Source organism: Cavia porcellus, unplaced genomic scaffold, assembly GCF_034190915.1.
Source record: "Cavia porcellus strain 051 isolate PalLab524CR breed Dunkin Hartley unplaced genomic scaffold, mCavPor4.1 scaffold_25, whole genome shotgun sequence".
In the NCBI taxonomy this organism is placed as follows: Eukaryota; Metazoa; Chordata; class Mammalia; order Rodentia; family Caviidae; genus Cavia; species Cavia porcellus.
This window is the reverse complement of record NW_026947508.1, coordinates 12,083,721-12,201,022: the sequence shown is the minus strand read 5'-3', so window position 1 is coordinate 12,201,022 and position 117,302 is coordinate 12,083,721. Positions and strand designations below refer to the sequence as shown.

Below are 117,302 nucleotides of genomic sequence, written 5' to 3'. Positions count from 1 at the left end.
CGTGCCCTTATCCCAGTTGTTCCTGACTCTGGGGCCTTTGGAGCTCTGGATCAGAGACCCAGTAGCTGTAGCTATTAGGAGCAAAGTCACAGGAGCTGAGATGGACTCACAGAACCGGAAAACGATGCAGTGGGCACAGCAGTGTCCACGGCTCTGGATAACTCCGTGTTCTTATGATACAGAGCCGTTACGGTAGGTATTTGTCATTTGACCCCTGGTACAAAGATCCGTACAGCATAGCCATGGCTAACAGAGTCCTCGGGCCCTGACCTGGAGCTACTTGGTCAGCTGCTGAGCCTTCTGAGCTCCCTGGGATACATCCCAGGGCTTCCCCCCCGCTCCTCTCCCCAGCGGAGGCTTCTGGATTGATACATTGTTTTAACCACTATATTGCAGCTCTTGGAGCAGAGACTAATTTCATCATCAAGAGCCTAAGTGTGGGACATCAGACCCACGTTTATTCTTTAGAATATTTCTATTGATGAATTATTCATTTTAATTTCATTAGCTTTACTACACTAAACAATCAGTATTTAAAAGGGTTTTTTTTTTTTTTTTTTTTTTTTTTTTGTCTTTTTATCGGTACCGGGGATCGAACTCACGACTGCCTGCTTGCAAGGCAGGCGCTTATGCCGCTGAGCTAAATCCCCAGGCCCCTCAGTATTTAAAAGGAAAGAATATCACAAAACTAAAGTATTAAGATTTAATATTTATTGTTTATAAAAAAGCATCAAAATTTTCAACATCAACTGGTTTGTGGTGTTCAGAGTTCAAAAAGGAACATGAGAAATAAATTGCATATGGACCGCAGTATAAATAGTCATCGCACGCCACAAAAAATTAATGACACCATCAGTTATCACCCTAAGACAGCCGCACCCTCGACAGCAACACTGCATGCACACCCGTTGCTCACGCTGCAGTACGGGTGTGTTGCTTTCCTGGCCTTTTTGTAGGACATTCTTGACCTCTCAGTAGTCTTACTGTTTTGCCAGGAGGTTCTTATTATATTAACAGTGTGCAGTTGACAGGAACATAAAATATCAATAAAATAAATTGCTAAGTTCTTAATACGTATTGTGTGTTTAGAAGACACCACATTTTCACATCATCTGTGTACTTGATTGCAAAACCTAAAATGTAACATCAGAAATAAGTTCCTACAGTGGAAACACCAATAGAACTCTACTATAAAAATAAGCAAAAAGTTAAAAAAAAAATAAGCTTTGCTTCAACTGTCACACTCGAAGCAGCTTCACACATGACAGCTGCATGTTCCATGCCGCGTCTCACGCTGACGCTTGTGTACTTCATTTTCCTTTCCTATGTGGCAGTTTGTCACCTCTCTTCTCTTCCCCTTTTGGTAATTTAGCAAAACTCTGTCTCAAAATTTTTTTTAATATTCAAAGGACTGGGGCTGTAGCTCAATGGTAGAGTATTTCCTTTGTATGCCTGAGGCCCTGGGTTTAATAATCGCCCTCCTGAGTGTAGTACACTAAAATTTATTCTTCTTCTACAACTGCATTTTAGTATCTATTGTGCAACTTTTGTCTGTCCCTCTCTTTTATACCATGGCAAGGCCAATCCCTCTCTCTCTCTCTGTCTCTCTCTCTGTCTCTGTCTCTCTCTGTCTGTCTCTCTGTCTCTGTCTCTCTCTCTGTCTCTCTCTCTCTGTCCCTCGCTTATCTTTTTTAACACAGTCTTGCTATGCAGTTCAGGCTGGCCTTAAGCTCACTTCAGAACCCAGGCTGGTCTTGAACTTCCAAACAGTCCTCCTGCCTCTGCCTCCTGAGTGCTGAGATTACAGTCACGCGCCACCCGATCAGGCCAAGCAAGGCCAATCTTTAACAGATTTCCCGATGCACCTATGTCTGTAGCCCCTCTGAGGATGCCAGTGTGTGGACCTAGTTCACCTCGCGGTGTATTCAGATCCTCACTGCTGCCTCTCCCCACACTCACTAGGGATTGCTGAAGGTCACTCTTTCCTAGTCTTGTCCTTTGAGTCTTAGCCTGTAATCCCATCTAATTTTCTTTAGCCCACCAAAAGCAAATTACTACCATTTCAACATATAAGCTAAACTTTAAATTGATAAAATCCCCCCTCCGGTAAATCTTTGGAAACTGATGGGTATGTTATATTTCTTTTCAAAGTAGCTACATTTTAAGTGCTTAGTAGCCATAAACAGCAGTTACGGAGCACAGATCCTTAAATGCCCAGAGTCCAGCTAATCTGACTGCAGTGGTTAATAAAATTTATTATAATACTGAAAATAATGATATAAAATAGATATCAACCCTCACTGGCCCTGATGAGCAGACCTTTGTCCTTTAGGAAGTTCACTTGCTTAAACCATGTTATGCCAGGACCAACCTCTCTCCCAGCAAGGCGAATGCTTTTGGCCAGGTCCTCTCCACCCTGTCAAGATGGGAACCCCTATTACCCTGTGAAAAGGGGAAACAGCCCATCTCCTGTGCCCTCTCTCCCTTCGCTGGCCCCAGAGGCACAATTTGATTCTGTATTTTGATGTCAAAAGTTGTCTTACAGTCCCAAGTAAGAGGAGCTGAGATCCCAGGTCTCAGCTTTTTCATTCTAGATGAGTCTGAGCCATCCCCTAGCACAGCCAACAGCTTATGAAAGTGGAGTCCTTCTGCCCTCAACAAACAGTGCTGAGGACAGTTTGACGTGGTACAGAGCAGGCGATAATTAATATTAATAAGTAGGCACAAAAATAAATTGAGAGTCTGTCCTAAGCCTGCATGATGTGTGACGAGTCTCCCAGCTGGCTTACGGACAGATTAATCTTTCTTTCTCGTTGTTATGAATACATTCCGATGGTTGGATATGGACATTACTTTCATTAAATGCGAATGGGCAGCATGGTGCCTTAGTGTAATGCCAAGTATGGGATCAGAATGTTCCTTCTTACCTTTGCACATTAAAATGCCCACCTCCTCCATCTATGCCATGGGAAAAGCATTTCCCTTCCCTGTCTGTCAACTCACATTACCTTCATGATCTGTCTGTGACAGCGACAGCTGAAAATCAGGCTGCAGCAGACACTCACAGCGCTGTGAGCTCGGTCAGGGTGGGGCTCTGTTAACACAGCAGAGGAGTCCACCTTCGGAAAATGTGGGCACTTTGCTCCCTTCCTGCCATGCCCCAAAGGAGGGAGACCATTCGTATTTTATTGATTTTCTGTTTGCAGCCTTCCATTTCAGAAATGGGTGAGGATTACTTCTGTATTCCGACAGAAAACCGCAAACCTCGGTAGATCAGACAAAGGAGAGAACCCGTAACAACCCCACATCACCCCAATTTGGTAACAGACCAGCTCCCTTATCCGTGAAGCATGTGAGTCTCTTAGGATGAGTTTCATGGCCAAAGCAATGCTGTTTTTACCATTTAGTGGCCTGTAACACTGTCACGGGGCTGCTTCTGCCCTGTGTCATAAAAGACGCGTCAGACAGCACCGTCATACAGAACAGATTCATCTTTAAGCCAACGGCCAGAGCCAAGCCTCGCAACAGTCCATGAAGTCCTGGTGCCTCAAAGCAAGCAAATATGGCAGCAGAGGAGCTGACCTGTGCAAGTTCCTTGTGGCTCAGTAGTCGCAGTTAGAAGACAGTCAGGTTACTAGTTAGCCATGATCTGTTCCTGTGTGTTTTTCCAAAAATGCATTTTTCCTTAATTTTTGAACCCTGACTGCATCAGCACCCCATCACTTCCTGCAGCACCCCACCCCCCATCACTCTGTGCACCTAATAAAAGCCAACGACACTGTGCCTCGTGTCCTAGCCTGGCATTGGGCTTTGACCACCCTGGTACCCCTTGAAACTAAAATATACACCTCTTATCTGTATTTTTTTTTTCTGTTGCTTTTCCCCTGCGCAGATCAGTGATCTAGGACAGGGCCCCAGTAGAACAGGATGAATTCAGCCTCCCCAGTAGAGCATATGCAGGATCCTCACCCAAGAGGCTTCGGTCTAAGGGGCTGACAGCAAAGCTGTTGGTAACTAAATATACTGAGTGATACCAAGCAGCAGCATATGAGATTTCTCCTCCAGCTGACAAATGGAAAAAGAACATGACCAAGGCACAAGGCTGAGCTCCGCTACTGCATCTTCACCTGGCCGGTGGGGGAAATCTTTTTACCTGGGCTCTCCCTACCCTCTTCTGTGCTAAAGGGGCTTCCTTCCAGCCCTGATCTTTTTGTTGTTGTTGTGTGTGTGTGTGTGAGAGAGACAGAGACAGAGACAGAGACAGAGACAGAGACAGGGCACTAGGTCTCACTATGTTAGTCAGACTGGCCTCCAACTCCAAGACTCAAGGAATATTCCTACCTCAGTCTTCTAGAAACTGAAACTTCAGGCATGTACCATGTGTCAGCTCAGCTCTGTTTTTGAGAAAGCCAGTGTCTGCTCTGAATAGCCTCTGAGCAAGGTTTAGGCCAAGCCTGTTCCCGCCCCGGGGTTCACCCTCTACAGGTGAAGGCTCTCTTTGTTACAGGCCTGGTTACTCCTATGACAGCGATTTGTTAATTATGTTGACCTGGTTGGTGTAAGAACCCAGGAGAATAGAAAAGCAGATTTCTGGCTGTGTCTGGTCATGGAGGAATGAGCTCGGATGCTATAGACGAGCTCTTTCCTCTCTGGCGGTGGTCCCCTGCTCTGCTTCCCATCAACTGTGAACTCAGCATCTTTGCTCTGCCGTGCTCTTCTCCCATTATGTTTTTGCCTTTAGCCAGCTGACCATGGGCTGAATCTCCCAAACCATGAGCCGAGTTAAACCTCTCTTCCTTCAATTGTAGGCATCAGGTACTGTGTCCCAGCAATAGGAAATTCTTAGCAGAATGGAGCTCTTGCTGTAACTGTTCAGGCATCTTTGTAACTGGTTTGCAGGAAGAGTTTGGAAAAGTTTGGAAATGCTAGAAAAGCTCTAGAAAATTGTAAGCAGAGCCTGATGGGTGATTACGGTCAATTTCAAAAGACAAGAATGCCTATGGGAAGGCAATAAAATCCAAGCTCATGAGATTTAAATTGGAAACAAGAACTCCGTTGTTAGTTTGATTAGATGGCATGCGTGTTATTCTCTGGGGGAAAATTGTCCGCCTTGTGTCCGTGTCCTAAAACTGTTGCAAGAGAGATAGTTTAAGGGTTATAGACTAATTGATCTGCCAGAAGAAACTTCAAGACAACCCAACATTCAGGCTGTGGCAAGGGTACTTCTGACTGCTTTTGGCCAAATTTAGAGCAAAAATTAGGGGTAAAAACAGAGGAGAAAATTTTTAAAACTGAAATTTTGATCCACAAGAAATATATAAAGCTGAGAAAAAAGGAAGTATGACTGCTGAAAAGATCAGTGTCATGAAAAAGAAACCAAGAATTTTACAAGAACAAGAAAAAAATGCCTTGAGGGCACTCAGAAATCAGTAAGACCTCAACTATCAAAGGCTCAAAGATGAAAAAGTATATACCTTTCATTTGAGAAGAGAGTCCCTGGGCTCCGTACTCAAGGGAGGCTGCCTAGAGAATTGGTTCCCCAGGACCCATTTCACCATGCTCAGCCATCCAGACAGTAGCTATCAGAGACAACTAAATCCATGGTCCAAAGGGGCCCAGCTCCTGCTCTCTCTGACACCAGGCTCTGACATTGTCCACATGATGTTTTTACTCATCATGCAAGAGTTGTGGGGTCAAGGAGGTTCCCACCAAGATTTAAAAGAAAAAAGGTCTGGAAGGCTAAGCTGTGTGACCCTGAAAGTTAGGTGCATGATTCTGTAAGAAGGAAGCTGAGGAGGCAGTGGATATTCCAGGAATGGGAGATGCCAGGAATCTGGGATGTCTTCTAAAGAAGGATTCAGGTCATGAATGGAACAAGCTCAAGAAAGACCCCGTGTGGGCTGTGACTAGTAAGATCATAGAGGTGAGGCTGCTTGAACCCTTTGGATCCTGGGCTCACCACAGTGGGACCAAGATCTGGAAAGGGAGCCACAGCATTTAATGTTAATCATGCTGGGTTTCTATCTTACTTTGGTTCTATTCTTTTCTATCTGCCTATTCCTCCTTTATGGAATGGGAATGTTTACCAGGTGCCATTGTGCCTTGAGATCATGTAACTTATTTTTAAGTTTTACAAAGGTTCGTAGATAAGAGTTTGCTTTGCATGACAGAAGAAAAATGGATCTGGACTTTTGAACAATTCTGAAACAGTTGAGACTTTTGGGAGAGAATTATTGCTTTTTTTTTTTTTTTTTTTTTTTTTGGTTATCCACAAGATAATTGCACCATGCTAGGTGGAATTATGACCCTGTGCTTATTTAGGGGTTAAATATGGCTTAATGAAGTGTGCATTGTCAATTTGACAAGGGGTGGATTGTGACCCCTAAGCATAACTGTCAACTTCTTTTTCAGTTTGTTTTCTGGTTTAATTTGATTTGGCTTGGCTCAAGACAACATCTCACTATGTAACCCAGGTTGGCCTTGAAGTCACTATGTAGTCCTTGCTGGTCTTGAACTCACAGTGATCCTCCTGCCTCAGCCTCCCAAATATTGGAATTACAGACTTGGACTGCCATATCCATCTGTGGCAACTTGATTGGTTTAAGAAATGCAGGAGATGATTAAAGCAACTTCTGGTTATATCTGGATGACTAAAAGAGGCATGGCCCTGAGGGCATATATGGACTCTGGTTCCTTCCTGTCTGGCACAGTTCCCCTGTTCTTCCTCCTCATAACCATGAAGTAAGCTGCTTTGCTCCATCCACCCTTCCACCGAGATGCTTCCATCTTAGAGTCAGCCAACCATGGACTGAACCTTCTGAAACCATCAGCTAAACTAATCCTCTCCTCCTTAGGATGGAGGTCAGGTATTGTACCCAAGCAACAGGAAAATTGACTAATATACCCTCAAGAAAGTCCCACAACAGGGACTGGAGATTTAGCTCAGCAGGCATAAGTGCCTGCTTTGCAAGAGCGTAGTTGTGAGTTTGAACCCCAGTACCCATCAAAAGAAAAAAAAAAAGCTAGTTTGGGCAGGGGATTTAGCTCAGAGGTATAAGCACCTGCCTGGCAAACACAAGGTTGTGAGTTTGATCCCTAATACCAAAAGAAAAAAGTCCCACAAAACCTTTAGCCAGCAGTCAAGCCCCCTCCCACAAGCTAGATAGCTACCAAAACATGGAAGAAACACATTCGCTTTACTAAGGGATATTTCGTTTTCCTCCTGATGGCAATTCTTAACACATGGTTAGTGTCCAGTAAATATTTTCCCTTATTATTCTGCAGTACCAGCACTTGAACCCAGAACCTCTGCACTGAGCTATATCCCCAGACTTTTTAAAAAATTTTTTATTTTGACACAGGGTCTCATTAAGTCACTAGTTGTCCAGGCTGGACTTGAACTTGCAATCCTCCTGCCTCAGCCTCCAAAAGTCCTGCAATTACAGAGGCACTCCACCAGAACCAGCTCGGCAAATATGTTTTGAATGAAACATTCATTCACTTAGGCATTTGAGGCAGAAAAATAATTTCTTTTCTTTTTTTTTTTTTCATTTATTTTCTTTCACTGCTTGGTCTTGTAGCTTTGAATGTTTTACCTCTGGGCTACACCCTCCATCCCAACCATTTCTTAAACAATAATTATATACCTGTCAAGTTGAACTAGATGGAGTGCTACTTGGAATGTCAAAGTGGTCAAATAGGGAGTTTTGTAGAGTTCTACTTAATATTTGACATTCAGCATCTCACCCACTTGTTGAAACAAAGCTGTAAAATGCCTCCCCACCTGGTAGGCAAGGAAACTGAGGCTCCAGAAGCAGAGACATGCTCAAGGTTGCTCAGCACAGGATAACAGAAACCAGATTCACTCACAGAGATCCGGCTCCAGTGCCTGCCCCTGAGCTCCAGCTCTGGGTCATCTGGGAAACAGCTTCCTGACTCATTTCAATGAATTAGTGTTTTTTTAATTCTCAATGTTTCCTTTGCCCCTGCCCATTTTCTGCCATGCCAGGTGTTGCACTCTGACCTCACTAATACAAGGATCCTGCTACCAGCAAGCAGCGTATCTGGAGATTGTTGGACTCCTACAAATCCCTCAAAGGCAGAGGTCTCTGGTCTTTCACTCCCTTCAGTGACTAAAGATGAGATTCATTAGTTTGTTTGTTCATCTTTCCCACTAATATTTGCTAAGTATCTACTATATATAAAACTGGATTGATCCTATAATTTTTCAACAAAACCACCCTTTTATTTCTGCTAGAGATTGAGCCCAAGACTTTTGCACTGAGTTATATTCCCAGTCCTTTTTATTTTTTATGTTTTAAACAGTCACTAAATTTCCTAGGCAGGAGGGGCTGGGGATTTAGCTCAGTGGCATAAGTACCTGCCTTGCAAGCAGGCGGTCATGAGTTCGATCCCCGGTACCGATAAAAAGAAAAAAAATTTCCTAGGCAGGGTTTGAATTTATGATCCCCCTGCCTCAGTTTCCCAGTGTGCTGAATTATAGGTGTGCTCCGCCATGCCTGACTTAAACCAAGACATTTTTGGGAGTGAATGTGAAGTAATAATTGCACCAGGACAACAGGTGGAACCAGAACCACGCTGGGCAATCAGGGTGTCTACGCTCCCTGGAAACCCCGTGCTTGAGATATGATCTCATCCTTCAAAGAGCTGACAGCTGAATCAGGGAGCCAGAACAGAGAAGCAGCCTCATAATGGAGGCACCTGATACATTTTTCTAAATGAAGGAATGAATGAGCTATAAAAAAAAAATTATAGAATCACACACACATGTACCAAACACATATGCACGCCCAGTTCTTTCCTACTGGGAGAGTTGTGTGGGTGGTCTCAGTTTTCCTTGGCCCAGAGTAAGTGATTGTTGAATGAATGTAGAAATGACTGATTGTCAAAGAAACGAGGAAGGGCTGCCAGGCTGGATAGAGACACACAGAAATTTAAGTGTGTGACATGTTTGACGCCCACAGAGAGTGGCTAAGAACTCACTGACACTCAAAGAACAATACCCCCAAGCACATGGCGTCTTTTGGTCTGCTGAGAAATTTGACCTAAAGGAAATTCAAAGGCTTTCAAAGCAGCCTGAGAGCCGAGGCCTCGGTAACCTGGGTTTGCTCCCACCCCCACCTCCCAAGTCCAGGGGCCTTCCTGCCAAGTGCCCGCAGCTACCTCGAATCCAGACTTGCCACAAAAGCAACAGTGACTGCGGTGCCCTCCTTGAATTGTTTTTAGCTTTTTTAATTTTTAAAGAGAATAGAACAAACAACATACAACAGAATAGAGCCAATGAAAACAAAATAGTGAACACAAGACAGGACTTCAAAACAAGATAATAGAAAACCAACAATGACCACCATAATATACCTTATCTTTGAAATAACTGTCCACACCATCAACATAATAAAATCAAACAAAACAGAATAAAACTAAACAAAACAAGCCAGGCATGGTGGCTCATGCCTGTAATCCCAGCTCTCAAGAGGCTGAGGCAGGAGGATTGTTGCAAGCTCAAAACCAGCCTGAGCTACAAAGTGAGCTCAAGGCCAGCCTGAACTGCAGAGTGAGACCTTGTATCAAAAAGACAAAAAAAAAATAGAAAATTAAAATGATACAGGGCTACCACCTTCTCTTTTTCCTCCCCTATCACTTCCATAATATGTACTGTGCATTTTGAATCCTACTAACTCCTTCAGTTTTTGTAACTAGGGAGACAATGCAATGTTCAAATCTAAACCATTTCACTCATGAACATGATCTCAAGTCGCATATACTTACCTACAAGAGCCTCATGATTATCCTTCTTTATAGCTGAGTAGCTTTCCATCATATAAAAAATGCCACACTTTTCTTATCCATTCTGCGGTTGATGGGTAAAGTTATCCCTGCTTTTTTCTGGTTCCCTGTCACATGGAGTATTTTCTGGTTCCCTGCCACGTGGAGTATTGTTTTCTCTCCTTTGACTTTCAGTCCATGAATTTCCTTTTGAGTTAAATGTTTCTTGTATGACACGTATTGATGGATCTCGTTTCTTGATTCACTCTGTGTTTCTTGTTATTGGTGAATTGAGACCATCCACATTAATGATTAAAACCAACGTGCACTGGCCCGTCTCTGCCTTGCTATTTTCCTGCTGTTGGCTCCCTGCTTTCCCCTCCATTCAGCTGCCTGCCCCCCTCAGCAATCCCCCTCTGCCACTCTTCCTGGAACCACGGTCATTTTTAGCTCTCTGTGTAGAAGTCCTTAAGTATTCTTTGTAGGATTGGTTTGGTGGTCATGAATTCCTTAAGTTGTTCTTTGTCATGGAAGTATCTTGTTTCTCCGTTAATTTTACAAGACACTTTTGTAGGGTACATTAGTCTGGGTTGGAGGTTGTTTTCTTTCAGGACTTGACATACTTCACTCCAAACTCTTTTTGGCTTGATGGTTTATGTTGAGAAGTTTGTTGTGATTTTGATGGGTTTTCTTTTATAGGTGATGTTTCTTTTCTCTAACAGCCTTTAATATTCTGCTTTTGTGCTGAACTTCCAGAATCTTGATTATTATATGTCTGGGTGTAGGTGTATTTTGGTTATGGCTAATTCGCCTCGCTTATCTGTATATCAGGTCATTTTCCCATGCTCGGGAAGTTTCTATTACTTCTGTAAATAGTCTTATTATGTCATTTGTGTTGACCCCTGCTTTTTTGCTGATGCCTCTGAGTCTTAAACTGTTTCTCTTTGCATCATCTTGCAGCCATTGAATTGTTATTTCCTGGCTCCTTGTTATTTTTAAAAGATCTTTCTCTTTACAATTGCTAGCTGCGATCCTGTTTTCAAGGTCTAAGAGTTTATCTTATCAGTTTCTTTCAAGGCATGTTGCCAGCTTTCAATGGAATTGTGTTTTGTTTTTGTTATTTGTTTGTTGTACCAGGGATCAAACTCACAACCTCGCGCTTGCCAGGCAGGCACTTATGCCACCAGGCTAAATCCCTGGCCCTCAGTGGAGTTTTTAATTTCCTGGATAGCACACAGAATCTGCTTCATGCATCCCACTTCTTCCCTGTAGTGCTCATTCAAAGTTTCCCTCATTTTCTATGCTCCTCTTTTTTTTTTTTTTAATCTTAACATTTTTCTGGTTTCCTCCAGATGAGCCAGTTGTGGGGTCCCAGGCACTTCCTGCATTGGCCACCCATCTACAGTGTAAGGGAATGGGTCAGGCACCTGAGTTTCTCCTAACCTAGGTTCCTGGGGAGACAGTGGGGTGCAGGGCAGGCTTCTCCAGACACATGCAGCTTCTCCAAGGCGTGGTTGGCTGGTTCTCCCAGCCCACACTGGCTATAGGTTCCCAGTGGCAGCCATCAGCTCACATGGGCAGAGTCAGCTGCTTCTGTGTGTGTACAGGGGTGGAGCTGGGCTCCCCTTTGTGGGTTTTAAATAGCTAAATTCATTGTGGCAAGAAACATTGAGGTCCGTCAACATGCTTGGGAAGACCTGGCGCATACCACTGTCCTCTATTTCTGTCCCACAAGAGTCATTTACAAACCATTGTCAGGTCTGTCGGGCCAATGGACTTCGTCCTAGGCCAGTGCCCGTCCTCTACACCCATTAAGTTCCTTCAAAACTCATTTGCTATCCCCTAAAAATTTCCCAGTTCTTCTCTTCCCTATGGAAAATGGGTCGATACACTTCTAAATCATGCCAGGCCTGTGGGTGATTACACCATGTGATTGCCTCTGTGCACCCAATAAACACAGCTGTCTCCCTCCAATTCATCTGTCATGGTCAAGGTATTCCAGGGCACCTCAGGCAGTGAAGGAGAAACTTCCTTTTACTCCTACAGTACAGATGGTGGCCACACTGAGCACGGGGAGTCTCGAAGATTGGAGCAGCTGCCATCACATGAGCCATGCTGTATTTTAGAAAGCAGGCCATCACATACATGTATTTCTTTATTGCTAGGAAGCGGATAGGGAAAATATCTTTTAATAAACTGCCTGAGGAAGGATCCCACCACGGTACATCTCTACACTCAAATACACGCTGTGCATCAGATGAAACAGACCTGTGTGCACCAACAGGGGAAGCAGTCTGGGACCAGGCTGCAGAAGACTATGATTGCCAGCACGGGGGAGAGAACACAAGCAAAACCGTGGCTTTCTGCAGACACACACATATGTACCTACAGGCAAAGGGAAGATCTGGAAGCCAGCCTGAAACTGACTACAATTGACCTCCAGGAAAGAAACACAACTGAGAAGATATAGATTCTACCCATATTGCTCCAGTGTCTTACAGAGTGAGAATGTAAGCTCACCAGTATTTTTAAACATTTCTTAAAGCTGTCCGAGTGCTCACTGCAGCAGCACATATACTAAAGCTGCCTGAAATCCTTGGCACCTTATTTATGCTGACACCGTCCTACTCCGATTGGCATAATCCCCTCGATGATGTCCAGTTCTCTTTGCTTCCCCCAGCTGGGCTTCTCGACACCAATTCAAGATTGAAAACTCCTTCCAGACTCAAATTCATTTAAGCCTCCCGCCTCTGAGGTGACTCTGATTTCTTTTCCTCATTTTACATGATAATACACAGAGAGGCTTAGTAACTTGCTCAAGATCACAGAGTAAATGGGTGCTCTAACAGAGTTTGGACTCCAAAGGCTCACAGACTTAACCAGTCCACCTTTTGGCTTCCTAAAAGAAAGGCTTTAACATTCTGCATCTCTCTGGCTTGCTTTGGCCCCAGCCACTACAAACACTACTAATTTTTTGCATTTCATTTGCATGGTTCTGTCAAGAAAGAGGTGATCAGAATTCAGATTCAATCAGCCTATAATTCTACCAATCGGAAAGGCTGAAGCAGGAGGATGGCAAATTTGAGCCCAAACTGGGCTACTCAGAGACTTAGCAAGATCCTGCCTCAAAACAAAAACTACAAAGGGCTGAAGATGTAGCACATGCAAAGGCCCTGGATTCAGTCCCCAGTAACACATGCATACACATACACAAGAAAGAAAGAAAACTGTTTCAGCTTCAGCTGGAAAGGGAGTTTCACTGCGGGCAATTTGTTGTGTTTACAGTGTACACATCCAGAAGTCCAAGTGAACTGCTAATTAGGGAGCATGCTGAGGCTGACGCAGGCAGATGGGAGTTCAATAGAGGTTAGCAGGGTGGGTGAGCTCTAAAGGGGTGTGTGTGTGTGTGTGTGTGTGTGACAGTGGGATAGGGCCCAGCAGGTGAGCAGGTGACAGTTTCCCAGAAGGCCCTGGGCTACTTGCTAAATCCCGGCAGCTGGGCTGACCTCAGCTATGTACAACGCAGCCCCAGCTGCAGCGGGAGTGGCGGGTGACTTTTCGCTCGGGGAGTTCCATGGAGATTGCTCATGAAATCGGAGAAGTCTGCAGCCTATAACTGCCTCTGCCCCACTCAAAGAGAATATTTTGAGAGCTCTAATTATATGTTGGGCCTTGCATGGGATGAGGGAAGAGAGTTTAGATAAGCCCTTTCTAAAGGCCGGTTGGCAAGGGATGCTGGGGAGCCTTGGGCCGTGCTGTGGGGAGAGGGTGCCCCCTATAGGTTGACCAGAGTGGCTGCAGCCATGTTGTCCCTTTGAGTCTGGGTGGATGTGTCTCAGCCCCAGCCTGATGACACAGTAACTCCTCCAACGGTGGCTGCCATCACCAGTCCCAGCCCAGCCCATCATCACCACTGTTGGCATCCTGAACAGTGTGAAGATGCCACCCAGTGACCTAGCAGGAGGGAGATCGCATCTCTGAAAATGAGGGTGGGCAGGATAGGGGTTGCATCAGACAGAGATCTATGCCACCCAAGTGGCTACTGGACATTTGATTTGCCAGCTAAGTCTATTAGAAGGGACTGTGACAGCCCTTTTCTCTAGAAGCCCCAAGTGCCTAATTACAACTTCCTGCAAAAAGACAGCCCAGCCAGATCCCAGATGTTAGAAAATCTGACAGCATCAAAAGGCTCCTTGCAGTGATCACAGAAGGGCCCCCTTCTGCAGTGAATGAAAGAGAAAGGCTCTGTTGCCTGTCATGCTTCAGGCCCCAGCCTCTCTGCAGGGGTCCCCCGTTTTCTCCCTCACCGTAGATTGGGGTCCAGACCAGATGAAGGCCTCAGTGGTAGAGGCCAGTTGATCATCCTGTCCCCTTCTTCTTTCATTCCTGTCCACCAAGACTCTCTCATTCCTTCTTCTCTGGTCCCTGAAAGGACCAGAGGACCTCTTTGATGTACCCTAAAAGTCCTTTGCTGCTAACCACTACAGGAAATGAACAGGGGCTCCAAGGGCAGTGTTGCAAAAATAACAGACAAACAGTCTCTGCCACGTGTCAGGCTGGAGAGGAACAAGGGGGCCTGCACCCAGTTCCCCTCGCTGACTCAGCCCTCTTGCTTTTTCTTTTCTTGCTTTAGACAATACTGCCTTTTAAAATGGTGCTACTTTATGCACCATGGATTTTGCATTTTTTTTTTTACATACTGCATTAAAATGTTATCGGTCTTAATTGCCAAGTATCTTGGTCTGCAATTCTGTGTCCAAGACAAGCATCTCCTTTCCCTCCCCCAAGCCTGGGCCCCAAGTGAGCAGCCTCCACTTCTCTGAGCCTCTCCCCTCCTCCCAGCCCAGCCGCCCCAGCCCCTCCTGTAACAGCTACAAGGAAAAGGCTCGGCTCATCTGCCACTTCTGTTTGTTCCTTCATTCACCCAACCAACGCAGAGTGTATGAATTCACTCACTCGTTAAATATTTATTTTCTACCTGCTGTGTTGGCACCAGCCCCTGATGACACAGTAACAGGAGCTCATGCCTGTAATTTGGGACTGAGGAAGCCTGAGGCAAGAGGATCACAAGTTCAAGTCCTGCCTGGGCAACTTAGTGAGGTTCTGTCTCAAAATAAAATAAATAAATAGGGCAGAGGGCGGAATTCAGTGATAGAGCACCCCTGGGTTCAAACAGAACAACACAAGACAAGAGATCTTGACCTCTAGTATGGGAAGCTATAACAATAAAAATAGTCATAGAGAATTCAAAACAGATTGAAGATAGCAATAAACTTGACAAAGAAAATAAAATAGCGTGGCTGTATCCTTAAAATACTTCCAATCCAAGAAGATGGATATACAAATGGGTAATGGCTAATCCACGTAAAATGACATGCATGGCGCAGGTAGTGGATATTTTGCTGGGGTTGGTCAAAGGGGTGATCTCCTGAGGGAGGAGAAGTTTGGAGCTGAAGCGTCAAAGATGACAAATCAGCCATGTGAACGAGGAAAAGACACTCCAAATCTAAGGCTGTGGAGGTGAGGAACAAGGAGGGAGGCAGAGAAGCTGCATTACAGGGACAGGGGAGACTGCAGGGACCTGAAGGTCCCTGGAGGCCTCGGGGAGAGCTGGCGGTTGATGGGATGTGAAGAGAGAAAATAATCAAAGAGGACACTGAGTTTCCAACCTGGAGACGGGGTGGATGGTGGTATCTCAGCGCAGAAGTGTGAGCGCAGGTGGGATGTATAGTTTGGGGCAGGTTGGACTTTAAAAACCCTGGGGACACCCGAGAGAGATGCCCAAGGGGCAGCTGGATACAGGAGAGGGTCATCGAGAGACATGGAAGAGGCCAGTGGCTCACAAGTCAAAGGCAAATAAAATAAGAGGTAGAAGACCCCAGCATCCCACCACAGGGATCAATTCCAATGAATTGGCTTTCTTTCAGAGGCAAATAAATCTCCCAGGCAACAAAATCATGTGATATTTCCTCCATTAATATAAGCCTCCTGAACCTTCTTGGCCAGCAGAAAATCATCCAGGTTGCCCTAAATTACAAGACACTAAAATACAGTTGATTGCACAAAAGGCAGTAGATACATCATACAGGAATGCTTTTGGTTTTAATTTTTTAATTCTGGACTTGATTTCCAGCCCGGGGGGGGGGGGTCCTAAAGCAACATTCCCACTAAGGTAGCTCATCTTCTTATCAGAAGCCCACAATCTGGAGGGGTTTGTTTGGACAAAAAAAAAAAAAGGCCAAAAAAATGTCTAAAATGGGAATGGTTATTTCAATCCAAAAGAGTTGTTATGAGATGAGATTAAAAATTACTTTGGTAAACACATTCTTTTTTTTTTGTTTTTTTTTTTTTTGTACCAAGAATTGAACTTATGGCCTCACACTTACCAGACAGGTGCTGTGCCATGAGCCATATCCCTGGCCTTATAAATACATTTTTAAGTAAAGAGGTATAAACATCGAGCAGAAATTCTGGTGTAAAGCAGTATGTCATTCTCCGGACAAATGGCAATGAATTAGAAAGAAGAGGGTCTGACGACAAGGCTGCCTTGGAAAAAGAAGTCAGAGCAGGCCATGAAAACCTCTAAGCCCTTCAGCAGCTGTGCCTTTCTGAAATCCCAAAGTTTAGGGCGGAGGTACAGCCGCCCAGGAATTTATTATTCCCCCGTAACTCTGATCTGCTCAAATCCCTATGAAGCCCAGGAATGATGTGACTGCAGGCCTGTTGGCACCAAGAGCCTCTCCATAAATCAAAGTCTCACTTCTGTTAGCCTCTGATTGCTTTTTCCAAGGTGACCTGGGCAAAGTAAAGGGGTAGCTTATCTAGCGTGGCATCTGCCTTTGAGATAAAAGGACCCTGAAAATGCCAAGAGGACTAATTCTCTAGAATCATATCCATGCACTCTTCCTTCATCTCAAGGGGAATTAGAAGAGTGACAGTCTTCCCATGCCATCAGCCAGCTCCAGTGACTCAAGAGTCCCTCGAGGCAGACAGCAAGAGCCTGTTCCATTCTGGCTGGGTCACAGCAAGGCCAACGGCAGTTCCAGACAAGGACTCCAGAAACTTAGTCCTAACCCACCAGCTCATCTGGCCATCTTCCTCTCAGCAGTGGGTCTAAGTGGGCTGTGAGCATGGAAACCAAAGGCTATAAAAAAGGTGCCCTCTCTTCGTCAAAACACGCAGGCAGAGAGGAAGAAACATCAATCCTGGGAAACATGGGGGCCTGCAAATTCATCACCTGGGGTGCCTGAAGAAATCAAGGGACTCAGAGCACGGAGGTCACACCAGCCCAAGGCAACACAGTGCCCAGAGGCAGGCAGGACTGTTGTGGAGATTAACTGAGATGATGGATCATACCGTTTGAAGCAAGATAGAAATGCTTGCTTGGCAGTCAGTACTGCCAAGAACTCGCCCCTGCTTTACAGCCCCGTCTGTTGCCCATCTCCACTTTTGCAGAGGGAATTCAGTGCGAGGCTTTCACACACACTGTGGCATCCCACAGGCTTGGTGCTTCATACATATTTCTGAATACATGAATGAATGAATGACACTTTTGCCTGTCATTTCTGTAATCATTTTATTCACCAGCTATCCCAATTTGCCCACAACTGAGGCTAAAATCTGAACAGAAATGAGTCAGACATGTGACAAACCTGGCGAAGTCCAGGGGAGAAGGCGGTTCAAACTCACTATGGAAATTCAAATTGATGGCTCCGCCCCGCTCCGCCTTTAGCTCCACCCCTTCAGGCCGTCCCGCCCAGTGACACGCCCTCGGTCCCTGAAGGTCACCTTAAGAATTCAGAAGGTTAGAGCTGGGCGTGGTGGCGCATGCCTGTAATCCCAATACTCGGGAGGCTAAAGCAGGAAGATCACTGCGAGTTCGAGATCAGCCTGGGCTACAAAGTGAGCTCAAGGCCAGCCCAAACTGCACGGCGAGACCCTGTCTCAAAAAGCACAAAAAAAACCAGGAGGCCAAACAGGCAAGCGCCATATCGGCACGCATTGCGCACGCTCGGTTTGACTAGCTCCGCCTTCTCTCCGCCCGCCCGCCCAACCGGAAGCCACCTCCCACTCTATGGTCCTATGTGAATAGCGGGTCCTCCGGCGGGGCATCTGGCTCGGCGCCGCGGTGTTCGCCGGGAAGTGGGCCTAGAGCGACCTCAGAGTTAAGGGCTGGGCCTGACGTCAGTAGCCAAGATGGCGGCGGTGGCCGGGGTCTCCTTGAGGCGGCGGTTCCCGGCCACAGTCCTGGGCGGAGCCTGCCTGCAGGTTGGTCGCGGAGCGGGTATTAGGGGACCGGAAAGCTAGGGACGCCGCCTGGTTGGGGCCGGGGAGGGAGGGAGCTAGGGCAAGGTCTCAGGACGAGGTAGGACATCTTCCCACCTGTGCAGTGCTTTGATTTTGCCTTGGAGCATCCCTGTCAGTTATCCCGCGCCTCATCGCAGCCTGTTAGGTTGCAGTCGATCTTTTAGAGATAAGGAAAAAAGAAAAGAGATTCATAGAGGGGAATTGCCCAAGGTCTCATGGCAAGAGAGGGATAGTTGTAATCAGAATTCAAGCCCAGATATTTGGACCTCAAACCCCTTTTTTGACAGCCGACTGTAGCTGAGCGTGCGGATGTCGGGGATGGGAACTGGGCAGCGGGCTCGCGCCACCCGGGTACAGAGTTGAGGACCAGACCGAGGCTGGAAGGGAAGGAAAGGTGAATTGTGGAGGGGAAGACACCCGCCCCTAAGGAGAGCCAAAGACGTGGGAACAAACCCAGCTCAGAAAAGGTCCCAGCTCTCCGGGGACTTTCGGGGAGCACCGGGTCTCTCAAAGCAGAGTCACCCACAGTTACGCGGGTATTTATCCTCCTCCAAGGGCATTTAATAATAACTGACCTCAGAGTTGGCATGCGATGACATCGGTTCAGGGCTTGGCGCAGTTCTTATTTACACTACCACCAGTGGTAGGTTTCCCCACATCCTGTATCTTCAGGAAACAGCGCACTTCTAGGCTGCGTTCACAGTGGGAATGTTTAGGAGAAGGGACAGCACCCACTGTTTGCATAAGGGATTAAGTATGTACAAATCCATCAGTCTGTTCCCTGGACCCGGGTTCCAGGCGACACATTTAAGGTGAGTAACAAGAACATTACCTTCTTTGGAGATTTGAAAACTGAGGCTCCAAAGAGAGTATTTTGTATTTTGAAACACAGTCTAGCGATATTTATTTCCCAGGCTGGAAATCCTCTTACCTCAGCTTCCTCAATAGTTGAGATTATAGGCATGTACCACTGTACCAACTGTAGTGCACTTTTTTAATATAATGCCTAGGGCTGGGGATTTAGCTCAACAGCATAAGCACCTGCCTTGCAAGCGGGCAGTTGTGAGTTTGATCCCCAGTACCAATTTAAAAACACACACACACACACAAACAAAAAACATAATCCTGAAAAACTCCTTAGCACAGATCTTGAAATATGATCGAATAAGAGAAATACCAGTTCCTCTGGCCCTGTGGCATTTGCATAAGGATGGCTCTTTAGTACCTGCAATGGCTGCTGCTAACTGTATTGTGCATATTTTCTGTGCTGTAATCTTTATTTTTGTACTGAGAATTGAACTCAGGGCCTCGTGCTTGCCGGCAAATGCTGTGTCACCGAGCTGTAGCCCCAACCCTTTAATCCTAACCCTCCAACCTGTTTCTGAAGGACTCTGCATCTCTTCCTGAAAAGAATGTTTAGGGAAAGAGCAAGGCCTACTAAACCCAATGCCCTCTGGGAGTTCAATTAATGATTGCTAATGGCCTTGTTTGCCAATTTTTTTTATAGGCTCTTTGGAGGAAGCAGTTAAGCTGAGAGTTGTAAGGTGTGAAGTCTGAAGTTCAGGTCCCTCTGCCAAGAAGGAACTTCACAGGAAAAGGCTGCCTTATAGGCCAGTGTTGTTTCAGGCAAGGCCTTTGCATGACCTGAGGTTAAGAGAAATTGAAGGACCACCCCTTACCCCCCCCACACACACATTGCAAGACTGCATTTCAAAAGAATCCAATAGTGAATCAGGTGTCATGGTGTAATGCCAGCACTCGAGAGACTGAGGCAGGAGGATTGCAAATTCAAGCCCAGCCTGGGCAATTGAGTGACTTAGCAAGTAAAAAAAAATGTTTAAAGTCTAGGGATGTAGCTCAGTGCTGAGGTCTTGGGTCTAACCTAGTATTCAAAACAAAACAAAAAAATCCGTGACTCAATATGTCCCTGTGGGTAATACTCACGTTTGGGCTTTGAATCTCTTCTGTGCATATCATCTGTATCACTGGACGACAGTTCTGTCTGTAACTATTTAATATATTAAATGTCATTAGTGCTACCTTATTTCTTCATTGAGACTGTGAACTCCTGTAGGACAAGAATCACCTGTTTAAACTTGTGTGGCTCTTTGCTCTTAGGACTTGTAGGGCTTGGGATACCTGTCAGCCAGGCGGAACAGTACAGACTGAAAATGTTGCCTGCCAGTATTGGAAAACAGAAACTCTCCTGAGCTGTGCGAGGAGGCTACCCCTGCTGTGTTACACACGATTATCCTCCGACAGACCTCCTTGCTGTCTCCTCTCCCTTTCCCCTCCTTCCTCTCCTGCCTTCACATTGTCGTCTGCCTCACCTAGCACAGAGCCTGCTTCCTAAGGAAGCTTCCCTAGAGGAGTACAGCCAGGGTTGGGTATGACCCAGAATTCATCCTGCTCAGTCTGCGTCAGTCCAGCTCTTGATTTTGTTGCTTAAATTATTAGCTACGAAGTTTTCCTAGAAATCTACTTCTGCCATGAATACTCATTAGTCTTATTCATGAAGTAGAAGTGCTTTTGAATGGTTCTTCTCCACTCTGGAGTTATAGTACGGATTGCTGGGCAGGTAACAAGGGAAACCTCACAATTGGCCACCTCTCTGTCTCTGCCCACATGTTCTCCTTTTCCTCCCGTTGTGGGAAAACTAGCAGGATCCCTTCAGCCAGCTCTTCACAAATGTCTAGGCGGCACACTCCTGTAATCCCAGCCCTGGGGAAACTGAAGCAGGAGGGTTACAGTGAGTTTAAGGTCAGCCTGCACTACAAAGGGAGACCCTGTCTCAAAAGAAAAAGGGGCTGGGGATTTAGCTCACCGGCATAAGTGCCTGCCTTGCAAGCAGGCAGTTGTGAGTTCTATCCCTGTACTGATAAAAACGAAAAAGACCAAAAAAAAAAAAAAAAAAAAAAAACCACCAAAGCCATCCAAATGCCATGCTTTCTTGCTTATTAAGATGTATCCATCCAGTAACCTTCTCCCTTATGCAATAGTCCTTGTCTAACAGTTAACCTCAGTATACAAGTATGCTATCATTTCTTACATCTTTAAAAGAAACATATATCCTGCCCGGCTTGTTTCTCTGTTCATCTCTATAGGAGATAGGCTAGGAGACAGGCAAAGTTCTCAAATGAGATATTTACATTCACCATTACCTTGTTCGTTGGTTAGTTTGATTTGGTTTTTTGAGACAGAGCTCGCTACATAATTCAAGTTAACCTCAAACTCCCTGTATAGCTCAGGCTGGCCTCAGACTTGCAGTGATCCTCCTACCTCAGCCTCCCAAGTGCTAGGATTACATGTCTGCCTTCAGTTTTTTCCTAGAACCTGCCACCGTCACCACATCATGAAATTGCTTGTGTTCAGGTCACTAGCGACCTTGCCACATTAGATCCAGTGGTCACCTCTGTTTCATGATTGTTTTCTCTAAAGCATTTGGCTCTATCATTCACTCCCTCCTCAAAAAATGCTTTCATCTGGAACATCCCTGTCTCAGTTTTTGTCGTCACTTGATGGTTCTTCCATTATCCCAGCCTCTGAACACAAAACTCAGTCCTCAGACCTCTTCTTCCTTTGGGCTTTTTAGATACTGTCTTCCTGTGTTTAGTGGTCACTCCCAAGTTCATTTCTCCAGCCCAGGCCTGACTTAAGATTCCTGGATCCAGAGCCAGGCGTGGTGTGCACTCCTGTACTCCCAGCACTTGGGAGGCTGAGGCAAGAGGATCTTTGAGTTCAGGACCAGTCTAGGCTATGAAATGAGCTCAAGAGAGCCTGAGCCTGAGCATAGCAAGACTCTGTCTCAAAAAAAGAAAGCAAACAAAATTTTTTTAAATGCCTGGCCATGGTGGCACATGCCTGTAGTCTGAGCACTTGAGAGACTGAGGCAGAAGGATCACTGAGTTCAAGGCCAGCCTGAGCTGCATAGTGAGACCCTGTCTCAAAAACCATAAACAGTTCACACATACGTGAATGCATGCTCTGGGTTAAATCTACAGTATGGGAAAGGATCTTTCTTGGTTATTTGTATTTTGAGAGAGGGTCTGCTGAATGGTCCAAACCAGCCTTGAATTCATTATGTAGTTGATACTGGCCTTAACCAGCAATTCTCCTGCCTCAACCTTTGAGCACTGGGATTACAGGCATACACCACCACACCTGGCCTCTAGTTGCTTTGACTTCAATATCTTTTCTCCTTATTCTGATATCTCCCCCCAACACACATACCTTGTTATATAAAAAATATTATATATATATATATATATATGTATGTATATATATATATATATTATACATGTGTAATATTTTTTATAGAATATATTTTTAACTTGAAGTAAATGTAACTTAATTGATTTTTTTGTGGAGGAGTAACACTTTGGGATTCATCACCTTAAGACATTCAGTTGTGGCGATCCTTCATTGCTTTTGTTTTATACTATTCATTCATGTGACAGGGCTTTTCTTTTTTTTTTAATGTACCAGGGATCAAACTCACAACCTCACACTTACCAGGCAAGTGCTTGAGCCACTGAGCTAAATTCTCACCCCCATATGACAAGACTTTTAAAAATTATTAATGTAAACCCCCTTTGAAAAAATGCCTAGCAGGTGTCTTTATAGAATGGACATGAAACAGATACTTAAGTATTAGAAATTGAAGTGAAGATCCATTGTAGGTGACCATTATAGACAGAAAGACTGGGCCTTTGAGGGAGTCAGTACAAAAGATAAAAACACTACAACTGTGGCCAGCAGTGCATCTGTCAGGGGCCAGGCCTCAAGGTAAAGACAAAATGACTAGACTTCCATGTCTCCCCAAGGGATGAGCAGTAAGTGGTATCCATTAAAGTCTAGATAAACATCCATCACTGAGGTAGGGGACCAAGACCTCCTGACCCATCCCATCCAAAAAGGATTCTTGTTCTTTCCATGTACACCTGCTATGTAACCTGCTCCCCTGTTAGAAGCAACTATACTTACCACCTTATTGGTTAATCATAGTTTTGACCCACAATCTACTCATGGTTTTGTACCCACCCATGATTTTGCTCAGTAAAACTTCCTTTGAGAAGTAGGCTCATTGGGGCTGGGGATTTAGCTGAGCAGCATAAGCGCCTGCCTTGCTAACAGGCAGTCATGAGTTTGATCCCCGGTACCAATAAAAAGGAAAAAGACCAAAAAGAAGTAGGCTCATTGGCTCACTTTTGGGTCCTCTCCCGTCTCTGAGGAGCTATTTCTCTCAATAAAATTTTCCTACATTTTACCTACATTGTTCCTTAAAATTGGTTCTTTGATTTTGGAATAGTTTCCCCTGCTTTTTTCCAGGTTCCTGTCACATGGGGCATTGTTTTCTATCCTTTGATTTTCAGTCTGTGAATTTCTTCTTCAATTAAACGTTTCTTGTATGGCAGCATATTGTTGAATATTGCTTCCTGATCCATTCTGCCAGTCTGGGGTTTCTTTCATTGGTGAATTGAGACCATAAACATTAATGGTTATAACTGTCATGTACTGACATATCCTTGTCATGTTATTTTCCTGTTATTAGTTCCCTTCCCTCTGTCCCTCTGTTGTTTGTCTTGCGTAGTAGATTCATTCTTTCTGTTGGGGTTCATGGGGTCATGGTCCTTGTTACCTCTTTCTAGAACATCCTTGAGAACATTCTGAAGTGCTGGTTTGGTGTTCATGAGTTTCTTTGCGTGTTTTTTGAGTGGACATATCTTTTTCTTCAATTTTGAAAGATAGTTTTATAGGGTACATCAGTCTGGATTGGAGGTTGTTTTTGTTTAGGCCTTGAGATACTTCACTCCAAGCTCTCCTTGACTTGAGGGTTTGTACTGAGAAGTCAACTGTGATTTTGATGAACTTCCCTTTATAGGTGATTTCTTTTCTCTAACAGCTTTTAGTATCCTGTTCTTGTGCTGAATTTCTGGAGTCTTCACTATTATATACCTTACTGTATGTAGTTTTGGTTTTTAATCATGGCTGTTTGGAGTTCTATATGCATTGTTCAGCTGTATATCAAATTCTTTTTCTCTGCCACGGAAGTTTTCTGCCGTGATGTCTATGAAAAGCTTTTTCTTATATCATTTGTGCTATCTCCTGCTTTTTTCATTGACTCCAGGCAATCTTGTGTTACTCTTCTTTGTATCATCTAGCAGCTGCTGGATTGATTTCTTGTAGTCCTGTGCTATTTTTAAGAAACCTTTCCGTGCCTGTAATCCCAGCATGCAGGAGGCTGAGGCAGAAGGATCATTGTGAGTTTGAGGCCAGCTTGAGCTACAAAGTGAGTTCAAGGCCAGCCTGAACTACAAAGTAAAAGATGTCTCAAAAAAAAAAAAAAAAGAAAACGTTTCTTTTCATGATCACTAACTACAAGCTTATCTTCTATGTCTGAGATTCTGTCCTGACATTAATTTATTCTGTTGCAGATACTTTCAGAGAAATTTTTAGTTTCCTACATACCTGTTTCAATCTATATAATGGACTCCATTTCTTCTCTATGTTGGACATTCATGGTTTCCATCATTTTCCCAAGCTCCTCTATTTTTTTTTTTAAATCTGTATCTGCTCTAGAGTCACTAAACATGTTGTTCATTATGGTTACAATTTCTGTAGTTATCTGAGAAATTATTTCTGATTTGAGTTTTTTCTAGAGTGTCGTTCATCTGTTTTGTTGTTACCACTTCAGAGAGGCCAGATGGGTGGCTTTCAGATTGTCCCACCTCATTACTCTCTGGGTTTACCTTTGGTGAACTGGATGTCTGGACTTGCATCTTGTTTTAAGTGTCTTTTCTCTTTTTTTAAAAATTTAATTCCAGGGTTGATGCTGGTAAATTGCCTATGATGAATAGCTTTACTGCTAGTGTTTAGAACCCTTAGGAAATGACTGTTTCTCAGAGGTGTCTTCCAGATGTAGGTGGTTTTTGGGTTTTGAGTTCGTTGCAAGATCCTACCTTTTCAGTTTGTTGGGGAAGAGAAGTTGCTGCCTGCTTGGCCCAGCCCCTGGTTCTTTGGCACTGGCCTACAGTATTTTCTGTGACCTTTAGGAGTCTCAGTCTTTGTATACCAGGAAGAAGAGCTAGTTAGAATGATCTTGTCACGTTGGCTAACGTGGTACATTCAGCAATAACAATAGCATCAAAGCACAGCATAGAAAATGACAAACCACGGTAACCATTGATTTTCTACTTTTAACTGTACAAACTAGATTTATGGTTATGTAACAAAATCTAAAACCAGAAAATTATATGTTGTAAATAAGCCCTCAATATGATAGTTTCTACCTTACGGAAGAAAATTTAAAAGGAGTTAAGAGAAAAAATAGAGACATTAAAAAAAAAAAAGATTAGAAGCCAGGCTGGAGGACAAAGGAGGATCACATAAACTTTGGGAAACTGGTACAGAAGACAGGAGGGAAAAAGAGAAGGAAGACGTGAACAGAACAGTCACAAGACTGGAAACCAGGTTCACACTCATAGAAACAAGATCAAACAATGAAAAGAAAAGGAACAAAAAATAACAAAAGAGAGAGGGAGGGGGAAAGCTTGTCTACTTCTTGGTCTGTCTCTGCCGTCGCTGGTAGATAACATGTAGAGACGGAGCCCAGATCATGTTGATTCACCCCAGCAGGCCGGCAGTGGCCTGTGCCTTTATTTCCCCTGAAGTTCAGGTGGGTTTCCGGCTGTGAGGCTGGAGCCAGACCCATGCGGCCTGCAGCAGTCAGCACCTACTGTGGGGGCTGTGCTCAGCTGGGAGCTAGATGGAGCCAGCGGTTGTCCAGAGTTCCGAGCTCAATTGGCCCTTCTCCACACTGGCTCCCAGCTAATCGCCCTCTCCTGCAGGGCAGCCAAGTCCAGCCCACTCCCCAGCCAGTGCAGTCCACGGTGTGCACCCTCTGTTGCACTGCTGTGTCTCCATGGAGGCCTCCAGGGTTGCCAGTAGTCACGAGCGAACCATTCCTCCCACGCAGTGAGCCCAGCTCAGGAGTCTGCTGCCTCCTTCATTGAAGTTTCTCTCTGATCTCTCTGTGGGCTTCAGCTGTCACCTCAGATCCTTCCTGGGTCTGGGGGACCCACTTCCCTCACGTTGCTATTTTCCAGTGTCTGGACAGCACATCTCAGAGAGGCTTTTCCTCTGCAGCTTACCGCTCCATCTTCCTGGAAGTCCCACTCCTTGATTTTAGAGAACACAGAACTTAACATATCTAGCATTTAGCAGATGGAGTTACATTATTTCCCCTGTATCAGTTTCACTAGCCCTGAGTGTGTGAGACCAAGCAAGGGACAGTGATGCCTGGTACCCACAGGCAGTGCTGCTGAATCAGAAACTGAGGTCATCACTGCAGACCTTGCCACCCTACATGCTATTTAAATCCAGGTCAGATGGTGAAAAACTTGCAGGAGGCATATTTTTTAAGAGGCATCTTATCCCTGTTATAGCCTACCTCGGGCAAGTGGCCACTGACTGTGGAACCCAGTTTGGCAGCTTCTTAACTAAAGATGTGACTGCCACACAACCCAATACTTAAATTCCTGGGTTTTTATCCCAAAGAAATTAAAAACACTTTACCCTGAAACATATCCAGATGTGTTCAGACTGGCTTTATTTGCAGTCACCAAAAACTGAAAATATCTCTGATGTCCATCAGCGATCAGTGGTAAAACAGACTGGTATGTTACACCACAGAATGTTACTCAGCCATAAAAGGAGGCAGCGTGATGATGTGTGGCTTAATCTGGATGACTCTGCGGGGAATTCAGCCAAATGGAAAAAGCCGTGCCGGAGGGTCACAACTGGATGCCTGCATTTCTGTTATATTCCTGACATGACGAGCGGATTAGTGGTTGCTAAGGGCTAAGGAATAAGGCTGTGAGGGTGGAGAGAAGTGGATGTGGCCTGCGGGGGCACCTTTGGGGACTCTCGTGGTGGTGCAGATGTTCCGAATCCTGTGAGCAACCGTATTCTGGCCCTGATGCTGTGCCCCAGAGCACATGGGAGCTCACTGTTCGAAATGTATGAGAATCTACAGCCGCCTCAGCATGAAAAGGTTAATTTCTTTAAAAAGCAGAAGATTGCAGATATATGCAGTGATCCGTGTGAATCTCAAAAGCATTGTGTTGAGTGAAAGAAGCTGGACCAAAAGCAGATCTGTGTGACAGACCGCAGGCTGGGTGGGATTGCAGAGGCACAGAGACCTCGGGTGGAAGTTAATAGTGTATTCTGCTGGGTCAGAACTCCTCAAATTACATGATTAAGGTTGGTGAATTGTATTATATTGAGTTATACCTTACTAAGCGTAACAAAACCAAACCATGCAGAGGTGTCAGGCAGAGTGTCCCGGAACTAAATTTCCAGTTCTTTTCTCTTTTCACTTCTCTTACATCCCACAAGGTGGCGCTGGCCAAGCGTTTGTATGTTATACGGTGGGGTTCCCAGCGCAGAAGGCTTCCTGGTAGTGACTCCTTTCCTTTTGTTAATGACCACAGTAAGCTTGATCAGCTAAAACGTGACTTTCCCTTATATTTTCTTCTCCCCTACTAATAGCTACAGTTCACATTTTTAACTTCAGTTAACTTAGGGTACTAAAGTAGCAGTGATCATTGTACTTTTTGTAATTAGTTAACCTCTGGAATTTTTACTTTCTTTCACAGTTTATATACAATTTACTCTATAGGGATTGAACTTACATCTCGAGTTTGCCAGCAGGCACTACACCACTGAGCTAAACCCCGGCCCAAAACAAATTTTTTTTTTTTGGTACAGGGGATCGAACTCATGACCTTGTGCTTGCCAGGGCAGGCGCTTATGCCGCTGAGCTAAATCCCTCTGTCCTACTGTTTATTTTTGTAAATAGACATTGTTTTTTGTTTTTGTGGTGCTGAGGATGAAACCCAAGGCCTCTCGTGTGCTGGGCACGTGCTCTGTCGAGCAGCCACCTCCCGGGTGCGTGCCCAGCACCTCGTGTGATCACCAAAACAGCTTCTAACTGGCTTCTCTACATCTAGTCTGACAGTTCTCCACTCCCCCACAAAACTGTCACTGCCCCGACCAGAAAGTTCTTCTGGCTTCTCACAGCTTTTCCAATAAAATGAAATTGCAAACTGGTGAGTGTTTCACTTCCTCACACCTGCGGTCCCCACCACCGCAGGTGGTCCCCATTGGTCCCCACCACCCGCCTCCTGCTGGCCACTGCTTAGGACCTCGCACGTGCACTGCACTCGCCATCCCACTCCTCACCCGCGAATTCTGAACCTCTGTGCGCTGTGCCGCTGGTGTGGTCACTGGCTGAGCTTTTCCGACTTCTTCAAACCAATTTGTGTCTCCTCGTTCACCCAGAGCTCCCCGTACTTTCCCCTTGGGCAGGATCACCATTGTGTGTGGCACTAGGAATTGAACCCAGGGTCTTCACACTGAGCTATGTCCTCTGAGGCTTTTGTTTTTCCCTCCCTAAATTACTCAACTGGGCATAAACTTACAGTCTTTCTGCCTCAGTCTCCCGGAGTGCTGGGATTACAGGTGGGTGCCACCAACCTAGCCAGCTTCCACACCAGGACCATCCTTTACACTTTATTATGACTGTTGAATTCACTCTTACTTGCTACAAAGTTCTGTAAAACAAATTTTCTTTTTCTCTGTCTCTCTCTCTTTCTCTCTCTCTTTTCTTTTTGAGACAGGGTCTCAGTCTGTACTCCAAACTGGCCTTGAATTTACTGTATAGCCCAGGCTGGCCTCAAACTCAAGGTGATCCTCGTCCTGCCTCAGTCTCCTGAGTGCTGCGATTGCAAATGCGCGCCACCTCTGTTTGTTTGTTTATTTGTTTGTTTTTGTGGGTTTTGTTTGTCTGTGATTGAGACAAGGTCTTACGGCATCCATGCTAGCCTTGACTCATTGCTAGCTCAGGCTGGCGTCAAACTTGACCTTCCTGCCTCATCTCCTGCTGGGATTTCAAGTGTGTGCTGTCACAGGTACTCAGTGCTGTCACAGGTACTCAGTGCTGTCACAGCCTCTGCTGCCGTGTCTAGCGTATCATAGATGCCTAAAGTCTGTGGACATTGGCTGGCCGCCTTTCCCAAAAAGACAGTATGTCACTAAGTGTGGGTTATATCCGATAGTGTGTTTACTATGCCAGTTAATTGAAAGTATCATCTTACATTTTTTTTCCTTTTTGTAAACTTTCAAAACATTTCAGGCTTGCCGAGGGGCCCAGACAGCTGCAGACAGAGCGCCTCGAATCAAGAAATTTGCCATCTACCGATGGGACCCAGACAAGGCTGGAGATAAGCCTCATATGCAGACTTATGAAGTTGATCTGAATAAGTGAGTAAATCCGTGTAAGCCAAATGTGAATAAATGTGTTGTGTGCTCTACCACAGAGCTGCAGTCCCAGCTCAGACCAGAGCTGTTGGTTTTATTTAGTGACAGGCTTTCTGTATCCTTGGGAGGTTTGAAAATCTGAGATCATCTAGTGGCTCTGGAATCTGTTCACTTCCTTATGAAAGATAAATAGAAAGATAAAAGAAATATAACCTTTGCAAAATTCTTCGTCTCCCAAATTAAAATGTGTGTGTGGGTGTGTGTGTTCTACCCACACACACATTAAGCCCAGGGTCTTCACACTGAGCTGCGTCATCCCTGTGGCCTTTTAAATTTGGAGACAGTCTCGCTAAATGTTAAGGAGCAAGCTAAGATTTCACTTTAAGAAAGAAGAAAAGGAGCCAGGTGTGGTACACAGGTCTATGATCTCAGCATTTGGGAGGCTGAGGCAGGAGGAACACAGTGATTTTGAGAACAGCTTTGTTTACATAGTGAGTTCAAAATCAGTCTGCAATACATACCAAGACCCTGTCTAAAATAAAACCAAACAGAAAAGGTAGAAAAGACCAGAGGGTGTAGCTCAGTGGTAGGGCTTGTGCTTAGCATAAGGAAGGTCCTGGATTCCATGCCTACCACCACACAAGGAAGATCCGAAGTAAGAGCAAAAGTCATTAGTAGAGCACCCCTCGGTTTGCTCTCCAGTGCTGCGAGAAGGAGAAAGAAAGAGAAAGTCAGTCAGTCAGTCAGTCTGTGGGCAAAGACACGAAGAGAAAAGGAAATGGACAGAAGCTGAGGGCAGCCGCATCCTCCTGCAGTCCCACGTGAGGCCGGGATCGCTCGAGCCCAGTGATCTGAGGCCAGCCGGAGTGACTTAAGACACCTCCTCCCAAGAAAAGAACGGTGAGGACAGCAGGTTCAGCTCAGTGGAGAGTGCCTGCCTGGCAGGCCAGGCCCTGTACCCATCCCCAGCACCGCAGAGGAAGCCAAGGCTGATGAGGCTGTTGCCTGGAAACACCGGTCAGATTGGTACCTCCTGGGCAGAGCGATCAGCAAGACGGCTGAGGGCTTACAGCTGAGTGGTAGAGGGCTCCCCCCCACCCTGCATCAGGCCCTGGCTTCAAACCCCAGCACCACAGATAATTAGGAAATAAGATCCTGCCTCCGAGGGCTGGGCGTGGCGGCACTCTGGGAGGTTGAGGCAGGAGGATTATAGATTCTAATCCCAGTCTAGGAAACTCAGCAAGACCCTGTCTCAAAAAATAAAGGCTTGGAGCGGAGCTGAGTGTGCAGGCCCTTGGTTCACTTTCCAGTACCAAAAAGAAAGGTTATCAGTATAGATGCTGTAGATATTAAGAGATGATTATTAGCGCTATAATGACATGCCTGTGGTTCCTGCTCTTAGGAGCTGAGGCAGGAGGATCATGAGTTTTTCAAGGCCATCCTGGACTATGTGGCAAGACTGTTTCAAAAAAACAAAACTAACTGGGCGTAGTGGTGCGCTCCTGTAATCCCAGCATTTGGGAGGCTGAGGCAGGAGAATTGTTTAGCAAGTTCAAGACCAGCCTGGGCCACAAAGTGAGCCCAAGGCCAGCCTGAACTGGGTAGCAAGTCCCTGTCTCAAAAAGACAAAAAAAGTAAAAAATTTCTGAATTACTTTATGATGAAAAATTCAACAATTTTGACAAAATGAACTAATTCCATGGAAAAAATACAATTTATACCTGAGGCTGGACATGGGGCGCGTGTCTGTAATCCCCACACTGGTTGAGGCAGGAGAATCACTGAGTTTGAGGCCAGCCAGAGCTGCATAGCAAAAAGAAACAGAAAGAAAAGATGCCTCGTATGCACCAGGATGCCCAGTCAAGCTAGGTCAGCATGCTGAGGGAGAGTTTGTTTGTTTGTTTGTTTCTTTCTTTCTTTCTTTTCTTTCGAGGCAGGGTCTTATTACGTAGTTCAGGCTGGCCTTAACTTAAGCTCACTATGTAGCCCAGGCTGGCCTGGAACTCGCAGCAGTCCTGCCTCAGCCTCCTGGGTGTCAGGATTACAGATGAGCACCACCATGGCCAGCTCCCATCTATTTTCTGACCACATTTTTTGTACACATACGGTTATCTCTTACCTGTTACTATCTCTTACCTGTGACTAAGCGTTTAAAGCTCTTTGTTTTCTAGATCCTAAAAATAAAGCTATAATCTGAAGTGTTACTTGCAAAACTTTGGGACGAGGTGTAGGAGGAAATAACAGGAAAACGGTGTTTCCTCATCTCCTCGCTTCCACCTCTTCAGCTTTGCATTTCCTGGAAATGTGTGTACAGTGTCCTCATAACAACAGGACTGGGCGGTACTTAAAATTTGTAAACTATGAAAGACCACGCTTGTGAGCTGAGAAGGCCCCATGAGCAGTGTGTGCGGCAACGCCTGGGGGTCATGGTGAGCAGGGGGAACTTCGTGAGCACAGCTGCCTTTCCCTTCTGGCAGATGTGGCCCCATGGTGCTGGACGCTTTAATCAAGATCAAGAATGAGATGGACTCCACCCTGACCTTCCGGAGATCGTGCAGAGAAGGTGAGCTGCGTCCCGGAAGCCCGCACTTAGCTTCTGGCTCTCCGGAGAGGCTGGGCCAGCCCAAAGGGACGGATGCAGACTGCAGACAGGGGGCCCTGGAGGGAGCAGCTCTGCTGGGTGACCTGGCTGCGCGGTGCCCTTCCTTTCCTTAGGTAAATGCGTCTGAAATTTGAACCATGGCACAAGTTCCAGATCCTGAGTTTGCTTCCCTTCGGGGACTTTGTGTCAGCACCGGCACTGCCCTGACTGCCCTTTGCACCTTGGAGACAGCAGGGAGTTGCTGGCCGATGCCTGTGCACGCCGTGCTCATCTCTCAGGCCTTGCTGTCACTACTAACATCAGTATTGGTGATAGTGCAGCGGAATACAGAGGCTTCTCAATGGGAATTAAGTTAAAATTGAGTGGGTTTAAAGAAGGCTCTTCAAGCGTTTCTTTATGTGACCAAAATCACACAGAGCCCTGAAGACTGCCTGGCCCGGAGCCTCAGCTGGGGTTCCTCGATGCTGACAGGGTTCCCCTGCATGTGCAGATAAAGACACTGGCAGGGCAGGGATTCAGCGAGACCCCAAGGCTCCCCCCAGTGCTCAGGGGCTGGAAATCCTTGGCAGAGGACAATACTAGAAGGCAGCTCGGTACCCCAGGGCCCCTGAGCTATTTTCTTCTCCCAGTGGAAGCGCCGGTGGAGATGTCTCCAGAAGCAGGTCCAGGCGGAGGGAACCTTGTTTAAGGTCCTCGGTTAGCGCCTCAGCTTGCTTTGCCTTGCTTTAGCTTTAACTCACGCTTCTCCTCCTTGCAGAGTCCGTGTTCAGCCCGCTCCTGCGGGGTCCAGAGCCAGCGGGCCACTGGCCTTGTAGACCTAGCACAGGAAGAGCTGTCTCTATGGTCGTTGTCCCAGCCTAGCCTTCAGGTGCCCGAGACAGCGTACCTGTTGGAATGACACCCAGCCCTGACAGGAAGAACCGAGATGCCCGGGGTCAGGGCAGTGGCCCTGCGTGGTACAGCCTGCTGGCCACCTCGGCACTTCTTAATTCCTCCCTCGTGTCCCATCCCCAGAACCACCTAGCAAACCCGTCATGGTGTGATGTGACAGGTGGTCTCACTCGGTGACAGGCAGTGACGGCACGGAAATGAGGTGCAAGCAGATCTTAGGTGCTAGATGGGCCTTGTTTTTCTCTTTTTCTTTTCTTTCTTTCTGTCTTTTTTTTTTTTTTTTTTTGGTAGGGGATACGTGGGAGCCTACTGTCAGTATTTTTATCAGGATACACCGATTTCCTAAAGTGCTGGCTGTCACTCCAGCATTTCATACCTATGTCACGTTTTGATCGCGTCCATCTCCCCTTTCCGGACAGCCCTCCCTCCCTTCTCCCTATCTGTTAGAATCTGAGTTCCAATAACAGTGCCTCTAACAAAGCAAGGCCACTTCCCCTCTGAAAACATATGACTCTAGCTTGGAGCTAGCAGTGGTGTGGGAAGTCCCGGGGCCAGCAGTGCCCCAGCTGCTTCTCCCTGCACAGCCACCCTCAGCGTGTGCGGCCTGTCACCCCGCGGCCGCCTCACGATCACAGAGTGCTCTGTAGAGCTCCCGCCATTCATCAGCGTTCTAGGCCAGGAATAGGAGAGGGAGAAACAGCAGAAAGTGTATTACATGTCAGTGCTGCTCCTGGTGACAGAGCAGCCCCTGGCCAGGAGAGAGGCTTTGGGGTGGACGCTGGGCACCGCTGACCGTGCCTGGCCGGGTCTCTCCCGCAGGCATCTGTGGTTCGTGTGCAATGAACATCAATGGAGGCAACACTCTGGCCTGCACCCGCAGGATTGACACCAACCTCGACAAAGTCTCCAAGATCTACCCGCTGCCGCACATGTACGTCATCAAGGACCTTGTGCCCGTGAGTGTCCGCGTCTCCCTGCAGCCGCGCAGGCCCGGGCCCTGGGTGTCGCGCAGTCGGTTCTTCGGCGCAACAGCTGCTTTCCTGCCGAGTGGAAAAATACTTCGATGGGGCCGTCTTGCCCTCCCCTGGCCAGAGGGAGTGTCCCCAGATACTCCAGGGGTGACGGACAGTGTCGGGAAAACCTCCAGGTCCCAGGCCGTGTGGCCGCGTGGGTTTCATTAAGGAGGGTGACTGGCAGAAGCTCCCCCGGCAGCCCGCTGGGGAAGTTTGTTTGGGAATAACAAAGCACAGAATTTTAGAGGTGGAACAGTCCCAGAAATGAAGAATTTGCCCCTAATTGCCATGAAGTCAGGTGGAAAAACCTCCGGGGGAGAACACTTGCTTGATTTTCCCTCCGCTGACTTGGCGTTTCAGGGCCAGCAGGGCAGAGAGGGCCGCGGGACCGCGAAGTCCTCAGGCGGGTGGGGGAGGGACCTGCTAACCATGCTCACCTGGTGACCATTTCTCTTGCACTTCTGGCCGCTGTTCACGCCCAGGAGGGGCCTGCCTTGCACGTGTCGCAGGGCAGGGAAGGAGGCAGAGTGCGTGGGAAGCTGAGAGCCATGGGAGACCCTGACCCTTTCCTTCCTCCTCCTCCTCTTTTTCACCAGGATTTGAACAACTTCTATGCCCAGTACAAATCCATTGAGCCCTATCTGAAGAAGAAGGATGAGTCCCAGGGAGGCAAGCAGCAGTACCTGCAGTCCATAGAAGACCGCGAGAAACTGGTCATTATTCCGCCCATTGTCGTGTCGTGGCTTGAGGGACTCGTGACCGGTGTTTGCCGGGAGTGCGTGTGCTGGGGAGCACCAGGGTGTGTCTGGGACAGGAGCTCCAAGAGCGTCTGGCCCCAGGGCTGGACACCCTCCCTCTCAGGGCTGCTGGGCAGTCAGTCCAGGGCGGCCAGAGTGGAGGGGCAGCCCGTGGCTGCATTGTTGCTTGTCTTTTTCAGAAGAAAGCAGATCTAGGTACCTGGTCTTCAGAGCTGTTCTCTCACAGTAGGGGAAATAGAGCATAGAGGAGGCCATGTGTGCACCTGGGGGCTGATGCCAAGGGCAGAGTGGACACTTCGGGGGAGCGGGAAGAGGGCTGGACGGAGACAGAGCCCAGCGCATGGCTGCAGGGGCCGAGGCTGGTCCTGCTTTGCAGTCCCCAAGGGGGACCATGTGCATGCCTTTGCCATGAGTGACAGACTCAAGGGCAAGAGCCTCACTCTTTTCTGGGTCCACAGGCTCTGGCACGTGGTATTCACCAGTAAATACTAGTTATGTGGACGCATAAGTGAACTCTAGCTCTCAGGTCTTTGGGAATATTTAATCTCTTCCCCATAAAAAGTTGAGAGGCCAGGCATGATGGTGAACACCTATAATCAACTCTCAAGAGGCTGAGGCAAAAAGACGGTTATGAGTTCAAGGCCAGCCTGAACTATACAGTGAGACCCTGTCTCAAAAACAAAGTCACAGCACACCCTGAAAAGTGTCTGGTCTCTCATCACAGAGAAGGTGAGGGCCAATAGTGAGATTTCTGAGAGCTCCTCATCATGGGGACCCAGCTCTCAGAGAACCTGGTGGACCCCATCCAGGTGGGACAGCCCAGCCCAGCCCAGCCCAGCCAATCCTCATGCTGGGAAGCCAGGCTGCTCAGCTCCTGTTGTCTGAGCTGTTCCTGAGGTTTCATCACCAAGAAATGAAGGCCCCTGGGTGTTTTCTAGGTAACAGAAATTCACTCCTTTAAATACACAGATTAAGATGCAAAACTTAGTTTAAAAAATGCAAAGACTAGGGGCTGGGGATTTAGCTCAGCGGCCTAAGCGCCTGTCTTGCAAGCAGGCAGTCGTGAGTTCGATCCCTGGTACCGATAAAAACGAAAAAGACAAAAAAAAAAATGCAAAGACTATTTTTTTCCATGGAACTATTTCTAAATGATATAATTCTACCACCCAAAACTAATGAGCCTGGGAGCAGGGATATAGCTCAGTGGCACAGCACCTGCCTGGCAAGCACAGAGTCCTAAATTCACTTCCCAGTACCAAAAAAAACAATAAGCAGCTATTAATTTTTCTAGTTACCTTTGTTTTTCTTTTATCTGTTTCATCGTATTTTTATCTATGTGGAATCAAAATGCAAATATGCTTTTGTATGCTACCTTTTTTTTTTTTTTTAAACAGAGAGGTTCTCTAAGTTCAGGATGCCCTGAAACTTGGAATGCTCCTGTCTCAGCCTTCTGAGAACTGAAATGACAGGGGCGGCCCATCATGCCCAGCATTCTTCCTCAGCGTTGATTTGCACTATGCTTTCTATTACTTCAGGCCTGCGTCATGCACTCAATCCACCCACGACTGATGAACCATGAATTTGTTCCCAGATTTTTTTTTTTTTTTTTTTTTTTTTTTTTTTGAGACAAGGTCTCGTGCAGTTCAGGCTGGCCTTGAGCTCACTTTGTAGCCCAGGCTGCTCTCGAACTCACCACGATCCTCCTGCCTCAGCCTCCTGAGTGCTGGGATTACAGGCATGAGCCACCACGCCCGGCTGTTCCCAATTTTTTATTACAAATAAGGATTGATGAATCCCTTACTTTTAAAATTCTAACCCAGAAATTCTAATTCACTTCCTCACAGGTTTTTCTGTAAGTCGCTAAGGCCCCTGTCCCTGCGACCCTGTGCTTTGGAAACCAGCAGGGCCGCTTTGCGCTCCTCCCACCCATCTTGTCTGTTACCAGCTGCCACCTCCAATGTCAGTGGCTCCTCTGCAGCCTGCTTTTCATCTGTCATTTCCAAGTGAGAACGCAAGCGTGCTGGCACAGGCAGACTCGTGTCCGTGTGAGGGGCTGAGGGCCAAGTCTGGCCAACTTCGGTTCTTTACCTACAAGCAGAGCTGTCTGGCACTCAGGTGACTGTGCAGCCCACGTGCAGCCAGGCACACAGTAAGGGTGATTGTTCCTTCGGGCGACATTGAGCTTCCTGTTCAAACCCCACAGTGGGAGCTGGCATCGGCCCCAGGGGGCCTTTTGGCTTACGTCCTCTGCATGTGTGGGGGGAAGCTTCATGCCTCTGTTGGCTTGTTTTTAGGTGAGTGAGGAGTTCTTGTTTGTTGAAGGGCAGGTACACTGTACTTGGACCTAAGACCCCTGGGCTCTAGTCCAGCAGGTATTTATGTTTAATTACATGGTCTTTATGACTCCACTCAGGTTCTGCAGACAGCCTCTTGGATCGGCCCAGAACACTCACATGCATTCCCCCATTTCCCCCTGATCCGCAGAGGCCCTGACCGACCTCTCTCCCACAGGACGGGCTGTACGAGTGCATCCTCTGTGCCTGCTGCAGCACCAGCTGCCCCAGCTACTGGTGGAACGCAGACAAGTACCTGGGGCCTGCGGTCCTCATGCAGGTGAGATCGCCGTGCCCGCCCTCACTGCCTCAGGACTTGAAAGTGCTGGCCAGCCAGGAGGACAGTGCTTGTTGGGAGGGAGATGCCGTCCTTCACTGGCTACATTGGGTTCACGCGGCTTTTAGGCTCCATGGCAACATGAGCCTGCGTTGCAATGTGGCAGGGGTCCTCCCCAAAGGGGGGGCATGCACTCTCCAAACAGTGCCTTGCAGACAGGAGCCACGTTCCTGGGCAGCCAGCTGCACCCGCCAAGTGCCCGTACCGGTGACTGGTTGCATCTCCTCACAGGCGAGCACACAGCATCGAGGCCCCGGGGGCACCGCCCAGCTGTGAGGCAGGAATCTCGGGCTGGGGGCAGCTCCGAGAACGTGGCACTGGTTGTCATTGCCTGTCTCTGAATCCACATCCCCCGCTACATTTGTCCCCAGAAAGCGTGTGCTTTTTAGATTTGTGGTCAGTGATTTTCAGACTCTTAAGCAACTCAAAAGATAACTCCAGATTTCTCATTTTCCCATAAAAAGAGAAGTTGCCTGGCCACAAAAGCAGTACTGCTTCCCGGCCACAAGCAGATTGGACAGGCGGACACACTTATCCTGTCTCCCACTGGGGCTCTCCAGGGGTGCTCCTGAGAGTCCGGGCTCGGGGTCCTGGAGTGGCTACACAAATTGAGAGAGGCAGCGAGTGGGGCACCTGTTAGGCCGGTCCACTTAGTCACTGGTTTACTCAGCAGCAGTGCTGGGCAGAGTGCGTGCACAGTGCCTGCCTTTACTAATTACAAGCGGGGTCAGAAGCTCCTGAGCAACATGAAACCATTAGGAGCTGACACCCACCCAGGGCCTAACTAAGCACCGAGGTACCGAGGGAATCGAGGATCAGAGTCTCATGGGATCAGTAATGGAGCCGAGCCGTAAAGAGTTGGGAGCCTCTTGAATGCTGGGACTAGGGTGCAGAGACGAGGAAAGTGGCAGAAGGGCTCCCTCCTGTCACCGTGGCTGCCAGCTCACGGGCCCTGGCTTGCAGGCGTACCGCTGGATGATTGACTCCAGGGACGACTTCACGGAGGAGCGCCTGGCCAAGCTGCAGGACCCGTTCTCGCTGTACCGCTGCCACACCATCATGAACTGCACACAGACCTGCCCCAAGGTAGGCGGGCCAGGCCCCCCGCCTTGGAGATGGAGAGGGCCCAAAGTGCGCCTGCCATCCCGGAGTGGGGGGGGGGGTGCTTGGGGCTAATGTGTCAGGGTCACAGCCCTCGCAGGGGCGGGCTTGACTCAGGACATGGGGGTTTGTGGAGTCCAGAATGCCATGGGTCCCTGTAAGCAGGACCCGGTGATCAGCCAGACTCCCTAGGGACCAGAAGGTGCAAGCCATCAGAGACTACCCGCTGCGGGCAGTAGTGTCTTTCACATCACCAGCTCAGGGTCAGCTGCAAACTGCTCCCTCCACAGCCAGCTGTCCCTTCCCACTCCTGGAGCTTTCCTTGGTCTCAGAGTCCCCATCAGCAGCCTGGGCCTGTTTCTCTGGCCCTCCGCTGCAGCCCTTCTGTCCCGTCACCATCCCAGGTCAGAGGCAGTGGCAGCAGTGCGGCCAGCCCTGGTCCGTGTGGAGCCCTGGGTCCGCCCTGTGAGCAGACACTGCTGGGCAGGGCGTGGCAGGCACAGGCGGGAGGCGAGAGCAGAAGGAAAGGCGGCCGTCCTCCAGTCACAGAGGCAGGCTGGCCTGGGAACTGCCGTGTTCCCAGCAGCCACAGCTCCACCAAGTCTGGGACCAGCGTCCGGGCCTGGACAGCCCGCTGTGGTCACCTTCCAGCCAGGCGCCGCCCTGCGAACTTGGGCAGAAGTGCCCAGCAGGAGCACTGGAGGCTGCACACAGACGGGGCTGTGGCCTTCCTGCCTTTCTGTGTCACACTCACCTGTACTGTCCACCTCCTGCCTTCCGGAGCTGCTTCCATCTTAGTGTCAGAGTCCTGGTGAAGCTGCTCCCTCCCTCCTTCCTTCCCTCCCTCCCTCCTTCCCTCCTTCCTTCCCTCCTTCCCTCTTCACTGTTTTTTCCTTGCTTTCCACACTCAGATGTCAGGGCTAGAACTGTCCCTCCCCGGCTTACCTGAGTCCTGAGCCCTCTTTGCCACACACTTGCCAGCCTCCCTCTGACTCCTGCCAAGCTGGCGTCCTCTGGGTGTGGCAACACACCTGAGCCCCGAGCACTGGCGCTGTCTGGGCTGTTCCTGCCGGCACAGGCAGCTGAAGGAGGTGGCCTCCTCCTGAGTGTCTGGCCAGCCCGGGCCTCGGCTGGGGCTGCCTGGCCCAGGGTCTCCCGGGCCGGCCCTTTGCCCCAGGACGGGTGTGCCCGCCTCACTGCAGGGACGTGCAGCAGCCCGGCCCCTCTCCTGCACCACCAGTGACGATGGTTCCTTGCTCGTTTCTCAGGGTCTGAATCCAGGGAAAGCCATTGCTGAAATCAAGAAGATGATGGCGACCTACAAGGAGAAGAGAGCTGCAGCTTAATGTGGCAGCGACCACACCGGTGACTGGCTCAGAGACGAATGTCATTTATGCCCAGTTGGGATCCCTTGCAAGGTCTTGATTTTCCATGAACATTGTGTGTACAATAAACATTTCAAGAAATCAGAGTTATCCTGCTTTACTAACGGAAAGCCAGCCTGTCCCTCTTCCCCAGGCTGCGCCCTGATCCTTGGCAAGCAGGCTGTGCCCAGGTCTGGGCACTGGGTGAGCGCAAGCTCCTCCCCCTGGAGCTTCACACTCTGCACATGTGTGAACCGGGACTCAAGCCAGCAGCGGGAGGGTGAGAGCACATAGGCCGCTGTCCATGCCGCTGTCCCCAGTCAGGACAGGGCGTGCCCCTGAATCCCCGTCCATCCCAGATGACGTCAGCTTGGTCCCCTCGGCAGGAATCCGAAGCGCCAGCATGAGCAGGACACTCAGGAAGGAGCAGCTGGACACCACGTAGAAAGTAAGCTGGGAGCCCTTCCAGACCCCCAAGTCCCATTCCCTGTCAGCCTTCTGTCCTTCTGATGTTAGTACAAATACATGGCAGATACCATGCAAACTCCCTTCAGAAATAAGAGTACGGCCGGGCATGGGTTAACCCCAGCACCTGGGGGGCTGAGGCAGGAAGATCGCCACAAGTTTGAGGCCAGCCTGGGCTACAGAGTTCAAGATCAGCCTGAACTACCTAACCCTGTTTCCAAGAAAAAGAAAATGTTTTCAAAGAAAAGAGAATACCGTATATCATCTGTTAGCTTTCTATTTTTCCTCACCACATAAGGGACTCATATGCTAATAAAGACCTGGGGTGGGTGTGTGTGGTAAAATTACATTTCCACCTTAGTCTTTGTAACTACTGCTTAACTTGTCCAGCATTTTGCCCCCGCCCCCTGTGCTGAGAAGTGAATTCAGAGCCTTCATACTGGGTTATATCCCCAGAACTTTTGAAAACTATCCTTTTTCAAGTGAGAGAGAGACAGACAGACAGACAGCCAGACAGGGAGGGTCTCACTGTGCAGTTTAGGTTGTCCTTGGACTCGACTGTGTAGCCCAGGCTGGCCTTGAGCCTGCTGAGTGCTTGGGTTACAAGTGTGCTCCAGCACACCAGGCTTCACAGATTTTCTGAGGCAGAGTCTCCCTGGATCGCCCGAGCTGGGTTTGAGCTTGGCTGTCCTCCTGCCTCAGCCTCCCAGAGCTACAAGGACTCTTGAGTGTGTACCACCAAGCCTGCCTGGAAGTGCTCTAGCTTAACCATTCTCCTGTGTTCAAACCAAAAATAAAGGAGACCCCTGCTTTTGCCAACTCTGCACTGCAGGGTTTCATCGTCTGGAAGTTCCCTCTGCTTTAATGCTCAAAGTTACTTTCCTGTTGTTTCCTGGTCCTTGCCTTACATGAAACGAAACTGAAACAGCTAACCCTTTCTGCTTTCTACAGAGTCCGCCCCTCTGCTTGGCTCACAGGAACACTGACTTAATTTATAGAAGTCTTGCCTTATTCTAGAATTTTTTTTAAAAAAGTCAATTAAAAGCCAGGCACAGCAGTGCATGCCTGTGATCCCAGCACTCTGGGAGTTGGGAAGGAGAATTACAAATCCAAACCCAACCTGAGCAATGTATTCACTTAGTGAAACCGTGTCTCAAAACACAAAGGATTGGGGGTGTAGCTCAGTATGAAGGCCCTGCGTTCAATCCCCAGAACCAAAATTTTAATAAATATGTAGAAGCCAATAAAATCATTAAAGCCAGGCATGGTGGCTAATACCTGTAATTGTCCAGCACTTGGGAGGTTGAGGCAGGATTGCCAGCAGTTCAAAACCAGCCTAGGGTACATAGTGAAACAGAAAGGATCATTGAAAGAGCTCACCTTTGTCAGCCTTGCGTGGTGACGCAAACCTGTAATCCCAGCACTCTGGGAGGCTGAGGCAGGAGAATCATTGCAAATTCGAGACCAGCCTATAAAGTGAGGGCTACAGAGTGAGCCCAAGACCAGCCTGAACCGCATACTGAGACCCTGTCTCAAAAAGACAGGAAAATGAAGGAAAAAACTCACCTTTGTCATTGGCGAGAATAGAGAGACAAGGAGGAGTCTGTTAGGCAGGAAAGACAGGGTCCCAAATTGGAATCTGCCGAGTCACAACTCTCTAGGACCTGGCAGAAATATCTGTCAGTGTCCCCAGGCACCTGGGGCCTCCAGAACATGATGGGCAGGGCACATGGCCTGCATAGACACTGCCTGCATCTGACCCTGAACTGTATATAGGCTCCTGCAGTATAGAGATTGCATTCTTGAGCGCCCTTCTGAGCCCCTAAAGGCTCTTAGACAAAGCTGGGCGTGGTGGCTCACCCCTGTAATCCCAGCACTCTTGGGAGGCTGAGGCAGGAGGATCCTTGCGAGTTCAAGACCAGCCTGGGCTACAAAGTGAGCTGAAGGCCAGCCTGAACTGCATGGTGAAACCCTGTCTCAAAAAAGACAAAAAAAAAAAGACCCCTTAGACAAAGAGCCCTCAAGGGTGGCCTGCTCAGAGCCCCGCCTTGGCCAGTGAGAGCTTTACTTCCTTGCATATCTTTTACTTTGGTTGACACCATGCTGGTGTTCTGATAACAATTTGACACCTACTAATGTACACTCAGATGTCACATGACAATTCCATCCTTTTCTTGTAGTGATGGGAATTGAACCCAAGGCTTTAATTCTGAGCTGCATCCCAGCCCTTTGTTTGGTACCAGAGATTGAACTCAGGACTACGTACTTGCCAGGCAAGTGCTTATGCCACTGAGCTAAATCTTTTGGCCTGTTTCTATTTTTTTTATTTTGAGACAGGGGTACTGGGATATAGCTCAGTGGCACGATGCCTGCCTGGCAAGCACAAGGTTGAGAGTTCAATTCCTAGTACACACACATAGTCCCAGAACTATTTCGAGACAGGGCCTCATTACATTGCCAAGGCTGGACTCAAACTTTCAATCCTCCTGCCTCAGCCTCCCAGCATGCTGGGATTACAGGGGCACCACCACACACTGTTCACTGTTCTGTTCTTGAGAATAACCTCAGGTCCAGGAATTTAGCTCAGCAGCACAGCACCTGCCTGGCAAGTACAAGGACATGAGTTCCATTCCCCGTACCAAAAAGAAATCACCAAGCACGGTGGTGCACAGCTGTAATCCCATCAGTCAGCAGGCTGAGGCAGAAACACTACCATAAATTTGAAGCCAGCATGGGCTACACAGTGTGCTTGGTGCGGGTCTATAACCTTGGCACTCTGGGAAGCTGAGGCAGGAGGCTTGGAAGTGGAAGCACAGCCTGGGCAAGTTAGCAACTTGGAGACCATGTCTCAAAGTAAAAATACCCAGATAATTCCTTGCATTATGACTTGCCTGTTCAACAGCTCTTTGCACTTAACAGCTAAGCCATGCTGTTCAGATTTACCACATGCCACACAGAAATACGAGACAGGACCCCGCTGCAGCGTGGCTGTGGAGTGGCTGCCTGCCGACTGCAGCACTGTAACTGCTGCTGACGGGGCAGTACAGGACTGACTTACCTCCTGTTACACATTACATGTGAGGGTTATGCAAGAAAGCAAAGTCATCAAGTTGCAGTTTCCTTTGAACATTTCTTCGTTCTGGATTTTGCAATGTACATACTACATGCAATTCCTCGTTTAGCCATCGGTTCACTTAAGGACTTCATCACAGGAGCAGAACTCCATCCTTAAATGAGGCATGTCTCCGTAAAAAAAAAACAAAAACAACCTTGTAAGGAGTCTGGGGATGTAGCCCAGTGCAGAGGCCCTGGATTCAGTCCCCATCCCAAAAAAGGAGGAAGCAGCTGTTCAGGCATTAGTCTCCAGCATTGTAGGCACTGAGGTCCTGATGTCACAGAGCAACGAGATTTATTTCCTGTCATCTAGGAGTCAGTGTCATGAATTAAAAAGAAACTCTGAAGCCAGGTGAGGTGCCACATACCTACAACCCCAGCTGGGAGGCTGAGGTAGGAGGATCATGAATTTGACACCAAACTCATAGCAAGACCCTGTCTCAAAAAACAAAAGGAACGCTGGGATACCAGCCAGCTGGTTGGTGCCATTCAGTGGCAGACACGTGCTTAGCGCACACAAGGTCCCGGGTTCGATCCCCAGTACCATTCAAGTTAAAAGAAAGAGATTCTTGATTCACAGTGAGACCCGCAGCAGGCAGACAGGAGAGAGTGTAGAGTTAGGAAGTGAGGGGTGAAAATACCCCAGGCAGCCCCGTGGAAAGGCGCCGGGTCCCTCAGCTCAGAGGGAGCCGAGGCCACATTCCCCGGATTCCCAGCTAATGTGAATTTGCTGCTCATCTCCAGATCTGTGGGAGACAGATTTTCCCATACATAGCTTCCTGGCTGTTAGACGCAGAGGAAGCAGCCCTTCAGGTCAGCCGCAGCAGGTGCCTGGTGGGCCACCCCCCCCCCCACCCCATCTGAATTCGAGCTAAACTGTAACTTTGTCCACTGGTAGTTTTGAAAGGGAAAAACTGTGCAAGAGAAATGGTTCTGTATAAAACTTTGTCGTTGGAAGCTGCTCAGCTTTGTAACTGCTGCATGGCTCTGTAATTACTTTCTTGACCCCTGTGACCACGAGAGCGGGACGGAACGTACAGAATGCCTGCTTGCACTACTGTGAGTGCTTCATAACTGATGACCATTAATCCACCCTTGTAGCCCACGAGCTCACTCTGCTGGCTAATGGGAACTGCTGGGCTGTTCCCTCTCACCTTTGTAGCTCCTTTGTACCTGTGCAGCACGTAAACGGCCCTGGGGCACCAGAGATCAGGCCTGATATTCTGGGAGTGATCCTGTCAAGATCACTGCCTCCAAATCCTGGGTGTCTCTGCAGTGTTTCTGCTTGCAGTTGAAGTTTTAATTTGCTTCTGTTTAATCTTTCATCAAATTGAAAGCAAATGTTCTATTTCAGCACCATGAAAACTTTGGTTTGGTTTTTGTTTTTTGAGACAAGGTCTTTTTCTTTTTTCTGTTTTTTTTTTTTTTTTTTTTTTTTTTTTAAGCAAGGTTTTCCTGTATAGTTTGACTGGCCTTGAACTCACTGGCTAGTCCAGGCTGACCTCAGCAATCCTCTTGCCTCAGCCTCCCAGATGCTGGGATTGCAGGCCTGTGCCCCCATGCCTGGCCTCATGTGGAGTTTGTTAGTATACGTTTGTGACACATAATAATTACATTCATCTTGGGGAATTGATACATATACACATCACATCCAGATCATTTTTATTTCCCCCTTTTCTAATAAAAGGCACACCCAAGCAGAGAACAGAGGGTTTTGTCCTTTATCCATCCTCCTTGTATGTGCACAGTACGAGTCTACAAAGCTATCACAGATGGCTTTGGGAAGGCAGACAGGGCCGGGCCCCGGAGAGGTGACTGCAGGAGACAACGGTGGCTGGAGGCAGATTTACTGAAGGTCAGGCTTCAAGAAAAAAAGAACTCCTTGTATACCTCCCCAGGGATGACTGATAGTCTAAGTAGGCATCAGTTACCTTGGGGCGGAGGATCGGCCTTCTTAACCAGCCCCTTCCAGGAAAGTCCTCTTCTGTCCCCTGTGCCCTTGCTATGTGACTCCTCGCGACTGCTTCCCAGTTAGACTCCCATTTAATCAATGATACTCAAGCAACTAGACTTGCTGTAACCTTGTTGGTTCACAGTAATTTGTCCCATCTCATCCTCACCTTGTGATTTCCCATTGGATCAATATTACCTCCGTGACTGTAACTGAAATCTTATTGGTTGATCGGAATTCTGTCCCACTTTAAACCGCCCTCACCCCCAGCTTTGCTCAATAAACACCCTTGAGAAGTGAGATCGGTGGGCAACCCACTTTTGGGCCCCTCCTGTCCCTCACAGACAGAAGTTTGCTCTCAGTAAAGTCTTCTTTCTCTTTTGTAACCCCCATTGTTCTTAGAATTCGTTCCTCAATTTTAGAGAACACAAACTCGGCATTCTGGACATCTAGCAGGTTGGGAGTCAGATTTCCCCTGTATCAGTGTCACTAGGTCTTCAGCCAAATTGCTGACCCTAGATCAAGGATTTAGCTTAGTGGTACAGCGTCTGCCTAGCAAGCACGAGGTCCTGAGTTCAATGCCCTGCACCAAAAAAAAAAAAAAAAATGTGCCTCTCTCTTACTACCTGTAAATGGGAATTCAAAGCATTCACTTTTCAAAACTGCAGTTGAAATCTAAATAAGAATAAATATAAACCAGTGTGGTAGCACACGCTTGTGATCCTAGCATTTAAGAGGCTGAAGCAGGAGGATTACCCAAGAGTTCAAGGCCAGTTTGGGCTCCATAAGGAGTTCAAAACAGGCCTGAACTACACAGAGAGACCCTGTCTCTGTGTAGTAAGAAAAAGAATAAATGTAAGAAAAAAATGTAAGAAAATGTAAGAAAAAAAAAAAAAAGAATAAATGTAAAAGGCCAGACACTGTGGTGGTCACTTGTAATCACAAGTTCAAGGCCAGCCTGGTTACCTTAGCAAGCTTCTGTCTCAAAATTTTAAAAACGGATGGGATATAGCTCACTGCTTCTTGGGTTCAATCTCCAGCATCGCCAATAAAAGTTACAAATTTTTTTTAAAAACCTTATTGTGCACAAAGTCGTATATTTTTTTTTTTTTTTTTGTACCAGGGATCGAACTCATGACCTTCCACTTGCCAGGCAGGTGCTTGTGCTGCGGAGCTAAATCCCTGGGCCCCCTTCTTTTTTAATTAATAGCTGTTTACAGTACATAATGATGACATGTACATGACATTGGTTCTTTTTGCATCCCTTTCCCCAGTTGCTTTTTTTTTTGAGACAGGGTCTCACTGTGCAGTTTAAACTGGCCTTGAACTCACTTTGTAACCCAGGCTGACCACAAACTCACAGCAATCCTCCTGCCTCAGCCTCCCGAATGCTGGGATTACAGGTGTGTGCCATCATACCTGCCTTTCTTCCCCAGTTTTGTATGGCTGGCAGTTCAGAGTCTGGGTTTTCTACACAAGGCTAAGAATGTCCGTTTCTCCTCTCAATGCCTAGGCACTCCCATCGCCCAAATTCTCCTCTAGCCCTCCCCTTCCTTGCTCAGGGTAACTGTGGGACAGCTGCTGAAACGCCACTTCCCCGTGTGTCTGGACAGCCATAATCTTACCACGGGGTTTGTTAACAGAGGGGAAAAATCCCTTATTGCAAAAAACCAGTGAAACCCGAGCAGTGGAGGTACTAGGGGATGCCACGGTGTAACCCGGCCCATACAGTGACTCCTTGCACTCCGCCCTGGCGTCCCATGTCCTCCACGTGGTCCTTGGAGGGCCACAGCCCTGGGAGGAAACTGTTCCCTGGCCACGCATGACTAGAAACTGCTGCCTGGTTATCTGGGAGGGAAGCCTGGCCCTCAGACCACAAGGACAACCACACAGCGAGGCCACTTCCCAGAGAAAACCCCAGCAAACAGCAGGGCTGCCTCGTTCTCTGTGGCTTATAAGGAAGCGTCCTCTGGCCTCCTGCCCCACGGTGGAGGTAGGTCAAGCTGCAAGGGTGGCCCTTTCCCACCCTTCTTTTGTTCACCTTGGGCTGCTTCCCATAGACAGCAGGCTCTGCAGGGACAGGGCCACATCTGTGTGGCTCACGCCCAGCATCCCGGCTCCTAGAACAGTGCTGGTCAAGGGGCTTTTATTTTTATTTATTTTTTATTAGTAGTAGTATTTCTGCTTCTTTTTGAGACAGGGTCTCACTCTGTAGTACAAACTGGCCTTGAACTCACTATGTAGCCCTTGAACTAGCAGCAATCTTCCTGTCTCAGCCTCCTGAATGCTGGGATTACAGGTGTGCACCACCACACCCTACTTGGGTTGTTTTTGTTTTTGTTTTTTTGGTTTTCTTTTTTTCCTTTTTCTGTACTATTCTGTTAAGTCCAAGTCCTTTAAAGTTTTTATTTTGAGACAGGGTCTTGCTAAATCACTAAGTTGCCCAGGCTGGGCTCACTCTTGTGAGCTGTGATTACAGGCCTGTGACACTGCACTCAGCTTTCTCGGCTCCTTTGAGGGGTTTCTGTGCCCCCACTTATGGAAGTGTGTCTTTGGGTCACACCCTGAGGCTTCTAGGCTTGGTTATGCTGCCACCATCTCCCTGGCATTTTCAAGGCCACCTCCAAGTGCCTGTCCCTGCATCCCAGCGCCCCTGTAGTGTGTGTCAGCCCGTGAGTCTCTGGGCAGGTGTGTCTTCCTTCTCCCACATTTACCCAGAGCCCCGGCACTGTCCCAAGGACTTTACATCCGTGCTCTCCAGGGGGCCCACAGTAAGCAGGCGGTGCTACTGTCACTGTCATCCTGCAGGTTAGGAATGGAAGCCAGCGAAGTTCAGTAACTCACCCACAGTCTCACACCCTACAAGAAATGGAGTTGCATAGCTTTTTAAAAGTATGTGCTTAAAAAAAAAAGTATGTGCTTATGATACATAATAATTACATAATTTTGGAATTGGTACATACACATAATGAACCTTAATCATTTTTGCTTTTCCATGCCCATCACCCCTCCTCGATACACACTTTTTTTTTTTTTAAAGAAAGGGTCACTGTCCACATATTGCCCAAGCTGGGCTTGAACTCGCAATCCTCCTTCCTCTGCCTCCCAGAGTGCTGAGACTGCAGGCGTGCGCACCACGTTGGACTTATCACCCATAGTCCCTGACCACTGTGGATGCCGCCGGGCTCTGTGGGCGAACTCGGTGCACTCTCACCTGTCTCCCAGCCCATCGCCTCTGCCTTCGGTGGTCCCGGGATGGACTACAAATCCCGGCAGCCCCTGCGCGGCTGGGAGGACGTATCCGTATCGGCGGGTGGGCGGGGCAAGGGGCCATAAGGCGACTGCAGTAGCTGGACCGCGCCGGCCGAGCAGGTGCCACCCCCGCTCCCGTTCCTCGGGATCCCGCCGCCCGGACCGCGCCCGCAAGAGCCTCGCGCACTCCGGGCCGGCGATGAGCGCGCGGAGCCGCTATGAGCTCAGGTGAGTCCATGCGGGGTCCCAGGAGGACCGGCGACAGCCCCAGCGCAGGGCCGCGAGCCGGGGCCGAGCACCCTGGGCTTCCTCTCCCTTACGCAGCCCCTTTCTTGCTCCCGCACTGGGCCGCCGGGTCCGAGGATCCCTACAGCCGGGAACCTTCCCACTGCACTGAATCAGGCCCGGGCGGAGTGACGAATGTCCGGCTCGGGAGCCTTGCGCCATCGTGAGCCTCCGGGCAGTGACCCTGTCAGCCGAATGAATGGGGCGGTTGGCCAAGTCTCAGGAGTGCCCCGGTGATACTGGCTTTGCACTTGGTTCCTGCCTCCGGTCCGAGGAAGCCTGTCAGCCTAGATCCTAGAGCCACACCCTCCAGGATCTCCATCGCAGGCCTGGTGTCACAGGTCCCCCTTCCAGAATTCAGTACAAATCCTCCCTGCTGCTTAGGAGCCCTATGGCCCTCCTCCCCAGAGATGTGCAGACCCCTGCGTGGCTGTCTCCCTCCACTTCTCCCCCGGAAGCCCCGCAGCCCAGGGTGCAGCCAGGGGGAGGGGGAGGAGAAGGGCCGGTGTGCAGCTCAGCGGCCGAGCATCCCCAGCCCTGCAAAAAACGAAAATCAGAAAAAAATAAAGCAGCCCCTGGACTCCAGGCCAAGATCATTTAGACTGACACGAACACACCCACCGCACACCCACCGCGTTGTGGTGGAGGATGGACAGACGCTCCTTGCACTGGGGAGCCGCTGTGAAATGGAGCAGCTGCCCTGGACCGCTGCCAGGTCGCCGGCAGGAAGCAGGGGCTTCTGCAGGAAGTAGAAGGCCCCCAGATGGCTTTGACTCCAGCCCTCTGTGCAGCAGTGCTGCTGTCATTGTCCCAGCGCTGTGAGCTCACACCAGTTTCCTGTCCAGTCTTTTTATTTTTGGTACCAGGAATCAGCTAAGACCAGGCTCTTGCCAGGCAAGTGCGGTGCCACTGAGCTGTATCCCTTGGTCCTCCTGTCCGGTCTTGGCCACACATAGCTGTGGCTTTTTTGTTTGGGTTTTTTTTGTTTTATTTTGTTTGTCTTTTTGAGACAAGGTCTCACTGTGCAGTTCAGGCTGCCTTGAGCCCTGACTAAACAATTCTCTTGCCTCAGTCTCCCAAGTGCTGGAATTACAGGAGTGCACCATCACGCCTGGCTTTTACCTGTGTGATTTTTGTGCATGATACTCAACCTCTCTGAGCCTCCTTTTTTTCTTTTTTCTTTTTCTTTTTTGCAGTAGTAGGGATCAAGTCTGCAGCCTGGGTATGCTGGGCAAGCTCTGCCTTAGAGCCCTGGGCCTCATTTCAAATGGGAATCGTAGGGCTTCCTGTGGCTGGCTGTGAGGATGAAGGGAGGATGTGTTCATTCAGATCCACTCATTCCCAGCTGCTCGCCCTTGCAAGCTTTTTCTTGTTTTTCTTTCTTTTTGAGATATAACTCTTGCTTTGTATCCTTGGCAGGCTTTAAACTCACTATGTAGACTAGATTGCCCTCTAACTCTTAGTGATCCTCCTGCCTCAACCTCCCCAGTACTTGGATTACAGGCGTCTGCCACCACACCCGCTTCCCCTAGCAAATTATATGAGCTTGGGTGAGGGCCCTTGTAGCTGTGTTCTCAGTTTTCCAGAGAGTTAAAAGGCCCCTGGCACTGCTCGCAGTCTCTGTGCTACCCAGCCTGTGCGGGCCTGCTCTAGGCTGGCCTGAGCTGGTGAGAACCCGCCCACCTCCCTGGGGCCACCCTGCGGGGCTGAGCCAGGAGTAAACAGGCGAAGCGGTGATTTGACAGGTGCCCAGGCTTGACTCTTGCAAAGACTCTGTAGAGGTTGCCCCAGATGCGGTTTCCTCCTCCTGCTTGCAGGTTCCTCCGCCCTCCCCTTGCCAAGGTTGTGTGGGAGTTTAGGAGTTCCCAGGGAAGGAACACTGCTTAGATCCTGGGGTCTACGACCAGGGCTCTTTAGGAAGCCCTGCACACCTCTGCACGGGACCCTCGGGCCTGGCATTCCTGGCTTCATGCCCTGCTGTGTCTGTGAGAGATACGCATTCATTGGTTCATTCAGCACACAGCTGGCACTGTGAGCAGGGCCAGTCACACTATGGTGCCAGCCCGATGAGACAGGGTGGGGAGAGAGGACCTGGGAAAGGCTGGGTGTTTTTCAGCTTCAAGACCAGTTCTTGGCTGTCACTGGAGAAGAAGGGACCTCCCCACCCTCTAGCTTGTTGTGTTCTGGGATCAGATGAGATCAGAAAGGTGCTGGCTTCTCTCCCATCCCTGCGCCCGCAGGAGGCGCTCAGCTGCAGCTTCTCATGGTGACAGACAGAAAGGGAGGAGAGCCTGGGAAAATGGGTCAGAGCAGAGGCCACGCCCTCCCGGGGAGGGTGCCGCCCTCCACCCCCATCCTCCAGGCCAAGGCCTCAAGGACTTGAAACACCCAGCTGCTGGGGCTGCTGGGACTTCCCCATCTCAGTGTGCTTGCAAGATCTGTGATCAGCTTCCTAGAGATGAGAACTGCAGGCCCAGGGAGGGGAAGGCGCCTGCCTTGCCTTGAAGAGAGCCAGGGGCACACTTAGTGATGAGGACGCTGATGATGTGTGGCTGTGGGGGCAGCTTTGCCTCTCTGTGCCTCAGTTTCCCAGGCTGTAACACAGGAAGGAAAGTCATCCCTGATTCATGGGGCTGTGGGGAGAAGAATGAATGATGATTGCATGGAAAGCTCCTGGAATGGGACCTGCCTGAAGCCCCTGGGGACTGGAGAACCGCTTTCCCTGTCCTTCATAAAAATGTCCCAAACACAGTCCTGGAAGGTGAGAACTCCCTTAGGGTAGGTACCCTTCTTGGGCTATAAAGGGCCCTGGCAAAAATCTCATGGAGACACTTGTGCCACCTTAAAAGATTCAAGAGCCAGGCATGGTGGCACACGCCTGTAATCCCAGCACTGGGGAGGCTGAGGCAGGAGGGCTACATAGTGAGGCCCTGTCTCAAAAACAAAAACAATGCCCCCCCCCCCCCCGCAAAAAAAAAACAACCAAGGAAGGCCTGTGGCTTGCTGGTGACCGAAGACCTGTACACCTGGCCTTGCCAAACAAGGAGAATTGTCCTGGATGCCACTCCTCTGCTTCATCCCAGCTCCCACCACAGGCTCTGAGCCAGGAAGCAGAGGAAGCAGGGAGCTGATGTTCTTTGTCCAGCCAACCATGCCATTGCTGTCCGTGTGTATCTGTCTGTCTGTCTGCCCTGAAACCAGCCTCTTCCTGGAGCTGGGATGGCTGCTGTTTGTTTTCTGAGCAGCCAGTAACCAAGAGCAGGTCTGGCCCCTGGCACATTCCACTCATTGGCTTCCAGGTTATCAGTTGAAGGAGGTGTGCAGAGTCCCAGTCCTGGCTCCGACCTCCCAGCTGCAAAACTGACCTGGGAGCCTGTGTTCCCTGAGCCTTGGTCCCCTGCAGTGCTGCAGGGAGGGTCCCAGAGCAGCTCGTCCCTGGGAAGGACTTGGCAGAGTCACGCGCTCTTGCTGTCCGCATGGTCAGAGCGATTATCAGCAGACAGGAGAGGCCAGGGTGAGCCGGGGCCCGGGCCGAGTCTCAGCCTTGGTTTGGCAAAGTCAGCCTCAAGCTAGTACAGGAAATCTCAGTCCCACTCAGTGCCCAGGCAGGTAAGGGTGGGGACACTGGTCAGGGCCCTGAGACTCAGCACACGAGAAGCCGGTGAGGCGCCCGCCAAAGGAATGCAGCCAGACATGGCCGTCTTGAAGGTCCTGACCCAGAACCTGCTGTGCCCTCACCCAGGCTTCCTGGGAAGATGAGCGCTGGAGGGCCTGTGGCTGGAGTCGTTACCCAGAGGAGCAGAGCAGAAAGAACAAAGAAGCTGGTGCCCTCTTGGCATCCAGGCTGTTGTACCAGTCTAGGCCACCAACACCTAAACGCAAAACAAAGATCAACAACAAAAACCCAGCGTGGAGTCAGCTGCCTGGGCTCGAGTCCTCGAGCTGCCTGCCGTATGCTTCCTGTGAGCCTCTGACCCTCTGTAAATGGCCATAACTGTGTCATCCGACCATATGCAAAGGGTTGGGAGCAGAGCCCCACAGCAATGAGGCGTGTTAACTCGTGATTTCTTTGTGTGTGGGGGGAACACTGAAGGACACCTCCAGTCCCTGCAGTTGGGCACACAGGAAGCTGTTTGGGGACCGAGCAAATGAGGGATCTCAATGTTGTGACTGTAGCGGTTGCTTGGGACTCTCTGGCCTTGGCTGGGAACTGTCCAAAGGCCACAGGTTAAGGGGTGAAGATAGTAGGGAGCCCAGAAAATCAGAGCCTGCTCTGCATCTGCTCCATTTCACCACAGTAATTGTTGGGGGCCTGCCTAGCACCTGGCCAGTTCCAAGGAATCCAGCCACAGGATGCACTGGGCCCCTGCACACCCCAAGGGTCCTGCAGGTGACCCAGGATGTCCTGGCGCGGAGCAGGAAGCCCCACCCTCTCAGTGCCCAGAACACTCATGGGCTTGCCCTGCTGGGACCACAGCCCTAAGACTGTCCTTAGCAGCCTCAGTTTGCCTATCTGCAAAAATGGCTTCACAGGCCTGGCTGTCGTCTCTCTGGACTTTTCAGTGTTTCCGCCCCAGACCTGAGCTGAATGGGACCTCGCAGGCTGTGCCCCAGAGATGGGCAGCCGCATGAGGAAGTATCTTGCTGCGTAAGGACTAACAGTGACCAGATAACAGGCCCAGCAAGGCCAGAGCTGCTGCATCCACCAGCCCCAGTCACACTACCTTTCCAAAAGGCAGACAACCAGCTGCACACATGGTGGCTCACACCTGCAAACCCAGCACTCTGGGAGGCTGAGGCAGGAGGGTCACAAATCCAAGCTTAGACTCCAGACAGATGACGGCCAGCCCTGTAAAGCAAGACCTTGTCTCAAAAAAAAAAAAAAAAAAAGCTGGGGATGTAGCTCAGCGCAGAATTCCTGGGTTCAGTCTCAAGTAAGGGGGGCCTAAAAAGAAAGAATAGGAAATTCCCCCCAAACGCTGTTTCTCCTTTCTGCCCACAGACAGCAGCCCTCTCATGGGCAGCCCGCCCGCCAGCTATGGGACCCTGATGACAGGGACGTCAATCGGTCCCCACAGCTCCTCAGCTTCATCCGTGGTACGTGAGGAGCCCCGGGCACCCTGGCCGCCCCTCCCGCCCTGGCCCCAGCCCACCGGCCTCTCGCCTGTGTCTGCAGAGGCTCAGTGGCTACTGTGGCAGTCCCTGGAGGGCCATCGGCTATCACGCCGTGGTCTGGGTGCTGGCTGGGATCCCCTTGCTGCTGTTCCGCTGGAAGCCCTTGTGGGGGGTGCGGCTGCGGTTGCGGCCCTGCAGCCTGGCCCGCGCCGAAACTCTCGTCATCGAAACAAGAGACAAAGAGGTGAGAGGCGGCCTGGCCTGGGGCTGGAGAAGGGAAACGGAGGCCAGGGGGCATGCATGGGATGCCAGGGTGGCAGCCTGCCGCTGGCTTCCTGCGGGAAAATTTTCACGGGGCTCACCCTGCCTCTCCAGCAGGGGCTACCTATGAGGGAGGGGACTGGGACGGGAGGGTCCCTTCTAGGACTAAGGCCAGACATCTGTGTCCCAGGATAGCTCGTGGCAGCTCTTCACCGTCCAGGTGCAGACTGAGGCCATCGGTGAGGGCAGGTAAGGCAGCCCATTGTCCCATCCAGGAGTCTGAGCTGGCGCCTCCGTCCTGTTGGGGCAGGGGGCTCCGTGGGGACGAGGAGCTGCAGGGTAACCCTCAGCTTCCTCCCCAGCCTGGAGCTGCCCCTGCAGGCAGAGGATGGCCGCAGCCAGGTGGCCGTGGGGGCAGTGCCCCGGTCCGTGTGGAAGGATACAGCCCAGCTCCGCAGGAGGGAAGAGGCAGTAAGTGGACAGCCACCTCCTAAACAAGTCCTTGTCCCTCCCTGGGCCCAGCTGCACACTGTGCCAGAGGAGGGTTGGTTCCCCTGCCCCCACCCACCCAAGACCCTCTCCGAGGACCCAAGGCCACCTCCTACTGGCCTCCACTCTTCCCCCAGAAGCGGGTGGCGCGGTATTACCTGTTCCAGGGCAGGCGCTACATCTGGATCGAGACCCAGCAAGCCTTCCTTCAAGTCAGGTAGGTAGGCGCTAGGGACAGCGCCACCCACGTCTCCTCCCACAGCGGGCTGGCTTGGGTAGAGCGGACAGTGGCCTGGTCTTCCCTCGGTGTGCCGTGAAACCTGAGTGGGTCACGGAGCCTCTCCAGGCCCAGTCCTTAGGCTGAAAATCAGGGGTGAAGATAATTCACGCTTCCTGGAGCTCTTTTGAGGTAGAACATGAGAATTTATGCAAAGCTGGATGTAGCTGACCGCAGGTGGCTACATAGCTGTGACCAGCATACGTAGCCTGGCAGCCCTTGCGCTACCTGCAGAATCCGACAGTGACCCCAGGCAGCACTGGGGAGTGCGGCAGGAGAGGGGTGTCGGGCCAGTGCCACCGTGAGCCCCAGGAATGCAGTCCCCAGAGGGTCTCCTCAAATCAGCAGAGCGCTGACCTCCACCTCTGGGAGACCTGCCTCCCCCAGGGAGAAAGGGGCGGGACACTTACCCATCAGTTCCAGCTCCCCTGGGGGATGCGGCTCTTGCAGACTGTGTGTGTTCACCTGCCAGAAAGGGCCCCACCGGGCGGGGATGGCACCATCGCCCCCTGCTGCCCAGTGAGGAGAACAGCAAGTCCAATGTCTCAGTGCCCTGTTTTGAAGATGAAAAACTGGCCCAGAGAGGTTAAGTGACTTGCATAAGTGTCAGTAATGCTCCTGTTGCTAAACACTGCTCATGTCACCCTTATAATTATCGTCATGTCATTGGTCTCCCTTGGCAAGACGGTTGGAGAGAAACAGGAAGAAAATAGAAAGTTGAGCCCCGAGTTTCTGGCAGGAAGTGCTTTCTCAAGGGAAGGCAGAGTGGCAGAAGTGGGTGGGGGGCTGGAGCCTGGGGCAGAACTCAAACCCACAACACCCGTGTCCCCCCTCCCGCTGCCAGCCTGCTGGACCATGGCCACACCTGTGACGACATCCACGCCTCCCGCTCCGGCCTCAGCCTCCCAGACCAAACTGTGAGGTGGGTGCTGGCCCGGGTCCCCGAGAGCTAAGGACCCCCACTTCCCACAGTGCCTTTCCTGGGCCTCAGTTTCCCCAGCCTCACAGCCCTAGGAGAGACCAGCTGTCACGGTACCCTTCCATCTGACAGCTCGGCCACCAACCCCCTTTCAGGAAGACGATTTTCGGGCCCAACGTGATCAGCATACCGGTCAAGTCCTACCCGCAGCTCTTGGTGGATGAGGTAGGGGCACCCCTGCGCCTTGCACTTGCTCTGGCGTGGATTTGCTGTGTGTGCTTGACTTTGGCTTCCTTCCTCTGGGACACTTCACAGTGACAGGTCAGACAGCTGTCCCCTTCTCCAAGGCAGGTAGTAGAAAGTTGTCTCAGTCAGGTCGGCCTGTGAGAGACCAGAGCAGGGCCTTGGAGGATCCACGGAAGCCTTGGGCCAGAGGCAGGCAGAACCATGCAGCCTGATACCTGCACAGTTTGACATACTAGAGCCTTCCCGGACCTAGAGCCAGGGTCCTGGGTGTAGGGACCAGGCCCATACTCTACACATGCAGAGCCCAAGAGTCAGGACGGGGACAGGACAAAGGCAGAGTCATACAGGAACAGAGGGAAGCCAGTGACCTGGACACATACAGAGTAAAACAGTGTTACAGCAGACACCGTGAAAGGCAGGAGCCTGCGAATCTGGCTGCTATCTCCCACAGGCTGCCTCAGGAGCTGGATGGTTTTAGGCCAGTGCCTCAGCTTTCTCATCTGTAAAATGGAGCTGAGGGCACCCATCTGGTAGAACTGTCATCAGGATTGTATGACACGTAAGGCGCTTAGTGCAGGGGCTCAGCAAACACCCATGTCCTCTTTAGCCTGGAGAAGAAGCAGGCTGCTTCAGGGGCATCCAGTTGGGCACCAGTGGGAGCCAGGGAGAGGCCTGATGGCCATCCTCCGGCAACCCCTGTGCCCTCTACTCCGGTGGCCCGTGCCAGGTTTGCCCAGGGTCCTCATGCTGCCTCCCGCCCCTCGCAGGCACTGAACCCCTACTACGGCTTCCAGGCCTTCAGCATCGGGCTGTGGCTGGCCGATCACTACTACTGGTACGCCCTGTGCATCTTCCTCATCTCCGCCGTCTCCATCTGCCTGGCCATGTACAAGACCAGAAAGGTGAGCAGGCAAGGCCAGCAGAGACGGGCAGGACCGTCCCCCAGGGGCTGCCACCCTCCTACCCTCTCATCCCCCTGCCCACAGCAAAGCAAGACCCTGCGGGACATGGTCAAGCTGTCCATGCGAGTGTGTGTGCGCCGGCCTGGGCGAGGTGAGGGGCCGAGGCTGGGAGGGGACCAGGGAGGTGGCCGGGGAGGAGGCCACACTGAATCCTCCCACCCTCAGGGGAGGAATGGGTCGACTCCAGTGAGCTGGTGCCCGGAGACTGCCTGGTGCTGCCCCCGGAGGGTGGGCCAATGCCCTGTGACGCTGCCCTGGTGGCTGGCGAGTGCATGGTCAATGAGAGCTGTCTCACAGGTGAGTCCAGCCCCCGCCCAGCCTCTATCCTCTCCCGGCCCCCAGCCCCTCTGCCTTGCGTCAGAAGTTTTAGCTTGAGCCTTTTCTTTTTTTTTTTTTTTTGTCTTTTTGAGGCATAGGGTCTCATTATGCAGTTCCAGAGTTTTCTTTCTTTTTCCTTTTGAATAACAGTCCTGGCGTCGGCACTTGTTAACCCCACACCCTTGGACTGCATCGCTTAACTATCTGTGACTCATTTTCTCATTCTATAAAATGGGCTCTCAGTCTCTCCCGGATAGGCTGTGTGGAGTGCCCAGAGCATGCAGGGCACAGAGGAAGCCCCAGCATCTGTGAATTGTCCATGGCAGCCTTCCTGACCTAAAGACTGCAGACCCTTGGGAGACTGGTGCCCAGCGTGGTGGGGCATCAAACACCTTTCTCTGTGCTCGTGTGCACCAAAGTGAATACACTTCCGGTCTGACACGTGGGCTCATGCTCCTGCACTGTGCTTCTGAGCAGCACGCATCCTGGGCCCTTGCCCTCACAGTGCCCCCTCGAGATGCCTAAGAAGCCGGGGTGCTAATAGATAGTGACCCCCCTTTTTTTTTTTTTTTTTTTTTGCAAAGGATCACTGCTCTGCCAGGCAGCCTGTCCAGGGCTGCAGAGAGGTTAGGTCTCATCCTGTGTAAATATTTTGGCTGGTTTGACTATAAAAGCAGTATGAGCTTGTGCTGGCATAATTATGATACACTTCACACCATGTCCCTCCCAGGGGAGAGCGTCCCGGTGCTGAAGACAGCCCTCCCGGAGGGGCCCAGCCCGTACTGCCCAGAGACTCATCGGCGGCACACGCTCTTCTGCGGGACCCTCGTCCTGCAGGCCAAGGCCTACGGTGGACCCCACGTCTTGGCAGTGGTGACCCAGACAGGTGCATATGAGGAGGCTGAGAAGAATGCTGGGGAGGTATCACAGGGCAGGGCGGGCCCCGGAGCCCTCCACCCCACACCCACCCTGCCACTGCCCTCCTGAGGGACCTGGGCAAGTCCCACACTATGTGGACCTCTGTGTCCTCCTGTTAATAACAAGAGTTGCTCCAGGCTGGGACCAAGCATTTTGATGTCCACAGAATCCAGCAGGGACTATAAATGCCCCGGGCATGCAGTAAAGAGTCCACTCTCAATCCAGATTGTAAGGGAAAGGGTCCTTTTTTTTTTTTTTTTTTTTTGGTCTTTTTGAGACAGGGTCTCACTGTGCAATTCAGGCTGGTCTTGAGCTCACTTTGTAGACTAGGATGGTCTCGAACTTGCAACGATCTTCCTGCCTCAGCCTCCTGAGTGCTGGGATTACAGGCATGAGCCACCACATCCGGCTAAGGGCCCTATTTTTAGATTCTGTCCACTGATGCCATGTTTGAAACCCCACAAAGGCTGGGCAAGGCCTGTGGGCCACCATCTGACCCCAAATTGGGTGACAGCTGACAGTGTGAGCATTGTGTCTTAGCACCCCAGGGTGCAGTTGGGGTGCATGAAATGGGGAACCCCGTCCTCACACGGCTTTCCTTGCCTCGGTTTCCCTATCTCCTCCCAGGGTTCTGTACGGCTAAAGGGGGCCTGGTCAGCTCCATCCTGCATCCCCGGCCCATCAACTTCAAGTTCTATAAGCACAGCATGAAGTTCGTGGCTGCCCTCTCTGTCCTGGGTGAGTGGGCCCCTGTACCCCGCTCTGCCGTCGGCTCGCAGCCTGGGACTAAAGTCCCATTCACCCCTCGCTGTCTCCCCAGCTCTGCTTGGCACGGTCTATAGCATCTTCGTTCTCCACCGCAACCGGGTGAGCTGCGGGGACTGGGATCGGATTGGGGGGACCATAAGCCAGCTGTGTCAGCCCGGGCTGCCCCAGAGCTCACGGTGCTTCCTGCCAGGTGCCGGTGAATGAGATCATAATCCGGGCCCTGGACCTGGTGACGGTGGTGGTGCCACCCGCCCTGCCGGCCGCCATGACAGTGTGCACGCTCTACGCCCAGGGCCGCCTGCGCGCGCAGGGCATCTTCTGCATCCACCCGCTGCGCATCAACCTGGGTGGCAAGCTGCGGCTGGTGTGCTTCGACAAGGTGGGGGCTGCTGGCGGGCGGGCTGGGGACAGGGACGAGCACCATCCACCTCTGGGTGCAGGCAGCACCATCCTTGGGGGCTGCACCCCACCTTCACCTGCTCAGGGTCCAGCAGGTGAAACGCCCGGACTCATATTTTTATTTGTTCAAGATTTTGTGGGGCCCCGCTCTACACCTGGGGTTCAGCAGTGACCGCAGATATCCCCACCAGCCACCACGCGCTCCCTGCCTCCCCTCTGCAGGCTGTCGCCCACTATCACACCTGTCAGCTCTGTGCCCTCCCAGTGCCTCCCTAGCTGGCTATTTCTGGTGTCTCCTTTGCTTGATGTGGGTGGCTTCCCAGGAGACAGTGGCTTCTCAGGAGATAGGGCCATGTCCCCATGCATGTTCCCATGTGAACAGTACACCAGGCAGCGAGCCCGCAGGAGGAGAGGTGGCACTGCGGTCAGTGGTAATGGCAGGGACACAAACTCCGAGAGAACAGCTGGGGCTCCTGTGGGCAGGTCCTGCAGCAGCACCTTGGTGACCTGGTCCACAGTGAACGGTGGGGTGGCAGGGTGAGAGAGGTGGCAGTGCCATGGGTGCCAGAGGCTTTACACTGGACAGGACAGGGAGCACTAATTGAGGAGGGACAAGGTCAGAGTCACAAAGCTCCAGGCTGGTGCAGAGCCAGGTGGGCATCGGGGCAGGGGGGATCCCCTAGGAAGGGCGAGCCCTGGCTTATCCATCCTTCAGTGAGTAGATGGTGTGCTGCCCATGGACAGGGACCCAAAGCAGGGGCCACCTGCCCCAGGCTGGGAAGTGAAGAAAGATGACTTCCTAGAGGAACTCCAGGCACAGAAACCAAGCAGGGGTGATCCCAGCAGTAGGAACTGAATGTGCAAAGGTCCTCAGGCAAGAAAGAACCTCTTCCTGGCTCCTGCTCTGGTTCCAGGGCCCCCAAGGTAACCACCCAGAGGAACCTGTCTTTGTCCCTCCACAGACTGGCACCCTCACTGAGGACGGCTTGGATGTGATGGGGGTTGTGCCCGTTAAGGGGCAGGTGTTCCTCCCGCTGGTGCCAGAGCCCCGCTGTCTGCCCATGGGGCCCCTGCTCCGAGCCCTGGCCACCTGTCACGCTCTCAGCCGGCTCCAGGACACCGCAGTGGGTGACCCCATGGACCTCAAGATGGTGGAGTCTACTGGCTGGGTGAGAGGGCCACCCCATCTGCTGTATAAGAAACCACCTCGGCATCATAACTCAAGGCTCCTGCTGCCTCCTTCCCTGGACCGAGACCCCCAGCTGCCAACCTTCTCTGCCTGCCCTCCAGGTCCTGGAAGAGGAGTCAGCCACCGACGCAGCACTTGGAACCCAGGTCTTGGCAGTGATGAGACCCCCACCGTGGGAGTCCCAGACAGGAGCGGTGGTGAGCCATGGGGTTCCTGCAGGGGGCGGGCCCAGGGGTGGCCTGCACAGCCAGCCCTCAGCTCCTCCCACCCTGCAGGAACCCCAGGTGCCACTCAGCGTCCTGGGCCGCTTCCCCTTCTCCTCCACCCTACAGCGCATGAGTGTAGTGGTGGCATGGCCGGGGGCCGCCCAGCCTGAGACCTATGTCAAGGGCTCCCCGGAGCTGGTGGCCAGCCTGTGCAGCCCTGACACAGGTGAGTGTGCCGTCGGGCACAGTGTGTGGGTGTGGGGGGGTCCTGCCTCTGCCTGCACCACCCGGTGACACTGCGTCTCACCATAGTGCCCAGCGACTTTGCACAGACCCTGCAGAGCTACACAGCTGCTGGCTACCGAGTGGTGGCCCTGGCCTGCAAGCCGCTGTCCATCGCCCCCAACCTGGAGGCCACACAGCAGCTGTCAAGGTGGGCCTGCCCGCTGTCTGGGAAAGGGGGGCCATGATCACTGTGTGACCTCTGACCCAAGGCTGCCCACCCCTCAGGGACACCGTGGAGCAGGACTTGAGGTTTCTGGGGCTGCTGGTCCTGCGGAACCTGCTGAAGCCACAGACAGCACCGGTGATCCAGGCTCTGCGGAGGACGAGCATCCGCACCGTCATGGTGACAGGTGCCATGGCCTGCAGGGCCCGAATCAGGAGGGCGGGATCTGCCCTGTCCTGGGCAGAAGGAAGGGGACCCTCAGCAGCCCCTCCTGGGTTATCATGAATCTCTACAGTAGTACAACTTGCAGATGTCCTTGTCACCCACAGCTGACTGATGGGGAAACAGTCAGCCGAGTGGAGTGACTTCCTCAGAGGCCAGGCATGGGTCAGTTCACTCAGGCTGGGGGACTGTTCTGGTTCTGGTTTCTGCTCCTGACAAATGGGGGTAATGATGTGACAGTCTCATGGCGCAAGATCCTAGCTGGGGAGAGAGCGGGAGCTCAAAGCACTGCTCCTGGTGCCCCAACCCCTCACACGCATGTGTGCATACACTGTCCACACACGTGTGTGCACACACACTGACCAGCAAAGTCATACGGCACTGCATGGTATCTGTGCAACTCCAGCCCAGTGTCCTTCCTCCTGGGACCTTTGATGCCTTCTTTGAGCCCCTAGGAAACGGAGGTCCTGACATGAGGCTCATTTGCCTAAGGTCACTCAGCTGCTGGTGACAGACAGGCTTCCTCGGCTTTCCCTTCTGCAAGGAGGAGTGCCTGGGTGGCTCTGACCTTGACTCTGTCCTGCTCCCCTAGGGGACAACTTGCAGACAGCAGTCACTGTGGCCCGGGGCTGCGGCATGGTGGGCCCCCAGGAGCGTCTGGTCATCGTCCATGCCACCCACCCTGAGCAGGGGCGCCCTGCCTCGCTTGAGTTCCTGCCCACAGAATACCCTGCCACTGTGAACGGGACAAAGGTGAGGCCAGCCCAGAGTTCCAGCTGCATCCCAGCAGTGACGCGACCCTGTGTCACCTGATCTGGACCCTAGCTCTGCAGCGTGGGCAGGGGGAGCTAAGCGGAGCTTCCTGGGCCCTCAGGATCCTGCCCAGTCAGAGAGCTACACGGTGGAGCCAGACCGCCGATCCAGCCACCTGGCCCTCAGCGGCTACACCTTTGGTGTCCTTATGAAGCACTTCCCCAAGCTGCTGCCCAAGGTAGGACTGCCATGAGCCTGGCCGTCCACCCACCCACCTCCCCGGCTCAGCCCTGGCCTCAGCCCTGCCCCTCTCTGTGCCCCCAGGTCCTGGTGCAGGCCACTGTCTTCGCCCGCATGGCTCCTGAGCAGAAGACAGAGCTTGTGTGCGAGCTGCAGAGGCTTCAGTGAGTGCTGGGGCATGGGGGACCCAGGGGTTCCTGCAGGGAGCTATCGCCCTTAAGACTCACCCAGAGGAGCTGGGGATATAGCTCAGTGGCACAGTACCTGCCTGCAAGCACAGAGTCATGGGTTCAATCCCTGGTACCATTAAAAAAACTCAACGCAGAGTTGGGAGTGGTGGCACACATTGTAATCCCACCACCCTGGGAGGCAGAGACAGGATGATTGCAAATTCAAGCCCAGCTTGGACAATTTGTCAGTTTAGCAAAACCCGTCTCTAAATAAAACATAAGACCAAGTATGGTGGCAGATGCCTGCAATGCCAGCACTCAGGAGGCTGAGGCAGGAAGCTTGCAAGCTTGTGCCCAGTCTGGGCAATGTATAGCTTAATTTGTTAATGTAGTGAAACCCTGATCCAAAAAGAAAAATGACAAAAACTGGAGATGTAGCTTAGTACAAAGGCTCTGGGTTTCATCCCCAGTATTAAAAAAAACTCCCAAGCATGCTGTCCTGGATCTGTCTGTCTGTGTCCTACCAAAAATAATTACGCCAATTTCCTGGGCACCATGTGGCACCTGGGCACTGGGGGTCTGCCCTCAGCAGCAGGCCTGGCGTGGGCTGGAGTCATTTCACAGCCACCCCCACTACCCCCAGGTACTGCGTGGCCATGTGTGGGGATGGTGCCAATGACTGCGGAGCCCTGAAGGCCGCCGACGTGGGCATCTCGCTGTCCCAGGCTGAGGCCTCAGTGGTTTCGCCCTTCACCTCAAGCATGGCCAGTATCGAGTGTGTGCCCATGGTCATCAGGTAAGGTGGACAGGGCTTGGGCTGGGGCATGCAGAGCCCAGGAGGGAGCCTAACCTGCCGCACTCCCTAGGGAAGGCCGCTGCTCACTCGACACGTCATTCAGCGTGTTCAAGTACATGGCCCTCTACAGCCTGACCCAGTTCATCTCAGTGCTGATCCTCTACACGGTGAGGTCCGCAGGGCAGGCGCACCTCGGTACGGCCAGAAGCCTGGCGGCCGGGACGTGGGCTGTAACATGGCTGTGGGGCTCCTGGGATGAAAGCGCTGGGCCCAGCCCAGTGCACAGTAGGTCTTCAAAGACAGCAGCAGCTGATGTGCTGACAGCTCGTCCCTAATTCCAGCAGCTCCCCGTATGGAGAGGAGACTGAGGCAGAGCCCAGGCTGGAGTGGGGTAGAGCTAAGTGCCCATTTCTCTACCCATTCCCCCAACCACTCTTGCTCTGATCCTGATCCTCCCCTGCTCAGGAGGGGCGTCCTTCTGCTCCCCGACTGTGAGCCCTGCTCCCCGCCACAATGCAGGTGATCCACAGTGCACACCTTGTACTTGGGTGCACTTGCGTCTCTCTCCTTGTATGTTAAAGTTCAGAGCTTGCTGGGAGCAGAACCACCTGTCCCCAGGAGCTGAGGGGCTGCAGGGCACAGCCTTACAGGTGGAGAAACCACCTCTTGGAGTTAGGACCCTAGGGTCACACCATGGGACAGAAAAGGGGACTCCCTGATAGCAGGACATACTTGCATCAAACTAGGGGGTCCCCAACGAGCACTGCCCCCATCAGACTGCCAGCTGGAAGGACGCTTCTCCCATCCCGCTGCTCAGGGACAGAAGTGGGGTTCCCCTGTCCAACTGGCCAGGAGCAGCCCTGGGGGTGGGCTAGTGCCAGGTCTCATCTTCTCTTCTGTCCTTCTTCCCCTGCCACAGATCAACACCAACTTGGGTGACCTGCAGTTTCTGGCCATCGACCTGGTCATCACCACCACAGTGGCTGTGCTCATGAGCCGCACGGGGCCAGCGCTGGCACTGGGGCGTGCGCGGCCACCCGGGGCCCTGCTCAGTGTGCCTGTGCTAAGCAGCCTGCTGCTGCAGGTGGCCCTGGTGGCTGGTGTGCAGCTGGGGGGCTACTTCCTGGCTGTGGCCCAGCCTTGGTGAGTTGAGCTTAGCAGTCTCCCTCTAGCTCTGCCCCTGTGCCCTCTGTATACACCCCTTCCCTGACCCTGGCCCTGGATCCCCAGGTTCGTGCCTCTGAATAAGACCATACCGGCGCCCGACAATTTACCCAACTATGAGAACACAGTGATCTTCTCCCTGTCCGGCTTCCAGTACCTCATCCTGGCCGCAGCTGTGTCCAAGGGGGCACCGTTCCGCCGGCCACTCTACACCAACGGTGCTGCTGCGGGGAGGAATGGGGGTGCTGGGCCAAGGTGGGAGGATGGGGCTCTGGAGAGGGGCGTGTCCTGGGTGTGGCTCCCTGGCTGATCAACTCCCCCGCCCTCAGTGCCCTTCCTGGTGGCCCTCGTGCTCTTGGGCTCTGTCCTGGTGGGCCTCATCCTGGTCCCCGGCCTCCTGCAGGGGCCGCTAGGGCTGAGAAACATCACAGACACCTGCTTCAAGCTGCTGCTGCTGGGCCTGGTCACCTGCAACTTTGTGGGGGCCTTCATGCTGGAGGTGGGGTGCAGACCACGGCAGGGAGGGCAGGAGGGATGGCAGGATCTGGGGCTCAGCCCCAGCTGCCCCTCTGCTCTCTGCTCCCCATCCAGAGCATGCTGGATCAGTGTCTGCCAGCCTGCCTGCGGCAGCTCCGGCCCAAACGGGCCTCCAAGAAGCGCTTCAAGCAGCTGGAGCAGGAGCTGGCTGAGCAGCCCTGGCCGCCGCTGCCTGCTGCTGGCGCCGTGAGGTAGCACAGGCTTTGGGCACCCTGGACACTGGACCTCCCTGCCTCTGAGCCACCAACAGGACCGTCTCTTAAGGGCCCACCGCTGTCGCCTCCTACATCCCTGAGGTTGGCTATTGTCACGCTCTGCCCCGAGACCGCCTGGCCCAGCCTCCTGCACCCCACTCCGGAGAAGTGCTGACTACTGTCCCCCCATTTAGGTCACACCATGTAGAAAAGGCAGCCACCAACTCAGAGCTGCTGTCAACGTAGCCAATAAAGTCAAGATATTTTCCTTGCTTGGCTGTGCTTTTCTAGGTGCCACACACCCCCAGTGCCCAGCTGGCACCCCCAGGTGGGAAAGTCCCCAGTTTTCAGATCACATTGGAGCACTGCCCTCCCTGGGCTTCCTTTCCTCCTCTCAAATGTCAGGTGGTATTTCCTTGTGCACTGCTTCATGTGATACACACACTGTCACCCGCCGTACAGCTGCAGGTGCTGCCCCTATCTGACACGGAAAGTGAGGTTGGAGGTCTCGGTCTGACCACTGTTCAGAGGTGGGGCAGGTTTCTGGACCCTACTTGAGTTCTCATCACACCCCGCCCCCCCTTGCCAGGGACCAAGTGTAATGGGCTCACTTCAGGCTGGTACCCGCTATGTGCCAGGCCTGTGAGGCAGTGCCCATCTTGTCCGGTGCCACCCCCAGCTTTTACCCCCACATCCCACGATGTGTCAGTGGCTTGTGTCCTCCCTCAGATACAACCCAGGCTCCGAGCCCAGATCTCCCAGCCAGAGCCATGTGCACCATCCCCGGGGAGGGCTGGGTGTGCCTGACCTCATCCTACCCGTGGGCCGCACGCCAGGCCCCTCTGCTCTGGGGATGCAACTTGGCCCAGCTGCCCATCTGGGCAGGAAAGACGGGAAAGAGGCCGCTTCCTGCCTTTCAGAGGCCCTGCCAGTCTCATTACTGGAACCCCTGGTGCAGCCCCCGGCCAAGAGGAGCTGGGAAAGGTTGAGTCAGGCTGGCATGAAGAGAGGTGGCGTGGCATGGGAAAGGTAATACGATACACGTATCCACTGGCCTTCTGCGCTGGGTACCAAATTGCCAGCCAGTGACACTGGGGTGGCAGAGACGCTGTTTAAGGAGAGGCTGGCAGAGGCTGGTAGAGAGGCCTGAGTCAAAGTGCTCCTCCATCCCTGGCCCACCCCTTATGCATCCCTTGGACTGGCACGTGCCAGGCTCCGGTTAATGCAGAACAGATAAACATGTTCGGTGTGGGCAGCTTTTAACCTTGCAGGAGAGCCTGGCAGGAAGGTACAAGTGCCACACCTATGGCACCGCCCAAACTGCTACTACTGTAGTTGGGTCCACAGGGCAAGGGAGTGAATAGGAACAGGGTCGGGACATTGGAGGTGGCATTTTGGGGTCTCAGTTTCCCCTCTTTGTCAGTGCCACCCAGAGGATGCCATTTCCACAGGGAGGTTTCTAAGGCCTCTGATTCACAAAAGTCCCTACTATATTGCAGTTAACACCAGGGTCAAGAGGAGGTACTCATCCTTGGCACAGTGACACATGTCTGTAATCTTAACACTCAAAAGGCTGAGGCAGGAGGTTTGCTGTGAGTTTGAGGCTAACTTGGGCTACAAAATAAGTTCAAGGCCAGCCTGAGCCATGTAATAATGAATCCCTGCCTCAAAAAAGACCCAAAAAAAGTAGATATTCGTTCAGGCATTCAGCACTGGGGAGCCAATGATGTACAGGACACATTTACTTCCTAATAGGACACCAAGCCCAGGGCAGGGAGCAGGTGTAATGGGACATCAGATAGCCAGGGTCTGAGTGGGGGAATCCAGAGTTCCTCCAGCCTGCAGCCTTCATGAGACCTGGATTCTGGTGCCACACAAGGCTCTTGCCTGCCTCAAATCAGGAGCCCTGTGACCTCCAGGACAGCCACCCACCAGTCTCCCCTGGGAGAACAGCCTGGGCAGCTCATTCATTCAGCCCTCCCCAAATGCCATTCTGAGCTTGGCATCGTGTCTAATGAGCAAAACTCCAAGATGAGCAAAAACAGACCTCGTCTCTGCCTTCATGGGGCCGACGCTTCATAATGCAGAGGGATGAGACCCAAATGGTCACAGAGCCAAGGCAATAGAAAGTAATGCTCGAGCGGGGGTCACAGGGAGGGAGGGCAGACTCATCTGGGGCAGGAAGATGATCTGTGACCCGGGGGAGAGGAGACCACCATCATGGGAGGTAAAGGGAGGCAAAGCCCCTGTGGCAGGAAGGGGCCCACTGTCATGGCTCTAAGAGGAGCCAGAGCCGAGCGTGGGAAGAGTGGAGTCTTTGGAAGTTCAGCCTCGGTCCCAGGTGCCACGGAACAGACAAGATTAAAGAGGGCAGGGCCCCCATTGGAAGGCCCCAGTGGGAGGTGACCAGCGTCCAGGCCAGAGGTGCTGGTACACATGGGAGCCCTGGACAGACCTACAAAGGGCAGTTATAGAAAGATCTGGGCAGGGTGCTGGGCGGGTTGCTGAGGCTGAGAACAAGGTAAGCAGGGCGGTTGCCACCCCAGCCACCAGGACAGCTCAGAGGGCAAGTCTGGTGGGGGACCTAGGAGCTCATCAGCTTGGACTTGGATGCTTGCTGGGTCTGATGCACTTTGGAGACATCGTAGACCCCGTCATAGACCCTGTGGGTCTGGGTTGAGCTGCGCGAGAAACCCGGGTTAGGGAAGCCCGAGAGGGCCTGGGCCTGGGCCTCTGCCGTGCAGTTGGAAGGCTGGAGATCTAGAAGGCTCCTTTGCCTAGAGAGGAGGAGGAATCCACTGACCCAAGGTGTCCCGGGACCTAGAGGAAGAGCCACGCTGTCTCTGCAGCCCAGTGGCCTTAGGGGAATGTGCTTGGGCGCTTGGGTCCCCCTCGGTGAAATGTGATAACATACTCACCAGGGGCGTGGCGAGGAGAAAACTGAGCATCGGGCCACCGACCACTTACTGGACCAGACATGGTGACCGATCCCGGGCGCCCCCGCCCCCGGTACCACTCCAAAGGGCTCGCGTTAGGACCCAGCGGCCGCGGGCTGGAGGCGGCGCCGGCCCGTCCCGTCGTGCGGGAGGGGGGCGCGGTGCGGGCGGGGGCTGGGGGCGCACTCGGGGCGCAGCACGGCGCGGACCGGGCAGGTAGGCGCGGCGGGCAGCGGGCCTCGAGCTGGGGGCGCCCATGGCCTCCATCCTGCACTGGCTGCCGGAGACCCCGAGCCTGGGGCCACTGAGCCAACGCTAAGCGGGGCTCCTGGAAAGTTTGGGGTAGCTTTGGAGAGGACATGAGTGGAGAATTGTGGGGAGCCGGAGCTTGGGAGAGCCGGGGTTGGGGTGTCGGGACCCGGCAAGCGGCTTTTGTTCTCCGAGGAAGTTGGAATGCGGTGGGTGGGGTGGGGGCTCCGTGGAGCGGTGGGGACAGAGACGCAGAGACAAAGAGAGACCAGAGACGGCCAGCGCGCGCCCCTCCGCGAGCCCCGGGCTGATTGCTGCCAGCTGTGCGCGTCTGAGCCCGCCTGGGGGCCCCTAGTCCTCCAGGACGCCCCGGGGTAGGCGGGTCGTGGAAGGGGCCAGAGCGGGGTGGGAAGGCCTCTTGGGCAGAAGGTCTTCTTGGCCTTCTCTGGTGTCCCCCAAGTCCAAATCCAGGAAGGCTTGGAGATGTCACTCTCCTTCATGGCCCACCCTACCCCGTGAGCCCCTTTGCCCAATAAACCTGGGCCTGGATGCTGGTCCTGGGGCAGGAGGACTCCAGGCAGGGGTTTGAGAGTCACCCCTAGCCCCCCGAGACCTTCTCATACCCCAACTCAGGGACGTTTGAGGGCTAGCTGCCTGGTTGCCACCAGCTGGGTTGGGGAGACGGCAGTCTCCTACCTCGAGGAGGACAAGGAGTCTCAGAATGGGGACATAGGAACCTGGCAAGCCTGGTGTCCCCGCCTCTGGCCCCCCATGCCATCTCCCGCAGGGAGGCGTTAGAGAAGCCTTGGAGTCAGGAGAAACTGGGGACCCTGTTTTTTGCCCCTTTCTTTGCCCTCTTCCCAGATTGCCAAGGGAGGCATTTGGTTAGCTTGGGGTGTTCAGTGATCTGGAATCTTCCTGTGTTGGGCAGGGAGGGGCCCCTGGATAGATGACTCCATGGACTCTGACCTCACAGCCGTCCCCACAGTAGGCCAACAGCCTCCAGGTCACCCTCCACTGGGCTGGGACCAGATGTAGGGATCTGCAGTCTCCGCCAAGGCCACTGTGTAGCCGACATAAGTGGCTGGTCTTGACCAGGAGCTCTTGAACTCCTGGGGAAGCCGAAGGACAATGCCCTTTCCCAAAATATTACACAACCCTTGTCACAGCATGTCAGGCCGGGCAGCACCCCCTGGCTGAGTGACATCGCTCATGCCCCACGCCCTTCCTGCGGCTACAGACAGATGGACCTCGGTCTCGTGAGTCTGGGATGAAGACGGCCAGGTCTTGGGAGGCCTTGAGTCTGGCAAGAGAGGCGTCTGCTGGGGGCTGGGAGCCCTGCCCAGGCCTGGCTGCTTTGGGGGCCCCTGAGGCCCGCGTGCATGTGGTTTCCTGCTGAGCAACATACTCAGGGCCCAGGGACTAATTGGGAACAGGTGGCCGGCCTGGCAGACACCCCGAGTGTAGGCTGTAATGAGGGTGAGCAGAGCTGCTGTCCCAAGGGTGCGCCTAGGGTCAAGGGTCCCAGTCCTGTGTTAGGTACCAGAGATGGCTAAGAACAGTCACAACTGGGGTTGAAGAGACATTAGAAATGTCCCCTTCCTGAGCAAGCAAGGTGGGACTTGGTCATTTGTCAAGATCACCCCGGGCCAGCCGAGTTGGAAATCCCTGCCCTCATGTCCTGGACACCCAAGCAGGACGATGGATGTCCCTCTGAAGTAGCCAAAGTGGCACCCCAGGCCCCAGCCCTCCAGGTGCCTGGTTGAATTAGGGGACAGAGGTAGGCTCTGCAGGCCTGGAGTGGGGGCTTAGGACACAGCCCTCCTGCTCCTCTGCCCCCAGCTGTCCTCTGACTCCACCCGGACTCCTCCTCTGCGGCCATGAGAGCTGCCTACCTCTTCCTGCTGCTCCTGCCTGGTAAGTGGGTGGGAGGCGATGTCCCTTGTCTGGGCCGGGAGTGGGGTTTGTAGAGCAGGGCCCAAAGTGAGTCTTGGTCATGTCTTGTGGCCAATACCCGCTTTTGCAGCACCCAGGCCCTCCTGCGTCCCTGGACCACAGACTGGGCTGGCCCCTCCAGGGTCTGGAGGCCTCTCCTGGGCCCCTCCCCAAGCCTTCTGCAGCAGCAGGCAGCAGGGCTCTGGAGGGTGGGCACACGCCAGGCACCGGGAATCCATGTTTACTGCCCCTCTGGGACCCAGAGGGCAAGTGTAGGGGCCACTGAAGCAGGGAGTCCAGAGGCTTGGGTTCTAAACACGGGGTCCTATGTACCAGTACAGTTTTTCCTCCCTGTTCCTGCGGATTGACCCGAGACCTTTGCACTGAGCTACAAGACCAGCCTTTTTTATTTTTTAGATAAGTTCTGGCTGAGTTGCCTGGGATGGGCTCAAACTTGCTTTCCTCCAGCCTCAGCCTCCGAGTGCTGGGGTTACAGATGTGTACCAGTGTGCCCTGCTACCCTATGTGACTGTGACCTTAAGGGGATCCTCATTGTGTGAAGTAGTGATCGTGGGGATCACAAAGGCCCTCAGATCATACATATACTCATTCCATTCATTCATTCATTCATTCAACAGATATGTCAATTTCCTATTTTAAGACCCTGGACATACAATAACGAACTAGGCAGATATAAATCCCTGCCCTCACCATGCTGTCAAACAGGGGGAAAGGCAAATATTAAGCAAGTAGATGTGATAAATACAGATGGTAGAGTGCTATGATGCAAACAATCTTGGCAGAGCTGGAATTTTAGGTGAAATTTAGGAGGCCAGGGAGATTCGTGTGTAAAAGTCTTGAGGCAGGCAGGAGCATGTGGAGTGCTAGGCCACAAGGGGAGAGTGGCGGGTAAGGTCAGGGAGGGACCTGGGACCAGGATACATACCGGCCTTTGGATCATGTTGAGCCTGAGTCTGGTTATATGAGTCCATGTTTTTGGGGGGGGGATTGGGGATTGAACTCATGACCTCGTACTTGCCAGGCAGGCGCTTATACTGGAGCCCCTGTTTGGTTTTTTGTTTTTTTTTTTTTTTCATGGGTACCAGGGATCGAACTCACGACCATGTGCTTGCAAAACAGGTGCTTATGCCACTGAGCGAAATCCCCAGCCCCATGGAACCCCTGTTTTTATAGCCTGCCTGTGAACTCCATCTCCCCTCCCCAGAAGCACTGTGGAGCCCCCAATGCTCTGCCTCCCCTCCCCCCAGGCCTGCTGGCTCAGGACCAGTATGACTTGGAGCCACTGCCCCCGTTCCCAGACTCTGTGCAGTACAACCACTACAGCGACCAGATAGGTAAGGACCATGCCTGCCACAGCTGTCCCCACGCCCTGCCGTGCTGCCATGTCAAGGCCTGGCTCTGGATGGCACGGCTGAGCCAGGGGCTGGGTGGGTAGGGTGAGGGCCTTCCCAGGCTGGGGATGGCCTGGTCCCCACCACAGCCACTTCTCTCTTCAGATGCCCCAGACTACTATGATTACCAAGGTAAGGCACTGGGGGCAGGAGAGGAGGCGCAGCCAGGGTTGGGGCTCCCAAGGGGACCCTGGAGGAAAGGAAGGGACCACCCTTATCGTCCCTGCTGCAGAGGTGAGCTCTCGGTCCCCGGAGGAGCAGTTCCAGTCCCAGCAGCAGGTCCAGCAGGAAATCATCCCAGCCCCCACGCCAGGTAGGTGCCAGGCCCAGCTTCCTGTCATCCCCGAGTAGGGGTCAGTACCGGGGTGAGGGTCACGCCCCTGCCCCAAGCGGGCCCTCCCAGCAATTCCTGCCGCCTCTCTCTACTCCAGAGCCAGGAAACGCAGGGACGGAGCCCACAGAGCCTGGGCCTCTAGGTAAGAGCTTCTGGCCCGCTGGCATGAGAGGGTAGATTGGGGGCCGGGGTGCTGGGTTAGATCATGTGGGAACCCGGCTCAGTAGCCATGCAGGTGTGAATGTGTGTGAACTCGTGGGTATTGAATGTAGGCATCTAAGTGTGGTTGTGGGCTGGAGTGGTACACAGCTGGATAGTGGAGCAGGAGGTCCAGGCCTGCCTGGCGGATGTGGGTAGCTGGGCCAGGTGGGTACCCTAACCTGCATGTGCATCTCAAGTGGGTGAGCTCAGGGGCAGCCTCTGTGGCTCTGAACCCCACATCTGGCCCCCGTCCCTAGACTGCCGAGAGGAGCAGTACCCGTGTACCCGCCTCTACTCCATCCACAAGCCTTGCAAACAGTGTCTCAATGAGGTCTGCTTCTACAGGTGAGTGGGGCCAGGGAGGCGGGCAGCAGCCAGAAGGGTGGAGTCTGGGGCCAGTGAGCCCCAAAGCAGAGCTCCACGGTGAGGATGACACTGCAGTGCCAGGCTGGGCCCAGGCTCTCCCAGTGGCCAGGTCCTCAGACCGCCCCTGGCTGTCCCCTTCCCCAGCCTCCGCCGCATGTACGTCGTGAACAAGGAGATCTGTGTCCGCACCGTCTGTGCCCACGAGGAGCTCCTCCGAGGTAGGAGGGCCTCCCCTGCCCCTCTGCCGATGCCCACTTCGCCACCCTGCCAGATCCCCCTCCGTGTCCATTCAATGTGGGCCACATGCCTGGGTCCCCCTGCCAGCATATCTCACCCTCCGAACACACATACACCCCCTGACCCTGCCTTCCTGCTGCCCCCCAACAGCTGACCTGTGTCGGGACAAGTTCTCCAGGTGTGGTGTGCTGGCCAGCAGTGGCCTGTGCCAATCTATGGCAGCCTCTTGTGCCAGGAGCTGTGGGGGCTGCTAGGGTGCAGCTGGCATCCTGAGCCCTGGGCCCTGCCTGACTGGTGCTTCCTCCCCGCCCCACCCCACTCTGGACTGCAGCCCTGGGAGGCACAGGCTCTGGTGCCCTGAGCCCCTCTCCCAGCCTGTGGCCACCCTTGGGGTGCAACAGGGGTCCTGCTGCTCAGGCTCTGCCCCCTAAGCAGGGGGCACCTAAGGCCTCTCTGTGGGACACAGGTCCCTGCCGTGCCTTTCATCCCCCCAGGACAGTCCCCTGAGGCAGGCTATGCTCCTCACCCCAGCTGGTCTGCCTGGATTTCCTATAGCTCCCCGGGCACAGATCACCTTTGTTTTATATAAAATTAAAGACCAGTTTTTACAAAAGATCCAGAGTCACTTTTTTGGTTCAGAGCACAGAGGAACCAACCTGGTGGCTTCAATACCTTCTGTTCCACCAAGACAGAATGGGGCTGTGCCAAGCTGGGTATGGTGGCACACCCTGTTATCCCAGCACTCAGGAGGCTGAAGCAGGATGATTGCTGAGTTTGAGGCCACAAAGTGAGTTCAAGGCCAACCTGCACTACATACTGAGACCCTGTCTCAAAACCCACCCCACAAAACACCAAGAACAGAGCTGTTTGTGGGAGCAGCCCGCCTTCCCCAGTCCCAGCCCCGCCTCCTCATGCAGTCCCTCAGCTCTGACCTATTCAGGAGGGCCATGACACCTGCCCCAGGGTGTGTGTTCACTCATAGCAGAAATAGAAGGTTCCAGAACACAGCTTTCTCACAGTCAGTGATGCTCACGGAGGGCCTGAGTCCTGCCACTCAACAGATACTTCCAAGATGTGAGGCAGAATGTAGTGCGGCAGTGCAGACACTGGGCAGGAGGTCAAGGTCGGTGGACTGAGCCCACAGACTGTTTCGGAAGGGGCATGGCTGTCACCGAAAGGGCAGAAGCAGGCTACCCGCACCCACGGGTCCCCACTGTAAATGACAGTGTCCACGCAGGATTGGTGTGAACAGGACTCTGCAGGAGGACGATGACCATATGAGCACACAGTAACCCTGCTGCTCAGCACCCCACAAGGCAGGCTCCCATTTTGCAGGCTCTGGGAGGCTAAGAACCTTCATCCAGGCAAGACCCTGTATTCACCTGAACCCTACAGTCACACTGCCCAGGAGGCCGACCCCACCCAGAAGGGGGGCCCTGTCCTCAGGAGGCCCAAGGAGAAGTGGCAAGGGTTTGGCTGCAAAGAGCTGACTTGTACCACCAGATTACTGCCTGCCCAAAGTCTCAACGGCCCCATCTGTAAAATGGGGTAGGGGGCCCAGGATCCCCACCATCCTGTGAGGGTACTAAATCCCTTTCTGGTACAGGCCTCTGCCTCCTGCTGTCCATACAGCTGCTCTTCCCAGAGGCCCTCAAACTCTCCTGCATCTCTCCCATCTCCTCCTGGCTGGAGGCACCGGCACGGCAGCATGGAGAGGGGCACAAACAGATTTTAGAAAATGGTCTTATTACAAAAAACTTAAGTTCTCACCAGTTAACATTATAAAAAGGTACAAAAATACAAGGATTCTGAGCTCTTTTGAGGAATTTCCTGACAAATGCTTCAAACTGAGGTGGAGAGATCGCTGGGAGCCAGTCAGGCCCTGGCTCCCCTCCTCTTCCCATAAGCCCCTGCTCTGGGCTGGCCAGAGACTAGGGCTGTCCCTGATGCCTGGCTTTGGCTCACCCACGGAGGGGAGGCCCTTGCACGAACTAGAGTGGTTCATCCCGGGAGAGGGGCTGGAGTGAAGCGGGTCACTGGGGGACACCAGGAAGCTACTGCTGGGTGTGGCCTGGAGCTGGTGTCCACCCATCAGTGCTGCCATGCAGCCACAGGCCAGGCCCTGGGTGGCCCGCATTGCACAGGAGACCCCTCTGTGCCAAGCACGGTTGCTCTGAGGATGCCAGATGGGCAGAGGCTCATTTCTCAGGGGGGCCAGAGGGTGGAGACAATGGCGCTGAGCTCTTTCGAAGTTGCCCCTTCAGCGTGGACACCTGAGGAAGGAGAAAAGGTAAGGGTGGCCCAAGCTCCCTGTGTGACTTCAGAGAAAAGAGGGACCCTCAGGCATGGCTGGGGTCTGGGGGAGCCCAATGTGGCCCAGGGAATATCTGGTGTCATCAGAGCCATGATGTCCTTGCTGTATAGTTTTTGACCTTGGCATCTGTCAGGGTCCCCACTGACCCCCTTATCCTTTGTACCCTCATCATTTGAGTGATCCTGGCTCTGCCAGTCTGTCTGAGCCAGTGTAGACCAGGCTGGGCCAATCAGGGCAAGTGTGGCCTGCTCAGGAAAGGGCCAAGTGACAAGCTGGTCGGGAGGCCCAGCCCTAGGGCTTTTTTTTTTTTTTTTCTGGTGCCAGGGATCAAATTCACTACAGCAGGCTTGCAAGGCAGGTGCTTATGCCACTGAGCTAAATCCCTAGCCCAACCCTAGGGCTTTTGCTGGTGCTCCCTGGAGGACGAATCCTCTCCTCTGGGACCCGTTTTCAGAATGGGCAGCTGAAGCTGCTGATGCTGTTTTTGCCACCCAGGTAAAGGGCCTGTGGCCCCTGGTCCAGCCATGGCAGCTATGAGTGCTGATCAACCAGGTCCTCTCCAAGTCTAAGAAGTTGGCACCAGCAGCTGCTTACACTCCTGAGCTCCTTGCCAGCCCCGTCCCACAGTCTACACTCACACCTGCCCCTGGCTCCCTAGTAAGAGCTGGCCCACTCACCTGTTCCTGCAGCCCCGGGACCCGCTGGCGGTGGGCATGCTTGGGCTGCACACTGGTACTGTGCAGGCGCCCCACCTCCTGCTGCAGCTCCAGCTGCTGCTGCTCGTCCACCTCTAGCTGGGCTGGACTGTGGTTCTGCTCCAGGGCCACCACCTGGGCCTGTAGGGAAGGGCCACTGCTCAAGGTTCTGGCCCAGGGCATGCACTGCACTGTGATGGGGTGTCAGGTGTCAAACACCTCCCTAAGGCTCGGTCAGTGCAGGTGTGGGGGATCGGGGGTCAGGGAGGTCCTGCCCGTGAGCCTACAGAACCTGGCCCAGGGTCCCCAGGAACTCCCCATTCAGGCACGCAGACAGACGTGCTCAAATGGAGACTGGCCAGAGGGGCAGGAACAACACTCACAAAGCAAGCGGGTCAACACCCACATTCACGGAGATGCACGCATACGTGTGAAGGCTTAAGACACACACACGTGCACACATGAAAACAGCTTTACACAGGCCACATGCATGCATCGAATTCACGGCACTCATACCTGGACATGACTACAACATACATGAATGCACGGGCTCACAGGCACTCAGTGTCGCTGCTTTGCACCAAGGGGAGGGCCACCTGCTCCCCTGGGGACCAGCGCAGGTGGAGGAGGGGCAGGGCGGGGTGGGTGGGGCCAGACCTCCAGCTGCTGGATCTGCCTCTGGGCCTTGGCCAGCTCCTGCTCAGCACCGGTGAGCGAGCGGTCCAGGCGGCCCTTCTCCGCGCTCAGCCGCACCGTGTCCTCGTGGCTGCGCAGCTTCTCCCGCTCCACCTGGGTCAGGTGTACAGGAAGGGGCTCAAGGAGCAGCTCGGAGTCCTGAGCCCAGAACACAGAGACAGGTGTGGCCCATCAAGCCAGGCCCAGAGACAGCGGGCGAGCCCAGGGTGGTATAACCCACCTTGTCCAGCGTCTTCCTGAGGGCCATGCGGTCCTTCTCCAGCCGTTGGGCAGAGCGCTCCACCTCCCGCTTCTCGGCTTCCAGCTGGGCCAGGGCCCTCTGCAGGCTGCCCAGGTGCTCCTGCAGCAGCCGTCGCTCATCCTGCAGCTTTTGCACCGAATGCAGCGCCTGGGCCTCACCCTCTTGCCGCTGCCGTAGCACCTACAGCAAAAGCCGGGCAGGCCCTGCATCCCTCTGGGTCTCAGTGTCACTGGCACCTCTGGCGCCCACTCACATGTCTCTGGGAGCCCCATGAGGGAACTGTCACCGGAGGCCAGGCAGTTCTCCTGGGGCCTGGTTTCTCCATCTGTGTACAGCAGTGTGGCTGAATGACCATGCTGCCTCACAGGAGGCAGGGCCAGTGTTCAGGATCAGATTGAGCAGGGCACACAGCGAGGCCTCTCAGGCCTGGGGACACGGGTTGAGGCCAGCCCTCACCTCCTGCAGCTGTTGCAGCTGGCCCTCCACCTCTGCCCGCTGCAGCTCCAAGTCAGCCAGCTCACCCCGCACCGTCTGCACCTGCTCCCCCAAAGAGCTGCTCTGCTTCCGAGCTTCCGACAGTGCCTGCCGGGCAGCGTCCAGCCGTTCCTGGGCGAGAGGAGCAGATGGTGCAGGCCAGCCTGCAAGCCTAAAATCAATGGTTCCTCTCCACTCTACCGCTGGACAGGGTGATGGCCCCTAAAACAAGCAGTCACCTCACCTGGCCCAAGGCAGTATACACTCACCCTGACTCATTACCTGCACCTGGATCCTCCCACACCACTGGTACCTTCTTTCTTACTGAATGCTCCAGAACCACCTCTTGATTGGCTGATGCTCCACCGGGCCGGCCCTCCCCTCAATGCCTGTTACTGACTGGCTACTCAGAATCCCCAACTGACAGCCCACTGGCTGGGTCCTCACCAGCCCCCTCCAGGTCTACTCCTACTGGCTGACTTGCATATGGGTCCTCCCCCAGCCACACCAGGCAGCCCTATACCTGGAGCACCTGGCGGTCATGTTCACAGGCAGTCAGCGCCTTCTGCAGCTGCAGGTTCTTGTCCTGGGTGCTGGTGAGGCTGGTGTTGCTCTGGGCCAGGGCCTGTGTCAGGTTCTGTACTTTGTCCCGCAGGACCCTTTCGCTCTCCTCCACCTTGGCCAGGGCCCCATTCAGCCGCTCCACTGTCAGCTGCAAGGTCCTCGCCTTCACCTCACTGTCGGCCACCTGGCAGGGGACAGACAGGACATCAGAGGGTTCTGCTCCCACTGTGACCGCTGCCAGGCCTGCCCAACCCAAGCTCTTCCCACCCCTTTGGCCTTCATCTTTGATACCCATCCTTCCCAGGCACTCGCCCTGGCTCAGCCTACTGCCACCTGGGCCCCATCCTACTGCCAGTTAACTACTCCTCTCCACAGCTACATCAACCTGGTTATCTGGAGTTTCTTCCTTGCCATAAAAGAGAAAGTAAAGTACCATAACCCTGAAATGTTCTGTCTTGAACATTATATCAAACAGGGATAACTGCTGAACATCCAATTAGAGCTTCCTAGCAGGCAAGGTGAAAAAAGCAAAATCCCCATCTCTATTGTGTTCCACATCTCCCGTCTGTGCAGATTCTGTCATGGGAGAGCATTAAATGTTAATTTCTTTTATTAGCTAGGCGATGGGGAAAGGCATCACCTCTAAAGCTCCATTTGCCCATCTTTAAAATGGGGCTGATGTTAATACTCACCTCACAGGATTGTAGGGGGACCGTGGAGACCCTGTAGAGTACCTGGCGCAGGGCAGGCATGCAGCTGGCATGCTGTGAGTGGCGAGGGGCCTACCTGTCTCTGCAAGGAGTCCACGCGATCCTGCAGGGCCTGTGCATGGGCCTCACGGTCACTGAGGCCCAGGCGACTCCGCTGCAGCTCGCCCTCGAGCGCCCGCCGCTGCAGCTCCAGCTTGATGGTGCGGCTCTCGGAGGCATCCAGCACCTCCTTCAGGCGCCGTTTGTCGCTCTCCAGCTTCGCCTCATTGGCCTTCATCTTGCTCATCTTCTCCTGCAGAGGGGGAGGCGCAGGCCCCGGTGCTGTGTGTACCCCACACCCATCCCCCACCTCCCTTAGCTAGAGTGGGGGGCAGCCTCAAAGACGGTGTGGCCAGGTCCCAGCCTGAGCCCCTCCGGGGTTCTCAGTGCCCTCAAGTGTCCCCAGGATGAGTGGGTCCAAGGACCCCAGATCACCATGGGGTTTGCCTGTGACCCGTCCCATACTCTGACCCTGGGGGGGTCTTCATTGGTCCAGGGTACCATAAGAGTTGTGGGAGAAGGCTGAACATGCAGGTTCCAGGGCGCTCCCCAGCTCCCCAGAAGCACTGTCCAGGGCGTCCAGAAGCTACATGTATAACCAGAGCTGAACCCAAAGCACTGTGGCATTCCAGGGCTTCCAGGAAGAACTCCCCTCCCTCCCGTGTTTGGGGTCAGTCAGAGAAGGGTCCTGGGAGAGGGGACAGAGCAAGACAAACACAATATCATTCAATCCACATCACCATCCTGGAGACACAGTGGGTCATGGTGGCGGGGGGGGGGGCACTGTAGCCTGCCCCCACCCTGCCCTGAGTCTGGCCCCTCTTGCCCTGCTCAGAGCCCCAGCCCTGCCCTGTCTTGCCCAGGGGCCCCCACTCTGGCTCCTGCCCAGCTTTGTTCCTGGCCTCCTCCCGGGCCCCTGCAGCTGGGCCCAAGGCCAGAGCTGAAGCCGCAGACACAACAATCCAGCTCAGCTCAGCCCCGGCCAGGCCAGGGGTGGGCTACGGGTAGCAGCGGGCCAGGGAAGCCGGAGGGGGCGGGGTGTCCACCACCAGCTCAAGGCTTTGGGAGCCTCGAGTGTCACCACCAGGCCCAGGCTTCTTGTCCCAGATAGATGGATGGACAGACAGACAGACACACGTAGGTGAACACTGATGTCCACCAGACACACAAAACCCCAGAACACTATTCCCATGGCTATGCAGACACAAAAAATAGGACCCCCTGGGCACCAGCTGGGTTTCCCTAGTGTGTATGCCAGGTTCCCCTTCAACAGGTAAGAACAACAAGAATCAGACAGCAGAATTGCACCCAGGGCAGCTGACTTGGGCCTCCCACTTTGCCTACAGCCTCATGAACCAAGGTGACAGAAACTGAACATGTTTTTGTAGAAGCGGAGCAGGTTGTCACCACGGTGGAACAGCAGCACGCTCACACGGCCACTCCAGCACACGTCCCCCGCCCGCTGGCCCTCAGCACCTGTCCGTACCTGGCTGGCCCGGAGCTCGCTCTCGGTGGCCTGCAGGCTCCTCTCCAGGGAGGCCACCTGGTCCAGCATGGCCCTGCGCTCCCGCTCACTACGCCGCACGCTCTCCTCCTGTAGTGCCAGCTCCGCCTGGGCCCCGCTCAGCCGCCCATCCACACTGCGCCGGGCTGCGGCCACCACCCGGTCCCATCAGGCACAGCCAGCAGAGCTGGAGACCCGACCCAGGCCACAGGATGCCCACTTGAGCCCCACTCGCCACAGGGCCTGCTTGTTGGTCCCCCAGGGGATGCAGGTCCAGCCGCAGGTGGGCTGAGCAGGCAGGGTGCCCTGCAGGAGCGGGCTCAGAATCAGGGCAGCCATGCAGCCGGCCTGGCCAATGTCCCAGCCTTCTAACTCAGTTGCTCCCCAGGATCAAAAGAACAGAGCTGGGACCTTGAGGGTCAAACTCACCTTCCTCGCTCTCGGCCACGGCCTTCTGCAGCTGCCTGGCCCGAGAAGTCACACTGTCCTTCTCGGCCTCCATCTCAGCCAGCTGCCGACTGAGGGTGCTGGTCTGGGCCCGGAGCTCATCCTACAGCCCGACATTGGGGGAGGGGGAGACCCTGCTCTGAGATTCTGCTGCCCCTCGGCACCCTTGGCCACAGGTTCCCCACGCAGCCCCTTGCAGCCACCCTCACCCGCTCTCGCTGGGTGCCCCACAGCTCCTGCAGGAAGTCCCGGAGAGCACTTCTCACTGCCTCTGGGTCCAGGTCTGCAGGGCCCGGGGAGGTGGCAGGTCCTGGGGACGGGGGCTGGGACTCAGGGCTGCGTTCCAAGGGGCTGGGGCTGCTGAGTCCTTCTCCACTTCCTAAAAGAGAAGATGTGCTCAGGGACACAGGAGCCCCATACATGGCTGCAAGGCTCCCTGACAACCCTCTCATCCAGCCCCGCCACACCCAACGGCCAATCTGACCTTCCTGTAGCTCAAGGGCCACATTACCCTCTGCCTTGAACTGGCCACCAGACCCCATGTCAGAATTAAGCCAAGGTTTTTGCCACACAGAAGCCCCATTGCCTACTCTGCATCACTCTCAGCTCCTAGGTTCTAGAATATTCCCCAATTCAGCCCCAGGGCTTCTGCATGTGGTGTTCTTCTCCTCAGGGCTCCTCCATGCCCATCCCACCCTTTAGGTCACTCCCTCCAAGGCCTGTTTGACCCCAGGCTGGGTTGGGGTGACCACCACTCAATCCACTGAGGGTGTGAGGGCTGTTTCGTCATCTAGATCACATGCGCCATGAAGGCTGGGCTGTGTCTTTCCTGTCCAGGGCTTGTCCCTAAGGCCCAGGCCATGGATGGGCACTCTGTCACTTTAACCTCTCTCTGAGCTGCAGGCTCACCTGTGCCAAGCACCAGGTCAATGCCCTCCCCACAAGGCCTCATTCCATTCTCCCAATAATCCCCGACACGCAAGCACCAGCTCTACCCCCTCCATGGGTTCCAAGCAGTTAGCTGATTTGTTTCAAAGCTGGGAAATTTCAGAACGGCAGTTGGAACCTGTACAAGTTGGTTCCCCAGTGGACCAAAACCTGGAACTCCCTTGAGAGAGGACCAGCCTAGAGATGGGGGAGGAGACAGAGTGCCACCTGGAGGTTAGCATTGCAGTTGCAGGACCCCGGTGGACCCATTTGAGCTCAAGGGTTCCCCAAAAGCAGGACCCCCATTCTGCAAAGATCTCAACCCTCAGGGAACAGCCACACTGCTAGTGGCCTCAAGGGCTAGGTGAGCCAGTCTCTGTCTCCACCTCCTTGCCTTATGCTGGCCACACTGTTCTGTTGTCATCCTGCGGGTCCCAGGCTGGGCCTCCCCCTCAGCCCTGGCCTCCCCCAGAAGCACCCTCCAGCATAACCTTCTCTTGCCTGTATCTTTTATATTTACTCACTACTTACTTATTTTTGTGACAAGCATATATAACTTCAAATGTGTCTTTTTTCCTACACTGGGGCTCAAACTTGGGCACTCTATCCCTGAACTCACCCGAACGGGCGGGCCCCTAATCCCAGATGTTGTCCTCATGAAAAGGGGACTGGGACCAGACAAGCACGCAGGGCACTCGCTATGTGACAAGCTTTGCTGCCATAAGCCAAGCAGCTCTCCAAGTGGGGGGGCTGGAGCCACTCCTGCCCTGCAGCCTTCAGAGGAAGCTGGTTCCAGATGCTGACAGGCGGACCTGCCTTTCTGTCCTTAAGCCCCTGGGCTGGTGACAGTAGGCCTTGTGTATCAGGGACTTCCATGTCCTGATATTCAGCCAACTGCAAATTAGATTTTTTTTTTTTTTTAATGCTGAGAGTAATGACTGATCTCAGCATTCTGGGAGGCTGAGGCCAGAGGGTCACAAGCTGGATCCCAGCCCAAGCAACTTAAGGACTCACTAAGATCCTCAGTTTTAAATTACATCCATACTGAACAGGAACAGCTTTCAAACAGTTCTTGGCATCACCCCCTACACAATACACAGCAACAGCCATCTATATGCATTATCAGTGGATTAATGGTGACAAGTACTCTGGAGAGACAGGCTGTGGTGTGCAGATAAACACTGAATTATTTACGTACTGCTCTTGGGATCCAGATACTGGTAACCCCAGAACAGGGAGCAGGGGAATGATCCATTGCTACAGCTGTCCCAGCCAACCAGGGCCTTAGCACTGAGCTAAGCCTAGGTTCTTTGAGGCTGAGTCTTGTTACACCACTGAACTGCCCAGGCTGGGCTTGAACTTGTCATCCTCCTGTTTTAGCCTCCCAGAGGACTGGAATCGCAGGCCTGTGCCACCACCCCCAGCAGAAAGTCTGGGTTAAAGCAATCACCCCCAACACCCTCCCAGCTCTCCGTCTCTGATCTACCTTCTACTTGTAACAATGTGTCTATTCTAGATAGTTCATATAAGCAGGCTCAAACCATATTCGTCCTTTCATTCATGTTTTGCAGCTCTGGGATTGAACCCAGGGACCCACACACGGCAGGTCTAGGTCTACCACTGACCTCTACTCCCTACCTCTTTCTTTGCCCTTTCTTGACTTAGCTCAAGGAGTCTAATGCCTTTACAGCTTCTGTGTATCCTATGCTATGATGTGACTCCTTTCTAAGGCCAGAAGGATTCACTTGGCTGACATACATTTTGTTTATCCATCTGGTGGTGAACGCTTGAGATGTCACCCGTTTTTGGCATTGTGAATGATGTGGCAATAAACCTTGGTGTACAGATAGCTGTTCAAGTCCCTATTTTCAAGCCCACTGGCTACACAGCTGGGAGAAATCTGTTCTGAAGGTAATTTTATTTTCTGCTTTTACAGGATATGCCAAGGTATTTTCTTTTTCTTTTTCTTTTTTCCTTTTTATCGGTACCAGGGATCGAACTCACAACTGCCTGCGTGCAAGGCAGGCGTTTATGCCGCTGAGCTAAATCCCCAGCCCCCAGCCCCTCAATACTTTTATATTTATTAATTTTTTATCAGGTCCTTTACAATGAGCTACTCAGCTACCCAAGCTGGGCTTGCACTTTAATCCTCCGGCCTCAGCCTTCCCAAACGTTGGGATCACAGGCGTGTGGCACCATGACCAGCTCTATACTGCATTTATACACCATGTTCACTTTTCTCTATTCTCACACCTATATAAAAGCTCCATAAGAGCAGAGATGCTTGCCATGTCATTCCTGTTTTGTTCTCGGTGCTTAAACTGTCTGGCACTTGTTGTACAGTTAAATATTGAGTGAATGAACAAATGCCATGCTTCATGGTATGGAGCCTGCCCATGCCTGTGAAGATTCTGGTATCACAGGCCTACAGTGGAGGGGTATTGGAGGCTAAAGAGGATGGAGATGGGGTCCACAGATCGGTTAAAATAGGGGTTGACTCAGGAAGAGTTGGGCATTAAGAATCTCTCACCAAGCAGCAGCCTAGACAGAGCGTGGATAAGGGGCGGAGCCTCGGCGACGGATGGAGCTATCACAGCCCCCCCACCCCAAATTGGGCCCGCTCCCGGGCTGTAGGCGTGGCCTCAGCCAGGCCCGCCCCCTCCCCACACACTCACCTCCTACGGGCGAGTCGCTGGCCGGGGAGCCAGGCGCGGGACGCGGGGCGGGACTGGGCACTCGGCCCAGGCCCAGGCCCCGGCGCAGAGCGGAGCGCAGGCCGCCCAACTGGGCCTCTGCAGCGCGCCGCTGCGCCTCCACGCGGGCCAGCTCTGCCTCCAGGCCCTGCGCTCGGCCCTCTGCCGCGCTCAGCCGCAGCCCCAGCTCTGCGGCCTCTGCCCGGGCCGCCTCCAGCTTTAGCTCCAGGCTGCGGGCGTGGTCCAGCTGCTTCTTCTGCGCCCCACGCGCCTCCTCCAGGGAGCCCTGCAGGCCTCGCTCGCGGGCCCGGAACGCGGCCTCCTGCTCCTGCAGCTTCCGCTGGCATCCCTGGAGCTGGGTGGGGTGAAGCCAAGAGGTGGGTGTCACAGGCCACCCAGTGCCCCCCTCCTGGCTCAGGCCACGTTGCATTGTGTGGTTTCCACCCAATTAGGCGGTACAAAAGCATCCACGGGATGTGGGAGGAAATTCTTAGAATTTTTCATCTCTTTCCCCTGTATATATAAGCCTTGCAATGTACAGAGTTTATTACTAATAACAGCCAACACTCATATAGACAGGACTTAGTGTCAAGCATTAAGTGCTTTCCAAAAAAGGGGAGGAAATAATGCTATTTTGCTCTGAGTCATCCTCATTTTACTGATAATGAAGTTGAGGCATGGAGAAGTTAAGTAACTTGTCCAACACCACACAAGGAGTGTGCTGAAAGCCGGGATTCGGAGCCAGGCGCTGAGCTCCAGTCTGATTTCTGACCACCAGATATACTGCTTCTCCATGCACATCATTTATTAATAAGTAAGCACAGCATGAGGACGAGTACTAAAAATGGTGATGATTTCCTGGTGATGCATGATCACAAATGCTACCCTCTTCCAGTCATTGGTTTTGCTGGAAACCCATCTACCGAGAGTGGCTCAGACACCAGGACCTTCCCTACATCCCCAGTGCCTCTCCCATAAGTGCTCTGATGCAGAGATTAAGCCAGTTGGTCTAGGCCATACAGTAGATTCAAACAGCACAGCAGCCAGCAAAGGCAGAATGGAAAAAGTGCAGGCTTTGGAGCCAGACTTAGGTGGCTGTGTGACCCTGTGTGGACCCCCTAAACTCTGAGCCTCAGTGTCTGATGCTATCTGTAAAATGGGGTAATGGTACCCATCTCTTAGGGCTGCTGCGAAAATCAAACAGGGTTACACCTACAGAAAGGCCCCACCCCCTTTTTTGTACCTGCATACACTGGGCCCATAGCATTTCCATTGTTAATGTTGTTATAACTAACATTATAGGACTAAGGGATGGGAATGGGTCTGATCTTGCAGAAGGACTTCAGCCCTGGAGGGCTCACCTGCTTCCACCTAGAGGAGGGGCACCTCCACACCCCCCCCCAAGCCAGCTCATCCATCTACCCAGGTACCTCCTGCTGCACGGCCTCCACGCTGGCCTCACCCTTCAGTAGCTTCTGCCGCAGACCCAGGGCCTCCCTGCGGCTCTCCTTCTCTGCCCGCTCACCCAGGGCCAGGCGGCCCTGCAGCTCTGCCAACTCCTGGCTCAGCCTGGCGTTCTCACTGTCCAGCATCTTCATCTGAGGGAGACAGAGGGAGTAGCTGTGCCCCATGCCTTGCCCAGTCCTGGCCCAGAAGGCACTCCAGACACACGCACAAACGCTACTCCATACAAAACCTCCGGTACTATGCCAGACTCCTGGCACCAATGGCCTGTCCACTACTGAATCCGTGGGCCCCAAACTACCTTTCATGGAGCAGGGGCGCAAAGGTTGACCTGTTATCAGACCTGGAGTTCCACAAGCAGGGACCTCAGCTTCCTGCACCACCTCTCACCTCCACAATGATGCCCTTCAGTAGGGCACTGAGTGTGTGTCCAGCCCTGTTTTCAGCATGTCACCTACACTGATGCACTTCACACCTACCTAAGGCAGGCACTGACATAATCCCTATTTGAGAGATAAGAATGAGGCTTGGAGCTTGAAGTGGCTTGTCTGAGGCCACCCAGCATGCAAACTGCACACTGGGGTTCAACTCTATCATGTGGGATGAGCAGTGTGTCCCAAGCCAGTTTCCCTAGGAGACCAGGTCCGGGTGACACCTGCCAACACCACAGTGAAACACAGCAGGCAAAAGGAGGGCATGCTGCGGCCTGCGTGCCCCCAGCGAGAGGCTAGACACAAGTGTCAGTCCTCTGCGGGTCTTGCGTGGCTTCTTGACAGGGGCCTGAGGAGAGGCAGTTCTGGGGGGATGTGGAAAGGATGTGACTTTGTGGGTGTCACATGCTACCTCTCACAGGCTTGGCCTAGGAACCCAAAAACGCTGCTTCCTGCCCTTTACCTTTCTAGCATGGGGAAACCCAAGTCCACAGTGCACACAGCAGGTGCTTGTTCAGTGCATGCTGTTCTCGGAGAACCGGGGGTCACCTCTTTGGGGTTAGAAAGCTAAAGCCTGCCAAAATGGCCTTCTCTTGTTTCCAAAGAGCAGGGGTAGCGGTTGTATTTTTTTGTTTGAGGCAGGGTCTCACTATGGAGTGTAGGCTGGCCTTGAACTCACTCATGTAGCCTAGCCTGGCCTCAAACTCATGGCAATCCTCCTGTCTCAGCCTTCTTCAGCCGGGGATACAGATGTGCATCACTATGCTGGGCTCTGTAAACTTGATTTTTGTTTTGGGGATAGAAACCAGGGCCTTGAGCAAGCTAAGCACATGGACCACTGCCGAGGTGTATTCCCAACCCCTCTGGGACTGCTCTCTCACACCAGCGCAGGGTAGTAAGGAGGGTCCATGTGACCAGCAGATTAGCTGGAAATATTCACTGTTTAGGGGCTGGGGATTTAGCTCAGCAGCATAAGCACCTGCCTTGCAAGCAGGCAGTCATGAGTTCCATCCCTGGTACCAATAAAAAGGAAAAAGACAAAAAAAAGAAAAAGAAAAAGGAATATTCACTGTTTGGTTCCTTACAAGTTCTTCAGCCCCATCTATTTTACAGGGCCTATTCCTTTGGTTGTTCCTGGACTCCTTTAGAACTGGCCAAGACCCCAGCCCCGCTCCTTGGGAGAGTGGGCCAGCACACGTACACAGACAGGCATGGGCTTTGCCCAGATCCAGAGAGCAGGGCTTCTCAAAGCCCATCTGTGAATCCTCAGGTCAGGTAACTCCTTGCTAGAGCTCAAGCCCCGGCTTTTACCAAAGGGGACTTGTTCTTGGAAAGGATTCCAGCTGGACATGGAGCTCTGGAAGGGGCGCTGCAGGCCCAGCACAGTCCAGGCCCGGGGGACCGAGGCTGGGGGCTTGCCTGCCTCCGCAGCTCCTGCAGCTCCCGCCGCGCCTCCAGCCGCGAGCGCTCTGCTTCCTGCAGCCCTGCACGCAGCTCCCCGGCCTCCTTGCCCACGGCTGCCCGCGCCTCCTCCAGGAGCGCCAGCTTCTGCTCCTTGTCCTCGTTGGCCAGCTTCAGGCTGAAAAGGGAAGACAGTTCGGTGTTCGGTGCTGCCCGTCAGCCCTCGCCCTGATTTCTCCTATGGGTCTGGCCCCATCATGGCCCAGATGTGTCCCACTTGCTACAAGTGGCCCCTCCACCCTTCCCGTGCTAGGGACAGACCTTCGGCTAGGAGAGGTACACGAGGACTCCATGAGGGCGATGGCAGCAGACAGAGTCTAAGTCTGGACCCATCCCTGGCTGCTGCCATCTAAAATGACCCACGCAGTAGGCAGGCTGTGCTCAGGGGCCAGAGAATCTCCACCTGCACGACTTCCCCGGGACGGGGACAAGGTTGGGTGAAGGAGCCCGGGCCGCACCTGATGCGCTCGCTCTCCGCCCTCCGCACGGCCGCCCGCAGCTCCTCATTGGAGTGCCGCAGGGCCTCACGCTCCTTGGCGCCCTCGCTCAGGCTGCGCCGCAGCTCACTGGCCTCCTGGCGCTGGGCCTCTCGGCCTTCCTGGCTGTCGCGCACCTTGCGCTGGGTCTCCAGCAGCTCCCGCCGCAGCCCGTCCTTCGCGTCCTCCAGCAGGCGCAGCTGAGCCCGAAGCTCTTCTGCCTGTGAGCCCAGAACAGGGTCAGGGCCCCCACGAAGCAGGGACCTTGGAAAGAATGGGCCCATACCTCATGTCACCGGCAAGGGGTGATGGCCCCAGCCCTCTGCAGTTGTTATGACTGAAAGTACACTGGGGTCTTCTGGGCCTGAAATAATCATTGATCAAAATCATCCAGCAGACGACACCAAGCCAGGAGGGGCTTAGCAGTCATCCAAGTCCCCTAAGTCCAAACTGCGAACAGTGCTAAATAAACGCTCGCTATCTCCTCACATTGTCAGCCACCAATTGTCCTCAAATACAGGGAGGGAAGAATCAAGAGTTTCCCATTATTAAGGCTACACCCTCAGTCCTTTCTTAAGACAGGGTCTTGCCAAGTTGCCCAGGTTGGCCTGGAACTCCCAATCCTCCTCCTTAGCCTCCTGAGTAGCTGGGATTACAAGCTTGCACCTCCACCCTCAGCTCAATTCGGGGAGGAGCCTTATACCCTTTGGGGTCCCCCACAGGACCAGGCCCCCGACTGGCATGTGCAGCCTCCGATGGCGTGAGCTGCAGAGGCAGCTGGCAGCTCACCTCCCGCAGGCAGGACTCCCGCTGCCTGCCCAGGTCCCGGGCCTGCTCCTGCAGCCTCTGCACTTCCTGGGCGTGGACAGCAGCGGCCTCCTCAAGCTGGGCCCGGAGGTCTCGAAGTTCGGACGTCAGGGCATTCACGGTGCTCTGGGACAGATGGGCCCCTCAGAGAGGTCGTAGGGTGCCAGTCCCTCTGCCCTCTTGCTGCTCCTAACCCACAGGCTGAATTTCCCACATTCTGCTCCAAACACAGCCCCTCCCACTGGCTAGCCAGGCCCCTGCTCATCCCGCAGTGCCCCCAAAGTGCTGTCCATGTCGCTGGTCTCTCCCCATACTCAGGGACTCACAAAGGCGGAGCTGTGCTACCTCCCAAAGGAAGGTGAGCTGCCCACTCAACTGCCCGGTTTGCCCTACCCGGTCCTGCTCCTGCCGGCTCTGGGCATCTCGCTTCTGCCGCTCCATCTCCAAGGAGATGGCAGCCAGGCTGTGCTGTGTCCCCATCAGCTTCTCTGACAGCGCTGTCTTCTCCGACTCCTTCAGGGACAGGGCCTGAGCGGTGGCAGGGAACACAGAGCTTGGGGGTTGGCCAGACCAAGCAGCACAGTCAGGCCCCGCCCCTCCCGGTGCTGGGCCTCAGTGGCCTGAGAGTGGCAGAGGTCGGGGGCAGCGGAACAGGCTCGGTCCCTACAGCTCAACAACAGCAACAGTGATCCTGGTCATGTGGACCTCACCAACCTGCCACAACATCCCTAGGGAATTCTTTCATTATTCCCTTCTTACAGATGAGGACACTGAGGCTCAAAGCGGGAAGGTGACTTGCCCAGGGTGCCACCACAGGGGAGGAGAGATGGGCGCAGTCTGTCCTCTCTCCAGCACTTGCAGCAAAATTAGGAATTAATTCTTTGGGGAGGGCGGTGACAGCCACTTCGAGGACTGCCCAAGGTGGTCATGGGCAAGTTGTGCCCAGCCTGGGGCAGGCTGAGGGCAGGAGACCATGATGCACAGCTTTCCTGGTGCCACAGCTGTGGTCAGGCATGGGGTTCTCAATGCATCACACCCTCCTCCAATTCTTCCCTCTTGCAGGTGCGAAAACTGAGGCCCAGAAGGGATGGGGCCACCCCCAAGGCCCCTGGCTGCTGGGTGGTTGAGAAGGGTCCACCCTGGGGAATCATGAGGCCGCCCCAGAGCTCACACACCTGCTGCTTCTCGCTCTCAGCCAGGAGCAGGCCCTCATCCCGCTCCTGCTGCAGTGCGGCGATCTCCTCGCTCAGTTCCTCCTTCTCAGCCTCCATCCGGGCCAGCAGCTCCTCCCGCTCCCGCTGCAGCTGGCCCTGCAGCTGGGCCCGCTCTGTCTGAAGCTCCCGCCAGGCCACTTCCTGGGGACCACACCCGGGTGTCTGAGACACACAAGTGGGGCCCCCACATCCCCTAACACAACCAAGGGGAACAAGGTCATCTGTACCCACAGGTGCAAGACAGGGTAGTGCCCAGGTCACCACAAGGTGGGATGATGAGTACTGTCACCAGGACAGACCAGGGCTGTGAAAGCCCCAAAGGTGGCAGCTGCCTGGGCTGGGGTCACATGGTCCCCAAAAGACGGTTGAGCAGAGTCAGCCAGGGAGAAAAAAGGCCCTCAGCCCAAGAGCACAGCCAGGCAGGACCAGCAGCAAGAGGCGTAAGGCTGGTCTGGCTCCCTGAAGGGTGGTAGGTGGGTGCACAGAGCATAAAGGTGAAGGTCAGCCCATGTAGGGTGCCAAGAGCAGGTGCCCAGCTCCAGCACTGGCCCCCAGAACTTTCTCAAAATCAGGCAGTGGCAGGCCTTCCTGAGCTGTTGTGCCGCCACCTGCTGGAGAGGTGTGATAATCCCACAGGACACGGGTAAACGGCAGCCCTGGAGTTCAGAAGCAGCCTGTGTGGGCTGGGTGGTTCTGGGGCCCAGTCCTGAGGGCCACTGTGAAGTGTGCCGGTATGGGTAACAATGATTTATGAAGCATTTATTGAGTGGCAGTTGCTACACTAATGCATGCATATGGCATATCTCACATCAACCTCACGACACCTCATCCCACACCCATGTGTGCAGATGCGGAAATGGAAACCAGGAGACCTTACACAGCATCACCATCACCAGTGTGGGACCAAGATCAGATTTAAACTCGAACAATGTAAGGCCAGAGCCACTGTTCTAGCAACCTCACCCTGGCCCATTGCGTGTCCTCTGTGTGAGGGTCCCCAGGGATCTTAATATACAAACAGCGCAACTTTGCAAACAAAAGTGCCTTCTGCCACACATATGCTGACTTTTCTCAAATGTGACTGGGGATCCCCTACAACATCACCAGGGTAGAATCTCATCCGGAGTCTGGGAATCTGCATTTTTGTTTTTGTAATCCTGAGGGTTGAACCCAGGACCTTCACAGACTTATATCCTCAGACCTTTATTTTTTTAATTTAAAGACGGAGTTTTGCTAAGTCACTAAGTTGCCCAGGCTGGGCTCAAACTTTGTAATCCTCCTGCCTCAGCCTCCCAGAGTGCTAGGATTATGATCATGCCAGGCAAATCTATGGATTGGATAAGGATGTTCCTGTCACATGAATCCGCCCTGCTGTCCCCACTGTATGTACAGCACAGATGGGAGGATGACTCCTCCGAAGTCACAGAGGAGACAGTGGCTCAGAGCCCTCACCATCCCCACCTCTGCTCAAACCTTCTCTCGATGGAGTCGCTGCAGGTCCTCTTCGTGGGCTGCCCGCTGCTCCCGTAGAGAGGCCTGGGCTTCTCGCTCAGCCTGCGCCAGTTTCTGGGCCATGAGCTCCTTGTCCAGAGCTGCCTTCTCCTCTGTGTTTGCTATCTGCTGCCGCAGGCCTGCTAGCTCCCCTGCACAGAAGGCCGGGGTAAGGCAGGGCCGGGTCAAAACCTCTCTGGGGCCAGCAGATTCAGGCCAGGTGGGCCACATGGGCACCCAGGAGAGGGGAGAGGAATCCCCTAGCATCTGGGCTGTTTTGCTGGGAAGTGGCTCACCCTCTCTGGGCCCCCGTTTTCCCATCTGCTGCAGGGCCCAGTGGCTCTGGCCCCATCTGCTCACTAAGAACAGCATCAAGGGACAAAATGATTGATGCGAAGGGCCCTGCAGATGGGAAGGATGCCAAAAATACAACCACTCCCATTACTACCTGAGCGCCACTCCACCGAACAGTTCTGTTCCAGCCTCACAATGTGCCTGGTTAGCTTCTCTACCCTCATCTACAGAGGGGGACCCGGAGGCTCAGAGGTGGGCATCTTCCCAACACTACCCACCGTCACATAATGCTGTCCCCCATGAACTTGGTCTGGCGTCAACTGTCAGCACTTGTGGAGGTGACAATGGGAAGGGGCAGCCTGCCATGGACCAGCTATAACACTATTCCCCAGTGAAAAGCCAGCCTCTCCTTTCCTGGCTCTGTCCGGCTCGGGTGGACAAGGACAGGAAAATGAATTTCCATGACCCGAGTTGGTACACAGGTGCTCACCTGTGGTGAGTGGGAAGAACCTGGGGTGCAGACTGGCCGGGGAACATGGGGGATGCTAGGCAGGGCCTGTGGGCCAGGGAGTGTTGGGAAAAGCAGCTGGCAGCTCTGTAGGGAACTCGGAGCTCTCCACTGTCCCCAAGGTACTGCTGACCATGCCAGGCACCACGCCCAGGCCTCCGCCGCCTCCTCCAACCTCAGCTTGGTATCACACCTAGCAGGTGGCACTCCCACCTCTAATGTCACCTGAGGACTCCACAGCCCACACAGTGAAGGAACTCTCTCCAGCGCAACTGAGGACCAGAACCTAGGTCAGCCAGACTCCCAGGCCGGTGCTCTGAACCTCGGAGACCCCAGAACCCAATAGGCTGCAGTTTGGCAGAAGGCTGGTATCCTCCCAGGCCCTGCCCCGCATACCGGCCAGGGTTTCCTTGGCCACCAGCAGGGCCTGTCCATCGGCTTCCAGCTGCTCGCGGCGGGCCTCAAGCTGAGACAGCTGCCTTTGCACCTCAAACAGGCTGCTCTCCAGGGCTTCCTTCTCCAAGCTGTGGTACACGCAGTCCCTGAGGCCCTGGCACTCAGCCTCCGCAGCCCCAGGGAACTGTGGCTGTCAAGGTGTGGACAGCTGCGGGCCTTGTGCCAGCCTACCTGCCAGCCGGGCCCAAGCTCCCTGGAGAAGGCTGGGCCCTAGCTGGCTCTGTTGGCAAGCTGGGCTCCTAAGTAACTGCCCCCGTGAGCCAATGCCAGGGCAGAGCTGGTGGTGATGTAGCCCCACACACCCTCCACCCCCAAGGCACTGGGCAGAACCTGAGGCCTTACCGCAGACGCGTGACTTCCTCTGCCAGGGTCCGGCCTTCGCGCTCGGCTGCCGCCAGCTGCACAACCAGACTGGCTCGCTCCTTGGCCACCGCCTCTTTCTCCCGGGTGGCTCGCTCGAGTGCCTCCACCTGCCGTTGCGACTCCCGCTGGGCCTGCTCCAGCTCCTGCTCCCTCCCGCTCAGCTGCCGCGAGAGCTGTCCCCACCCAGAACTGTGAGCACCACTCCCAGACCCCTGGATCTGCTTATTACACAGCACTCCAACTCGGGGTCCCCTGGCCCGGGGTCTGGCAGGTGAGAGGGCCAAGCCAAGCCCTATCTCTGTCCTGCCATGCCACGTATCTGTACCAGATCAAACCACAGGCTTTCAGACCCAAAACGCAAGTCTATACAAAACCAAGGACCCTCACTTGGCTTTGGGCTAAGGGACCTCTTTCTCACCCTGAAATTTTCAGAGAAGCTGAAAGAACAAGATAGACTCAGGGAAGCTGCCCTGCAGGGCACAGAGTGGACACTGTCATTGCCTCCTCTACCCCACACCCTCCAACTCCCTCCAGGACTGGCACTGTGTAATGATCTCTGGATTTCTAAAGCCCTTGGACCCCTTCCGGCTGTGATGTCCCAAGCCCAATTCCAATCCTAACAGTCTCCACCTATTCTGATATTGTTGATCTGTATGGAGAGGTAATGCAGGGCAGACCTAAACCCAGAAGCAGGCTCTCGGGCCTCTCCTCACTCACTCTGCCCCCCACTTCTGCATGGGGCTCAGCCCACCTGGGCCAGCTGCTCCTGCAGCCGGCTATGCTCGCCACGCAGCGTGTGGAGCTGCTGCCCCAGCTCGTCCCGGGCCTGTTCAGCGGAGTGCAGGGAGCCCTCCAGGCCCTGCCGCTCCACCTCCTGCTCCAGCCGCAGCTGCTCCAGCCGCCGCTGCTCCTCCAAAGCTGAGGTGGCCTCATGCTCTGCCTGCCGCTGCTTCCCCAGCAAGGCTGCCTTTTCCTCCTCCAGCTGCAGGGTACAGGTGGGCAAGGGGGATGAGCAAGGGTACCCCCAGGACTAGGGATGTCTCCCCAGTCTTCCCACAGACCCAACCAGCCAGGTGCATGGACCCGGAGAGGGGAAAAATAGAGGATATATACACTAGAAGACAGATAGACAGACAGAGACAGGGCCAGAAGAGAGGCAGAGACCACGACAGACAGGCACAGGTGTGGGGCCTCAGTGAAGGGGACAGGTGGGCTTGCTGTGCACAACACACCTGAGCGACGAGACGATTCAGGCCCAGCTTGTCCTGAGCGAGGCTCTCGTTGAGGGCGCTCAGCTTGGACAGGGCATCGCGCAGAGAGGCCTCCTCTGCCCTCAGCTTGGTCATGGACAGCTCGAACTCCACTCGGCCAGCCTCTGCCTGCAGGTATCAGGAGGTGGGTGAGTGGGAAGAGGCAGGAAGAGACCCCGAGCGATGGACTGCAGAGGCGGAGGGAGGCACTGAGTCAGGAGAAATCGCTGCAGACGTAGAACTCTGGCCCGGAGGTCACGAGGGGAAACACAGGCTGCAGCACCGCGCAGTGGGGAAGGAAGCCCAGCTCCAGCTGCAGGTCAGGGCCAGGGCACAGGATCCCCAAGTGGGGTCTAACTGTGGCACTGCCAGGTAAGCCCAGGCATTAAGGCATGGGACAGGGACCCAGTGGGGACTCTCTAGACAGCAGTCCCAGCTCCCACAGAGCCAGGACCTGGTGAGGTCAACCCGCTTGCAGCTGGAATCAGAGGTCAGCCTGTGTCCAGAGAGCGGGGTCAGTCTGACTGAGCTCTGACATCAGCCTGAAAGATCCCACTGTACCAGAGACGGACAGCACGGGGCCCGGGGTCAGGTGCAGGTCTGTGACTGTGCGGCACACAGGGGGCCCACCTTGGTCAGTGCCTCAGCCACCTCGGCCTTCTCAGCTTGCAGCACGTCCCGCTGTAGGGAGGCATAGCTCAGCGCCTCCCGCACCTCCACCAGCTCCTTCGCCAGCCCCGAGCGCTTCAATTCCAGCTGCTCCAGCTGTCTGTGGCTGTGGGACAGGTGGCAAGGGGGTGCTTTGTGTTACACCCCTGCGCTAAGCAACCAGCAGGAAGTTGGGCTGGGGCCAGACCTGGGGGCAAGAGCTACACCCACAGGGACAACCAAGCCCACTGCCTCTTAGCTCAATGACTCTGGGTATCAGTTTTCCTATCTGCAAAATGGGTGACATCTATGCTATAAAGCACTTAAAAGACATGTGCTCTCTTTTTGGGTACTAGGAATCAAACTCAGAACTTTGCGCTTACCAAGCAGATACTTATGCAACTGAGCTATATCCCCTGCCCAGGACCTATGCTCTTAATATGCTCCCAGGGGTCTAAAAACATAATAATATCTATTACCAAAATGTACTGTCATCATCTCTTGGGTCTCGGAGATGTAATGACTAAGGTTGGCAGCTCAGCTCTTTATGACCTCTCTGCCTCAGTTTCACCCTCCAAAGAAAGGAGACAACACCTTCTACACTGCACACTTATCACAAGAGTTAAAAAAGAGACTCTGAGTGCTGAACGTGGTCTCTAGTGCTTCATATTATTAGTGTAAAATTACTCTTTAAAAAGTAGTCATTTTTTTTTTTATTGGTACCGGGGATCGAACTCAGGACCATGCGCTTGCAAGGCAGGCGCTTATGTCGCTGAGCTAAATCCCCAGCCCAAAGCAGTCATTATTAACATTAATACTTGACTGTAATTGCTCGTATCACCCAAGGTCGATCTCCTACCAGTTCTGACCCCAGATAAGTGCCCACAGCTCCCTGAGTCTGGATTTCCCAGAGTAGGGGTAGTTAGAAGACTCCGCCATCAGAGTGGTGACAGCAGGCACCACCAGGTGAGAGGATGCCAAGACACAGTACATGGCTCCCAGCCCCCAGGGGCAGTCAGGACCCCCAAGATGCTTTTGAAGGCCCTGGCGGGAGATGAGGCGCCGCCTACCTGCGCTCCAGCTCCCTGCGGGCCCGGGCACCGTCCTGCACCGTCTCCTCTTGCTCTTCCTCTAGGCGATCCCGCTGCCGCCGCAGCTCCTCCTGGGCAGCCTGCAGCTTCTCCAGCTCCTGGCGCAGCTCCTCGGCCTGCTGCTGGGCCACCTGCAGGCTGTGAGCCAGGCTGCCCTTTTCCCTGCAGGACCAGGGGCAGGAGCAGAGGGCACTGTTAGGCTACTCTCAGCTGGGCTGCCACCCTAGGAAGATCACATTCTTGGTCCTTTACGGGACCTGCCTCCTGAAAGCCTTCCTGCCCATCCACATCTCCCAACAGAAGGAACCTGGCTTTCCCTCTCCCAGCTGCGCACTTGGAGGCCCAGTGTGATGGAAGAGGGTGCTGGCATTTCCTACAGGTACCCTACCAGATGAAGAGGCCAGGGCTAGGCTCCCGGGGCACATTGGCAATTTTGCTGCCAGTTCTGTTAGGTATATTCCCATGATACCACATCACCATGCACCCTGAGAAGCTGGCAGAGCGGGATTGGAGCTTCCTGCTGCACAGAGCAGCAGTGCACAGCACCCAGGGCAGGGGAGGAACCAGGCAGCTGCTTGAACCCTGAACACTCAGGGGCTGCCATGTCCCCAGCTATGAGTGTAACGCTTCCCTCTGAGCAGTTAGGGTCTCTGGCTCGGGCCTAGGGCTGCTCCTGTCTTCACTTCAGGGGGCAACCCTTAAATATACTAGACACTAAAGCTGCCAGTAGGTGGGAAACAGCACCATGCCAAACGGGGGTGCTCTCTGTGAATGCAACTACTTTAAAAAGCCCATCTTGTCTTTGGTCCCACCACTCAGGAGGCTGAGGTAGAAAGACTGCAGATTCAAGTCCAGCCTATGTGACTTACCAACTCAGCAAGGCCCTGATTCAAAATTCAAAGAAAAATTTAGCTGGATGTGGTGGTGCAGGCCTGTAATTCCAGCACTTGGGAGATTGAGACAGGAGGATTGCTGTGAGTTCAAGGTCAGCATGGGCTACACAGTAAGGTGAAGACCAGCTTGAAGTACACAGCAAGACCCTATCTCAAACAACAACAACAAAAACTAAAAAGGACTTGGAAAATGACCCGCCCAAAAGAGACTCAGAACAAAAAGGGTAAAGCCCCTAGGTCCAAATACCCAGTATCAAAAAGAAAAAAGTCCATCTTGTCAAATGCATGAGCATATACCAAAAATCAAAAAGGACTTAGAAATGATAAAAAGAAAAAAAAGGACTTAGGGATGTAGCTCAGTTGGAAGTCACTGTGTTCAATCTCCAGTACCAAAAAAAGATTTGGCCTATCTTGCCAAATCTAGCAGCATACTGCTAGTTACAGCACTTAGGAGACTGAGGCAAGGGCTGGGGATTTAACTCAGCGGCATAAGCACCTGCCTTGCAAGTGCACGGTTGAGTTCAATCCCTGGTACTGACAAAAAAAAAAAAAAAAATACTGAGACTGAGGCAGAAGAGCAATATGAATTGGAGGCCAGCCTGGGCTACACAGTGAGATAACTCAAGGCCAGCCTGAACCCTGATTTAAAAAACAAAAAAACACTTTCAGGCCAGCCTGAGCTACATAGTAGGACTCTATCTCAAAACTACAAAACCAAACACAACTAAACAGACCAACTTCTTCGTAGGCATGGATACCGTGGATTTACTCTCAAATGGACCTTAATTCCAGTTCCCACCCTGGCCCCTGCTGCCACATCCACTGTGTGAGCCTGGGAAAGCCTCTCAACTGGACTACACCAATAATTCCAAACCGCAGGAGTCCGACAGAAAGACAGCAACACAGGCGGTACCCAGTGAACAGTCTGCCACACAGCAGACGCCCACCTGGACCCCCACTGTGCTGCCTCAGGGCCAGACAACGCAATGGGAAGCAAAACCAGCGCCCAAGCAGGGGTTAGGATGGGAAAAGAAGGCTGAGAGAGTCCTGCCTTTTGATTTCTCCTACATTTTTCAAACTTTTTCTTAAACACTTCTATTTAGGAAGAAGGCAAAAAAAAAAAAAAAAAAAAAAAAACAGGTAACTTAGAAGTGAACAACTTAATGTCTTATAGATATCCAAGAAGGCAGGCTTGCTGCTGTATGCCTCTAATCCTAGCATTCTGAGAGGCTGAGGCAGGAAGATCACAGGTAGGAGCAACATAGTGACTTAAAGATACCCTGTCTCAAAAAAATAAATAAAATTTTTAAAAGGCTGCAGGTGTAGCTCAGTGCAAATGCTCTGGGCTCAATCCCCAGTCTCAGTAATTATAATAATAATAACACAATAATAATAATAAGAAGAAGAATATAGCTCAGTAGTAGGGTTGCCTGAGATACTTTAGTTTCTAGATTCAATTCCCAGGACTGCAATAAACAAACAAAACAAAACAACCTCTGTAGAAACAGTCTAGAAACAGGGCTGTCAACATGAATTCTAGGACCATGGAGCTGTTCTGTGGTCAGCAGTTGACTTTTGGGACACCTGACATGTGGCCATATTAAAGAATGGAGAGTTCACTTTTTAAAATTTTAAGTAACTGAAATTCTAGTAGACACACATGGCCAGTGGTGACCAATTTTAGGCTGGCCTTGAGCCCAGCCACCGATGCATCCTCCTCCTCCCCACTCTGGCCTCCCAGGCACCTGCTCAGGAGGTCATTGGCGTTACGCAGACGCTGAGCCTCGCGCTGGGCATCCTCGTGGGCCTGGGCGGCTCCCTCCGACTTGTCCCGCAGGCGCTGTAGCTGCTCCTCCAGGGCACGCCGCTCACCCTCGCTGTCACCAAGCTGCTTCCGCAGGGTGCCCAGCAGGTCCTGGCTGGCCTCGTAGCGCCCACGCATGTCCTGAGGCACGGGGGTCACTGAGTCTGGGGAACCCATCTGCTTTCTGCTGGGTCAGGGGAACTACATCTACACTGCGGCCAGACGGGACTGGCCTGCGTCAAGAACGGACTCCACTTGCCTTCTGCTTGCCTTCCACACCTCTTTGACCCCTCACCTTCCTGGAGTCCCAGAAGCACTCTTTCTTCTCGGGAGTCCTGACTCCACCCCCCAAGGGGCGGAGCCTGGCTCCACACTCAGACTCCTCCCCCCTACTCTGCCCCTAGTTCCCAGGTTCCCCCTGCTGGCCCCCCTCTCCTCCTATACCTTTTCACAGGGTCCTGGCTGTGTATAATGGGAGCTCACCTCCTTTTCTATCACAACTCTAGCTCCACCCCCTAAACGGCCAAACACCTCCAGTCCTGGGCTCAGATTCTTACCCAGAACTCTCAGCCAACATCTCGGTCTTACCTCAATCCTTTGCCAAGTCTCAGGGCCTGGCCCCGCCCCCGAGGCCATGACCACGCCCCCAGGGCCCTGGCCCCGCCCCCAGGACTCTAGCTCCGAGCACCCGGATGTTCAGGTTGCTGCCCACCTGGACCTGGAGCTGGCGCTTGTGCAGGGCGGAGTGAATAAGGGCGAGCGTGGAGGAGTCTGAGCAGGCCGGGGACGGGCCTCGGCGGGGAGAACGGCCACGGCCAGGCGAGGAGCGGCGCGGCGGGGATGGGGTCCGCTGGCCAGAGAGCCCCCGCAGGCTGCCATCGGAGGCGTCAGCAGTGCGCTCGGAGCCGCTGAGCTGGATGCCACTCTCCGGGTCCAACAGGACTGCCTGGGGGAGGTGGGCAGGCCGCAGCGGGCAATTAGCAGAGAAAAGGCCGCTTCGCCAAAGCTCCTTTCCCGAGAGCCATCCTGGACCACCACCTCCACCACTGCACAGCCCTCAGCCGGCACAGAGCCTCCCCTCCCCTCTGGGCCTTAACTACTCCAGCCAGATGCCCAGGCTCCCTGTCCACTTGCAGTGCCCCCCGCTGCTTCCTGTGCACCTGTGCCAGGTCCCTCAGGGTCTGCTGCAGCCCCTCTCCATCATCTGGCTCCAGAGCTGCCTGCTCCTGGAGCCGCAGAGACTCCTGGAGCGAGATACAGAAAAGGTGGTCAGGACTGTGCTCTGGCTTGAGCCTCTGCCTCGTTCCTCCCTGGCCTGTCAGCTGTTTGGTGACCACTCTGGCCATGCCCATAGACCAGCTGTATGAGTGACCCCACAGCAGTCCACTCTTCTCATTGAACAGAAGACGCCTGGAGAGGCCTGGGGTCCTGTCCCGTCACCCAGACCACTGGACAGCCCAGGCTGGGCCCACAACAGGAGACCAACTCCAGTAGTGACCAGAGAGTAGCAGCTGCATTCCTCTGGGAAATGTCCAGACTCCCCTGCTAATGGCTTGGGGACTCTCAGGCCTTGCTTTCCTTGTGTGTACTAGGGATCAAGCTGCAGGGTCACTGGAGGCAAGATGCTAACAGTGGTGAATGTCCTCGAATTGCTCCTACATACACTGGCAGTGGTGACGCTTGTGGTGGCCCAAGCAGCTCAGCCCTGGGCCTGTGTTTGCAGGTCTGACCCAGTCCCAACCCCAGCATCTCACCAGGGCCTCCAGCTTCTCCGTCAGGGCCTTGTTGACCCGATCCTTCTCCAGGTTCTGGCTCTGAAGGCGCTCCACTGCCAGGGCCAGCTCTGTCACTCTGCAGGTAGGGAACAGCAAGGGGTGAGTGGGCACCTGTCCCAGCTTCTCAAATCTGCCAATTTCTGTGTCCTTCACATTTCCCCAAACCTAAGCCCAAACCCTAGGATCCACCTCCAGAGTTATGGGTCTTGGCCAAGTCCCTTCCTTCTGGGTGTCAGACTTCTCATCTGTAAGATGGGAGTGTGGTTACCCTTGGCAGTATCTCTGAACACACACTGTCACCAGACACTTGAACTACTTGTGATGTGCCCTGGGCAGGACCTGACTGGCAAGCAGATCCTACCCCAGCCCCAAGGCTCTGGGTGCCTTCCGAAAGGAAGCCAGCCTTGAATGGTGCCAGTGTCACCCACCGGGTGCTGAGGCTGGCTTTGTCGAGGTCACTCTGGGCCTGCTGCTGAGTCAGGTCCTTCTCACGCAGCAGCTGGTCCCGAAGCTGTTCCTCCAGCTGTGCTTGCAGCAGTGCCTGCTTCTCTAGAGCCGCCTCTGCCCGGCTCTCAGCCAGCTGCAGACCCGCACTCAGCCCTAGGCTGGCCTCCTGCACAGCCCGTGATGTCCGGGCCAGCTCCCCTCCCAGCTGCAGCAGGTCCCTGGGGGAGAGAACAGGAGGGGTGAGATGGAGGTGACTCCCAAGGGCAAATTTAAAACTACACTGGGATGCCATTTGTCACTATCAGATTGAAAAACAAAACAAAAATGTCACATCATGCCCAGTGTGAGTGAAACCATAGGAAAAGAAGCCTTCCCAATGGCTGCTGGGAGAGTGCATGGGTACCACAATGGAGGGCATTCGGAAATTGTGAATACAGGGCCCTCTGCCCCCAGCTCCACCCCAAGAATGCATCCTACAGAGAAATCCTGGCACAGGGAAGTGACCTGTGTCCAGGTGATTTATGGCAGCACAGCTCCTGTAAAAACTATTGGTGACAACCTAACTATCCATGCAAAGGGGACTGCTGTTAGATACGGGACAATCCACCTGCTCAACAGCGCTACAGAAGAGGAAACCACAGGGCAGCTCCTTCTGGCCTGCTAAGGAGGGAGCTGTGCCCCAGGGTAGCAAACAGGTGAAAACAACTTCCAGAACTGCCAGGGTGAAATGCTACCCAGAGGCAATACCAAAATGGAATGTGTGTGTGTGTGTGTGTGTGTGAGAGAGAGAGAGAGAGAGAGAGAGACAAACAGTGAGAGAGACAGAGACAGAAAACAGTATTACTTGTTTATATAAAATCACCCTGAAAGGTCACTCAGGACACTGACAGCACCGCTGGCCTAGAGGAGGGGACAGAAGTGTCTGGGACAAGAGGTAGTGGGAGACCATGTGACTTACTCCAGGAAACACTGTTTTTTTGTTTTCTGAGACAGGGCCTTGATGTGTAGTTCAGGTTAGATTTGAACTGACAGTGTAGCTCAGACTAACTCTGAACAACATATGGTAAGCTCCTTCCTCCTGTACCACTGGGCCCAGCAGATACACATACTTTTAAATGCTAATTAAAAATAAAACCTACTTTAAACCCATGATGTAGGTTAAATATTTTTCCTCTTTTGAGGGGTGTGCGGAGGACTGATCCAGGGTCTGATGCATGCTAAACGTGGTCTACCACTGAGCCACTCCTCCAGTCTCAATCCTTTCTGTCCTTGCATGGACCGTCCCACTGGCCATCCAGTATAAAGAGGATGCGTGCCTTATAACAGAATTCCACTTATGCACGAAGGAGCGACAGAATAATATCACATTCTTGCAACTTCTGATAAATGTTTGGATCTTGGTATTGAGCATCAAGAGTTGCCAATGTCATGAAAAGAGAGACACCCAGGGTAGGGGTCCCTGATGGGGAACACACTCCACTTACCAAGTCTTGTCAAAGAAAAAAAAAATAGAAAAGAGTTTGAGCTAGCCTCAGATCCAACATCCAGATTACAGCAACTACGGGCGATACAGGAACATGTTACAGGACACCACAGGGATAAACCTAGCAAAATCCAGACTACGGAAATCTCTTAAGAAAAACTGGTCCAGTTTCCCCAACAAATAAATTGATACTGGGTGTGGTGGTCCACATCTGCAATCCCAGCATTTGGGGACTGAGGCAGGAGAACTGCCATAATATTGAGGCCAGCCTGAGCTATACAATGAATTGAAAACTAGCCTGAACTATAGCAAGATGCTGTCTCAAAAAAAAAAAAGTGGTTTAAAGGTCTAAAAAAAGACAAGAGAGAGAAGAAGAAAGGAAAGAGAGAGGCAAAGAAAGAAATCACATTTGAGAATGTCTATGGCTCCTGAATCAAATTATAAAGACAAAATGGAAAGCAAGCTGTGATACATGTGAGTCAAATAGAAAATATGGGCACTGACTATCATGATATTAGGAAAAGACAATTTTTAAAAATCTGGGTGTCTGTATGGCCCTGAGATCGAACCCAGAAGCTTTACCCTGAGCTACAGTCTGGTCCTTTTTTATATTTTTATGAGACAAGGTCTCACTAAGTTACTAGGCTGCCCAAAATTAACAATCTTCCTGCCTCAGCCTTCCAGAACTGACTGTGTAGCCCAGACTAACTCTGAACCTATGATGAGCCTCCTGCCTCCTGCACCACCAGGCCCAGCAGATACAAATACTTTTAAGTGCTAATTAAAAATAAAACCTACTTTAAATCCACAATGGAGGTTAAATATTTTTCCTCTTCTGAGGGGAGTGTGGTTGTGCATGCCTGGGATTAAAAACTGCTTATGTGAAAAAGGAAATGCACTGTCCTCTTGCCTTGAGGTGCTCCCTGCTCGGGGCTCTCTTCCCCTTGCTCCTACTCCAGCCCCCCTTGCTCCCCTTTTCCCCACCCTCAGGCCTTTGCTCCTGCCGCTTCCTCTGCCCACGGTGCCCCCACCTCTGGCAGTTACCTTCCCGTCCCTCAAGCTCCATACAAACTCCGTCTCCCCCACCGTGCGTCTCCTCGCCACTCCACCCTCCTCCTTTTCATCCTGAGCTTCCAGGACAGCTCCTCGTCCCCCTGTCTTGGCACTGGCCAGTCACTTCCTCAGTATAGAACTGGAGCAAGCAAAGCTATCTTTTCACTATTAGAGGTTGTGATGGCAGAACTTACTCTTCTAGTGCATTAAAAGCAGGCGCTTCAAATTTAGCCACTTACTGCTGCAGGACCTTGGGAAGATCACTCAACCTCTCTGAGCCTCTGTATCCTCATCTGTAACATGGGGAGTGTCACAGTTCTTACGTCACAGGAACACTGAATACCCGATAAATAACTGTATAAGGAGCCCAGCTGCACTGACCCCTGGTCAGCGCCGTGACTACAGCACTAGGCAGCAGTACGCGGTGCCTCTGCCCCTCCACAGGGCCCAGCACAGTCGGGGTCTGAGCTGAGCTGGTCTTAGAGACCGGGTTGCTGCTGGGTGTCTGAGCCACCCCAGGCCAGCCGGGCCTCACCTCTCCGTGTACATCTTGGCTTCGCTGACCAGCCGCCGGAGCCCCACGACCTGTCTCCAGAGGAGCAGCAGGCGGCTGTGCTCACTGCTGAAGTAGGCGTTGAAGGACTGGAAGGAAGAGGCGCCAGTGAACGGCTGGAGAAGGCCGGGTCGCTTCTCCCCGAGGCCCCCAGCTCCGTCCATCACTGTGGCACTGGCAGCTGGGGAGGGTACCTTCCTGCATTCGGGCCCCCTGTGCACCCCAGCCTCCTGTTCCTCTTGCCCAGGGTGCTGGCTTTTAGCTCCTCCCCTGCCTGTAAGAGGCGAAGGGGACCTATGTTTGCATCCCAGCTGCCAAGGGTTGGTTGCTTGTTCCCTCTAAATGACAGTGAGGGCTGGGGAGTGACTCAGGGTAGAGCACTTGCCTACCACGGGCAAGCCCCTGGGTTCGATCCCCAGCATCAAAAAAACAAAAACAAAAAAAAACCCTGCAAATAGATGACAGTGACAGCATCTACCACCTGCTGTTTGTACCAGGTCTAACAGAAAAGGTGCACATGGTACATGGAAATGAAGGCCTCTCTCTTAGTGATGACCAGACCCCTGCTGGTTAGTGCTTGCTGGGCTGATGCTCCTGTTCCTTCTCCAGACCTGAGTCCCCCTCACCCTGCCACAAAGGTCCCCCATGCAAACCCCTCCTGGGCTGCCCCATCCGTACCTCCTCCTCACGCCTCCATGCTGCCTCCCGCTGCTCCAGCTCCTGGCAGCTGCGTGTCCAGTCACTGGTCACTTTGCGTATGTCCTCGCTCAGAGCCTTGTTGGCCGAGCCCGCCTGGTCCAACTGTTCTCGAAGCATGGCGTTCACCTGGGCCAGGCTGGCGCTTCTGGGAGGGGAATATGGGCCAATGGGCACCCGTGACCACAGACAGGGCCATTCCACCAGCCCTGTGCCCTCCTAGCTGCGCCCTCACCTCTGCTGTTCCTCCTCCAGGCGGAGGAGGGCGCTCTCCAGGTCTTGGCGGTGCTCCGTGTCCTGGGTGGGAGTGGGGAGCGTAAGGCTTGGCAGGCAGAGCTGAGGGTCGTCAGCCCTGCCTCACCCCAGTACCCACCTTCAGCCGGTGCCGTTCCAGCTCTGTGGACCGCTCCAGCAGCTGCTGCTCCAGCTCTGAGCACTTCGTCTTGTACTGGAGAATCTGGAGATTGGAGATGGGAGGGCAGCAGTCAGCCCCAGGGGGCAGGAGGAGGGAGACACAGTCAAGTGAGGGCAGGGGCTTGCAGCGGACTTCACCTTGGCCTGCAGCCTCTGCACCAGCTGGGCCTGCCGCTGCTGGCCCTCCTGGTAGGCCTGCAGCTTGCGCCGGTAGGAGGCCTGCTCCTCCTGAAGCTGCCTCCGAAGCTCCACACTCTGCCGAACCAGCCCCTGGGGCTCCTGTGTCTCCAGCTCTCCAGACTCCAGCCGCATCGCCTGCTCCAGCTTCGAGGAAGGACCCGAGATGTGAGTCAGGGCCAGGCCTCTGCGGGGGCAACAGGCTGGTCCCAGAGCCACAGTGCCTTGAAAGCTTAGGGCTGCAGAACGGGCACTTGTGGGCAAGCCCAGGAGGGGCTACTGCAGACATCCAGGGGCACAAAGACAGGCATGGAGGGGCACATACTGAGCACGTGTGGGCACATTCAGGCGAACTCATGACCACACACATGCAAAACAGAGGTGCACCTGGGTAAAGTATAAATGTGCTCAGTGCACCGTGTGCCTCTGCTCCTGGATACATACTTTGCTCCCTTGTGGTTCCTGACGGTTAGGCTGTTGCCACACTTCCCATTCCCTCCCCAAGGTGAGGTCTGGAAGGCTTGGGGTTTTGTTCCCCATTCATTCATTATTAATTTATTAATCCATCCATTACAGGGGATTGAACCCAGAGCCTTCACACCGACCTACGTCTCCAGCCCTTTTTATTTTCTATTTTTTGAGACAGGGTCTTGCTAAATTTCCTTGGGTAGGCATGGGCTTTCGACCCTCCTGCCTCAGCCTCCTACAGTGCTGGGATCACAGTATGCCACCATAGTATTGTATTTGAATTGTATTGTATTGTATTGAATACCATTGTATTTGAATACCTAAACTGTGGCCGTTAAATGGCATGGTTGGTCATCAGTAAATATCTAGGATCATAAATAAATGACACAAGGACATATGAACTCTTTCAAAATAGAGGCATCAATACACATATGCAGATCTGAGTTTACAGATGGGCACACAGGTGTTTTCTGTCCCCTGGGTGACACAAATGAGCGTGCCCACCATAGGCAGCATGGAAATGTGCCCCGTCATCCTCCACAGCTCTCTCTGCCCACCGTCTCACCCCTTCCACTCCTCATCTCCACCCCCAGGCCCCACGGGTGCAGGCTTGGCTCCTGCCTGGCTCTAGCTGCCCCGACAGCCATGGAACTTTCTCAGTCAGGACTCTCAGCCGCCTCCTGCTGTTAGGAGGAAGGGCTTGGAGGAGGCGGAGGATGAGAGGGACCCAGCAGGGTGGGAGCACACATAGGACCCGGAGACAACCTCCCGCCTGCACCAGGCCTGCTACATACAGGGCCACACAGGTCACAGGAAACCGACAGGACGGACGGCTTCTCTCACCCACACCAACCCCAGGTCTAGGCTAGGTCAGCAGCGGGGACTGGTCACGGCCATGTGGGGCTTCCCCATGAGTTGGGAGAGACTGGGCTGAGGCTGCTGAGAAAGGTGGCAGGGAGTGGGGGGTCCTGCCTGGGCAAGCGTCAGCATTGGGGTCTGCCCAAGTCAGAGGGGGGACAGCGTCCTCATCCATGCCTGGTGATGGCCGAGAGAGGTGAGTGTATCATGCCAGTGTACCTCACTGGCTGTGAGTGGGGTACATTCAGCCCTTTGTCTCCACATGGGGCCCTATGCGTTGTCATGTGTATGGGGTGCACAGCGCCAGTGTGGTGCTTCTGGGTCATATGCAGCTGGCGGAAATGACATACATGGCTGTAGGTCTATGCTGCGGTGCAGGGACTGTGTCCCTCTGTGTGTCCCACGCCGTGAGTTCCTGTGTGCACCTCTCTGAGGGCTGATCTAGCAGTGAGACGGGAGGCAGTGTGACGCGGCCTGCATTCCGGGTACGTGGTGGCGGTGTGAGTGCTCATCCAGGGGGCTCCTCTGTGTGCCGTGTGGGGCTGAGGGGGATCTGGCTCTGCGTATTGGGTGTGTGCGCCTGTGGCACCTTAGGCACCTGTGTGTCCTTGAGGGGTCTGCATGTGCTGTTTACACCCTGCAGACCCGTGCGACTCTGTGCTGTGAGCCTCTGTGTTGTGGAGGTTCGGTGCTCAAAGACAGAGCCAGGTCCGTGCCAGCCACACCTCAACCCTCACTGCAAACTTTGCCCCTCCCAAACAGCCTTTCACTGAACTTCCCTTGGAGGGGAGGGGGCTGCCACCAAGCTAGAGATGAAAGAAGTTTACTGTCTCCCCTAGCAACCGGGGCTTCACTGGCTGCCATTCCATTCTCTTGGCCAGGTTGCCATGGACACTGGAGGAGGGAGGGTGCTCTTCTCTGAAGCCAAAACCACTCCCTCCTAGCTTGTCCCAGCTACCTGGCCCTACACCTGCTCCTTGAGCATCCTTCGGACCTCCCTGGACACAGGAAGGTGGCTCTGGGCGCCCCTGCCTCTGTTTCCCTGCAGAATATATAGTCAACAGGACATTGATCCTCATGATTCTCCCATTCCCTTATTATCCTAGGGGTCCTGGGGGTTTGAGGGGTCAAAATAATCTTGCTGACTGCTCCTGACCCCAGTAAACCTCAATGACTGCCCCAACCCAGCCTGCCATAAAACAGGTACAGGAGCAGGCCTGGCGATTCGCTGGCACAGGGACAGGAGAGCAGAAGGGAGAGAGTGTCACAAGGCTGCACAGCCCCGGGCCAGGGGTCTCATCCTAGCTCCACCACTGACAAAGGGCTTATATGCCCCCTGCCTGGACCTCAGTTTCCCCGTCTGTAATAAGGTGATGTCCAGGCTCTGATGCTCTCTGTGGACTCCCCTCCAGGAAAAGCCTGCAAGGTCATTCTTGTCCAGTCCACTCCTCCAGGTTGAGCTGTGTTCAACTCCCACAGAGGACAACTGAGATCCCAGGCTGCCCCTGCATGCCATTCAGCTTTTGATGGAACTTTCCAGATGAATGCAGCTCCAGGCTACAACTGCAGCCCAAAAGCTATGTCCCAAGAGAGCACGGACCAGCCATCTGCCACCTTTCTTCCCGTCCAACCAGGAGCAGTGCTGGCCTCACTGCTGCTCTGGAGTTGGCACCTAAAAGACAGCCCCTGGGGGGTAGCACAATGCCAGGGGCCAAAAGAAGAAAGACCCAGACCAGGAGGAGGCTGGCTCGGGCCTGTCACCACTGACACTGCGGGACTCAGGCCAGCCTGCCCGCTACACCCTCTAAGGACCCTGAGAAAGAACACTGTCCCGTCCCACAAGCAAGTGGCCACCTTGGGTCCCAACCTTCAGCAAGTCCCAACAAGCCAGAAGCTTGTCCAGGCAGACTGTTACTGGCACCCCCTCCCAGCACACTATGCAGACCTCTGCACAGACAGGGCCAACTCGGGGGATCCAAGCCAACCCTGCCCTGCCATTAACTCAGAGGGGGCCCTGGAACTGCCCTTACCCTACTGGGTCCCTTCCCGCTTTCCAGGACCCAGCTGCCCCTCTGGAATTGCTAGCCCAAGAAACAAAACTTCAATCAAGAGCCCCAGGCTGGGAGTCAGAAGACCTGGGTTCCTAATAGGCTGTGTGACCCCAAGCACAATACTTTCCCTCTCTGAGCTTCCATTTTCTGTTGTGTTAAGTGGGTATCGCAATAGTCCTGGTATTAACACCCATGTGCACACATGCACTCACCCCCCACGCAACCCTCAGCAACCTTTAGGCACCCTCCATTCCCAGGGTCACTGGCCATGAGTCTGACATCCCAAGGCAGACAGTGCACCAGAAGCAACGTACCTCAGCACCCAGCTACCTCCTGCCCAGGGCAGGAGGCTGAGGTCCCCACCAGCCTGCAGCCCTGGACCCTGGAGTGCAAGTCCTGTCTGGATATGCAGACAGCTTGGTGTCTCCGTCCTTCCCAGCCCAGCCTCAGCCCAAGCAAAGCGGCACAGGCCCTGCAGCTGCCATGGTGCAGCCTGCGGAACACTGTGAGTGCCAACACCAGCCTGTCCGGCCTCAGCCATGGCCTACACCCTGACGCCCATGGAAAGGGGGACCCGGGAAGCCGTCCAGAGCCTCGGAGCTGGTAGAGACCTCTAGGGGCCTTCTCTGTGCTCTATCTCAGACACTTACCTGATTACTTCACTGATCAGACAGCAACCCCAAACCAATGCCACCCCACTACGAAAACCAGCTCCCAGAGGGCTGCAATCTGACCCCAGGTCTCCCTGATGCCAGGGCCCACCTTGGCCCAGGATGCGGCCTGCTCTGTATTTCTCCTCCAGCCCAGTCCCCAGCCAGGAAGCACCCACCCTCTCGCTGACCGCAGTATACTTAATGGCCAGCTCATCTCGCTCAGCGCGGCTCTGGGCCAGCAGGTCCTCCAGACGGGACAGCTCCTGCTGCAGTAACCGGTTCTCCTCCTGCATCGGCAGAAGTGATGCCATTTCCAGGGCCGGCGGAGGGGCTGGCAAGGGAAGAACAGGGGAAAGTTGGCTTCTGTCTGGGTCCTGCACAGCATCCTCCCCACAGGCACCTCACTCATCAGGGTAGGAGGAGAACCAGGCCCCACATCAAGTGGCTTAGTCTAGGAGTCCAGGGAGTATCTCTACCTACCCCACCCAGGCCACAAGGCCTATGTTCTTGCTTCTTCTCTGAGTACTATTCTCTATGCCTCAGTCCTACTCATCTGTGAAATGGGAAGAATGTGAACCAGATCTTGCAGGAAAACAAGCAAACTTCACTCAAGGGTAGGGCCCCAGGAAACTCCTACAGTCAGGGCTCAAGATAGTGGAGATCAGGGGCTGGGAATTTAGCTCAGCGGCATAAGCGCCTGCCTTGCAAGCAGGCAGTCGTGAGTTCGATCCCTGGTACCGATAAAAAATGAAAAAGACAAAAAAAAAAAAAAAAAGATAGTGGAGGTCAGGTTGCAAGGGGGAGGAACAGAGAAAAGCAGGACAAAAGCTGAATTGGGCTTCAGGCCTGGGTCATCGACCTCCGCCAAATCCTGGTCTCAGTTGGGCTGACCGCCCCCTGTAATCTCAGGTTCAGCCAGCTCACACCTTCCCCAGGAGGGAATGTGGCCGCTGGTGTGCAACTCTCCCCTTCAAGCTGCATCTCATGGGCAGTAAGTCAGAGGAAATCATCCTTCCCTGCCTCCTTTTCATTCTTTGTGAAGCAGGTCCCCTGTCACAGGGCTGGGCCTGAGGAATATTTGGGAAATGGATGCTGCAATTCCTGTCATCTTATGCCTGTGGGGTAGTGGCTGAGCTGAGGGGACATGTGGGGGATGGAAGGGGTGGCACCTGGGCTCTTGGGCTGGTTGAGGTTGCGGGAGACAATCTCCCTGATACAGGAAGGCAGGCAGCCAATCGGAGAGCCCCAGGCCAGGTCCTGCACACTCAGACCTTTCTCCTGGTCTGGCTGGAGGACGATGCTCTCCAGGGTCTGCAGGGAAAGAGACAGGGGGTCCTCAGGGACCTCGCCCCTGGACTCCCCAGCCTGGGAGGAGACAGGCGAAGTCCTGTGGCCCATAGTGTGGTGCCAGGAGGCCCTCAGGAAGGTCCCAGATGGGACACAGCTTGGGAGTTAGACTGCAAATCACCCCATGGGAGGAGTCACATGTGCTCCCTACTCCAGGAAGGGGCCAGAGTGGGGAACTGAACCCCCAGGCCAATTCACAAGTGCTGAGGGCTCTAATCCAGCTCCAACCCTAGTTGTGTAAGGATGTTGCTGTGACACAAGGGACCTGAACCCTAAAATCTAGGAGAGGGGGTTCACCCTCCACAGGCCCTGGGTGAGACAAGGGAGCCACAACAGTTGAGCCCTGGGTGACTCCCTCCTGGGGCTTGCTGGGTCATGCAAGATGGGGACCCTGGCACCCCTCCCCCATCACCCTTACCTCCCAAAGATGCACCCACCTCTCACCGCTCCTACCAGCCCCCTCCGCTGAGCAGGGAGGGAACACCCCCAGGCCCACCTGGATGACGGTCTCCAATGCTAGCTGAACCTCCAGCGACCCCGCCAGCCCCAGGTTCATGGGGGGAGTGGCTGTGGGCCCCCCTTGGCCCCCTTCACTAAGGCCCCAAAAGCAACCCAGCTGGAATGGTCCAGGCCAGGCTGCTGCGCTGAGCACCAGGCAGATTAAGCTTAAATCCGGCGGCGCCCCCACGTGACCAGGCAGTGGGCGGAGTCGGGGCGGGGCTGGGTGAGGGTAGGGTGGAGGAGAGGGGGAGGGGCAGAGATAGAGGTAGGAGAAGAAGAAAGGGAAAGGGAGAAAGGAAGAGAGCAGGACCTGGAGGTGACGACCCCTACTCTGCACCCTTGCTGGGCTGCCGGGCCCTAGAGTTTTCCAGGTCCACAGTGTGGGGTGAGCAGCCGCAGGCGGGGAGAGCCAGAGTTCCCAGCCCGCAGGAGCATCTCCAATGACCCACAACGGACTCACACGGTTGCTACCCGGCGCTGGGAGGGGAGAGGCATCTCCCTGCCACAGGTGCAGGGCAAAGGACGCGGGCCTGACGGCTCAGCCCAGGCCGGCAACTGAGTGTCCTCCCCCACCCTGGCTGTGGCCTAGAGTTGGGTCTTTGCCTCTCCAGGCTCAGGGTCCCCCATGTACGCGGGGATAATACTGGCACTCGCCTCAAGGAGTTATCTGGGATTAAAGGAAACACCTTCTGTGCAGCAACAACACGTGATCTGGTGCCAAGTCCACAGAGTGAACCCGTGGCCTCGGGGTGCCCTTGGCTCCAACTCCAAAGCCCCCCAAGAGTCCCGCTGAGCTCTGTGGACTCCAAGAAATCATATCCAAACCCTTAATGCGCATGTGCTCTGCGAACACCTCAGCTTCCAGCCAATCCTCCAAAAACTGATTGACTTCTTCACGGGAAGTGGGTGCCAAAGCTTCTGCACCTGGCAGGGTGGGAATGCAACTCATCCTTCCCAAAACTCCTGTGAAGGTGAGCCCCAGTGTAGGGCTGAGAGGTGGGGATGAGGTTAGGAGAGGATTAGGTGAGAGGGGGATTGGGTCAGAAGAGATTAATGCCTTTATCAGGGTAGCAGGTTAGTGGGTTGCTGGAAAGCGAGCCCAGCCCTTCTCTCTGTCCTACAAAGCCTGCTTGCCTTTTGCTTTCCCCCAAGTCATACACAGCACCAGGTCCTTGCCAGATGGAGCCACCCAGTGTTGGACTTCCAGCCTTCAGAACAGTAAACTCCTTTCCTTTGTAAACTACCCAGTCTCGGGTATTTTGCTACAGCATCAAATGTGGACTAAGAAAGCCAGGCACATCTGTGATCCAAGCGGTGGAAGGCTGAGGCAGGAGGATGGCAAATTCAAAGCCAGCCTGGGCATCTTAGCAATTTAGTGAGACTCTGTCTCAAAGTAAAAAAAAAAAAAAAAAAAAAAAAATTTAAAGGCTTAGAGAGCCTCTGATCACCTTGACCGTGATCTTAGCTATACCTCTTCATAGGCTGTATGACCCTGTAGCAATGACTTCATTTCTGTGAGCCTGTTTCCTCACCGGTAACATGGGATCATTGGGGCCTGACAGAAGCATGAGACTTAAGATGCTCTCCCATCCACTGTGTGCCTGGATCTAGTGTGGCAGAAGCTGCTATGGTTTCTCCAAAACCCACTTCCAGTTCCTTTCAGGAACATGGCTCGAGGCTGTGTCCTAGGCTTTTGCAGAGAGATATCGCCATGTGATCAAGTTCTGGCCAGGGATTTAAGGCAGAAAGACTGTGTCCCTGTAGACCCAGCCCATAAAAGCTGCCCAACAGGAATCATCTGTCTCCTTCCTCATCATCAACCTAAAGGAAATAACCCCCAGGGCCTCAGGGACACCAAGAACCACAAGATGGATGGGGTTTGGTCACCACATAGGGGGCCACCTGCTAAACACCCAGGGTGCTTCCTGAATGCAGAACAGCCTTCTATTGTGTTAAGCCTCTAGGGTTTCAGGGTTCCCTTATCACATCAGCTCATGTTACTTAATTACTGTATGCAGTTAAATAGGGACAAGGCTTGGTTATTCCTGCTGCAATCACTGCTATTCATTAGTTCTGGGTACTTGTTACTTCCCAGGACCCAGTTAGAACCTTCTGCCTGGTTCCGGAGCAGTGAGCTTTGAATGACGCAAACAGCCCGTGCCGTGGGTTCACCCCCACTGCGCTGGACCCTCAGCCATCTTCTGGTGAACAAATACAGAGGAGATAACTTTTACACTCACTCCTTGCTTGGCCTACCTGGCCCTCCAACCTGCCAGACCTCCTGCAGTACCCCCAAAGCCCCTCACTGATTACCCATGGCTACATATACACCAGTTATTCTTACCATTTGCCCATTCTCTAGTCTCAGTTTACAACAAAAAATATTGGCCCAACCGTGAGCCAGGGCCTGTGCCTGAAACGTTACTTCTGTAGCTTATCTCTTTTAGCATTCTTGGCAGCCCCAGAATGCAAAACTGCTTGACCCACTTACAGATGGCAACACTAAGGCTCAGGGGAGTTGTACACTGTACCTTTGCTCCAACTCCTCAGCCGGGAAGAGCTGAAGCCATAGCTGAAACCCAGATGTGCCTGCTTCTGAAGTTTACAGTAACGGCACTGAGTGCCTTTCTGCAGCGTTTACTGCATGCCAAATACAACTCCAGCTCTGCTTGTTTCTTGTTTTTGTTTTCATTTTTGTGCTACTGGGGATTGAACCAAGGGCCTTCATTCTGAGCTACATCCCTACTGCTTTATTATTTTATTTTTGGGGGGACAGGGTCTTGCTGTGCAGTTCAGTCTGGTCTTGGGCTCATTTTGTAGCCCAGGTTGGCCTCAAATGCACAATGATCCTCCTGTCTCAGCCTCCCGAGTGCTGGGATTACAGAAGTGCGCCTCCACTCCTGGTTCCTCTAGTGCTTTTCTCATTTTTTATTTCGAGACAGAGTATGGTTAAGTCACTCAGTTTCTCAGACTGAGCTCAAACTTGTGATTTTCCTGCCCCAGCCTTTAGAGCACTGGGATTACAGGGCTATACCTTTTTTTTTTTTTTAAACTTTTATTGGTACCAAGGATCAAACTCAGGACTGCCTGCTTGCAAAGCAGGTGCTTATGCCGCTGAGCTAAATCCCCAGCCCCCACCTCCATATTTTTGGCCTGGGATGCTCTTCCTCCTGCTTTTGCATGGCAGACTCCTGCTAGTCACCCAGATCTTGGTCAAAAGTGCCACCTTCTGAGAGAGCTAACCTTCATCTCTTAGTCAAAGTGGCCCCTGCCTGTGGTCACTCTGTAGGTTCTCTGTTTTTCCCCAAGGGCAGGGACCAAGTTGGCTCTACTCATTTCTGCTGCCACAGTGCCCACGGCCCAAAGCGCCATAAATAGCTGGTAAATGAATGAGCCAGAGATTGCTGCAGGGGCTGGGGATATAGCTCATTGGTAGCACATTTACCTGGCATACACAAGGCCCTGAGTTGGAGCCTCAGTAAAAATAAATTAATAAATATAAACCAAAAAAGTTAAAAGACCAGTAAAACAGATTGAGCACCTGCAATCTGAAATACTCCAAACTCCAACTTTTTGAGCATGCTGATACTACACGTGGCTCACACCTGACCTCACAGACTGATAGGTCACAGTCCAAACACAGGCACACTAAAAATACTCTATAAAATTACCTTCGGGCTATGGTATTTGCTGTCTGTGGGACACATAAGGATTCTGTGTTTAGAATCGAGTCCAATCCTGGAGATACCTGTGATATGCGAACAACCCAAAAATCCGGGAAAAATCCAAAATGTGAAAGAGGTACCAAACATTCTGGAGAAGGGAGAGGAAAGAAAACAATTCCCCATGGGCTTTGGCTGGCGTCTGTGGAACAAGACTGACCACAGTCAATATGGAGTCACAGAAGGATCCAGTAAAAAGAGATCCAGCACCTACTTCTACCCAGTTCAGGTTAAAAAGCCAGGCGGTTGCTGGATGTGGTGACGCACACTTATCCCAGAACTCAGGAGAGTGAGGCAGGAGGATCACCACTGAGTTTGAGGTCTCCCTGGGCTACATTGTGACTTCAAGGCCAGCCTGAACCAAAAACAAAACAAAACAAAACAAAAGCCAGGCAGTGTGCCACAGGTGAGCCCGGCCCCAGGGAAGTGCCTACTTTCCAAAGGCAAAGACCTGGGAGAAGAGGGCTAAATGAGCACAATGGGTGGAACCCATTGGAACTCCCAAAATCCAGAAGTTGCCCTTTGAGGTCTTTCCTGAACCCAGCGCCTGAGGGGTGCACCCCCTGCCTTAAGTCTGCAAGCCCAGGGCCTTGGCCTCGCGGTTATCCATCAGCAAGGAAAACAGGAAATCACAACTATAAATACAGATGGCACCTGCAAGGCCGAGTCCCCCGGGGAGTGACTCTAGCCTCCACACAAATCTGGTCACTGAGGGGCAGACATCTGCCCAGAGCACTCTTCAAATTTGGGTTTGCAGGACAATCACTGTTCAAAATGCCAGCTCCGGAGCGCTGATCGCCACAGGGGGGCCTCAGGCCCCAGTGTAGGGAACGCAAGGGCCGAGGTTCAGATTCCTGGCCATCTTGGACATCTCAGCGCCCGATCTGTGCCTCAGTTTGCTCGTCCATACAATGGAGACGCTCTGGACTTCGTGGCGGGGCTGGCCACGAAGAAGTGGCCTTGCATGCAAGGAGGGCAGGATCGGGCGCGCAAGCCGGAGGCCGCAGAGCGCGCGCTGCACTCGTCACGACCGCCAGGGAGGGCCTCCCCCAGCAGGCGGGGGGCGCTGGTGAGACCCTGCAGGCCGCGGCAACCCGACAGGCCCCCGCCCCCTGCAGCCCGGCCGACCCGCAAGGGTCTGAGCGCGACATAGGGCGGGAGGCGCAGGGCAGCTGCAGAGCTGCTCCCGCTGGGCCCGAGCAGCGGCCGGGACAGCACCGGACGCCCTCAGGCCCAAGCCGCGGACCGCGGCTCCAGCCCGCCCCCTGGCGCCACCCGGCACCGCGCAAGGCCGCCCCGTCCCCGCCTCCGCCCCCGCCCCGCGCGCACGCGCCGCCGGCCCCCTACCTTTGCGCGCGCCGCCGCCGAGGCCGAGCGGGCCGGGCACCGGGGCAGAGGCGGGGTCGGGGCGGGATGCACCGGGCGGGGCGGAGCCACACCGCGAGGGGGCGGGGCCGCGATGGCCGGGGCGGGCCGGGGCGGGTGCCCTCGCCCCTCCTATGGATAGCCCATCCGGCCGGAGCCGGCCTGGAGGCTCTTCTTAGCGGTCGGTTTACTGCTCTGCGCCGCCCAGTGCGCCGATCACTAGGCGAAGGTGAAGGAAGGCGCGCGCCCCAAGGCCTCGCCGCCGACCGGATCCGGCTGCAGAGTCCCACTGCTATCCGGCTGGGCTTCGCAGTGTGAGACAGAACCCAAGGTTCTGGCCCAGATAAGAGGCCGACGGCCCAGCCAGATGGAGCGGGGACTCCCTGGCCGCTCTTCGGAGCCCGTGGTGGTGGAGAATCTGTTCACCTGTCACTCAGTGACATGGTGGTGTCTCATTTACTGCCAAGCAGTCCGGCAAGCTAATGTGCTTCCCCTGATTGGGGGGGGGGGGTAAGATTGCAGAGGAAACGGGTTTCCCAGACTGAATGCACGATGTGCACGTCTCAAGTTCATCTCCACGGTGACTGTACCTTCGCTCCGTTCTTTTTTATTTTTTTCTCTTTTTTTTTTGGTACCGGGGATCGT

The 117,302-nt window shown here is 53.4% G+C and overlaps 4 protein-coding genes and 2 long non-coding RNA genes across 15 annotated transcripts; 3 read left to right on the top strand and 3 right to left on the bottom strand.

The window, feature by feature from the left end:
- Positions 1 to 17,336: 17,336 nt before the first annotated feature.
- On the bottom strand, positions 17,337 to 18,964 carry LOC134472924 (uncharacterized). Its single transcript, XR_010042957.1, has 2 exons — positions 18,669 to 18,964; positions 17,337 to 18,250 (listed from the first exon to the last, which is right to left on the bottom strand). It is a non-coding gene; the product is annotated as an uncharacterized LOC134472924 (long non-coding RNA).
- On the top strand, positions 17,855 to 39,918 carry Sdhb (succinate dehydrogenase complex iron sulfur subunit B). Of its 2 annotated transcripts, XM_003471385.5 has the most exons (8): positions 17,868 to 18,054; positions 29,288 to 29,415; positions 31,890 to 31,975; positions 33,725 to 33,861; positions 34,515 to 34,631; positions 37,188 to 37,289; positions 38,310 to 38,432; positions 39,716 to 39,918. In XM_003471385.5, the coding sequence occupies exons 1-8, from the start codon at positions 17,983 to 17,985 to the stop codon at positions 39,791 to 39,793; spliced, it is 843 nt and encodes a 280-aa protein (XP_003471433.1). In that variant the 5' UTR covers positions 17,868 to 17,982; the 3' UTR covers positions 39,794 to 39,918. The 2 variants fall into 2 exon arrangements, with proteins under 2 accessions (XP_063091670.1, XP_003471433.1); XM_063235600.1 differs by lacking the exon at positions 34,515 to 34,631 and having other exon boundaries at positions 17,855 to 18,054.
- On the bottom strand, positions 33,121 to 39,440 carry LOC134472925 (uncharacterized). Its single transcript, XR_010042958.1, has 2 exons — positions 39,393 to 39,440; positions 33,121 to 33,945 (listed from the first exon to the last, which is right to left on the bottom strand). It is a non-coding gene; the product is annotated as an uncharacterized LOC134472925 (long non-coding RNA).
- An 8,733-nt stretch (positions 39,919 to 48,651) lies between the features above and the next one.
- Atp13a2 (ATPase cation transporting 13A2) lies at positions 48,652 to 65,741 on the top strand. Of its 3 annotated transcripts, none has more exons than XM_023565739.2 (29): positions 48,652 to 48,821; positions 53,881 to 53,975; positions 54,055 to 54,237; positions 54,445 to 54,503; positions 54,617 to 54,725; positions 54,881 to 54,960; positions 55,865 to 55,942; positions 56,095 to 56,164; positions 56,953 to 57,087; positions 57,172 to 57,238; positions 57,313 to 57,444; positions 58,196 to 58,351; positions 59,011 to 59,121; positions 59,204 to 59,250; positions 59,342 to 59,530; positions 60,513 to 60,719; positions 60,841 to 60,936; positions 61,015 to 61,171; positions 61,258 to 61,378; positions 61,456 to 61,580; positions 62,208 to 62,368; positions 62,490 to 62,606; positions 62,693 to 62,772; positions 63,422 to 63,574; positions 63,645 to 63,741; positions 64,494 to 64,717; positions 64,805 to 64,956; positions 65,068 to 65,237; positions 65,330 to 65,741. In XM_023565739.2, the coding sequence occupies exons 1-29, from the start codon at positions 48,812 to 48,814 to the stop codon at positions 65,468 to 65,470; spliced, it is 3,522 nt and encodes a 1,173-aa protein (XP_023421507.1). In that variant the 5' UTR covers positions 48,652 to 48,811; the 3' UTR covers positions 65,471 to 65,741. The 3 variants fall into 3 exon arrangements, with proteins under 3 accessions (XP_023421507.1, XP_063091669.1, XP_063091668.1); XM_063235599.1 differs by having other exon boundaries at positions 60,465 to 60,719; positions 65,142 to 65,237; XM_063235598.1 differs by having other exon boundaries at positions 60,465 to 60,719.
- Positions 65,742 to 68,541: 2,800 nt separating this feature from the next.
- Positions 68,542 to 73,752, top strand: Mfap2 (microfibril associated protein 2). Its single transcript, XM_003471386.4, has 9 exons — positions 68,542 to 68,621; positions 70,497 to 70,571; positions 71,858 to 71,944; positions 72,107 to 72,133; positions 72,234 to 72,314; positions 72,433 to 72,477; positions 72,794 to 72,881; positions 73,047 to 73,120; positions 73,290 to 73,752. The coding sequence occupies exons 2-9, from the start codon at positions 70,535 to 70,537 to the stop codon at positions 73,391 to 73,393; spliced, it is 543 nt and encodes a 180-aa protein (XP_003471434.1). The 5' UTR covers positions 68,542 to 68,621; positions 70,497 to 70,534; the 3' UTR covers positions 73,394 to 73,752.
- Positions 73,753 to 74,866: 1,114 nt separating this feature from the next.
- Crocc (ciliary rootlet coiled-coil, rootletin) lies at positions 74,867 to 116,766 on the bottom strand. Of its 7 annotated transcripts, none has more exons than XM_013154097.3 (37): positions 116,640 to 116,766; positions 110,892 to 111,033; positions 109,899 to 110,053; positions 105,654 to 105,839; positions 105,475 to 105,558; positions 105,337 to 105,398; positions 105,084 to 105,249; positions 104,388 to 104,494; positions 101,298 to 101,534; positions 100,849 to 100,945; positions 100,255 to 100,338; positions 99,807 to 100,040; positions 99,036 to 99,235; positions 96,377 to 96,559; positions 95,289 to 95,433; positions 94,641 to 94,787; positions 94,160 to 94,390; positions 93,388 to 93,581; positions 92,986 to 93,113; positions 91,770 to 91,939; positions 90,258 to 90,437; positions 89,476 to 89,610; positions 89,065 to 89,208; positions 88,258 to 88,496; positions 87,758 to 87,917; positions 85,874 to 86,041; positions 84,426 to 84,798; positions 81,033 to 81,202; positions 80,806 to 80,926; positions 80,359 to 80,522; positions 78,910 to 79,125; positions 78,083 to 78,307; positions 77,542 to 77,691; positions 77,065 to 77,265; positions 76,806 to 76,937; positions 76,131 to 76,289; positions 74,867 to 75,412 (listed from the first exon to the last, which is right to left on the bottom strand). In XM_013154097.3, the coding sequence occupies exons 3-37, from the start codon at positions 110,031 to 110,033 to the stop codon at positions 75,338 to 75,340; spliced, it is 5,802 nt and encodes a 1,933-aa protein (XP_013009551.1). In that variant the 5' UTR covers positions 110,034 to 110,053; positions 110,892 to 111,033; positions 116,640 to 116,766; the 3' UTR covers positions 74,867 to 75,337. The 7 variants fall into 7 exon arrangements, with proteins under 7 accessions (XP_013009551.1, XP_003471435.1, XP_063091666.1 ...); XM_003471387.5 differs by lacking the exon at positions 116,640 to 116,766 and adding an exon at positions 111,566 to 111,818; XM_063235596.1 differs by lacking the exon at positions 116,640 to 116,766 and adding an exon at positions 111,507 to 111,525.
- Between the last annotated feature and the right edge of the window lie 536 nt (positions 116,767 to 117,302).

Coding starts and splice junctions, on each gene's coding strand:
- Sdhb (XM_003471385.5), top strand. CDS start 17,983: ATGGCGGCGGTGGCCGGGGTCTCCTTGAGGCGGCGGTTCCCGGCCACA. Junction 29,416..31,889: donor TATGAAGTTGATCTGAATAA/GTGAGTAAATCC, acceptor CCCTTCTGGCAG/ATGTGGCCCCATGGTGCTGG. Junction 31,976..33,724: donor CCGGAGATCGTGCAGAGAAG/GTGAGCTGCGTC, acceptor TCTCTCCCGCAG/GCATCTGTGGTTCGTGTGCA.
- Atp13a2 (XM_063235598.1), top strand. Junction 60,720..60,840: donor TGGTGGAGTCTACTGGCTGG/GTGAGAGGGCCA, acceptor CCTGCCCTCCAG/GTCCTGGAAGAGGAGTCAGC. Junction 62,369..62,489: donor CCACTGTGAACGGGACAAAG/GTGAGGCCAGCC, acceptor CTGGGCCCTCAG/GATCCTGCCCAGTCAGAGAG.
- Mfap2 (XM_003471386.4), top strand. CDS start 70,535: ATGAGAGCTGCCTACCTCTTCCTGCTGCTCCTGCCTG. Junction 72,478..72,793: donor CACAGAGCCTGGGCCTCTAG/GTAAGAGCTTCT, acceptor CCCCGTCCCTAG/ACTGCCGAGAGGAGCAGTAC. Junction 73,121..73,289: donor CCACGAGGAGCTCCTCCGAG/GTAGGAGGGCCT, acceptor GCCCCCCAACAG/CTGACCTGTGTCGGGACAAG.
- Crocc (XM_003471387.5), bottom strand. CDS start 111,625: ATGAACCTGGGGCTGGCGGGGTCGCTGGAGGTTCAGCTAGCATTGGAG. Junction 105,399..105,474: donor TGGAACGGCACCGGCTGAAG/GTGGGTACTGGG, acceptor ACTCCCACCCAG/GACACGGAGCACCGCCAAGA. Junction 89,209..89,475: donor GCCGGCAGGAGCAGGACCGG/GTAGGGCAAACC, acceptor CATCTGTCCCAG/AGCACCGTGAATGCCCTGAC.